A 120,828-nucleotide genomic window follows, 5' to 3' on the forward strand; every position below is an offset into this window, starting at 1 on the left:
TTTATAACGCAAATCGAGACACACTAATAAACTCGTCAAGTTATTGGTTTCCTCTCAAGTTTAGCAATTTAATTGCTTTATTACTTGCCGAAGATTGAACTTTGTGGGAATGACAATTTCTTACGCAGCGGTAACTGTCACTACTCGACGACAGATGGCGTTGCTTTTGTAAACATGTTATTGTAATTTTTTGCTAAGGAAATTGACTAAATTACACAAATTTAATTGTATAATGGTTATAAAATTAATTCCACTAGATATTATAATTTTCTGTGAATAAAAATATTTTAAATGCATTGAAAATTGATTAGGTGTTAAATAAACAATCCAACGGTCGTAATACACGAGAAACTAAATAAGTATAATTCTTACACAGAAAAGTAATCGATTTTAAGTCAAATCGATATTCATTCCACACCTGCGAATAGATTAAATATTTTTTACATCACTAATTCCAACGATTCGCGTAAAGAATATAAATGCAGATGTACGGTCTAGAACAAAAAATACAAGCATATAATCGCGAAAACCAACCCTTACTACATTAAGATAAGGGTGATATCATTATAAAACAAATGAATAAAATATCGAGCTATCTGTACAACAATCAATAAGTTTATTAACATTTTTTATTATTTTCTTTTTTAAGACTATGGTAACTACAAGAAAATCCTATGTAAAGTACTTATTATTTAACGCTCCCGTGTAATAGAGAACGACCTTTTTTTAGTTTAGAATATTGAACTTAGAATTATGGTGAATACGTGTTTGAATTGTTTATTTTAGTTTGTTTTTACTTATTGAAGTAATTTTGCATAAACATTACAAGCAAGAATATTATAAGTGATATTGGATGCGTGAAAAATGATGTCTGGAAATGTAAATATTAATACGTATCTCATTACTTTTATATGGCTAAACAAACTCTTTTTTTTAATATGATAATAGAAGAACTACAAAAATTCACGAAGAAAATGGCATTGTTACGCTTATACGCAAGCTCCAAACAGCTTTACTGGTTATCTTTTATTTTTATAATGGGATGGGACTTTAAAACCAACCTAGGACTAGAAGATATACCTATACCAATATTAAAACTTCATAGTATCCCCTGTATTAACAACCACACCACACTTCATTTACAAAATAACACTTAGATAAAATTCACCCCTAAGTATCATGCCATCTCTGTCATTATCACGTGGAATGTAAAGACAAATACACATTTATGAACATCACTAAGTAAATTGTCGTTTGTGTATTAAGCTGATAGCTTCAAGACTGTTAACGACTACACCATTAACTATCCCTAGAATCTAGATCTTAAATTAGCTCCTAGCAAGTGTGCAAGCAGGACAGAGTGTTACAGCCCGTATAGTGCCATCTCTCTTCCTCAAATGTAATTATATCACGTTAAGGTATCGTGGTAGGCCTCCTGATCATCCCATCATTATTCCATTCATATTAACTCGTCGGCAATTTCCATTGATTACGAGTTCCAAGTAAAAAAAGGCGGTTAAGTGCGAGTCGGACTTACGACACTTTGAGTTCCGTATATCGTCACCATAATTCTATCATTTTTCCAACTATGAGGGGTCGACTTCCAGGGTTAAGTAGTAATAGGTTTAAGATAAACAAACAAATAAATTTAAGGGTTTATCACAAATTTATCACCCACCAACAATTTTATGACCGTAACAACATGGCTAAACTTCAATTTTTAAATTTAGCATTTGTTATGGAATGTAATAGGGTTCCGTTTTCACCCTTTAGCTACGGAACCCAACAAACACCGATCGGTTCAATAAAGGTATCGTTTGATTTCCAAAATACTTGAGTACGTGACAGGAATCGCGTACACATTCGCAGAAGTAACTTAGGTACACTAAATTAGCTGAGCCTTAAACATCTCCGGTATTTACATACACGTACAGAAACACACATTTTTGTATATATTTAGATGATAAGAGGAATAAGCGAGTGTTTTTAATATTGGAAATAAAAATTCTGTGTGTTGTGCGTTAGGATAAATGAATTTTCTTGTGGGCGAATTAAATAGAAGTGTTGAATGGATGGATAAATATTAGAAATAAAACTCTGTAATGCAATTATGACAGTTTTTAATTTATTGGATCTGTTTTATTTTGAAATTACCTTTAAACGCTTCTCAACCTTGGTAGAATTTGTGGGGACGGAGAAGAGTAATTTTTGCCTCAATAACATGACCTCATTGGTCACCAAAACATAAGTTGAGTATAATAATTATACAATAATAACTTATTTAATGTATTAAGGTCTAGCTTTTGTTTAGTTTATTACTCTATGGCTAGGAGTAACAATTCATTTACTGGAGCTTCAAAAAATCTTATTTACTTTCATTTTAGACATTTTCCTTGAAATTATTAAACGAAAAGGCTGCTGTGATAGTCTATAGAAATAAGCAAAAACTTAATTATTTTCTAAGGAATTTAATAGAATTAATATTATGGATCTTCCAAGCACAGGAATAAACAAGTCCTCGATCTAAAAATAAGATACTTATCCACGTGTATGAAGGAATGCGAGCTGCAATAATACTACTCCAAGGAGGTATAATTGTCCTTGATAAAACTCCTTGAGTGTCATCTACTAAACTAGTGGCAAAACAAGACCATTTAAAACGAAGACAATTATATCTAACACATCACATCCACTTCATCAACAGCCAATAACTCAGTACCATACATGTCCAATAACAGCTACATTTTCTTCTAAGAAATAATTATTATAAGCAAACGAGCGCAAGTTTAAACGGCATAGAATTGCAAATGACAGTATAAAGCGTCCAGAACAAAGGGACAGTGTAAACACGGCATTAAATGCGCGCCACTATGCAGCTTATCCCATTGTACACCATAGATACTGGCGGTACAGGCACACTAAGTATAGTCACTCGCTCAGAGTTTACTGGGCTAAAAGTTGAACGAACCTAGGAAGCGCTTGCGTCTCATTGCTCTCAGCTCACGCACACAGCCGCGCGCAGATAGCGTGCGTACGCGCACACACCAGCGCGGAAACAAAGATGGACTCGACACACACCGATGGCAACTAACCGTGAGAAATGTTGATAACTCACTTGCGTTACTGAGCCCGATCCTCACTTCCGACTTCGAATAGAATCAACACGTTCCACGCTTTTCGAAAATCAAATTCTTTGTTTAAATTTTTAACGTGTGAACGAACTTTGCGCATGTGTGAGTCGATTTCGGGACAGACAGAGACAACGATAGTCAATCAAGCGCAATGAATTCACGACACGTTTGCTCGGAATCGAAGCGCAGACAAATTGATGATAACAATTTATAATTTATCATATAATCTGAGACACCTGCGCGATTACAATCGCCTATGTAGTTTGCCTTATATTACATGGAAATGTAATATTAGAAAGAGATGGGGTCCCAATTAATATTAGACGTGTGGTGTGAGTGAGCGCGTAGGCGATACGTTTAATGAGGCTCGAGTGTAGTCGCGACTCGTGTGGCTGGAAGCACTCCGTCAACTTATGTAAGCCTGGTAACTTGGATCTCGTTTGCGCATAAATTTTAGTACGAGTTTTTTTACATGCAGTTTAAAATAACACAACCGGCTTGACGGGGCCATTTTTAAAAATGTCTTTGCATTTCCGCGTTGAGAAAAGTAAAAAGGGCATTCGCGCCTAAAATTCATTAAATCTTGGAGTGGTGTATATTTTTCTCGAAATTCCGAATAAAATAAACATTGTAACGTTTATGTAGAATGTGTTAGCATAAAAATTAGTGTTACTGTAATTGAAGAGTTTTGAGATTTGTATCTTGAAGTAACTTTTTACATATTTATATTTGTATCGCATACCATCACGGAAAGGTGTCTGTACAATGTATAAAACGTACATTCAGCAGTCAACTTGGTGTTATAAAAATTAATTAGGCGCTCATATTTATGGGAATAACAATAATAAATTAAAGTTCTTGTTGAGATTTCATGGAGTTCCGAGCACAGTGTATTTTCCATCGCTTGGAAGTGGTTTACCCGTCATGGTAGTTGTTTTTGTTTGGATTAATTAGTTTAAATTATACATTTGAATAGAATACATTTTCTGTAACTAATATAATTGGTTTTCTTTCAATATACTCATGAACGGAAAATCTCTAAAATGTGTACTTGGTTTAATTCGTCTAATACTGTTTGAAAGCCGAATTTCACTTATGACATAAGTTATTTATTTCGTATTTTTTTATAAAATGTTTAGTCGTGTCGTTATTACAATCTATTTTTACTGCTTCACGTGTATTCCTGTGAAGAAATCACAGGAATACATAAAATAACCAGCAACTAGAGACGTTTTCTCGCAAATTTTCCTTTACTGGGAGCGCAGACAGCTAAACAGTATTGATATTACATCTATTAGTAGTTGTCGCTGAGTGTTAGACAAGGCTAGGTAACTAACTTTACTTATACACCTCTAGTCTACTACTTATATAATAATTACGAATTTCGGACAAAAATATTTTTGTCGAAAGTGAACTAAGACAAAGATAAAGATATTTCCTCGTAACTATTAGACTCTCAAAAAATTCTAGAATATATGTTTTATAAGATTTTAAACTTAAATTAAACTGATTGAATTAAAACACGTAAAGATTTAAGGCTACATAAGATATAGAATTCGTTATCGTATTGTCCTCGTAGTAGGCTCTACGATCCGTAGCGCTACGCACGTTCTTATAAGATTTGTTTTGTGTATTGTGAATGTTATAATTTTTTATCAAAGATTGTTTGTTCAGTATTCCTTAAAAAAATTAAAAGCTATATTAAAACACATGTCTAAAATAAAACTAAACTCAATTCCCTCTATGAATAAATATTCTAGATCCAATCTTACATGGCCAAGCTTAGTCCTTCTTCACAAATATGTATAATTGAAAGTAAATTCCACTGCATCATAATTTTACATTTCTAATTTAATAGCATCCAATGAATAATAAACCATTTCATTCTAAACAAATGCAGGATACACAAAAGCCTTTACCGGACGGTGGCAACTGCTGTCAAAGACACAACTTATGAATAACACACAAAATGCATGTTTTAATGTATGTATGTACATCCATTCAGTAAATACTTGGTTCGTACGAGGCCTACCACAACCTCCTGAAGTGATAATAAGGTTGTGTTGAAAAGAGATGCCACTATACATCGTATAGAGCGACATCTCGCTTTATCAAGTCCAACTGTAGTAGACTAAGAGGTGTGGTAGGTCCAGGCTCAGGTTTTCCGGGGTGAATGACTACAGATGCAAATGTACGGAACCCGTCTTCTGCCAATTAATACGAGTACCCGCCGGGAAAATTGCGAGAAAATCGAAAATTATTACTACACTAAACATTTTATGATATTTTATTGATGCTATTTTGTTTGTGGTCATGTTTTGTGAGACTGGAAGGTGAGTCCAGTATAGCTTGGGAAGAGGGTTGCGTGCACTGTAATCCGTAATGTTGTAGTTAGATAATTATTTATAAAAATTAATAAAGTTTTGATTAATTGAATGCACATGAAAACATACTTTACAGAAAAACTTACCAGAACAATACCTTTTTCTAAATTTTAAAAAGTCATAATAAAATATCTCCTGTTTAACAAGATTCAACAGAACTATTTGACTGTAGCCCAAATTAGATCAATGAAAAAATTGTAGTATCAAATTGTAAATCCCAGTGTAAGCAGAGTCAAACTTCTGACAAACAAAAACTTTCTGTATTGAAAAGGAAATCTCTACATTTAGACTTCTTCATTTCACCCCATCAAGGTCTACTGTTGGACATAGGCCTCCCTCATGTTACACTACAACACCCCGTCCTCTGCCTTCCGCAAACAGTCCAAACCAGCAACATTTTTTAGGCCATCGGGCCATCGGACTGGAAAAAATAAAATAATAATTCTAAATTAAATTACCTACAATAACATAAAATACAGAATAAGCCTGAATAGAACCAAACCACTATGTATCTTTGTCAATCGCAGTCCAATACGGAAGCTGTAAATCTCGATACATGTTGTAATCCTGACTGAACAAGTAATTACCGCGCTATCATTCACCTCCAGGTGGACGGGACCTATAATTAGGATTATATTATATTTGCTATAGAGTTTCCGTCACTAAGAAGGTCCTATTTGAATTTACACGTTTTTAGTTGACACGCAACAATGGATACACATGGTATTAACGCCCGTCAATTAAAACAAATCCTTGGAGCTTATTTCGATTTGTAAATAAATGTTGCCATCATTAGGCTCATACGAGTTGACATTAGTAAAAAGTGGTTTGTTTAAAGTTTAATTTTACTTTATTTTTTTGGTCTATTAAACAACAAAAAATACACTTTATTTACACATATGTCATACCTAGTATTTTTCGAATCGGAAAGAAATCCATCGAGAGATTGAAGGATTTCTCTGAAATGAAAATCAATGTTGATAGCTGACTAGATATCTCTAACTTTACACCAATACACCTCATAGTAAATTCAATACCTTTTTTTGTATTTACAATCAAAATGAAAATGGAATCACAAAGTAATATAGTTTATTCCAAAAAACTTTTACCCCAACACTCACGGAACAGAAATAGCTTATAGGTACCTCTACATTTGACCCCGCGATCAGTGAATATATAATGTCGGATTGATCAAGATATTACATATTAATGGTTATTACAATCCTACGGCAGTTATGTTGCTTGTTTATAATTCAGATTCTGTGTCCCGTGTTTAGAGCTGTTTGAGGCTTAGTATGAGGAAGACGATCGTTAAGAATGACTTAAGTGGAAACTCAAAATTGTAGAGTTTGTTAATGTTATTCAATTGTATGAGCAACATTTCCTTGTTTGCATTTTTAATAATTAAAATATTATATCTAAAGATATAGCGTATTTGAGCACCTTTTTCGTAGCCTTTAACAATATTTACAACCATGATATAGTTTTCCAGGTAAATAAAAAAAATCGAAATGTCACCGTAGGAAAAGGGTTTTTGTTGTTCTTTTGTCGTATTGTAATAAAATAAAGATGTGGATAAAGATATACAATTAATAATAATTAAATAATAATTAATTTATTAATAATAAAATAATAATATAAATATCTATATTCCATTTTCTTTGGACTTTAAAATAAATCTTCCATAGCTCTTTCAATAATATAATATGGTAATGCTTAGTATTCCAACCACAACGTGACATAAGTAATCGGGAGACCAGGATGTGTCAGGATATGAGGTTGACATAATCAGCTGATCTGACTTTATCAGAGCTATCTTAGAGCCATGCGATACGACACAAAGGGGTGGGCCGACAGACCTGTAACAATGTTATGATACCCTGGTACTTATTAAATGCGGTAGGGAAGTCTTCTTTGGTTTTCATTTGTTATAAGTGACACTTTTTGGATGACAATACTCTTTGAAGGCTGTGTACTAGTTTTAATTTATCATTTATCATGTTCTTGTGTAGTAAAAGTTGAGAAATATGCAAGAATTTCTGTAGATTTTCATTGTCACGTATGCCTCTTAAAGTAATATTGTTGCAATGTGTAAACACAGCCTAGAGTAGACCGCTACTTGAAGATGTGCTAGCAGGATTTCAAGACCTATACATGCAGTAAAATATATTTTATTTAATGGAAAAAATATGGACAAAAGTAAAAATGAATAAAGCATAACAAAATAACATGTAGAGGGTGTTTTTTATTTAAAAACAAATCTCCACCAGCAAGCCCGCTACAGAAGAAATGGTTGACGTTAGAAGTTAATTAAAAAAGAACTACGTACGTCATAAACATAATGTCTGCCTCCTTTTCACTGACTGGAATGTCCCTCGCTAATTCATTGATCCGTGCAGATTCATTCGGACACCTCTACACATACCACACGACTTTTTTCATTCAACGATGTTCATTTCATTCGTTCTCGACTTCCATTCAATTTCTTCTTTAACGGATATTAAAGTTGATGGTATGCAAGACAACTTAATTTTGGGTGATTGATAATTATTATTCTCATGCTTTTATGTCAAGCTCCTGTTAAAATATTAGGACCGTCTTAGATATGAGTCGCATTTCAGTCTAATTGTCATAATCATCTTATTGTATGTATTGAGAATTAAACGAACCAACTTTTTAATTATGATTTTGTTCGAAATTATTTTGATATTAAAAAAACCTATTTTCCATAATTTTTTCGGTGCAAAATTGTATGAAATGAACATGAAACCTCCTAATATCCTTAGTTTCATACAGTCAATACGGAATACCAGTATCGCAACCCTACCAGGGTACCAGCAGTCTTAGCAAGTGGTTCTTGCACCCGTCTAACTCGCATGTCTGCCAGCACTGGGCTAAAAGTTCAATGACCGCCCACAAGTGACAACATGACGTTTATTACGTTTTTTAGTACAAGTTCATTTGGCGATGATGGGAATTGAATATGCTACCGGTAAAAATATTACCTACAGATTTTTTTACGTATTCGAGTTTTTTAATATTTTTGGTTTCCAGGTATTTTTGTTGGTATAAAAGTTTGGGTATACCTTAAGGAAGGCATATGACGTCACTAGCTGTTGCCCGCCAGTTCGTCCGCTTGGTTAGAAGATAAAAGGAACTATTTCGTAGCTAGTTAAATAAATCTGAATAATTAATCAATAGAATAAGATTTCTGCGTTTGCCAGATCACAATACTCGTCATATTTTTAGTAGCTATGCTTGTAATATCTATTAATTTCCATAATACAGAATTGTCAATAAAACCGGGAACAAAGAAGAGTTTTAGTACGAATTCATCAAGTTTTGCTATTTAAGCAGCTGTTTTGACTATTTTTTTACCTTTAGAAGGACTCTAGGTTTTAAGACTACAATTAAAAATCAAAGACGTGTTCGTCTTTGGGCATATAGGCTACTTTTTTGAGTTAAAGCTATACATGTCCCAAATTTTATCACAATCGGTTGATCAGTTTAGACAAGTGAGCCAAACAGACCGTCAGCTTATTCCACATTTATAATATCTTAGTATGGACAAAGTTCACTGACCATAAACCTAAATATGAGCATGATGTTTATCGCTCGTAAGATACCAGTTGCATATGCGACGTGCATTGTTTAGCATGAGTAAGTCCCTTTTTGCTACCCACCTCTTTGCTGAAGGTATGCATGTAAAAGGTATGACTTAGGATTCCATGCTAAGGATACACCTACTTACTTCAAGACTAATATTTCAAATAATTAATTCAAGAAATACATAAAATGTTCCACAACTTTTACTTCAAATTTTGATGTCAATATCTCTTCGATCGCTAAATACGTGGTTTTCTAGTGTTGGTGATGCATTTACAGAAAATTATTCAAGTTTTAAACATCAAGGAAATGTATGAAACATAGTTTTGTCAAGAACTTAAGTCACGGACATAGTTCTGGTAAAATAGGTATTATTTAACTTACTTTTCTATTAAAATCACATCACACAGACACCCAGACTAAGAACAAGTACTTGTGGATCACACAAAATCTTGTCCCACGTGGGGATCGAACCCGGGACATGACGCACACGATTGGTTTGTCGTGGTGACCTTAACCACTCGGCCATTAGTGGACAGTCAGTTTATTGGAGAGAAAACAATTTCCTATCCCATAAAGAAAACCTTTATGAAAGTTTCGAAAATCTCTCTTCAAAACACATATTTCATTTCTTAGACAAATAGTGTTTTGTGCGAAGGCACTTTAACACTTAATCGCAAAAACCAACAATTACGCGGATAGCCACCACAGCATCCGCAAAGCCTTATGTGTAAAGCCGTCATAAGCGTGCTTGAAAACAAACTTACACTTTCAGTCAATTAACAAACACTCCAAGCAAAACCGAACGAAGTCGTCATTGCCGATACGCAACTCATAACATTGCACACCACTTGGAGCGACAACTATAAACTTCTAAAAATAAGAAATTGAATCCTAACACTACAAAATAAAAGTTATTTTTGAATAGAAGGTTATTAGAAGTATCAATTTGATGTCGATTGTAAAAGAAAGCAGAGACCAACATTTACCAGCGAGGTACTAGGAGTACATAGATTGATAGGAGGTGTAAGTTGCGCGGTAACACGCCTCCGCGGAATTACGTTTAATTAACTGACATTACGAGTTTATGGCGCCATTTTTACGATTCGAACGTCGAATGAATCTATTATGAAGGGCTGTATAATAAAATTAGGCGGACTGTTTGCTTTACGAGTCTTTTTTGTATTTCGAAGACATCAAATATTATTTTTCTTTTGCATTTTTTTTTATTTGTTGCCAGTTATTGTCATTCGTTTAAAACGGAGTAAACCTATTTGCTATGAAGAGGTCATGAGACTCCATTGACATAGGTAGTAAAATAGTTTACGATCGTGAGATCCCGGATACAAAGCGTGTTCAAATTGTACAAAAAATACTTTCCTTGGAAACTGCAAAAAAAATGTATTAGATATGTTAATTTCTCTTGCGGAGTTTTTGTTGGCGTTCGTAATTAAGTTGTACATAATGTTGTTTAAACAAAAACACAATAATATAAAGGACTTATTTCTTATACCGCGCTTAAGTTGTAAGCTATGCTGTTAAGGTTTATGATCATGACAATCACCTGAATTCAACAATCTGACATCACGAAGTTTGTCAAAACCACAATGTTTGAATGAACCTCACCTCGCATTACAATAAAAAACCGGTACACCCACCTAGTAAACATAGACAATGAGGTATTTACACAACCAGATTGCTATGAACCCCGGGTGTATACACTTCCGTCCCTAAAACGTCCAATCTGGTGTGGAATGCGGAAAACAGAAAGGGTCAACCCACAATAGTGGTCGCAGACATGATTTCACGTGGGCAACATTTCTCAATTCGGTATTCCTTTGAACGTGTGAACCTCTTTAGTTGTGATGTACTCAACCTTTTTGGTGCTTATACTAAATAGCTATAGACAAAACAAAGAAAAGTATGTTACCTACTTACATTTTTGAAAATAGAAGCTATTCTCTCACTGCTCACATTATCACACGGAGGTTGCAATACATTTTTTTTTTAATCAGATTGTGTAAATATTTAAAACCATTAAAGCGTTTTGTTTGTATTTAGTTATGATAATTATATTTTATAAAGAATACCTCCGTCATAATAAGCTTGTTAGATCATTATCTAAGGTAATACATTAGCATTTACAAAAAGGCTCAGGAACAAGCAACAAACAACTCGCATTTGTTAGCTCTTAAGTAGACATCTAATTTATAGACTTTATTAAGTATTATTCGTTAAATACATCTAATTAATCGACATTTATTATTAAAAAAAATATACACTACAAAAATTTGAAAAAATAATACTTTAATTTTTATAAGACACCTGGCAACATTGCAGTATTTTTTTCTTGATCTTAATCTTATTTCGAAACAGTCTCGGCCTGAATGCACTTTTCCGTAGTCAGTCAGTCTTATAAGAATTCGTAACTCGTATGATACGATTTCATATTTTTACGTGCTTTTTATACTTTAGCAGGTTGTAAGCGTTTTACATGTTATTAAGCAGGAAAGTATATGTTTCAATGAAAAATACTTGCTGAAAATTTTTGGTTTTAATCCATATCTTTTAATTTTCACGCTCAATTCAATATTAATATATCAAAAAATACAACTCCTTACAAAAATACCAGTGATAACTGAGTACAATACAAAGCTGTAACAATCTTACGTAGTTCCTTTGCGTAATTTTGCAGAATTTCCCCTGAAAACGACAGAACAAGTCCTTTCCTGGTTGAATATCGAATCATCGACAAGTGAAACGTGACGCAAACTCAACATAGTCACGTTATCTATCGATATAGCCAACGTAAACCGTCAAAAGTACCAGGCGAGCATAACCAAAACAAAAGTAAACTATTTCGACAGCCGTACGCTCAATAAAAACTTCTAAACTTGAACATACCGCGGGATAGAGACGCCGCTATCTGTTGCATCTCCTCTCTCGCTCTCTTTACGTCAGTTGACAAGCAGTGGGTGAACGAACTTCGAGAGTTTACTGGGCTAAAAGTTGAATGTACCTCCGTTCGCGGACATTACGAACAAGATAGCAACTTTACCATACGCATCGTGTCAATGAAATGACGCGAACACGTTTTGGTGTGACGACGAATTTAATCACTAAATCGTGTTAGTAAAGTTGATTTTCCTTTAGCAGTAGCTACGTTGTTCGCCATTTTGGAATAGAACAGCGAGTTTCTCACGACTACCACTACATTCGCACGTTGGTAGTGAGACGTGTGTGCAGATGGTTGTTGCTGTATGTTTGTGTGCGCTCGAGGTTGGTGTAGTCTTGAAAATAATTTCGCGGTCACACCAAGCCGGCGGGTTCATATAACCTGAACCACCTGTCTGTGTTGTGCGCCTAGTTATTTATATCTATGCGCAAACCTATGTAACATAGCTATATGTATATATTGTCAAAATAAACCAACATAACTTGACATACGAAGTTGTTTCAGCAGTGTCGAACGTAATATATAGTTGGCAATCAGGTATGATTGCCGTCGTAAATTTTATCTACAATGACTGCTAATTTGTCTTCGGTGTGTTGTAACAAGAAGAAAAAACGCAATGAAATCGAAAGCGTAGTTTGTAGAGGCTAAATGAATGTAAGGACACCTGCTTCGAACAATTTTACAGCTGCTAAGACGTATACACGATATTTTAAATGCATTACTTAAAAACTAACGCTTGAACATCGGTACAATCATTATCACATACGCGGCATTTCTGAGATAATTAGAATAGTCTTTATTTTGAACGCATTTGTGTGTCTACAATTGAACAGGGAGCATAATAATTATATATAATTATAGGTAATTAAAAAGAGCCAAATATCTTGGTAAATTTTCTTCCTAACACATCCGAAGTCAAATCTTGAATACGAGTGAACAATAGAAATGCTATCGCTTTCTGCTAGCCTGGTACTACCGGAGCGTTTCGCTTGTTTTTTTGTCAATCGTACAACCGTATTGTGCCTCGCAAAAAAAAGTATTTGCATTTCCAACATGATAAATTTAGAAAATGGTTATAGTACGCCCTTTATTTATTTAATTCTGTGAAGAGAGATTATTTTTGTGATCATGCATCTTTGAGGTATTGCACAAGATTTGGTTTCAGGCTGATCCCATATTCATGACCGCCTGTATACATCCCACTGCTGGACACAAGCCTCTACTCATTAAGGGAAGGTTAGCATGGATCATTGATCACCATGCCTGTTCACTGCAGGTGTCGGTTTCAGACTCCAATATTTGAAATCCAGATTTCTACCCAATTTTTTCTTACACCGTTTGCTAGAGGTGTCTTAGAAAAATTAAGAAAGTAAATATAACTCTGATAGTCATATTACTACTTTGCCTATGTTAAATTGGGATCAAACCTGCACCTTGACAAAACTACAACTATTGTTTTTTTAAGATACAATAGCGGCAGTGTAACTCATTTCTGGAAAAGATACGTCAAAAAGGCTTATTCTTTGGAAGCAAAATGAATGTGAAACTGTAACACTGGATCACCGAAACTAAATTGAAAGCGTTTTTAAATGTCTAGTTATCCCTAGATTCCAGTCTTTGTAGTATCGTGTTCGTCAACCAAGAGGAAAATTTTCAGAACTGACTATATTATATTAAGCTGACTATATTACATTAGATTTACCCATCTAATACAGGAACTATAGAAATACATTTCTAGCTAACCAGTCTAACAACGCGTGGGACATAGGATGACAAGCAGTTAATACTAATACACTGATTTATAGATCTTATCTCTCATATAAAACAAGATTGTGACGTAGATATTAATCACAATCACACTTTAAGCTGAATAGGAAACAGAAAGCTATAGACAATGCAGATTACTATCATTGATACTTTTTGTTGTCATTACTTTTTTTGAATGCTTGAATGCGACCTTTTTCGTGAATTGAATTTGGAAGGCAGAAGGCTGGAATTGGCGCGAAAGGAGTTGAACATACGCAATTTGGAAAAAGCTTGAAAGCAATATAGTGCAGTATCTATATTCAAGTAACGAATTTACCTTCTTAATTCAAAAGATTTGGGCTTATAAAATATTTTGCATTATCTAATATAATTCGAATTAATCATTTTTTCGGGTGCCCAAACATAAGAAATGGGTAATTCTCTCGCTCAATACAGTAGAGTCATTCCGAATGACTATAAAAATAAATCCAAACACAAGTTAGACATGACTGTACAAATGTACAATTCTTAGCCATCAAGCAAAGTTCAACGGCCCACATATTAAGCCATCAAACTGGCTAAATATCAAATCTTTAATGGGATCCTCCTCCATCAAATTTCATCGTAAACATTCTGAACATTTCCGCAACGGTTAGCAGTCGATAAAACGTGATTCATTTATTTGACAATATCTTATAATCGTTAAGTTTATGTTCTTCAATTGTGAGAAGGAATTGTGTTCACTGATGGCACGATTTCTTCATTTTAATTTTAGTTTTTCCCGTACGGATGTCAGCTATTGTTCCAAAATCTAGTGTGTTAATCTGGGGCTTAATCTAAATCATAACTAGTTAGCTTATCAGCAGGCTTCACTGATTCCACAAACCTCAAACTTCGGTAAGCATTTGAGCATGAAGAAGAAACATATCACAAACTAATATAATTTCCATAAAAGGTATTATTTAAGTATTTATATTCCGTGAAAAGAACATGAAAACCTTTAGACTGCTAATTTAACGAGGGATAGACAAACCAAGAGTAGGTAATAAATGGAGTCAGCAAATTAATATCACATCTACTAGTTTTATGTAACTCGTCTGCTAATCAAGTACTGCGCTCTAAATACTGCCATTAAAAAAGAACATTTTTGTTTTAGTAAACTATTGTACGTGCCTGTACAGCCAACATTTTAAAAATGGAATAGGGAATTACATCATCAAAACATCAGTTTTCCATTTTGGTCACAAGAAAGTCGCCCACGTTCGGATCAATTCAAAACAAACTAAAATAGGTGATATCATCGCTGTATACCTACCTACCTATATATATGTAATATTTGTTTATACTTAACCTTTAAAATGCTGCCAGATTAGAAAAAAAAATGTATAGTAAGCATTTGCAGATGAATTTGTAGTCAAGCCTCAACTTAAGTGCAGTAAAGTCACATCTTCCGCCTTGTACATGGAAACCATGGGATCATAAAATGACAAATAGTGTTCTTTTTTAATAATAGCTATTATTGCTACTCAGTGGAATTAAGTATAACCTAAAGATTTTTTTTTTTGTTATCAACAGTTTGCCTGCCAGATAAATTAATTCAATTAAAAAAAAACTGTTTCTTGTGTTTTTTTACATTACATTAAAGCAGACCAGCTAAGGAAACCCAAGATTAAACTAAATTTATATCAAAATAACCTTTTCCTTAATCCCACGTAATTTTCGTACTCAAACACGACAGCCATTTTGAAAATTCAAGAGAAAACTTTTGAATATAGAACACTCTATACAAAACAACGGTTGGCATCTCAGTGGCCGGTCAACGACCCATCTCGCCAACACTGATTGAATTTCAGACTACAATTGATAAATAAATACATTTTATTACAAGCAATCAATATTTTATGGAATGTGTATTATAGGAGCCGAGTCGATATAAAAAATGGCAAATCGATTAGTGAAACTATTCAAGTATCGATTTAGGATTCAGTTTATGATTACAGTTAAACTTAACGTGTGTTTAAATATAGTACTGTTATTTTTAGATTAATATGTGGTAAATTATCACAGACATTTTGAGTGACGTCAGAACTTATCTGTACTCATAAATCTGAAGAGTTTGTTTGTTTGTTTGAGAGGGCTCATCTCAGGAACTACCGATTTGAAAAATGCTTTCAGAGTTAGACGGCCCATTTATTGATCCAGGCTATGATAATATTGTATAATAACAAAAAAATACTACCAACTTTAAATAAAAAACTACATATTTATGGGGCAAAAAGACAGCTATTTCACGTTAAATAAAAACAGAATCAATATAATCGATGCATGCTTAAAAAAAAGGGCAAATTGAGCATCTTCTTCTTTTTAGAGTCGGTGGCAAATAGAAATATGAGACTTCATTGTAAAGATGATCTCATAAACTTCTATGAAATAACAGTATTGACAACTAAACATATGAAATAGTGTTTTCAATTCGGTTATTTATGTTTTTGTTATTAAAATTTGAATACATTAATGGATTAAGATTATAATGACGTTATTTCATCATATTATTGTGTATTTTGTTACAAAAATGAGCAAATGAGAAACTAAAAGAGGATTTAAGTAGATTAAATCTACCGCTGTTATTCGATATTGACAAATATTAAACACTAGCTGTTGAAAATTAAAAATTGAAGTTGAAGTTAAAAATTGTAGCCTATGTGTTATTCTGATGTATAAGCTATATTGTGGTAAAGTTTCATTCAAATCCATTCAGTAGTTTCTACGTGAAAGAGTAACAAACATCCATACATCCATACTTACAAACTTTCGCCTTTATAATAGTAGTAAGATTATCAAAAAAAAAAATAAGTTACTATATTATCATCAGTATTTATTAGCATTGGCAAATGTGAAAGAGAGACGCCGCTACGGCATGTAGCGCGCTGTCACGCTTCCAGAATTGAAACAGTCTTACTTTGAAGGGTCATCGTAGGCCCCTTGGTTTAATATGAGATTTTTTACAAATATGTGACATAATTACCAACTTATGTAGTTTTTTGCTGCTCTGGTGCTTTTTTTTGGACTCATGATTCTCTTGAAGTCCTTTCAAATTTACAACAGTACGAAAAAACGTTATCAGAGAAAATTTCACCTGTCGAACTATCAGAGTCATGAAATCCAGATACAAAAATGTGTCCAACAGACTAGTAAACAGCGTAGCCTTAAAGTTCCGTTTAGTTAGTTAGTTAGTTCCGTTCCTTAGTCAGAACAATAATAATAAGAAATCAAGGGTTTTTATACCAAATTACCATTTTCCAGATTACTGCATAAATGTCAAAGACTTATTTATCTATGCAGGACACAGTCGCGTAGTCGCGACTCAACAGAAGCGTGAACCAAAGGTCAGACTTGTCAACAACTGGTTTTTATCTATTCTAACGCCATTTACAAAAACTAGAGATATGGAAAATGACATCAGGTAGATAATAATCAACCTTATAAGATTAGAATAATTAACAAAGGCAATTAAACACATATTATTCAAGAAAAGTTTTTGTAGGATCATGAAAAACGTTTGAATAGCGTTAAGTTATAAAAAGTGATGGTTTCTTTGCATATAACTGGGGTAATCAAATTAATTCGTGATTATACGTGCTTGCAGTTAAGTAAAGAAAATTTATACTTTAATTTCTGCTTGAATTAATAATTATTTATTTTATAATATATTATTGAGATTAGTTTTAATTACAAGAGTTGTTTTGTGAATTCCAGATTGGTCCTTTTGATCAATAACTGTTCTTTATCTATCAGGGTTTTTGATAGCAGCAATATTTTCTCATTTCTACTGGACTTAGATCATAGAGTAAGTGGGGCCTATGGTTTTAAGAGGCTTCTTAAAAAAAAGATAGGAGGTTTATTACCTAAAGGTTATCTAAAGACTGATCTTCAATTTTTTCCAAACATCTCTAGCACCCCATGACTCACGGTGCTTTTTTCAAATTTAATTCGTTTTAGTAGATTCAATTACAGGTAAACTAAATTTAACAAACCCTTAAACTTTATATCGGAGCATAGAATCCTGGAAAATTCTTTAGCATATATTTGTAAGCATGCTTGTCACAATACCTCAATTTTTCATTCTAAATAGCAAGTGTTTACTCTAAAGTGTTATCAAAAAAGGACATCATTATGCTTACTATAACAGTGTCATTAAACACTAGAAAAACATAAACAATCATTCCAAAACAATGCCATATGATAACCCATGCAGGCGCTACTGACTCAAACAAATGCAAGCGAGGCAATCCCAACGTTCATTGAACAGATGCACTCCAATATCAAGCATTCAGCTTTTTCCTTATAAACAAAGTTAGTTTGTAAACACGTACTGAGTCACCGGCACAGTTCCGATAAATAGCTCGTGTTATAGTCGTTTTGTCTGTCTGTTTGTGCCTGGGAAGTGAAAGTGTATAGAAAGCGGTGAAAATCTCGACGGGCGCACGATCTTTCCTCGGCGTTCGTCGCGACCACTAGACAAGTGCAATACCTATGCAACTCTACGTACAGTACGTACCTATCTATTGTCTACGTTTAACGATCCGACGGCCGATGTGAAATCGGCGACCCCACAGGAATTCTAATCTTCATTGAACCTGCTCAATCTCACAAAAGCCACAACCATTTTCATTACTCTCAACAATTGTTTCAACGAATAATCTCGAATGATCTCGATACGACCTACCTGTCTAAAAATCAAAAAGAAATCATCATTAAAACACAATCATGAACATTGTTGCTTTTGACCTACATTCGTTGCAGACAATTTTGTAATTAATTTAACAGAAGATAGAGTTTATATTTGAATGTGAGTAGAGACAAAAAAGTGAATGGTTAATGTCAAGAATACGATAAAAATATCTAGGGAGAGTATGGAGAGTAGATCACGGTCAAATATAGACTTTCACTGCTTTCTCTGACCTAAATGTGTATTGTGGTAGGTCGACTGACGAGTGGTTGGCCTTCGGGGTGTCAGGGCACCACTCTTATTTTTATCCGTCACTTTCATTAACCTATGTTTGTAGAAAGTTGTGACGTATTAGGGAGAAGGTAAGAGTCGGGGCAGATGGGAATTAGGCCGCCGTGGCCTAGAGCTGTGAGCGATGTTTAGATTAGGAAATGAACCGCTACTTATGGATGTTATTTATTTCTGAATTATTTTTCATTTCGGTAAATTGACTGCGAACATAAATTCGTTTTTTTTGAAGGACTTGGTTGAGTGTAATGTATCAGAATGGCTGCTCAAACCCAGATCAAGGACACACATTATCTACTTGCGTATGACTGTAAAAAACAATTCTAGGTCACTTACAAAAATACAACTATGGCGTTTTTTAATAGGACAGCACGGCGTATGGTGGCATCTCTCTTATGATTGTGTCTCTGTGGCAGAAGTCTACGATAGTCTGGCGACCTCGTAAACACCAATACGCACGCCAAAACGATACTTTGTTAAGTGAAGTTCCAAATAGCCTATTTAAGATGTACATACAGCATTTCATTTAACAAAGATAGGATGAGAGCTAACGGTGACATTTGTCTGTAGGCGGGACTGCGGACGGTCAGTGATGGGTAATTCATCTCCCGACAAAGACCAGGCCCGAGCTGGACGACGCTTTCGTGTTCTACGCGTGCTTCAAATAGATACTAGTAGTTAGCCAGCTTAGAGGCATTTAGGCCGATGCCTGCAGACAAAGCGGGATTGTCTGAAAGCGTTACTACGGCCTCGGTATACAGGGTAAGGTTAAAAAACATGGGTGGGTTTTAGTCAGTAGAATTTGACACTCCCTTCCGCTCAATCTAAAGCGAAAGAAGTCAGTTGGTGTTTTTTCATCTGGGAAAAAGGGACACAAAACACAAAGGGACTAAGCTCCAACGTTAATTTGAGTTCTCTTTACACACATTCAACATCTGATGTGTAGTAAAACTTTCTACCTCTTTGGAAAACTGTAAACTTTGCATTTTATTACAGAGTTTCTAATCCAAAACATCGTGTAATAAACCACAGACAACGTGTATAAATATATGATGGATGACTTCCAAAGCTTTCATTATGCTTGTGTTGGCCCTTATGTGGATTAAGCTGTGTTCATACAAACATAGTATACATGAATTATGAAAGATAAGATTTGTGGGCAGTAGAGTAAGTGGTGATGTTGGGACATCACCACTTACTCTTAAGACTGCTGAAGTTGTGGGAGCCATATCACTTCAACAGCTTTCCTGCTAATATAATATTACACATGCGAAAGTAACTCTGTCTGTCTGTCTGTTACGCTATCACGTCTAAACCACTGAACTGATTTTAATGAAATTTGGTACAGAGATAGAGTTCACCTAGAGAAAGAACATAGTATTGTTTTTATCCCGGACTTTTCAAAGAGTTCTCTTGGAAACGCGATATAACCGACCTCGACGTGGGCGAAGCCGCGGACAAAAAGCTAGTACTTTATAAGTGAGCCGACTTCCTTTTTTTTAAAAAAAGCGATTCCTGAAGTGGTTAAGATTTGGAATTACCCCTGTAACTATAATATTATTGCCCGAAAAAAATGTAATTTACCCGTTGCATCATATGATGATGTATCATCCTCACGAGAGTTACTATAAAATAATTATTGCAGTTGTGGAAGTGTGACACCGCACTACACGGCCAAGAGGGATCTTTTTCACGCGAATAACAACAAAACTAGGAACATATTTTGATAGTAACTGTCGTGAGAATGATTCATTATTAAATGATGTAACAGTTTACTCACGCGTATTTATCGGGGTAGCCCGACTAGTTTCGGACCCAACCGGAGTCCTGACTACTAAACTAGTCGGGCTACCCCGATAAATACGCGTGAGTAAACCGTTACATCATTTAATAATAAAAACTCAGAACAGTTTGTCCTCGAGGGTCTACCATCACACCCGAAAGCAATATTGCAATAGTTATGGAAGAGTGAGTTTTACACCTGCGTTAATATTACTTTGAAAACTGGCGTTATGCCTCCTGGACGACAGAAAATGGGAAAAGAGGGATAAGGCTTTAAGAAAACTACATTATGTTTAAAAAAAATGGTGTTTTAATATAAAGTGCTTGTTACTATCGGATATTTAATATGTCTATGTACCTAACGCACCCTTGCCTTAGTTCTGCCGTGAAAGGTGTTTAGTTACCATGCCATGAAAACGTGTCAATTGTAAAAACTCAACTGAAACTGGCCCTTAGATTTCTATTTTTAGAAACGCAACATTTCTATTCAGTAACGCGTTAGTTTCGAAATTAGTACCTTTGCCTCTTTCCCTAAATAAATGAGATTTTATATTTATTGCTATTTTCGAAATCTGTTAATTTAAATCACTATAAAACAGACACAGGCTTAATATGGATTAAAGTTCTAATTTATATTTTTGATGAATTATTTTTGTCGGCAAAAACTGCATTTATAAAATGTGAGAAAATCTGAAAGTATAATAGTTAAATTAGTTAACATAATCTTTAAATCTTAGCAAATATTTTTAGATTAGAAAATAAATCATACCTACTAATTCAATTTCGTTTATTTTTCTACTTAATTGGGAATTAAAATAAATATACTAAATGACAATTTACTTAATGATAAAAAGCCTACTTAAAATGCCGCAAATTACCAGATTGAGATTAAAATCGTTTTCTGTGGCCATCTCATTAAAAAGTCTATAAATCAGACAAATCCATTAAATTCGCTGTAAATTTTACATAATTGAAATTGGATTGAATATTTTTACATAATTATAAGTCATTTGTGACTTCTTAATAAGAGTACACAAGGTACACAAAAATAAAACGAGTTAGTACTTGGACAAGTAAATCTATCTATATCTATACTAATCTATACTATCTTCTATACTAATATATAAAGCTGAAGAGTTTGTTTGTTTGTTTGAACGCGCTAATCTCAGGAACTACTGGTCCAATTTTAAAAATTCTTTTTATGTTGAATAGACCATTAATCGAGGAAGGCTCTAGGGTATAAACGATCACGCTGCGACTAATAGGAGCGAAGATACAAAGGAAAATGTGAAAAACATAGGGCAGGTATAAATCATAACTTATATCTTCTACCCACGGGAACGAAGTCGCGGGGAAAAGCTAGTAATGTCTACTAGTAAAACTTTTAAAATATTACTAAATTGTAATTTGAAATGTCATATTACTCGATCACACAGGTACTCATTTGAAAACAAGACCATTATTCTAGATAACAGCTACCTACTTAATTCCGAAAAACTAAAAAGCGCATAAAAATACATGAACTAAAAATAATTAAAACATTAACGAAGTAGTAATTAACGTCAAAAAGTCTTTCAAATTAACAAAAACCGCCAATTTTCAATTCAAGTAGTGTAGGCGATCGTCGTCGCGAGTCGCGAGATCACCAAAAATCAAGAACGCATGGTAAAAGTTGCCAAGCCAATGTCATTGACCCGGCGGGCATGTGCGATTTTGACCTCAACAGAAGTTTATGTAGCAAAATCAAGTGAAAGTGGGTGCATCGATCAGTTTGCGGGGAAAGTAACCCTTTGGTTTTGACGGACAACCTTATAAGTAGACAAAAATGTATCACTGACTTTTCTTGAAATATTAAGTCGAGAACTTTGATTAATCATCGATTACATTCAGGACGTAATCGATTACGTTAATTGTCAGTTACATCGAATTAATTAATCGATAAAAAATGCATTAGGAACTCTTAAAAAACATGCATTAAAGGTTGTCTTTTTATGGAAGGATATCAGAGCAGTAAAATCTGTAAACTTGATTGTCCGTCAGGCATTTTTGGAATTTACTCTTGAATTATGGTTACTTAGTGGCTTTAAGTAGCGTCACAATGCATGCACATTATCATGATATTCATTTTATTATGACATTGTGTAGTTGGTAGGTTTTGGTACTTTTCTTTATTCCGTTTAATATGTGAGTAAAACGCTTAGTTAAACATTCCCTCTTACCAAAACTAGCACTTCACGAGAACCAAATAGATTACTTATTATTAGAGATGGGGTGTATTTATTTATTATTGTTGACTTAATTGACGAAACTTTTCGAAAACGAATTATATCTAGGAATAGTTTGAGTTATAGACTTACAAGTATTCCTTAGTTATTCCTGTCAAATAATTATCGAAGTACCTAGCTTTATTTCCATCTAATTAGGTATTTTGTGCTTTTTTATATTCGAAACACAAACGAGAGCTGTGTTAAGAGATAAAATCCTCTTAATGTGTTATTTGCAACCTATATTTCGTTAACAACTCTGTCGGCAACTCTGTGTGTGGATATTTAAGCCGCTAAAATGTTTAAATTATCCCGAAGCAAACAGTTAATTCATTAAATGACTGATAACGGCAGTCCGTCATTTGTCATGGCTCCTCGTTCACGTTATTCGCTTGATCGCATGCAATATTTCGCCGCAGGTGCAATTTGCCGTGCATGTCGATTTACGAGAGGCGATTTTTATTATTCCATTTCACGAATAGTTTGCTCGTGAACTAAACGACTATGACTTCTGTTTTCACCGTTGTTTGAATAGGTCTAATATTTATGTTAAACAAACAGATACAAAACATTATTTCCCTTTTACGCCTACAACCATTTACTCAAAATTACATCTATTGGCGCATTAAGTAACTAACAGTAGTCGCCATAGATATCCAGAAATGTTGGTAGACAACGCTCTCTGTATACAAATGACAGAACTACGACGTTTTTGGCTTCAACTGTTTTATCGACATATATTGGAAGTTGCCACTATTACAATAAAATACCAAACGGCGTGACATTTTGTACTTTTGTAACGTTAAAAATACTATTTTATTATTATTTAAAACCTCATTGATGTTAAAATTTCTAATTTCCATAAAATATGATTCACTCAACCCATATAGGCTATAGTAATGAACTTAAGGAAAAAAACCTACCATTGGAAGAAATCTGAGTTTTGAGCGATCGCCACACTGTTTAGCGGCTGCCATGATTTGGCGTTTGTCTTGTCATCTATTAGTGTATCGTCTAGAAAATTACGAAAATGGTTTATGAGAAGTTGTACTGGGTGCAAGTGTTTTTAGTATCAATACTAATAAGTTCTATTCTAGCAGAATGGAACACAAGAGACTACATCAGACGAGAGCACTCTCTCACAAAACCGTACCAAGGTGAGTGACCCCTGGCCGGTGACTTTGATCTTCTTACCTCGAATTTGCGTTAACAATAAAATTTATCAATTGACTACAGGGAGTGGAATGTCGGTGCCTTATTGGGACTTCTTAGGTAGCACTATTGTGACTTCAAATTACGTGCGTTTAACGCCTGACCTGCAGTCGAAGTCAGGAGCGATATGGAATACTGTGGTGAGTGACTATTATCACCTATACTATATTAATTTGTATGATAAGATGCTTTTCGCGTGCATTAACCAGCACGAGGCAACTTTGATCTTTGGTAATGATAAGCTGAGCGTAGTCTGCAGGTGTTTATCTCTTCATAAACTAGGAATACAATGTATGACTTATAATATCAAGTATTTGTTTACTCAGATGAAACGTGAAGGTATAAACTACTTGATTACTGTTCTGCCTGTTGTATTTATTAAAATAAATAACTACAAATGTGTTGTGACCAATGCCTAATGTTTCTTTACAAAATTATAAGTATTTAAGGCTTCTTTGCATAGTGTCGTAAATCTAAATAGTATGCTAATATTTCATCGAAAATACAGGTACCAGAAAAAAATAAATACATAGGATATGGTTGTACCTTAAAAAAATACAATAGCTAGAATATTTCAATGAAAATATTCAAAATATGCAATATTCATTCAATTTCATGTTTCCTGACACTACTTCATTAAAATACATAAATAAAGTCAGCATAACTATTGTCTTTATGTATGCTTGGAGACCACATACTTTTATATCACTTTATCATGAGAACATTTAAAACAATAGAACTAAACCACTTCTAATTTATGCAACATAATTTGTAGCCTTTATATAAATCATTAATTTGTATGAACAGTAGAAATGTAGCTGAGAATATCATAATTTGTACACACTGTGACAAAAAAAAATCTACTTTGTAATATCCATTTTATGCCAAACATGTGTTAAATTCTTATACATTCTCACATAGCTATATAAATACTAAAAAAAAGTATATCATGAAAACATACTTTGTGAATGCAATATAAATAACATTTTCTACTTTTTTTTCACTTTAGTAAGAAAACCATAAACATTGTTATAAGCCAAAAACATTTTAATTAATAGCCGCAGTGTATATGGCTATTAATAAGATTGTTATTATTTATAACTCATTATCTGATTTAGAATTGTTTACTATGGTTTGGATTGAAGGGGCTTGGTGCCACTGTGAGGAAATATAAGAATAGGAACACTAATGAAATATATACTGTTTAATACTTGTAACATAATAATTGGACAATAATTTCACTTTTACCTATTTCCATATTAAAACAGTCCATACAGCTATGTTTGAGATCTTTTTGCTCTCAAGAACTGCTAATTGGTAGTTTGTTATAAAATGTGCTTTAATGATATAATAACAGAGAGCTATCTTAAGAAAACAATGATTATAATAATGCTTGTATTAAAGAAAAGCCTTTGTTTCCTTTACTTTACATTTTATTGTTTACATTATTGTGACATTAGTATAGTTCGGTTGACTCATACAAATGTTGACAAAAGAATTAAGCTTATCATATTGCTTTGACAAAATAATCTAATGACACAACTATATCTATTCAATGATCAAATAGCAATTTCCTTTATTTATTTTTTTGTAACAATGAAAACAAATATTACGGCTCAAACCTTGCATTAAAATGTTGAATAGAGCAATAACTATAAAAATGATAAAAAAATGTAAGTTTCATAGTATTTTATACATGTTCAGTGTTTCATTATTTTATTATAGAGGTTTAAACGCCACATTACTACTGGCGACCCACCCTGGCAATGCATGGGTATACTTTTGATATACAGTACTGAATTTCTTTATAGAAAGCATTCAGAACTACCTAAACCTCACGGCATAATAATATTGTGAGTATTAGGCATAGGGACAGACAGACAGCAAGAGTGACGTTTTATAACATGTAGTGATATTATACATATGATATTATATTACAGATCTAACAAGTATCTGTTACATATAATCTCCATTCGATAGGAAAAGGCGTATTTTTCTTTATCAATGAATGCTAATTAAAACTCGTGATGAGGAACATAACTGATTATGCAAAACGAACCTTCGGTAATTGTTTAATTTTGCAGTTAGGCAGGCATCTAGACCAAGGTTATGTAAACTGTGCACATATTACGCAAAACTGAACCTTATAGCTCACACCTCAAAGTTCATAATTGCATTGCGGTGTCTTAGTCTCGTAAATTTTGAAGTTTAATAATAATCGCTACTAATTTTACGTTCAATTTCATCGGCAATATCAAACAATCATTCCACGACTCATAACTTTTTTGTTTGAAGTTATTATAAGGCGGGTTTTCGATAAACCTAAATGTTTTAATAACACTTGCATAAAAAGTCTTAAATGACCTGCCTAAATGACATTCAATATTAATAAAGTACATTTTGCTCCCTACGACTTCGTCGGAAAACTAACAAAGAGGCTCTTTCAGCTCTCGGCACCACTTTCAGTTTTTGTTTAAGAAGTCTTGACTTGACAGTAACTTGACAGATTTCTTAGTTTTAGTCAATTTCACTTGAGCCCATTTTTTTTTTTTGTAAAAAAGAAGATCAAAACAGCACAGACACGCTGATACATACATACATATACATATTTTCTTTTTCATTCCATTCTAGAATATTCTCCATACAAAAATAATAAATATTTACATAAGTAATGAACTTTGTTCAAAGCAATTTGCATTCAAGTCTTTGTTTACGTCGTCAGATTATTTTATTTGCATTTACTTTGATTATAATTATTGATTGTTGGTACTATTTTCTTAAAACCGAAGAGAACAGCTATGCAACAACATTTTATGGTAATCCTAGTCAAACGATATTACCATTTTTTCGCTTTTTTAAATTATCATTTTTCTTTTGGGCGGCAGTAGGTAACTCTCATTTCATTTTCGCCAAAGAAGGTATAATTGGTACAAAGAAATAAATAAGTCTACTGATCAGAATTTGTATAGGAGTTTCAAAACTTTTTCTTGGATATACTTAATTCTCTCAAATTGACGGAGCATTTTTATTGCAAGCTGTTTAAATTTTGAAAACTGCTTTTGACGTCATGATGTCGTCATTTTTCCTTGATCAGACAAGATTCCTGTAAGCACTCGTATTATAAAAATATGCATTTCTATGGACAGAAAAACTCAATATAAATTCGCGTCACGTTGTCAAAGTTATATTTTCGAAATTGAGAACAAAGAGACAATTACCACAGTATCTACTTGGCATCGCCGCTAAGTTCCGTCGCCAAATCTATCCTCGTGTAAAAATATCAGCGGTATTTGTTTATTTACATTCAGTATCTATACTCTAATAACTCTAATTATAAAATGCTTATAGTCTACAAGGAAAGTACGTAAATGATTAGCAGTTTATGTTTGCTAAGAAAGTGTATTCATTATGTAGGCGCCTGTGGTAGGCGCTAAAGTCGATATAGCTCTTAATTCTAAAAAAAAATGCCGATATTTTTTAACATTTGCGTAGAAAAGTTCAACATCAACTTCTGATTACTTGCTGAATTATTTCTAACACAGTACTGACACAAGGTTAAGGACAACATCGTGAGGAAACCTGGATTACATTACAGATATTTGAATCTAAAATCGCCAACCCCCTGGGAGCTAGCGTGGTGATCAAGGCTTAACCTTCCCTATACGGGAAGAGGCCTGTGCCTAGCATTGGGACGTATATATCTTGTTACTACATTATTAAAAAACAATTCTCTCTAATCACAATTTCCTTTTCTCCACAGCCCTGCCAAACCCGCAACTGGGAGCTACAAGTCCAGTTCAAAGTCCACGGGCGCGGCAAAGACCTGTTCGGCGACGGGTTCGCGATATGGTACGTGCGCGAGCGCATGCACAACGGTCCCGTGTTCGGCAGCAAGGACTACTTCGAAGGCCTCGCTATTATATTGGACACGTACAGTAACCATAATGGTGCTCATAATGTGAGTTAACTTTATTTGTGTATTTTTTTTGTTCTTACAGCAGGTATATACTTCTTAGGCTACTTATTAAATCGGGTTGAAACTGCAAAACAAAGAAAAAATTGTCAAAGGATTTAATAAAATTTCCGATTCTCTCTAGTGATGCAACCTTATTAGGCCCGGTTTCACCAACATGTATAAGTCTTAGTACAAGAATAAATCGTTAATTACTCTCGAGTATATCCATTTTACGTTTCACCAACATTTAAACTAATGATAAAACCTCTATACTAGAATAAGGTCATATACCGCCAATTTCGGTCATATAAGCTGCTAATCTTTGGTTAGAAGTGTCACTGTCAAGTCAGTTCATCGCATTTAAAAAATGGCGCGCCGTTTGTATGCATTAATAAATGAAACCGATAGCGAAGATGATGATTATTTTTGTCCTCGTCCACGGTGGTTTAAGGAAAGGGCTAATTATTTTGAAGAGTACGACGAACACGATTTTGTGATAAGATTTCGCTTATCCAAGGAGGCAACATTAAGTTTACTGGCAAAAATCGAGCACCGCTTGGAGTATACATCAGATAGGTGAGTTTTCTTAATAATAGCATGTTATTTATGTAATTTATGCAAATTTTATTTAAAAAAGGTGCCTTCTTCTATGTAAAAAGTGGAAATTAATTCTAGCACTTGTTCGTTTTGTTTCAGAAATAAGCCAATATCGCCTGTCAATCAATTATTAGCTACATTAAGATTTTACGCAACAAATAATACCCAAATGAGCATTGGTGACTTTGTCGGTATCAGTACACCAACGTCACACAGAGTTATTCACCAAGTCAGTGCAGCAATAGCATCGTTGCACAAAGAGTATATCCGATTTCCAACAACACGCGAGGAAATACGAAAAGAACAGGATTCATTCTTTCAAATCGCTAGATTTCCGCGAGTCATTGGTGCAATGGATTGTACTCATGTCCGTATATCCTCACCAGGTGGAGATCATGCAGAACTATATCGCAACAGAAAGGGCTACTTTTCCATCAACGTGCAAACTATTTGCAATGCAAACTTGGAGATCACTGATATAGTAGCCCGGTGGCCAGGTTCATCTCACGACAGCACTATATTCAATAATAGTTGCATAAAAAGTAAGTTTGAAACTGGCCAGTATGGCAATGCTTTGCTGTTAGTAGATGGTGGGTATGCTTCCACTTCGTACATGATGACGCCTTTAGAGAACCCTAGGACTCCAGTGGAACAACTCTATAACGAGTCACAAATACGGACTCGTAATCCTGTTGAAAGGTCATACGGGATCTGGAAGAAACGGTTTCCTGCATTGGCCTTAGGGCTTCGCACTAAGCTGGACAAGTCTTTGACTATTATTGTAGCCACTGCCGTGTTGCATAATATGTTGATGCAACGAGGTGAAGTCAATCCCATTGATGATCCCGCACTACAACTTCCAGCTCCATGGGATGAACTTTTACACCATGGTCAGATAACTCAGCAACCACAACATCCACAACAATACATCAGGCCCAATTCAGTGCGAGATGCTATCATTAATAATTATTTTCAAAGTATATTGTAACCAATAAAACAAATTTTATAAGCAATAAATATTTATTTGCGTTTTTTTTGTCTCAACTCTAAAAGTAGCAACCTAGTTTTAATTTTTTCTTGTTTTAAAATTTCTTGTTGTATATCCATTTGGATTTCAAACAATTTTTTAGCTTCTTCTCTCTCATTAGCTGCATGCTCGATTTGGACATTAATAGCCTTCCCCTTCAACTCCTGCAAGTTTTCAAGAGAGGCTCTCGTAAGTTGCGGCCGCCTTTTCGACATCCATTCAAGTCGTTTTCCTGAATAAGGCCTTTTTTTGCCTGAAGGTTTGAATTGTTCTGAAACAGGCGTTTTTAGACAGTTTGGAGTGTAATCGCCCCAATCCTAAAAAAGATACATAATATGTAAAGCAACCGTAAACATGGAAATACAGTACACATATGAAGAAACAGGTAATTTACTAAAATTAAGGAACATTTTTGTTTAATATTTTTGAATCTATGATGTAAAAAGTGTGCAACTTTACCACATTATTCATGGTTTCATTAGTATCAACGTGGTGTGTTGACTTAGTCTGAACCTCAGGGCCAGGAATTGTATGTAATAATTCGTCTGAAAAAATATATAATAGAAGATCATCGTGCAAAGACACAATACATTGAGTTTAAACTTTCGTGAGACATTATCATACTATTCAAAGCTTAAGGCTGTTACTTTTATTTATTAGGTATGAATTGATATCTGACAAACCCTTTTTATGTGCCTCTGCTGAAAATGATTCCGTGATATTTTCTGTAACGTTTACATTATCTTTATCATACGGATTATGTAGACCTACAGCACTTGGCGTTATAAGACCCAGGATCCTCTCTTGAAGAGGATCATCATTCTTCGGCCTTGATGGTCCACCACCTAAGAAAAAACAAGTTTTTGTAGATTTATAGATACAATTGCCATAAAAATTTTGTAACATACACTTACCGGTTTTAATTAAATGCATCCTCTTAAAAGATGCTTCTTTTTTGGTAGCTTTTTTTAAACTTTCCCACTGGGATTTCAAATTTTCGGCAGTACGGTGGGAAAGCGTTGTCTGCGAATTATATTTATTGGATATTGTCGTCCATTCCGCAAGTTTTTGCTTCATTGAAACCCCGTCGGTTCTTTTATTTTCTATGACATGAAAATGCTCAGTAACTAGATCTACCAGCTGCGTCTTTTCTGATGCCATCCAATTAGCAGATCGCTTTCTCTTATAATTTGCCATTTCCAGGTCTTATTTATTTATTTTTATTTTGATGACAATTATAAACAAGGAAACTAATCAAATATGATCAAAGCATAAGTCAAAACATTATCCAAACAATTTTAGAAAATAGGGAGCGCCATTGCTCAGGCACGGAACAACCGGACTATTTTACTTGGTAGCGTTCTAGTTTCATTCCATCCATTCGTTCAAGGTTACAGAGTAACTAAACAAGATTAAGATATCCGCAGACTAACTTGGTGAAATGAAATTGAAGTTAACCAAGGGGTAAATGGTTAGAATAAATTTATATTGGGGTAGCTACTCTCGTGTTAATTCGATGTTGGTGAAACCGGGCCTTAGTAAGCGAACTTGCGGGCTTAAGGTCGTTTCTTATTATATAGTGTTAGCAAAAGTAACTTCTGTAAAATAATAAAACTGTGTGCTAGATCTACATAGCCTTACACCTATTTTAATAAATAAATTAAAGAATGTCAACCAATGAGAATAGAAAGAAGAAAAATGTCTAACTTTGTACGTACCAAACAGTCTCATAAAATAGTTCCTGTAAATACGATTTTTTATCAATTCGAAGCCATTACTGCGATGCCAAATTGCGACCTAAATTCTTAAGACTATAGATATAAATACCTATACATTCATGTAATACACCTATTTTTCATGCTAACCTATGGTTTAACTATTAATTTTACAGCCAGTCATAAAAGGCAAGCAACACGATTAGGAAAATTATTGAACATTCTGCCTACTCTCTTGTAACGCAAAACACTATAAAAATGTATGTTATCGGTTGCTGGTTGACATTCTTTGACTTAGTTATGTAACGGCATATCAATATGAAAACTATTTTGAAGAATGCACTAAAATAAAAAATAAAAAAATTCCCATTTTTCAAATGGTTCCTGCACTGAGAAATTTAGTCCATGTGTCGCAGCGGGTCCTACAAACATCCAAGTCACATACATGAAACACTTAGATTGCAAGCATTTTTGGATCACACAAATGCTTGTCCTACTAAGGATTGGACCCGCTACGCGTTATGCTCAGTGGGTTTCCCGTTAAAGTCAAAACTTATCGTCCATATTTAAGGAAATACAATACAAAATATACAGTACATCCATTATTATAATGAAAAGTAGTTAATTATAGGTTATATGTTACAAAAATCGTGTTACAATACCATGTCTGTCAATTAACACAAACGCAATTGATAAGCAAAGCCTTGCTTATTACCCAACATACTGGCCGTTCGAACCATATCCGATTTATCGCATACGTACGATGCGTGAGATGCGACAATACAACGCCATCTATCGTCGAACGCGAGTATCTGTCGCAGACATGTTTTGAGCTTTAATATGAACTTGTTTTGGTATTGGTCCTGCATTTAGGCGTCTGTTGACACGCTTTTCGTAAGGGAATTTGGAGTGGATAGTTTAGTTATCCTGACTCCTTACAGAGGGTTAGAAGTTTTCTGGGGCATACACGGGAGTGAATACAGTCAACATTGAATCATACCTTGTTATATCGATCTCATCTCATAACTTTATTTACAGTCCACATAAGTCTATGATTAATAAAGGTCTTAGCGATTTTTTCGAGTTGTTCTTGCCAAGTTGTTTATCGATAGTATATTGTTACAGCATCAGCACCCGTACATATCGGCTATGATAAACAACGGGTCGCTGCACTACGATCACGACCGCGACGGCACGCACACGCAGGTCTCCGGCTGCGAGGCCAAGTTCAGGAACTACAACCATGATACACACATCTCCATCACTTATATGGATGATACGCTTACTGGTAAGATAAAAACTATATTGTTATTTGAATAATGCAACGGTTAACTCGTCCGCCGCTTCAGTTCACGATTAATTAATTAATTAATTAATTAATTTATTTATTTATAGTTAATTAAAACGGTGCAACACCAATTACAATAATTAATATGGAAACATTAAATCAAAACAAAACAAAAGTAAAAACATATAGTCGACAGCATTTCAAGGATTATCTAACTAACAAGGAACAGTGGACGCTCTTTCATACTTTCTCTCACAGAACCTCAAACACACACGCATTACTTTACTCCACTCATCCACAAACACATCAAATTCAGGGTTGGCATTCAGAAGGGCGTTATTTATTATTTATTTATTTATTAAACAGGTACATGATAAAAAATATATAGGAGATTCAGCTCTGGCGACTGTTTTGCATGTCGGTGGGGCGAAGAGATTGTGCCTGCAGCTCTGACGGCGACCGATGTATTTGTCAGGGGTGAATAGGCGGCAGAAAAGGCTGTGGAGCTCTGGGCAGTCGATTTGGCCCCGTAAGGTTTTACAAGCTACCATGAGCTGATCAAAGCCTCGTCTTACCTCCAAGGAGTTAAAGCCTAACATCCCTAGCTTGTTGTATAACCTTTTGAAAAAGTACCTCAGAAAGGTTTTTTGCACCTTTTCGATCATGAATGTTTGAGTAGCGGTGTAGGGGTGCCAGACACAGGCACTTGACTCACGGATGGGTACGGTTGGGTCCGAAACTAGTCGGGCAATTCCGATAAATAAGCGTCCCTAAACCTTTGCATTATTTAGTAATGAATCGAATGAAAAGTTACTAATAGAAGACCTACCGCTAATTTTTATACTAAGATTTGTTGCTATGGAGATTTCATTATATTGGAGATTTCTCGTTGCAAGTAAAAAGGTGGTAGTAAATCCCCTTACCTTAGTAATTCTAACGCGCAGTTTTTAACTGCTACACATGTGCCTTAGATTGATTCTTGTTTAAGAAACTAAAATCACGCCTTATCTTGACAGTTATTCAGTAGGTAAATATTAAAAACATTTCTTAACGCTATCACGAACAAACGTAAATCCTCATTCCAGTATCAACGGACTTAGAAGGCAAGAACGCTTGGAAGGAGTGCCTGAAGGTGGAGAACGTGTTGCTGCCCACCGGGTACTACTTCGGCGCGTCGGCGACTACCGGCGACCTGAGCGACAACCATGATATCATCGCTATCAAGATGTTCGAACTCGATCTATTGGAGGCTGTGAGTATATCTGCTAAAGCTAAAAAAATACGGCCTTAAGAGTTACTTACATCTATTATTATACATACAAACACTTATGTTCATAATTAACGGTAAGAACTGTATGTGTGTATCTTTAACAAAAAAGATGCTGACGTGATACCATCTGTATGATCCACAACTGCTTTTTGCTAAGCAGAATGTGACAGACGTCTCTAAAAGTCCCCAGTAGACAAGGATTAAATACAGGAATGCGAGAGCTTTAAATCTTTGTCAATTGGTATCCTTCTTTAGCACAAACAAATGCTGTATTTTCTTCTTCGTCTATTCTTTTCTATAAAAGACTAAAGTTTCAATTAAATGACTTAAAAAATACAATTTTATATCGTTTACAGCAAAACAAAGACGAAGACCGTTCAAAGATCATACCATCAGCAGCATCATTCGAGGCACCACGTGAAAGAATCGATGACTCCAAACCAGCGATGTCGGGAGTCAAGACCTTCCTGTACATGATGTGCATAGCGATAGTCATCATCGTTCTAGTGGTACTAGGTATCATGTGGTACCAGAAGAGACAGGAGCAGAGCAGAAAGAGGTTGTATTGAAAAGTGTTTTAAATAGCTTGGTTTCAAAGACATTCCGTTTTGGTTGGGTTTGTTGGAGCTGTGGTTGTTTCATTGGTAACTGAATACTGAAGCTTGGATTAATTTTGAGTAACTTCTGTTGTTTCAATACCTTAGCTCAGCTCTTACAAAATGTATACATAATCCATCGGTCATTCTGAAAAGTCTATATATATTAAGGATAAGAAAAATTACAAATAGGAAACACCATATTATCATAATGGAACAATTATAGCCTTAACTCATCACAATACAGCTCTACAACTCATTTCAAAATATGTTCAGTCCAGTCGTTATAAGTTTATGGAATGTCTAGAAAATATGGATCTATAAGTATTGTTAAAAAAGTTTCTCGAAAATGTAAACAGCGAAATACTTGAGGTTGGTAATCTTATAAGATGTGGGCTGTCTATCCATTGAAGCGAAACAATGTCGCAGAACGTATAAATACTTACTAATAAGGTTGTATACCTGGTGAGGAAATGAGATTGAATGCAATCCTATTGATTTTCTTTGTACTCAGCTTTGCTCCGCTTCAATAGACAGGCAGCTTAGGGCCGATTATTCAATCGTCAGCTGTTAAATTTACTTTAATTCATACCATCTAACGATCGAACAATTGGCCCTTACAATAACAATATCTGCCAAGACCAATACGAGACCTAAAAGACTTAATATAAATCTATTATTCCAAAAATTAAATGTTCTAAAAATGTTACCCTATACTGTGTTAAATTGGTCTCCATAGACTGTTATTAGGAATTGTATTTAATAAAAACTTTGTAATTCTATTTTCAAACTTTATCTTTCTTTTTACGAGAATGGCTTTTGTCAATATTACAACTAAAAATAACACCAGTGCACAACTAAGCTACAGATTACTAAAATTAATATTCGTCCTGCTTGCCTGCCACCTATTCGATGCATAACCAAAATTTCTACAGCTAATTACGATGCTAAAACTTATTTAAGATTTCAACGTTATTTGTAAAGTATTAAGGGTGTTTTTGTTTGGTTACGAGTTAATTAATATCATGACAATTCTCTTTTATCTCTGGTTTATTTGTCGTCGGTTAGGTTAAAGGGTCATAGTCAATAATAGTCCTCTATAACCATATTATTATTTTTATATCCAAAAATTGGACTGCATTTTTAGTATAGATAGTTTTTTAAGATGACAAATATTTAAGCAATTAATTATTCATTATTATAAAGAAACGATAAAACTTATTTTACGTTGTATGTTTGTCTAATATTAAATGGTCAAAGTATTGGTATAAACATATCATTTTAATTATGTATTTGTTAATTGAAATGCTTTCCAACCTTTGGATTAGATAGTTGTTACATAAACCTAAGTACATAAACTTTATGTAAAGTCAACATTTAATATTATAACATGTGTTTTTGCTACATAAAACTCGGTAATCAATCTCGTAATAAACCTCTTAAGCTTTATTTACCGTACTCCAAAACCAATATGAAAGATTAATGTAGAAAATCAATTTGATTGGCTCTGATTGGCTAAATGATATTGGTGAATGTTATAATATGCTTCCATCACAAACATTTGTTGTAAGATTAGCATTATAAGACAAACTCAGGATGTCAAATATAAGACATATGTTTTTTATCTTGCCAAACCCATTTGTTTTGGCTTTTATATTATCAGCAGCTGAAAATGTTTCCATAGCAGTGCATTACGCATATATCTCATTCTACCCCAATAGGGGCAAGTAAAAATATCACTTAAGCATCGCACTCTTAATCAAATGCCTCTTCTCACACAGAAGAATCATAAAAAATCTATTCTCTATTCGAGAAAGTAATTGTGTTTGTTATCAATAATTTAACGTTAAGTTGGTTACATTTGAACGATTTTACACGAGATTTCGATAATTCAAGTATTTATTTTAACAATAATTAAGTTCCTTTTGCAATATTCCGTTTAAAATCGTTCAAAAGTAACTATATCATATTATTACGTGAACGAGTGATGTATGTGTGTTTAATAAAAATGATTTATAAACTTTTCATTATTGGTTTTTTATTTCATTTTTCCTTAGCTGAAATAGGTACAACTCTTTGGATTTTTTTTCGTGAAGGATGTCTATTGTTCCCTTTTGTCAGTTTGTGCCTCATGAAACAAGTATTACTGCTTTGTAATTTGACCAAATAAAAGCTTCTCAAAAATATCATGGTATGCCACTTGGCATAGCTAAATGTTTAGATAATAATAATAATATAATATATCCTGGGACAACTCACACACGGTTATCTGATCCCAAGCTAAGCAGAGCTTGTGTTATGGTAACCAGACAACTGATAAACTTTCTTATATATTTCTAAATACATAGATAGTATAGATAAATTACACCCAGACACCAGAACAAATGATCATGCTTATCACACAACAGTTGTCTTGGGCGGGAATCGAACCCACGACCTCCGGTATAGCAGTCAGGATAACTAACCACTAGACCAACAGTCCTGCCAGATGTAAGGGCATAATAAAATAAACCAGTTAGCTCCAGCAGTAGCTTAAAAACTTATAACGTTTTGTGAAAGCGCACACTGTAAAATAAACCCTTCTCGGATGAAGTTCTTACATGCAATCGGGCCGTGGATGTAGCGCAGCGTAATTACAATAATCTCTTAAAGATGATTTTGTTTACGCATTACTTTTTACATTATGTGTGTTAGTAAATTAAGGTAGAATTGATATATTTCAATGGGCGATAAAGTTCCTTGGAAATTTATTTTTCGTGCCTCGGCAAATATTTCTGGTTTCTTATAATATTACGTACTTTTAACCTCATGCCGTTTGCCACTATTTATTGACGAATAAACTTACGTCAATGTCATATTTTTGAAATTATATATAAAATGTCAAAGTGTGTTGCATAGATTTAGGTGTGTTGCGAAAACTTTCCTCAGCGTCGGCTTCGGCACTGATATTTTGATTTGTGTTCTTGATTTATGAATAAGATACGAGAATCTCGAGTAGTGGAGTAACAATTAACTTAGTATAAAATTAAGCATCCATCATGGACGCAAAATCATTTCTTTACTCTTGGTGCGCGAAGAAAGGATTAACGCCGAACTACGATGTGCGGGCCACAGGTATGGAAAAAAACAGCTTATTAGCGAACCAAATACTAAATAATAAATAAATATTGTCTGCTCAGGTCTTTATAAGTATAAATTAATTCGAAACAAAGTCAGGGTACACTTTCGTTTCGATATTTGCGTTCGTTTTCTGTTATTCTAAACAACACATAAAAATATGTACCGGCCGCCAAAACTCGCTTTCCGATAGAATTGCTGCTAAAAATCTAAAACGAATTGCCAAATTGATTAGACTTAAGTATAGAAAGCTGAAAAACCTGTCGTAGGTAGTGAAAAGAAAATAATCAAATAATCTAAGAAATATATTTCCAGTAGCAAAGCAAAACAACTCTTTTTTTCCTAAGTTTTCTACACTACCCAAAATACTCAGTTGCTAGACTTTTGAAGATTTGTATCTAATCTTAGTCTTAATCTTTTCTTTTTAAATCTAACCTTATAGGGCCCAAACATCGTCAACGTTTCCTCTGCGAGGTCCGAGTCGATACTTTCTCGTACGCCGGAGCTGGCAACTCCATGACGAAAAAGGAAGCTCAGATGAATGCTTCCAAAGACTTCATTAGTTATCTTGTACGTACTGGTGACTTGGCACCTGGAGATGTACCCGAGGATACTAGGGCTCCTGTGGTTAAAACTGAAGATAATGATAATATCCAGGGTCAGGATTCACTTCCTCAGCAACAACAGAGACCTGTGTTTCAGGTTTGTTTGCCTTTTTGAATGTTTAGTACAAAATTTATACTTTACTATAATAATGTATGGACAGAGTGGAAGAATCTAAGGGAGGCCTTTGCCCCGCAGAGAGATGGAGACAGCTGAAAAAAAAAATGTATTGGTTTAGTTAGAGCATTTGGTTGATGTGTATGTTTTACACTTTAAAGAATAGTATCACCTAGTAAAGTTGATAAACTGATTGGATTGTCGAAACACCTTGACATAATAATGTAGATTTGTATCTGATTGTCTTTTGTTTTTAAAATGATAACTGCTGCCTACAACATCTGGGTTCCAGTGATTTAGAAAACTTATTTTGTTCATTAGTTTTATTGCTGATTTTTATATTAAAGTAAAATTCAATTTGTAAACATCTGCTCAAAATAAGGGTCTGTGGTAAATGAACAGGATTTGCAATATGTTGTTGAGTACATAATATAAACTTGGGTCAGTTTATCTCATTTAAAAACCCACAGAAAGATGGTACAGAATGCATGGAAAAGTTTCTGAAATCAACTGTAACATTTAACATTGTCCATGGGAAAGTTGTGATGATAGTCAGAAGTTCAGGTGCATGTTGGTAGATATCGCGAAAGATCAGTAATCCAGAAGAATACAGGAATGCCTTTGTCTAGCAGAGAGATCTCACAAAGGCTCAAGTTTTAACAAGACATTTGTTTCCAATTCTAGGAGGGAATGGGACCAGATATGATGGGTCCTGCTTACCATGCATACGGTGGTCAAAATGAGAACTTTACATATATGAATCGTTTACAACAACAGAAAAATGTAGAGGAAGCTGAAGACTTAGATGTTAATGCCAGTTTACATGGTAACTGGACGATGGAAAATGCCAAGTCTAAACTACACCAGTTCTTACAGATCAATAAGATTAATACGGACTATGTTTATAAAGCGGTCGGTCCGGATCACACACGGTTTGTCTTTACTTTGTTCTGTTTAATTCATTTTGGTTTCCATCTGGTTCACTTTCATTATTCTTGCCAAGACCATGCTCCATCCGACCGGTCATCAATCAATGTATTTGACTATACTTAAGTAACTTCCTGTTCAGCTATCATCAATGACATAGGTATGCTATACATAAACTTTTTATAGAGAACTATACCAAATTTGTAACAAAATCAATCAATACAAAAAAAAATGGTAACAACATCATATTAATCATATGAATATTCTATTTTTAATTCGTAGTATAATAATATTACGCAACAATATAATAATGTATAAAAGTTGGTAAATTATTGAAACTCATTTTGAGTTCTTGGTGTTGCTGTTGTGGAAGTGAGATGACGCTATCTGCAACATAGCTCGCCATCTCGTTTCTACTTAGGGAAAAACTCATAGTACATGCGCTGATCTCATCTTAGCTTCTAGCATATATCTTGAATAGGGTATTTGACTAAAGCTAATAACATAAATCTGTTTAGTCCGTCAAACTGATTTCCAAAAATTATTGAATATGTATTTTTTATTTTATTACATCATTTCAAAGTCTAAAAACGTCACTAGTTAGTAAAAAGTATACTAGTAAGTGACGTCACACGAGATTTTATATGAGATAGAATAAAAAATACAAATCTAATATTTTTTGGAAATCTGTCTCATGGACTATACTATTTTTTGTTGTGAAATACCCTATTGAATTGAGCAAGCTAAATTATTTGGTCTGCAGTGGGAAAGCCAAGTTTTCAAGATGCATGAATTCAATTTTTTTGGCTTTCTTACTACAGACGTGAATATTGTATGTTTTGCTTACAAGCCATTGATTATTCATGTTATTTGAAAAATCATTGGCTATTGGTGACTATAGATAACTGGAAATGTGGCCAAGTAATAGAAGTACTTTTAGATTAATGAATGCTGACAACACTTGTATTCCGGTCTGAATTTTATACTTGCCTTTGCCTATCCTTTGGTTTACAAAATTAGAACATGAATTTCTCCTATTTTCTCATCTTTTTTTTTATTTCATTGAGCCCGATCTAGCCAGTCATTCACTAGAGTGATAACTTTTAAATTAACAACTGGTAACTGGGCTATGAGTGTGGTCAGCAACAAAAAGTAAATCCAAGAAATTGAAGCCAACTTTGCAGAGGATATACAAAGTTTGCTTCAGTATTTAAATAATAGTTTTAAGAGCGAAATATCAAACACACGGAATAAATCCAAGACAAGAGAAAAATATGTACAAGAAAATAAACAATAAGGCAACATGATGTTGTAAAATAATACGTAATGTTAGAATGGGGTGCATAGTTAAAATGGGGTGATAGACAAATTTTCGCGGTGTTGCCTATGTTGACGTGACGTGTTCTACGTGAAAACTAATTTTTGATTATTAAGTAATAATATCTATTCGCACCGTTCTATCGTTATTTTATCTACTGATATGTTAATTAACTTAAATTTTCATTTGTTAAAATATATTATTATGTGAACATTAAAAAAGTCTTGGATTTTATTCTGAACACAGGTGTGCTTGAGCTCTATAAACTGACTCCACTTGGCTACAATTCCAATATGTGTAATGATTGCGTGACTTCCAGATGTCAAGAAGGTAAGTTTAATATAATTATACACATACACTAATAAAAATTAACAGTTTGTTTGTTCTTACTAATATGGGAAACTGCTGGCTTATTATAATGTTGGATTGTCTCAGTTTTTACATCAGAAAGCTGTTGAAAAATAAAAAAAGGCTATAAACGAGTAAAAAACGACTATACAAAGGAAATTGACGGTATAAAAAATATCGTCTTTATCTCGCGGAGTTAAGGTTGAATTTGCTATAGTAACTTTACATTTACGCTTCGATGTAAAAGATTTGACTCTGTTGTAGTATGATATAAACCTAATTAACTAAGCAGTAAGCAAACATTTAAAATTTCAGACAGACTAAGATATAGATACATAGACAATATTAATTATATTTCTTCTTTTCTTATGGTTTATAGACAACCTGGTTTTAAAGTCTCCAAACAACCCGTAGGCCTTAGACGTGGTTTTCAACAAACCCAAGAAAATAAACATATCTATGTTGGTTTTGCTCATGATATTCTTCATCGTTTTTAGCCAGTGAAAACTACTTTCAATGCGCACATGAATTCAAAAAGACACCTACGACTTTTGATTTAGCAGTTTATCGATCATATCATAAGGCTATCACTGCATGCAACAATACATTTTACTATCGTGTACAAATACACAATATTAACTAGTTTAAATTTTCAGGAGTTTCTGCTGCGAGTTGTCTATATTTGTACGTCAGTTGGGCCGTAACGTAACCGGGCGTGAGACCGCGTCGAACAAGCAGACGGCGAGCAAGTCCTGTGCTCTGTCTGTCGTAAGGCAGCTTTACCATCTCGGTGTGATTGAGGCCTTCAGTGGCACGCTGAAGAAAGACAGGTGATTGGTTTTGACTTTATGATGACGATGGCAACGTGTGAAGTGAAAGTGGAAAATTGGTTTGATTCGAGAACTAAATTAATTTTACTAAAGCTTCCTTTTCTATAAAAAACCACTCTCGCATTGAGAATTTAATCCTTATGTCGCGGGAGTTTTGTAAACATTCATGTCATATGCACAAATATACCAAGACTCAGGGCAAGCATTCGCGGACCACACAAACACTTGTACTCCGCGGGGCTTGATCCCGCGACACGTCACACGTGGCCTCAACCACTCGGCTATCTGTGCAATTTTCTTTGCAATCAACATTTGCATTAACCTGTGTATTATTTTGTCAGGTCTGGAGAAGGTATTATGAAGCCTTATCCGGTGGCCATAAGCCCAGCACTGGAACAACAACTGGAGGAGACACTAAAAGGTGTGCTATTTGTCAGTGTAATCTTAAAATGTCCCTTTCCTCTTCCTACAAACAAATAAAAGATTTCGGATATGTTTAAATGTTTTGATATTGCTTCTACCGCATTAGTCTTTTACTTTTTCAATCGGGACTGAAATAATCTATAATAATATCAAGGATTCCATTTCCGACATTCCTAGCCCAGTTTACCGATGACCCAAAAAAGGTGGCTGGATCTTACTCGATGCGGAAGGCGGAGGACCGGGTATTGTGGCAGAACTTGGAAGAGGTCCAGCAGTGCACCTCGATAGGCTGAATCCGATAGCCGAACTAGCATCATGGATTTAAGTAAATAACATTAAAACCAATTAACATCACCTACATCCTTTCCAGAACTTGAAATAGAACCAGTACAGGTGGACCTGTCTGGTCACTACTCGAGTGAGGATGGTCAGTCAGGGCTGACCCTGCTCCAGATGGACCGCGTGAAGGCCATGCGAGAGGCCCGCCCCACCCCCGGCGGCGTCGTGTCCTGGTCACCGCCGAAACCCAACTGGAATGCGTGGACTGGGTGTAATATTGGTAAGAGGCGATATACAATTGTTCATGAATTTAACTTTTAACGAGCAAAAAATACAGCAGCATTTTTAATATCCTAAAAACCCGGGTAAAGTGTCAGTCAGACTTACAATATTGAAGGTTTCGTACAAATATAACAAATAAAAACAAATAAAAACAAATCTGTGAAAAATATAGGGCTGGCAACAAGGTGACTTTGAAGGTTATCTTTGATTTTGTTTTGAGTTTTTGTATAGAAAGTAATTTCAGAAATAGCTGTGAAAGTTTCAACTGCCCAGCTATAGAAGTTCATGATACAATTTCGTGACAGACGGACCGAGAAGCACCTTAGCCTGTCTGTTCGGGTTGCGTGCTTACCGTTTTTTTGTATGTAAACCTAAAAATGAAATGTATTCATGGTTAAGACTATTACTGGGAGTTAAATTACTCTATGTATGCCCTCCGAGTTGTCTTATAACAAATGTGTCTTCAGATGAAGGGCCACTGGCTACGACAAGTCTTGAGGACATCAGCGCTGACCTTGAGAAGCGCCACAGGGATATGTGCCAGAATAGTACATTGTATCAGGTTGGTAACATTATTATGGACCTCAAATAGAAAAATTTGGAAATTAAACTAGTTCCTTCCTGTATTTGACAGGTAATTTAATTTGTTATTGAAAACAGTTGTAACCTATTGCTATGTATTTTTATTTTCTACCTTTATATGCAACTTCGCGTAATCTGTTTCTGTTTTCTTGCCCTATAGTTTGCTTTTACTTTTGTCCCTTGTGTGTGTTGGCAATGTAATACAGGAGGTGGTCAATGTGTGCTTTATATAATGAAATGTTCAAAAAACAAAACTATTTCGTATTTTAACAGGAAAGTTTACGCGAAAGGGAAAAACTACCGGTGTACGGTATGAAGTCGCAAATCATGGAGGCTATCAATGAGAACCCAGTCATCATCATCAGAGGAAATACTGGCTGTGGAAAAACTACACAGGTATATTCAACTTGATACTTATATTATTATTTTTTTTATTTAAACTCTTAAATAAAACAATGTTTTTAGTTGTTTTTAAGTTTCCTTGACAAATATTGTTTAACACCAGGCTGTATTTAATGAATCGCTAATCGCTTAAAATATTTATAGCTGATGTATGTCTATAGCCAATATAACAAAAAAATATGAAAATAACATTGAGGTTTACCAACAGTGTGGCCATATTTTTTGTGGCAAATACTTTTCCTCAAGCCGGCGCGAACTTTACTAGTGTTTTTTTGTTACAACGTTACATATTCGCCGCAGGTATGCCAGTTCATCTTAGACGACTACATAGCGAGCGGGCAGGGCGCGTGGGCCAACGTGTGCGTGACTCAGCCGCGACGTATCTCCGCCGTCAGCGTGGCCGAGAGGGTCGCCAGCGAGCGCTGCGAGGACCTGGCCAATAGCGTGGGGTAAATACTAATTCAATATTGATAAAAATGATACTAGAAAATATATTTTTTTTTGGAGAAAAAGACTCTTTCTTCTAAAAGTGTTTCGGAGAGTTTTACAGTCTATTCTAAAATCGTGTGTAGGTTAAAGATAGATAAGGCTAGGTAAGGGTTTTTGTACTTACCCATGGATAACCATGTAGTAAAGTCTTATCTACTAAGTCTAGGTTATGTGCTTCGATTCACATAAAAGGACACATTAACATGATAGATATTTTTTCCAAATCAAGCCCTTCATTGTAAATATTATTATGTTACAAAAAAATGTTATTAATTTGTTTATTATTATTAGCACAGTAAAAACAACATCGAACAACTAACACAAAACTAAACATAAAAATCACTCACCTATGCAGTCGTATCTCAACACTCCAAACATTTACAAAAATCCCCTCCACTCATCAAAAAACATCAACTTTCAAAAAAACACTAACATACAACATTTTCCAGCTACTCAGTCCGCTTCGAGTCCTTCCTGCCGCGTCCATACGGGTCCATAATGTTCTGTACCGTGGGAGTACTGCTACGTAAGCTCGAGGGTGGTCTACGTGGAGTCAGCCACGTCCTTGTCGACGAGGTTCACGAGAGGGACGCTGACACCGACTTCGCTCTTATCCTCTTAAGAGATATGGCCCATACGTACCCAGATTTGAGGATCATTCTCATGTCGGCAACAGTCGATACTACTTTGTTCACTCAGTATTTCGGAAATTGTCCTGTTATTGAGGTAAGTGCAGGATATGTTATAAAGACTGATCTGTAGTTAGTTAAAGTTATATAGGTTTCACGAATGACTTGAATGGAATTCTTATACGAGCGTAACTGTTTTTGTTCAACGTAAGTTCCCGTCAAATTAGCTGGCATATATTTTCATACCAAGATTAGCGGTTAATCAGTGATTGTGAAATAGGCGCTAAGTCAAAAGAACAAAGTGTATGTCAGTAAAACTAAACATAAACTAATACAGTCTTAAAAATGGGTGGTGGAAGTTCTAATACAAATCCTTTTTTTATTTTATTCCAATTTAAACCTAACGTTGTTTACACTAAGGTATATTTTATTTAATTAAAGACTATTCTTGTTCTACCTAGGTGCCAGGCCGCACGTTCCCCGTAAAGCAATACTTTCTAGAAGACTGTGTCGAGCTAACTAAGTTCGTGCCTCCGCCAGACACGCGCAAGCGCAAGGCATCCGGCAAGAAGGCAAACAGCACCAATAATGATGACGACGATGATGATGAAGGTATAATAAGTTTATACAGGTGGTATAGAATAAGTGTTGTGGGTCCACGTACTGGGCGCAACGGGTCGTAGGTTCGATTCCCGCGTAGGATAAGTATTGGTGTGATCCACAAATGCTCGTTTTGAGTCAGAGTGATCTCTCTCTCTCTCTCTCTCTTTCTGCACATAACCACTACTTCTTAAACTAAGATTTTAGCTGTGGAATTGAAGAGTCTTTTCACAGCTGTAAAATAAATAATGTTTGTATGTAATTAAAAGGTGGAGCGGAGGAACAAGATGAAGACTTGAACAAGAACTGTCAACTGTCCAGCAACTACTCCCCGGAAACATCACAAACCATGGCCAAGCTCTCTGAGAAAGATGTTAGTATATTATATTTGACTAAAGAATGGTTTTTGTTTAAGGATAGACTTTTTAAGCTTTGACCTAGGTTACTTCAATGACAAGAAAATATTAGTGTTTGTTTGATGAAACAATCGTTTAAACACCATCATCAAAATCTGTTCTGTGTTTGGGTTGTCTTTATGAGTTATCTAGTTGTACTCATAGTAAAAGTTTTGCTTAGTTTGAGGCTAGATGGCGTTGGTTGAAATTAGCTGAATATTTAGAAAAATAAAATATCTTATACTTTCCTTGGAAGTGGTCTGACAGAGATAGACAATGACCAAGGAACTCCAAAGAAACTACACAATCCGTTTATAATAGCCCTTCCACGAACTCCGGTATAGCAATCAGGGTCACTAAATACTAGACCAACAGGCCAGTCAAATATTTTAGTCTTGTTTGATATAACTTCACGAATGATTAAATAAAATGCCTTATTAATAAAAATCTTTCCATTACAGCTAAGTTTCGAACTTATCGAAGCAATTCTACAATATATAAGCAGCTTGGGAAGTGATGGCGCTGTGTTGGTGTTCCTCCCCGGGTGGAACCTTATCTTCGCGTTGGCCAAACATTTGTCCCAACATCGAGTGTTTGGCGACACGTCTAAGTATGTGATACTGCCGCTACACAGCCAAATCCCCAGGGACGATCAGAAGAAAGTGTTTATTACTCCACCGCCGGGTATGGTTAAGGTAATTATTTTTTGGTCTACGTCAATCTAACTTTATCCTATGACCTCAGCTGTGTTTACTTTTTATTCCAAACAAAAATACGAACATTCATTTTTAAAATATTTAGTTGGCATATTTGCCATAAGAGTGTTATAAATAAGGATGGCGTTAGCGTGCCCAACTACATTTTGCTATTTACAACAAATTGTCTTAACGTTTACCAATATCCATCCAAAATGTAAGTACACTAAACACTTGAATTGCAGACATGCGCGAGTTCTGTAAGTTAACTCTTGAAAGTTAATCAATTTGTTTTATAATATACGTTTCTCGTGATATTCAAAATGACTTCCTATTGGATTATATATTTATGGACCTGGACTCAAAAATATGAAACTTCGAAAAGCGTTCTGATTTTTGAGTTTTGCGACTTAAATATGACCTTTTCAATACTTATTATTTTAAACTATTCTTACCATTAACTAGTTTGAACCCTTTTTGTTAAATTATTCACCCAATTCCCATAATTTTCGTATCCAGGTGATATTATCAACGAACATAGCGGAGACATCGATCACGATCAACGACGTCGTCTACGTGATCGACTCGTGCAAGGCCAAGATGAAGCTGTTCACGTCACACAACAATATGACGTCATACGCCACTGTCTGGGCCAGCAGGACTAATCTGGAACAGGTGATTTGTAAATTTATTTATTTATAGCTGTATTAGCTGTTGCAGGCGGTACCGCCCAGGAACATAGGATAAAATTGATATTTACATACATTTTGATGCTGATGAAAAAGCAATCTGTACTACATTCATTAATACAATATCAATTACTTTCTTAATTCTCCAGCGTAAAGGTCGCGCCGGTCGTGTCCGCCCCGGCGTTTGCTTCACGCTGTGCTCTCGCGCGCGCTACGACAAACTCGACGAACATCAAACTGCTGAGATGTTCCGCACACCACTACACGAACTGGCTCTGAGGTACGTTAATATGAGTACTTTACCGCATAATTAGGACCAGGCACGTGTCCATTAAGTGCTGATGCCTGTCGGACCAACGGGATTGTCTGAAAAAGTTATCGCAACCCTTTTACACGAAGGGTGAAGAAGTGAATACACCCGTGTTCTTTTCTGGGTTTTAGTGAGTAAAAGTTTGATATTCTCTTGCGATCAAACCAAAGGTGAGAAGTCATTTGATAGTGTTTCGTCAGAAAAAAAATAAAGATTGATATCTTTAATTTTTTCATTATCATAAGTCTACTTCTGAATGTGGCCATATTTTGTTGTGACGTTGTATACCCATATTTTTCTATTAGAATCTATATGTCTGAATATATACTATATTAAAATGTGTTTTATGTGTATGACTGCGCCGCGCGACTTGTCCAACTAGTAAAAAAAAGTATTAAACTAGCCCTGTCTCCTTTCACTTGTCTCCCATCTATAGTACTTAACAATGACATAAAAAAGAACTCAGTTTCGTTCTTGAAGGTGGTCATATGATATTCAAGTGTTACCAAACTCCCCCCAGCATCAAGCTGCTCCGGCTGGGCAGTATCGGGCACTTCCTGTCGAAGGCCCCCGAGCCGCCGCCGCTGGACGCCGTCATCGAGGCCGAGGCGCTGCTGCGGGAGCTGGCCTGCCTCGACGCGGGGGACAACCTCACGCCGCTCGGGACCATACTCGCCAAGCTGCCTATAGGTACACTAGCAACTAGGATAGTTTTTGTTGACCTAGCACAGGTTACGGTGATAAAAACAGAAGATTAGGCTGGTGAAATATTTTTGTGTGTGTGTGTGTGATCTCCACTGTCTGATTTCCTGTTTCGGGGAGTCGATTTTCCAACTTACAAAAACAAAATGAGCATTCAAAATCAAAATTAAAAGTGTTATTTCAAATAGGTTGTTTTCCAGGCACGTTTAAAACGTTATAATAATGACTCTAGTTGCACGGTTCCATTTCATTCTAATGGAGAAGAACCGGCAAGAAACGTCATAAGACTTAATTATTATATTAAAACTTAATAGAGCGCTGTTATTTGTCAGTATGAAGACAACTGCCTTCATCAGATTATACCCTTTTCAAGTCACGACTTACGCAACAACTAAATAGGGACTTGGACACTAGTCTTAACTAATAATGGTTCTGTATCATTATATTTTTAAGACCATCATGTACATTATGGAACGCAATAAATTATTGAGTATTGAGAGTAGGTATCCAGTAAATGTTTTTTTTTCATGTTTATTGTATTTTTCCCCAGAGCCGCGTCTAGGCAAGATGATGGTGCTGGGCTTCGTGTTGGGCGTGGGCGACGCTCTTACCACAATGGCGGCCAACTCAACGACCTTCCCGGAGATCTTCATAGTGGAGGGTCGCCGTCGCCTGTCCAACCACCAGAGGGCGCTAGCGGGGGACAGGGCGTCGGACCATGTCGCCATGCTGAATGCTTTTCAAGTTAGTACTGAATTTAAACACTGGTAAATGTTTATGAATGAAAATATTTTATTTGGTATGGGGCAATTGCAGCATGTTGTTATATATCCGGGCTTTTTTCTTGCTCTTACTATAAACATCCAATGAAAATTGTTAACTAATTAATTGCTCTCAAAATGTTGTCTTTAAATTATACGTGTTTCTCCAAGCTTGATGTAGAATGTTACTTTTTTCTATAAAAAAATATGTAAGATAATGAAACGTCTTGATTATTTGTCAAACATTGCACGACTTTGAAACTTTGAGTTCTTTCGAATGTTACTTTTTTTGAAATGTCTCTTTGTTGAAATGTACGATTAACCTAATGCATATTAAATTAGTCTATTAACATTGTACGAATATAATCATTTCACCAGATGTGGGAACGAGAGCACGCGAAGGGCGAGGACGCTGAGATGCGCTGGTGCGAGTGGAAGGGGCTGCAGCCCACCACCATGAGGGTCACCTCCGAGGCCAAGTACCAGCTTACTAGTGAGTCATTATACTAATCTTTGTACAATACATACGAATCGAAAATTTTAGTGTAGAAGTATCATCGATAAAATTAACCTAATTGATGTGATAAATGTAAGTTACCTTTTTTGTATCTAGATCTAGTAAATGAGTGAAAATTATCTTACAAATCGTGTGTAATTTCATCTTTATGCTTCGCCGCCCTAATTAGTAAAGTTTAGCGATCAGCTTGTCGCCCCCTTTATCAGTAGTTCGCCGGAACAGTTCTACGCTAGCTATCCCGGTCTACTCAGTGATACTACTTAACCTAAACTTTTATTTTGAACAAAATACTCTATATAATATTTTAAGAAAATCTGGTCGAGCCTTCGACGATAAGATACACCGGTTTTTTGTGTAGTTACCTACTTTTTGCATTGTGCAGGTATTCTCTAAACAATGCCATGTCATTTATTTATTTATGCTTACCTGATGTTTGTCTTTATGTCATTATTACTATTTTCCTTGTTTTTGTTATTACTATTTTCGTAACTGGATCAATATTCGCACGTCACTTAGGTGATCACTGAAAATCCGCGCCGAGTTATGGTCCGCGCCATACCACGGCACAATGCTGAGTGGTCACCTACTGGTCGCATTTGACCTTTATATTATTTATATTAAAATGTTATAAATACATTTGTTTGCATAAGTCTCTGTGACAGATAAATATTTTTTCTTTCTATATTTTATTTAAAATAGGCCCTATTCCAGGCACTTAAAAAACCTGATAGTACTGATTATAGTTTCGCGAATATGACAAAATAAGGATTTAATTTAACTTAATGTCCATCGTACCTTCAAACTACAATTTCAAACTGTACACTCAATTTTTCAGATATCCTAACAACAACGATAGGTTTCTCCGAAGAGTGTTGTGTGCCACAACGCTGGCACCCCACCGGTTCAGACCCCACCTTGGACCTGGTCATCGCGCTCATGTGTATGGGACTCTACCCTAATGTGTGCTTACATCAGGGGAAGAGAAAGGTTCGTTAAATACCATTGATTTTTTTTTTGAGTCCACTTTTACTACGAGTTAAAAAATATTTCTACTAATTCCAATCAAGTTTGAGTGGCTACATCAAAAGTTTTTATTTCAAATAGACCGCTTTTCAGGCACTTTTAAAACGTTATAATAATTACTGTAAGTACGCGGTTCCAAAATGTAATTCCTATTGGAGAAGAATCGGCAAGAAATTCTACTTTCTATAAAGTTTTCTAGTACTTTTTTTACTTAACATGTTAACGAATTGACGATAGCAAATCCGGCCCTTAATTAAATAAAGTGCGCTATGTTCTGTTGAAAAGCTTTTTAGTAAATAAATTACTTTGATTATAAAAGACTTACTTCTTAGTAATTACTACTAAATGATATAATATCTGTCCAGGTTCTGACGACGGAAGGCAAGCCGGCGGTGATCCACAAGACATCGGTGAACTGCAGCAACCAGGAGCAGCGCTTCCCGTGTCCGCTGTTCGTGTTCGGCGAGAAGGTCCGCATGCGCGCCATCTCCTGCAAGCAGACCACCATGGTGGCGCCGCTGCATCTGCTGCTGTTCGCCTGCAGGAAGGTCGAGTGGGTACGTATATCATAAAACATTTGAAAATATTTTATATAAACTAGCTATTGCTTGCGAGTTCCTCCGCTATATCAAAAATATACTTACCCACCTTTAAAGAAGCAGGTAAAAAGTATGTCCATAGCAAATTTCATTAAAATTGGTCTCCCCTTTTGGTTTGATGGAGGTTACAAAGAAACAAACACTTACATACGTTTGCGTTTGTATTATAAACAAGCGTTATTACGTTTTGGAAAATATAAGCATGTGTTTATGGGTATTCGGGTAGTCTTAATGGTAAAAGTGGTAAAATGGCAAAAATGGCAAAAAGAGATATAATATATCTCTTTTTGCCATTTGATTCCACTGTTTGGAGACTTTTGTTGAGGAAGGAAGCAGTCTTTGACAGTAGTGGGACACTTACGGCTATTGTCATGTATTAATATACATATACAAAAAGACCACTATAAATGTCTGAGTTACCCTCCCCTAACTTAACAAACACAACGTTTCAGATTGACAACGTGGTCCGCCTGGACAACTGGCTGAACTTCGACATGAAGCCGAGCACGGCGGCGCTGGTGATCGCGCTGCGGCCCGCCGTCGAGAAGATCGTCGAGCGCGCCGCCGCAGAACCTGACGCCGCGCTACACTTCTCGCCTATTGAACAAAAGGTTGGCTGTGCTTTGGTGTTATTCTATATCCAATGTTAAAAAAAAATGGTTATGTTATATTTCTCGGGGTAACGTACTTACCGTAGGTGTCGTTAATTACAAAATGAAATGCGGTGTCTACTTTTTTGCGAGTCTTAAAGAATAATTTGAGTTTATATTTTAACATGTGCTTTAAGATTGCTTAGTTTAATACAAACGTCTTTCATACTTCCAATGGAATGGCGTGCTTAGATAAAGATATTAAGAAATTTACCCTCAAATCTGTCTGTATGAAACTTAATATTCTTTGTACCTATGGTTGTAGGTAATCGACTGCGTGAAATCGCTATGCATCGTGGACGCGGGCGACTACAACATCCAGCGCGAGACCAGCACACCGACGTTCAGGATGGACGGCGCCAAGCGAGGCAACCGCGGCTGGGGGACCACCGGGCCCCGCGGCGGCTTCGGCGGACAAGGGTTCGGCGCCAACCAGGGCTTCGGCGGAAACAGAGGTGGATTCGGCGGAACTAGAGGCGGCTTTGGCGGGAACCGAGGCGGTTTTGGAAGCGGCAATCAGGGCGGCTTCGGCAATGAAGGTCAAGGTGGCTTCGGAGGTGGATTCCAGGGCGGTTTCCGAGGTTCAGGCGGTTTCGGCAGCAACCAAGGAGGTTTTGGCGGTAACCAAGGTGGTTTCGGCGATAACCAAGGTGGTTTCGGTAGCAACCAAAGTGGTAACGGTTTCGGCCGCGGTGGATTTGGCAGCCGAGGGTTCGGTAATACAGGTTTCGGAAACCGCGGCTATGGTAACAGTGGCTTTAGAAGAGGCGGACGCGGATATTGGTGACCATTTCAGTAAATAGTAGGTATAATAGTGACAAATTGTGTGATCCCAGAGTCACTAAACTTAGAAATAAATTAATACCATAATATTTGACTGTTTTATTTATCATTGGAATACAATAAAAATTAGAATAAATTGAAACGATATGTTATACATGCATTAAACTAATAAATAACAAGGAAAAATATAATTAATTTCACATCAGCACAAAATAAGCAAAGGATTCTTCACACGGCGCAGCTGACGATTTAATGCGATATAACGACTACAGTTAATGCTAAAACCGTGTGAAAGTAGCTAAATTACAATAAATTAAGAAAACAAGGAAACATGATTGAATTATAGAAGCAAACACTATTACTAAAAGCCGCGTAAAACAGCATTTAAGTCAAATTGTAAATAAAAAAAAGTTGGCTAAAAAGCCAAAGCCTTCGTCATTCAACCGGGTTCTGTACAACTATTAGTATAAAGTCTTTATCTGGCGCGACCATCACCTCACTTTTCTTGGTGCGTATCCTTAAAAACGTCAAATCGTTTGAAGGATCAAGATCTCTTACTACTGCCTTCGCTTTATCGACTAGAGAGCTCATTAACCCCGCGTATTGCACAGATACGTGGTTCTCAAGGGTAGTTTTTATAGGTATTCCTTCCCCATTCACCACAATCACTCCAGCAACGCCTTTGTGCATGGACAGCTTTCGCACAGTTTCTTCAGCCTCGTTTGCCATTGTTGATTATTATATTCAGATCTGTCTAATTTTCCTTCTTTAGATTATGCAGTCTTGAGGGCTTGTGATATTATGAATTTTGACGTTGACATGTAAGAATTTGAACTTGGAATAACTTTTATTTCTTTTTTGTCACTTGGTATGTATTTTGGAAAAAGTTTGGTGTATTAAGTTGGGTTGATATTGCAAGTGGTTAACTCTTCAGAGTGCCACTTGACCATCACAACCGTCCTCTAGCAGAGGACGTTTCTCAATTGAAGCTGCGTACCGAAAGGGGAACACGGATCCCTATTTCTGAGGGTCTTCAGTCTGTCTATCCATCCGCCACCAGACTGTATCTCCTGAACCCATATACCTAAACAGTTGAAATTTTCACATATGATGTATTCCTGTTGCTGCTATAATTACTTAAAATAAAGTTCGAGGTTCACCAATGGCTGTCAGTTTCTTAAGCCAACACAACTTCCGGTTTAATTTGTTTGTTACGTGTTACACAGTAATTTCTAAAAAAGTAAGTTATTTTATGCTATAACTAACTTGATTAAATAAAATCAAAATCACATTAATTTAGGAAATAATTAAGTCATTTTTATACATGAAAAAAAAACATTTTATTATTTTATGAATACATTAAAAGCATAATTACATCTTATGATAACAGAAAGCATGACTAAACTTATTGCTTTAGTACTTGAATAGATAATACTTAGATCTTAATAAATATGGCATATAGAAATACTTAAGTAATAACACCTAAATTAAAGAGTCTTGCTGTTGTGGAAGCAAGATAGCATGCTACTGTGTATAGCAGCATCTTTCTTCAACGGCTACATCTGTCTCACTTTGAGGCAGCTATGTTAGTCCATTAATATATAATAAAGAATAGGAAGTACAGTATTTTGTTAATATTTAGCTTTCAATAGATATATCTTGCCCCTGTTGTTGCATACTTTGCACCTTCAAATAAAGTGGCATCCTACCACTTTTGAGTTTCTCCCTTTTATGTACTTTTAGCTGATGTTTCATCATCTGCTTCCTATACCCAAAGGCTTTCCCACATATATTGCAGACATGATCTTTGATCCCGATATGATCGACTTGGTAATGTAGATCCAGTTCTCGATGAGTGTAAAATCCTCTCCCACAAAAATCACACTTAAACTCATGTTCACCTTTGTGTGTCAACACATGCTTGTTCAAGTTGCTTTTGTTAATAAACCGGGAAGGACATTGAGTACATTGGTACGGCTTTTCCCCGGTATGAGTCCTCATATGCATCTTGAGTGATTCTCGGAATCTACCCTTGTAAGGACATAGTGAACATTTGAAGGGTAGTTTGTAGAAGTGTGTGAGACGATGGCGTGTGAACTGACCCTGCATTAAAAAGTTCTTTCCACATATATCACATATGTGTGACGGCTCCTGATTATGTAAGGCTAAATGCTTTTTAAAGTACAGTGCTGTGTAAGAGTTATTGCAGACTGGACATGTAACTCGCATATTTTCATGTTCCTCAGACAATCTGTGTTCAGTATAGTCTTTAAATGAATCAAATGTTAAAACGCATTTTTTACAACGGTATGTACGATGTGATTTGATTTTACGCTCGTATTCGGAAAAGTTGTCGTCATTTTCAAGAAATTCTACTTCTGTGATTGGCGGCTCTTCAGGCGGCCGTTTTAAGAGTTCGTCGGATTCTTGTGCAGTTTTTCTAAATAAAATAGCGCCTTGTAAAAGGGCATTACAAGGCTGACATAAAAACTTTGGATAATTATCGTCGATTTTTACTTCAATCCCGCCAAAAGTAATCAAAGATTCCAATATATTTTCCGCTGCACCGCTTCCGTAAATAGGTATGCTCCCTTCTTTTAAACAAACTCTACAAATGTTGTCTTCATCATGTTCGTTTTTAACTTTAATTTCACGAGGTTTTTCTTCCTGGGAAGTTCCTTCGCCGGAGTAGTCACCTGCACTTGTTTTGTTATCATTGACTTGCTTGCAATGCAACATTTTTAGCAGTAACAGGGCTCCGACCATTTTCTACATGAATCAATATATATATTTTGTTGACAAATAATTAGAATTTCTTTTAATCCAAAATAATAAAAATATAAATATTTTTACGACTATTTATTTGTTGTTTTTTTTATCCAAATTCCAACTAGAACTGTCAGTGTCAAATCATTCGGCCGTTTACGGCCCACGTCACGGGAAATATTTTAAGAACAATGGTCATGCACTTATAAAGCCATGTCACGAAAGCGATAAAAACTGGTCAAAATGTTTATTATTATTGTGTATTGAATTAGAAAACGATGAGGAATTATTGGCAGAAGTTTAACAAAAATGTTTGAAATAAATCGGCATTTGTAAATGTTTCCAGTAATGTCAAGAAAGCAGGCGACCAAATGTCAAAATCACCCATTGGTAAACATGAGGTTATGTGATAAATGCAATAAACTATAATCGATTTGGATATAATTATTACACATATATTACTAGAACAAATAAGGAGGCTTTAATAGATCCACAATGAACGCGATCAGGGTAATTTAATACTTTCCTTAATTTACATAATCGAGCTATTTGCGACTATATTAGCTCGGTTTTGTAATTGAAAAAAATACTTATTTTTCAGAGTTTATGGCGTTCAGCGCCTGTAATACGTAGTGCAGTAGCATCTAACTACACATTTCGGCCATTATCATCTGCGCCTGCTACTGTGGGTTCTGTTCAGAAGGTTGAGCCAGTGCCGCCGACAGTAGAACTGGACAAGTTATACAAACGAGTGGAATTGGAAATGCGAGGCATAGACCCCGCCGTACTGCTGAGTTACTCCTGGTTTTGTGTCGCAGCCGCTTCTCATTTGGGGATTGAAGTAACTAAGAGGTGAGATTTAAGGTCATAATAGTTTCTTTTGGGAATATAATTTTGTTTTCTTTTGCTAGAGACAAGCAATTATTGAAATTTGAATTCATTATTTTATTCAATAAGATTATAAAGGCAAGATTGCCATGGTAAAAGATGTAATGTAATAAAGTGTCACTAACAATTTATACTTATATTAAAACTTCTGAAGATATACTAATATTTTCTTTATAATTACAGTTGGGCACTAAGAAAAGCAGAAAAGGAGAGGCACACTTTACTCCGAAGTGTCCACATCTACAAGAAGCATAGAGTCCAGTATGAAATAAGGACTTATTTCAGATTTGTCCACCTGCAAAGACTAACAGGATCTACTTGTGACACCTACTTAGAGTACATTGAGAGGAACCTACCGGAAGGTTGCGCTTTAAAGGTCACTAAGGTTGAATGCCAGCCATTACCTGAACACATTACACCACCCACTGAATAATATATTGTAAAATAATTAGAATTAGAATAAACAGTAATTTAGTATTGCATGAATTTTATTTAAAATTACAACTATAAAATTGAGCTTTTCACACAAGTTCATTTTAGGAAAAAAAGGTTGAAAAATTCTAGACCATATTTTATAGGAATCAACACTAGACAATCTAATATAAAAAGTAGGCACTAATACTAGAAATAGTACAATTGGAGTATACTTATATAATAGACAATTCAAGCTTAAAAAAAACACTCTCAGTTATACATTAGAGTTAGGCAGTATAAAAGTGTCTTACACATTTCTTAGTGGTAAAATACAATATTACCTTAATACAACAAGAACAACATTCTAATATTATATCTTAGTAAATTGGTACATCAATGAGTAATCCTAAGAGAGTTAATAGTTTTTGTCTACTGAGGCACATCCACACTGGATTCAAGTGATTACTAATAGAATAAACACTAATTTTGAAGCCCTTTTTTGGAGTAAATTTTCACTAATAATAAAACAACACTCGAAACATTTGGCATCAGTATCTATTTGGCAGGGATGTGCTCTTAAACTTGTTCTATTCATACTGTTGGTGTTTACACACTGTGAAAATGAAGAGGATGGCAAAAGCCAGCTCCAAGGCATGGAACATTAACATGACTGCACACCATATGTATTCCAAGCGCAGAATGTAAGTCTGGTAGATCAAAAAGTAGCATACACCAACTGCAGAAGGAATTGTTAGGATCACTGAGAAAAATACTGGAACCTCTGTAAAAAAGAAAAAAAAAATTAAAAAGATTAATTTGAAATTGGAACAGATAATCATGTGACATGTTGTAAAAAAAATGTTAAATTAAGTTTCTCATGACATAATTATTACAATATTGTTTGATTTTAAAGTGAGAGCTTTCAACAAACTACTTACTCTTACTAGCTAGATTTCCTCTTCGCCCTAAAAATATACGAATTACTTCAACGAGACATAAAGCACTGAATATACCAGCTTCCGTCAGCAACGCGTTTTCTGGATAAGACACATTAATAGCTTTTAAAATGCCCATGGCCACTTCACATACGAAAAACATCCCCAAGTAAAAACTATTTAAATACAAAAGTATTTCATATGCCAGACTTGAATTAACATTAGTAACTTTAGACATTTTCCTGAAGGAATCAATGATGACTGCTGGTTTGTTTACTTTTGTTGACGTTTTTTTTTTGTTTATACAATCGACCGCCAAGGAAACGGGGGCCGAAAGTTATCACCGCCAGGCGCCAATCACCGGGATGCAGAAGTGACGTAATGGGAACTGTCAAAATTGTTGACAGCAAAATGATATATTCGATTTGAATATTGCGCGCGCATAATATCGATTTCCGCGTTTTGTAATTCGTGTTTATAGCGAATTAAATGGTAATAAGAACTTAAAATAAAATACTGGAACTATAAAAACGTTGTTTGTTTCATTTTTAGTACCTTGTTATAACAATGGTTCATTTCTTTTCTATTAATCACTAAAATAACTTTTTTTCGCGTTGCGATAAGTACAACGTCAATAAAGTTATACAGCCTATTTCCTCATTCAATTTTCATAAGACTCCCATTCATTAGGAATTATCTTTCACTGATTCGTTTACGCACCGCATCGCGTGTGTACAGTGACACGGTCGAGTGCGTTTGTACGTTACGCAACGAATGCTATCACACACAGTAATGTACGTTGCACTGACGAAAACGGAAAGTTACCGAGTAGGAAGACGGGCACGGAAATAATGTGCTGAGCCGTTTTGTGGCTGAAGCAATTTCTACTCGTAGTTGGGTACAGTTGTTGTAAAAAGTTCTTCTCTCAAAACAATTTAACCGACTTGCTCAATCAAAACTAGTAAAGTCGACATGTAGTAAATAATATTTTTCAGCTAGCTACCGAAGAACTCTATAAAGCAACGACACAAGTTATTTTAAGTTAATGGTCTCTCGTCTTTCATTTTGACTTGGATATTTTCTTAAGGTCTTGATCAGAGCTGTTGTTTTAAACAAAAAGGGACTCACAAGAATATACGTCTTTTTCATATTAGACTTTAGAAACTATTGATTTTTATAAAACTTTATCTCTTGAGCGTACACGTCGAGTAAGTGTCCTGTTATAAGAGGTTGGCAACTGATCATTGGATTAAATAGGTATATTTATTCACTAATTATGTTACATAATACTTAATATTTACTTGATAAATATCTACCTATGATAACACAAACAGATTAGCGTTTAACAACTTATATTATACAATAATACGGTTTATGTTCTGCATGACAGAGCAAATCACAGTAATATTTTAAATGAGAGAGTATTTTAGTGTGTATATATGTGTTACTTAACATTCAAATGGCTGGACCGACATCGATTGCGATTTGCTCTAGCATAAATGAGAAAAGCCGCACATTTTACAAAAGTATTAGTCTCACACGTGCCTTTCGTGTTTTTCTTTTATTCAAGTTTCTTTATTTAATGCTTATTTTACATAATAAGATGTACCCAACATAGGTAGAAATTTACATAGTTAAAATACCTGTTGGGTAGAAAGTGCGAATGCATTTGTTTACTATGGAAGTCCTGCGTCTGATTATAACTAGTGCCAGGTGGTAAGTTCAGATGAAAATAAAAGCTAATAATGCGCAACCGGCTGAACCAGTCCCTACTACTCCGTACCTAGATCCATAGGGTAACCATGTCTATTACTGATTTTGAAGAGAACTTTTCGTGTTTTTTTTTCAGATGTGAGTCATCTTTGGACGGTCAGTGATAACTAACTTAAGGAGCAGAGTATCTTATTAATTTTTGTTTATATCTTAGAGCCTCACCCTGCTTTGAGTTGAGTGGAAGGGAGTGTCAACTGACTTAAAAGTGACCATGTTCCTTCTTTTGTATACATTGGTCGTCGCGGTAACCTTTTTGGTCGCCTTTTAATTCCGCTGGCAAGATATTCGTGACCTTATCTAGGCTCTAAATTGTAGTCGAGTTTTTAGGATAGTCACATCGTTTTCTGTTTTGATTTAGTGCAAATTTTCAAGTTTTATTTGACTAGATATTAGTTCATATAAATGCCGTAGGGAATATCTACTTTACGCAACAACTTTTACAGGTGAAAATATATAAATATATTTTTATATAAAATACCAAATACTTCTTCACAGTCCATTAAATAACAAAGCAATCATATAACAAAACAAGCCGTTCCAAATGTTTACAATTTCGTAACTTAGAATTAAGAATTCAACATTAAGGAAATCGTATTACTTGGTGATCCTAGTAGAAAGTCCAACCACTTTCTGCAACCAAGGGGAAACACGATGCACCGATGCAACAAACGAACAGAACACTTCCGATAAACGCAGGCACTGGACGTCTTCTATACAGACCATATGTTCAGTTCTTAATTCGAATTCTAAGTAACAGACAATTTTTTTTTCAATATGAGGACGCGACCAGTTTTGACGTTTTCGAAATTGGACCCTGAGACTGGGGAGTTGTTGGATAGGATGTTTGATAAGGAGGATTGTATGGTGGAGATTAATCCTGGGAGGGTGATCCTGCCGGCAGACTACATGACCATTGGACAGGATATCTTGGATATGGAGGTCCATGACACCGATGTCTGGATGTGCTCTTATCCGAGAACTGGTGAGTGATACTTTTTTTTTGTATATGGATGGTACTTGTTTGTATTCTTCTTTGCCCCTTTACGTGTTTAGTTTATGTTGTCATTTCGGTGTAGACATGGTGGTTAGCTAAGTTTTTTTTTTGTATAGGCTCTACATGGGCACAGGAAATGGTCTGGCTCATTGGACACGATTTAGACTACGAGGGAGCTAAATCCTTGCAGCAAGTACGTACTTCTATTTTTTAATTTATTTAATTTCATTTTCTTTATGCTAATTATTGTTATGACTTATAACCTTTTTTTCTTTTAAATATAACATATTTTTTTTTTGCGATTCCCAAATTTTGTAAGTGCTCTAACTGCGTACATGTTTGTCTGTCTCCAATTTGTCTTCATGAATAATAGTATTATCAACTATTTTAAACAATGCTCTTTCTTTTTTTTATAATCGAGAAGTATAAAAAGTCTATTAAATTCATCATCCTCGTATCCCTAATAAGGTAGTTACCCCAAACTGGTTTGACTGACCAAAACCTGTATATTTTAAATCCCTTATAACTCGTACTCATGACCTATTTCATAATCTCTAGATTAGATGTCCCTTAGTGGAGCTTTCATGTATCATGGTAGCTGGGCACTCGACGTGGCACAAGGAGTCCGTGCAGGGCACCTCCGTGGACCTGGTGAAGCACAGGCTCCCGTACCCTCGCTACATCCGCAGCCACCTGCCCTGGGACCTGCTGCCGGTCAGCATTGAGCGCGCTGATGGCTCGGCAAGACCTAAGGTAAGTTGCGTATTAGAAGAGACATTTGTATCTATATGAGTTTGATCGCTATCTCTGAAAATGTTTTTCTATATGTATGAAAGATATGATTTTTTTGAAGTGTATGTTTAATACTTCATTTCATCATTGGCCTAGCCTTTTCCCATCTATGTTGGGGTCGGCTACCAGTCCAACCGGTTTCAGCTAAGTACCAGTGTTTTACAAGGAGCGACTGCCTATCTGACCTCCTTAACCCAATTACCTGGGCAACACGATACCCCTTGGTTAGACTGGCTGTCAGACTTTTTCAAGCTTCTGACTACCTGTAACGACTGTCAAAGATGTAGGAATAACAGCCGGGACCCACAATTTAACGTGCCTTCCGAAACACGTTTAATACTTATAGTTTCGAATTTAGTGATTGATCTGCGTTGAATGTATATTTATATTATGTTTGCTGACGCCTATTTATCGGGATTCGGGATTCGATGACTAATTACGGACCCATCCGGCGTCCTTAATTTTCGGCGTGATTGAATCTTAATAATTGATGTTGTGGTACTCCAACACAAACAGTGGAAAAGTCTTATTTAGTAGGTATCACTCTAATGAAATTTCCATAGTTTCCAAGCATATTAATTACTCATACATTACGCGTACAACTTATACCAAAAAATACACGCTGGCGCTGCTTAGTAAACTTAAATTTACAGAGTATCGAAAGACTTCCAAAACTAAATCCTGTTATACCAACTTACAATGGTAAACAGCTCTGTGACCAGTATCGCTTCCATAGAATCTTTCCATTCTTTACCAGGTGATCTACACATCCCGCAACCCTAAAGACATGGTGGTATCATACTATCACTACTGCACGCTGGTGCACGGCCTCAAGGGCACCTTCGAAGAGTTCTGCGACCTCTTCATGAGGGACCGGGCCCCCTTCGGACCCGTTTGGAACCATATACTTGGTAAGGCGAGGACTAAAAATACTTGGTAACTTCTAAAAATTGTAATAGTAATCTTCTATGAATAGTATAGTTAGTGAATATCTTTAATTAATTATTTAATTGATTGCTCAAGTATTGTAATAATATTTCCGGAGTATTCTTGTTAAGTTTTTAAGTAGTCGGAAGCATGTATAAAAAATATTTGTGAACTATTTCATCCGGGGTATTCCAATATTTTTTATTAGAATTATGCCCTGAGTCTTATGTTTTTAAACACGAGGCATGGATCATCCCTCTCGTTCCCAACACTTTTGTATACCATAATCGACAACTGCCAGACTTCTTTTACCATATAAGAAAGACTAACTCTTCTTCCCAGGCTTCTGGAACCGCCGCCACGACCCGAACGTTCTCTTCATTAAGTTCGAGGAAATGAAACATGATCTACCTTCAGTCGTCAGGAGAACGGCTGAGTTCCTCAACAAAGACCTAACTGACACCCAAGTCGACAAACTCTGCGACCATCTCTCCTTCCAAAACATGAAGACCAATCGAGCTGTCAATCTGGAAGCCATCTTGGAAAAGTCTTTCGGCACCAGCTACTTGGAATCCACGGATTTGAGGTTCATCCGCAAGGGGAAATTGGTGATTGGAAGAATTACATGTCCGACGACCTTTCTCGAAGATTCGATGAATGGGCTGAACAGCATTTGAAGGGGACAGAACTCAGCTTTGAATAAGATCTTTTTGAAGATTTATTTTACGTTGATTTTGAGGAACAAAGTTTGTTTAGTTTTGTAATTGTTTTAATCATTGTATGGTAAGCAGTTTTAAATGTTAAGGTATAAAATACACTTGTCACTGGCTAGAATTTTGATTTAACATAAGCGCATTGATTAATTTGTCTTAATTGATAAAAAAAACAGTATTTACCTGTAATCGGGTCAGGCACATAGACATAATGGAAATATTCGAAACGTATTTTGTTTAACTTACGCAATAATTGTTTATTTTTAATTTATGATTATGTATCTTTTATTGTTTTAAAAATATATGTTTTCGTTACTTCCTGACTATTTCATTGATTTATTTTCCTGAACTAATTGCTACTTCAATTCAAATGTACAAAAATGTCATGTTAAGGTGTTTTTTTGTTTATTCGACTTCGTTTGCAAAGTATTGCTGTGTCGAGGTAACCTTGCGCCTTTATTCAATACAGGCTAAGGATCAATGTGGTATATACGAGAAGAGGGCCATACCCTACAGTGTGACGTATATAGGCTGATTTTAACACAATGCCATGGGTGAATAGCCTACAACTTGACCCTAAAGTATTAAAGGCAAGGAAATAAAACAACAAATAAAGATAATACAAACGTCAATAATAACATTTATCGTCGAAAGTTAACAATAAATACATTCAGTAGAAGTCATGGTGAAGCTTTTATTTATATAATACAGAAACTCAAATAATATACAAAAATATAATAGGTAGGTGTAAATGACAACGTGAATAATCTCAAAACGACTAGACAGTTATATTAATTGACTTATAACAATTAGCTGCTGCAGTGAAGTTTATAAATAAGTAAGTTTGAATCTATATTTTTGTAGTACGTATTATACGAAACAATTCGAAGCGGTTTACCAAAAACAAATTTCATCAAAAACATAAATGTGAAATGAGAGCCAAGTTCAATACTATAATATATGCCTTAGTCGTTGACTTCGACGACAAAAGGAGAGAGATCTAAATTAGTAGAAATATAAGATATCATTTCTGTTTATAATTAGGATTATATATTATTGCCCAAGTTCTGACTTAGCTAGTTCTCACATACGGATAGGATATATTAAAAGACCAAGTAATTTTAACAAATTATTTTAAAAATGTCATCGTATTTAATTTATGGGATATCCTTATGATTCTTACGTCACTCAAAACTACATTAGCTTAATTTGTTTTAATGAAAAAAATGTTTAAATATTGTATTTATCAGATAAAAAAAATAGCTATACGCCATACTAGTCGCGTATTTTTTATTTTTTTTGTTTCGTCTAGTACGTAAAACAGTTAAGTAGTTGTTGATTAGACATTTATAACATTTAGACTTATGAACCATGATCCTGGCTCCTGTAAATTCCTAACTACACAGAATAATACATACAAACAATTTGTGCCTAGGGAGGGCGTAGCGACAGTTTTCTACCAAAATATTTACATGGAACTTGAGAAACTTTGAGTCGTTTTTTTAATATTTCTGACGTTTAGGTATTCCTTATTTAATGTACTTATCTATGTGATCACTTAAGTTGACAGGGTTAAGGTACAGATTATATAATGGTATGCCATGATAAAAAGGCTATGAAAAATACTTGCATAGGTATAATATGATATGAACATGTTATGAAATCTTCTTACGGCTTTTAAACGACTAGAAAAAATCGCTACGCCCTTAAATACTAAGAGACGATCAGATAAATCTTTCAAAGTTACTAAGTAACCATCTAAATGTAAGTACAATAAAAATATCGTCTTCACTTCGTGTACAAGAAAATATATTCTATAATAATACATTTTAGGTAATGTCGACTGACATATCCGAAAACACTGTCATACAGCGTAAAAACGTTGATATTTCTCACATATTAAATGTTTTAAGATTCTATTGTCATCTTGTAAAGCTCTTCACTTGTTTTTCTCGATATAAATATCTTTGGAATCATTTTTGGGAATCATTCATATGAGATCTATGTTAGACTAAAAAATAGCGACAAAAAAGTTTTTGATAAGTAGATTCAGATCATTATTTTTACGTTTTGATATTTCCTAAAGAGGGAAAATGTTACGTTTTACATTTGTTTTTACATTTAAACTTAATAAAAATAAAATTTGTAAGTTATAAATAATTAAGAACTTAAGTACGTATAATTTTCTATATTCTAAAACTAAGTATTTGTAAAAATGTACTCTGGACTAGAGAGAATTTGTATATGTTTGGTTTTACAACGATGTTTTTTAGGCCAAGATAATAAATAGATTCTGTTTAAAATTCTGATATCTACATTCTGGGTTTTGATATATTATTATACTTACTAGGAAGCTGTTTCACCCTTTTGCAATATTAAATTAAATATCGGATAAATTAATAATCAGAATTGGTAAACAAAAGTTACAACTGGTATGAACATAATGGCGGATAAATAAATTCCACAAAAAAATGAATTAAATAACAAAGTTGCTATTTTAAATAATTTTTCATATTTTTTCTAAACATAATTCATTCTTTATTTCGTTTGAATACCTCGATATTTTACGTGGTCTTTAACACAGATTAAAAATTCCCGCCAAGAAAGGGTAAAACATTAATGAAAAATTATAACTACATACAATTAAATAAGATGACAGCTCGAATTAGTTTTGTGCCTGACATGTGGGTTTCCGAACGCACCGCAGCATTGGTGATGGTTCACATTCTTCGTATGGTGGTGTCCATGGGGGACATTCCCTTGTAACTTGTCTTTTATAGAATCTTTGGACACTTGTTTATGGACACATGATTTGTTGTGTCCAGGAGCTATTTTTGCTTTAAACCTCCCAACTTTCCCTGGTTTTGGGTTTTCGATTGTTTCTTGTGTGCATATGTGTGATACTTGGTTGATATCTGTGTGTGCGTCTTGGTATTCTGTGTCTGTTTCTGAAAAAAAAAAACATTTATTGTTTTCTAGTTATGAAAGGAAATAAAACTTCATATTATTTTAATTCGTTGATTCAACTGGTAAAAAATCGTATGAACGCTGATATATATCTGGAAGTTATTTTGCAGATTCAGGGGATGGATATCAGCACTTCCTTTGAAAATTGAACTGCAATTTCAACATTTCATTATTAAGATATCGTATCATGTGAACAATTTTTGATAGAAATGTGTCACAACTTTCACGATATTTCTCATATTTGCATAAATCATAATTTGCTTAAGGATATTAACCATAATAATCAATATAGAAGAGCAAAGTAAGGTGAATTATTATAGTGTTTGAATAAAAAATAACATTATTCCAGCGCAAATCACACTACTAAGCGAAAATCCACCAAGAACTAAGAAATCATTATTTTCTCGATTTAAACACATAACAAACTACATAGCATTGACTTACCTATTTCATCACCACTATGTTTAGCCGTTGAAGACGCAGTTTCAGGTCTTAGCTATCTGGCAGTCTGTCCGTCCGTTTTCTGTACCTTGTATCTCACGAACACACGTAAAAACTAAAAATAAAATCGGGGTTAAGCAACGATGGTCATAATTTTGATGCATAGCCAATTTTTTTTTTACGAAATTGTTTTTCTTTATCCTATTTATACAGAACCCTCAATATCTCGAGTCTATCATTCACTTGACTGTTTTTTATTTGTCCCTCCTAATTTCAATCAAGTCTTTATTGAGGTATCAAGAATGGCGTCTGTACTCTTACTGTTCATTTTAGAATCATCATTGGATTAGCCTTTTCCCAACTATGTTGGGGTCGGCTACCAGTCCAACTGGTTTCAGCTAAGTACCAGTGTTTTACAAAGAGCGACTGCCTATCTGACCTCCTTAACCCAGTTACATGGGCAACACGATACCCCTTGGTTAGACTGGCTGTCAGACTTTTTTTCAAGCTTCTGACTACCTGTAACGACTGTCAAAGATGTAGGAATAACAGCCGGGACCCATAATTTAACGTGCCTTCCGAAACACGGAGGAACTCGTTATGACAAAGATGGTCACCCATCTACAGGCCAACCGCGTCAATCATAGCTTAACCTGTGATTGTATCACTTATGCGGTTATAGCTTAGCCACGAGCTCCTCACTGTTCATTTTAGAATATAATTAAAAAATGATGATAATATGATGACCTGCACGTCTTAAAGTAATATTATCGTGAATGTGGAAAAGAGATGTCGCTCTACACCGTATATTGCGCTGTCACGCTTCAATATTTATGTGAGACGTCAAGGAAGACGATCAAATAACCGCTTTATCACAATGGCATAAGACCACAAAACAATTGTATGCAAGAAATACTCACTATCATGTATTTTTATTACTATGTTGCTTCATTCACTTCGTTTTTCATTGTCCGGCTACACAATGTATTTTTACATTGTATACTGTTCATGAAGTAGTGCAGCTATTTAGTAATCTGTGGTGGTGCCATAAGCTCAGAGAAGAGTGCTTTTGGTTCGATATCTGGTTGAAAAAGAAGTAGTTTTCGCGAAATTTTCTGCCTGTCTCATTTTGTCATAGATAGACGTTTGTAGTATAAAACCGAGGAAAGTTATGTTGTTATATTTCCCGTATGTTTGCCTGTCTGTCCGTATGCATGAGATCCCGAATGAATTGAGGGATTGCAATTTAGTTTGTTTTGGTATTAAAGGTTAATTAAACGTATGAGTGTTCGTAGACATGTTTGATAAGGGAATCGACAAATTTTATTACCACCATTGTAGGGTTAAAGAACCTACAGATTATTTGCCGCTCCCACTTTTAGAGTGTGTGAAGATAATTTAAATGATGATAACGCAAATCCACTCAAAACATTTTGATTTTCATATCATAATGATCATAATAAATTCGTTCTATTAATAATGACACTTGAAAACGCCACATGTTACAAATTGTTTGCCAAGCGGACGCATTGAACATTTGTATTATTATTAAAATGACGTTCTACTGGGATATAAAGGAATATTTTAGCATAATATATGTTATCTATAGTATCACGATTTCAATAACATTCTCGAGATCCTACCATCGTATTTTGAAGTGGTATTATTGCAGTTGTAAAAGAGAGACGGCTGTCTATCACGGTTTACAGCTACTATAGTATTAATAGTCCTTAACGCCATCTAGTCTCAAATTAAGCAAACCTTGTATTAAGCACTAGGCGACTGATAAAAATTCTTATATATTTGGTAATGCATACATAAATTACACCCAGACACAGAACAACGACCGTGCGCATCACACAAACGTTGGTCCTGGGTGGGAATCGAACCCACGACCTCCGGTATAGCAGTCAGGGCCCCTAACCACTAAACCAAGGATGAGATGGAGGGATAGACCTGAAGTATTTATCGTTTGTTTGATATAAATACTTTTTCGTCTTTACCCAGATTTTTTTGTATATAAACCACATATGTACTTATATTTATTATTTATACATCGATTTAAATGTAGGTCAAATACAATTTCCTATATCACTATTTTTTTATTTGAAATCTGTTTCACATCCCGTTTTAAATGTTTAAAACAAGCAAACAACGAAAGATATCTGTTCCAAATAAACAGATATTCACGTCATTGATTGATTGATTGACAGTTTTTAAATATTTATTACATTGAAATAAATATGCTTCTTCATATTTATTTGTCGTAAGGTCACAAAACTGTGTTAACGCTTTTTACATTGAACTAATAAAAATTGAGAATTAATCTCTTAGATCTACGTAAGTTTGACAGAGTATAGGCCCTATACTGTAGAGTAACTTTCATTTTTATAAAACTGTTGTCATTAGGTAGGTAGTTTTCTTAAGAATAAGTCTGATGTAAAAAAATAACTGATTTGTTTATATTTATATTTTAATTCCTTGATGCGAAAGTTTGTATGTATTCATGATTAATGCTTGTTAATCTTTTCGCTAAAACCAACGAACAGATTTAGACGTACTTGGTAAGCAGATAGTTTAGACCAGGTTTAACACATAGGATAGTTTTCAATTTTATGTTCCCGTGGGATCATTTCCGATTTTTAGCGGACGGGTCCGCGGGCAACAGCTATTGTAGGAATACATATTGTTGTCACATGATAAACAATTAACAAATCCTCGCAAAAACTTAATTTCTTCAAGGATCATGAATGCGTGTGTTAGTTTAATTTAACAGTACCTCAAAAAGTCACAAAATCAGCCAGCATTATGCTTAGGAATTGTCAAACCTCTTTTTAACGAACTCATGATTGATAACTCCTAAACAGTCAGTCTTTTTCCGAAACAATTCAAACAGTGTAAACCTCCGAAATTTTCACTTCAGCGAACTAGTTTCAAACAACAGAGAAATATTTACTGTTTTACAAAACTATCACAGCCAGCCCGTGCACTCGCTTATAAAGAACACCGGATACTAGTCCTTATTTACAAGAAAGTAAATAGAATCTGCAGTACATAAGAAACAATGTCATTACTATAATAGGATTACATTATAATAGTGATGCCGATAACGCGACACAGTACTAGCAACTCTTTTACACTTGCTGATTTAATAAGTGTAGTAATGCTGTAAATACTCTGACATTCAGCCGGTATTCGCTATGCAGTTTCTGCTCAGTGTATAAATGTCAATACGGGATTTCTACGGTAACGGTATTGTGTATGTATCAACAATGTAAACCCGTGTATCTAGAGTCTAGAATAATGTAAAGTTTTGAAAGTGCCTGCAAAACACTGAATCAGGACAACTTAATCCGCTGATGTTAAACTGAAATCCCTGACAATGCTGCGGTTTTATAATCTGTCTTCTATCGAGAGAGCGAATTCTAAAATTCTGTTCAATGAAGCTTATGTAGTAAGCTTTGGTGTTGTGGCCCTGCGGTTCTATGAACGGATTTGTATGCAAGGGGTTTTAGGTTCAAGCCATATATATCTAAACTTTTGAAAACATTTTTTTTCTAGCTACCAGTTTTTTTACAACTTTCACACAACGCCATCTAGTCTCAAACTAAGCAGAGCTTGTATTATGAGTACTAGACAACTGATAAACATACTTATATATTCCTAGACATTCCTATACATAATATAGATAAATTACACCCAGACACAGTACAAATGATCATGCTCATTTCATAAACATTTGTCCTGGGAATCAAACTCACGACCTCCGGTATAGCAGCCAGGGTTACTAGCCACTAGACCAACATTCCCGTCAGTTGAGTGGCGAAAGAAAACAGTGAGGAGTGTTACGAATATTAGTATTTGAAGTCACTAACTTACCTTCTAAAGCCATAAATACGGCAGCACCAATAAAACTGTACACAACGAAACACAAAATTAAAAACAGATGAGTGAACCACTTTCGAGACAGTAGCTTTAATTTGTTGAAGAACCAGAAAACGTACTTTTCACCAGCACTTAAACGAATCTTCGCTTTGTTCATCGTAAAGTCATGAAAACGGCCTACTTGATATAAAAACTTTTGATTTTGAGTTGTAGGTTTGAATATTCGATTTCCAGGATATATTTCCATGTGACTTTGCCAATGCAATAATTACGAGCGTCTGTTAATGATTCGTGAGTAGGATAAAATAAAAAATAACAACACTTTTCTTACCTAAAAATGCACGATGATGGTCTTTCTTGGGGACTACCTAGGAAAGAAAGAGACGAAAATTGATTCCGTGTATTGCACTATTATATCACGCTTCCACAGCCGCATGGTACTTCGTACTACTTCGATTCGGCGGTAGGTCCCAAGTAATGTATATGTATTGTATTTATAATCTAGATTGATTAGCTAGATTAATTTACGGCGTGGTTGACCAAGTGGTATCTATAGACGACAACTCCAAACGGTCACAGTGCGCGACGTGTCTCGGGCTCGATCCCCGCGTAATACCAAGTATTTTTGAGAACCACAAATGCTTGTTCTGAGTATTTCTGTATGATTGGAATGTTTGTAAAACCTTTGCTCTACTATCTTGATCGATCAGATAGGTGGCAGCCTCCTTATAAAAAAAATATTGAAAATATTGACTAAGTATTTTCAAAATCCTTGAACAATTTCAATAATCACCTCGTAATATGACGAGTATCGCATCGCATCGATAAAATAGATCAAGATCACAGGATGACGTGTTTTACGATAGCCATCTGCCATTTAGCGAGCTATCAATCTGCTAACTGGATCTTTATAGTACTATTAATAAATTATTACCTTGAGTGTGTTACAAGCAGACTCTTTTATTATGACAATTTTGTACTAACAAATCAGATCAATTTCGTTGACTAAAATTGTATAAGGACGGTTGTTTGGCATTGCATTCAATATTTGATACTTAGTATGTGGCAGAACGATCAGTAAATGCATTTACTATGATAATACATAAAAATAAAAAGCTGTTTTTATGAAATAAAATGTTTGTGCTTGTAAAAATCGATAAAATCACCAACAACACGCAAAATGTTAAATTTTGCGAATTGCTGATGCATTCATTATTATATACTAATTTGAAAGGTTGGTCGCGATTTAACATTTCGATTAGATTGATTTCGATTAAAAAAATACATGTATAGAACAAAAAATATTAATAAGTTAGTCGATTTAAATGTTTTTATCATCTGTTTCGATTCCTTTATTTTTGTTTTTAAACTTTGACAGCTGTTTTCAACCTGTCATTCCGTGAATTGCTTTCAGGAATTTAGCAAACAGTGCATTTATTTTGTAGAAAATAAGTAAAATCAACGTAACAAAGGCAAGCAATCCTATTATGAAACGTGTAAATGTTTACAGAAACAAAGACGACAAAAATGGAACACTCGTGGCTGTGGAAGACGAAGACATACTAACTTTTAAATCAAAAATAGGAGAACATTTTGAAACAGACGTAAACAGTTTACGCTTGTTTTCCTCAAACGGGTCAGAAATTAAGGATGTTCAAGTGCTTAGAGATAACGAAAATATTTATTTGTGTAATAATGGTATGGGAGATTCAAAAAGTTGTGAAAATGTTGAGAAATCAATGCAAGACATTAGTTTATGTGAGCAGTCAAAACCAGGTAAAGCAGTCGATGATTGGGTTACTTTAAATGTAGGTGGGAAACATTTCACTACATCTCGAGCGACACTAACTGCTAAAGAACCTTTGTCGATGTTAGCAAGAATGTTTGCTGAGGATAAAAATGTGTACTTAATGAACCCAAGTGCAACAGATTCTATTGGAGCGTATTTGATAGACAGAAGTCCGGAGTATTTTGAGCCTATTCTGAATTATTTAAGGCATGGAGCTGTGATATTAGATAAGTATGTTAACCCTAGAGGTGTGATGGAAGAAGCAGTATTTTATGGTAAGTACAATGGCTATACTTTCTACTACTACTGTAAAATACTGGACAGAGAGGGAGAGAGAAAGAGATATCTGTGATGAGAAATTTAAAATTGAGGTAAAATTGTCATGTATTAGTTTTCCTTGATGATTCACTGCACTACACAATTAAGTGAATGATTACTGTCAAGTATACATTGCTATTATATAGCTAAATACATACTGGTATATAACACCCAACTTCTCCATACACTTTTAGGTATAGATTCAATGATCCCACAACTAAACCAATTGATTGAGGAATCAAGGATCAGTTGCGGTATCAACCAAGCATTGACGCGGATGGACGTTGTACGCTCTATTATAATGACACCAACTTCATCTGAGCTCCGGTTTCAAGGTGTCAACTTGAGTGGTGCAGACCTTAATAGGCTGGATCTGAGGTATATAAACTTCAAGGTAAGTTTTAATAACTATTTTTGAATTATTTTATTTACTCAATAGTCAATATGTGTACACTCAACATTACAAAATAAGATGTCTAACAAAGCAGAATTTAGGTCTAATATTCAATGAACTAAATTTATAATCAGAACATTTAATATAGAGTTATCCTGCAGAAAAGTGCACATAAAAAAATATGTTTTTGTTGTTCAAATTACATTTTCACAATTCAATCAATTCAGAGAAGCCCAACTAGTTTCTCGATGACAGGAGCCATAAAGGAAAAAATTAATAAGAAGACGTTAACTTGAAAATCTTCTTGATATATGAATAAACCATTATTAAAAAAATTATAATGAGTCAGTCTTACAATATTTATGATAATACTTGAATATTAATTCTTATCCTTGATGTTCCTGAGTGACCCCAAAGGATTCCTTCTAAATACTATTGCTAACACCACATTGTAATGAATTTCAGTATGCCTGTCTATCCCGATGCAACTTAAGCGGAGCTAACTTGTCTCATTGCTGCTTGGAGCGCGCGGATCTCTCACACGCAAATCTTGAAGGGGCTCAGTTATTGGGCCTCAAAGCATTGTGTGCTAATATGGAAGGTATGGAATATTTACATGTGTTTAGTTGAGATATAGAATTAACATACGACTGGCCTGTTGGTCTAGTGGTTAGTGAACTTGACTGCTATGCTGGAGGTTGTGGGTTCAATTCCGACCGGCACCTAGGACAAATGTATGTGACTATGTGTGATGAGCACGATCATTTGTTCTGTGTCTGGGTGTAATTTATCTATTATAATATGCATGCATTTAGAAATATATAAGTATGTTTATCAGTTGTCTAGTACTCATAATACAAGCTCTGCTTAGTTTGAGACAAGATGGTGTAGTGTGAAAGTTGTAAAAAAGAAAACATGGTTGGTGTTATTGTCTCATAACACAGAAAATTCTTGATTTAAATAAGTAATAATCATGATCTAAAAACAATATTATGAGGGTCTTATATGAACACCCAAGCAATAATCCTATTTCCTGTTGCTTTATGTTTCAGGAGCCAACTTAAAAGGTTGTAATATGGAAGATCCTGCGGGATCTAGGGCTGTTATGGAAGGTGTTAATTTAAAAGGTTAGTTCTTACAAGTACCTAATTATTTTAGAATATTTTCACTGATTTTCTCACAAAGTCACAGCTATTTAGCGGGCCCAGACAGTGTTTCGTAATATTGGCGTGGTTTATGAATTACCTACAGTTATTGCAATACATTAGAGTGTGTCGATAAGCATTAGCGTTCAGAGAAATATAGCTTAATTTAGCGTTATAAAGGTATATTTTCGAGCATTCCGCGCAATTAGTGTGAGGATTTTCTGAGTATGAGAATGTATGTCGTTGACGACTGTCGTATATATTCTTAGACACGACGTGACCACAGTCAGACTACAGGTATAGTCAAGCATGGTACTATGAATGCTAACAACAGGTTAACTCCAATCGATTTGATTTGCTTTGAACAACTTGAACTCGATACTAGCGCCAGTACCTGCCGTGGCACTAGTTGGAACCGTTACTGTAAGAAAAGGTTAAATTAGAAATATCTACAATAATAATTTTGTTTACATGGAAACATGGAAACTAAATACAACTCAAGCTTTTTGTACATAAGCAAAGATCCAACCACCGTGTACCACTAAAGATAATTTCTACCTGAGTAATTATTAAATTTACGGATTAAATACAATATTAACAGAAACAAAGTAAAGAAAAATTGTTATCATTCCTATTAATCAACTCAGTCCTTGGTTTCTGTCTAACTGTATATTGATCGATACTATTTATTATTTCAGGTGCCAACCTAGAAGGTAGCAATATGGCTGGCGTTAATTTACGGGTGGCAACACTTAAGAATGCCAACCTACAAAACTGTGATCTTAGGGCTGCTGTCTTAGCTGGGGCAGATTTGGAGGTACTTACTTAATATACTATTAATTATAATATAACTAGCGACCCTTAGCACGGGTGAAAAGCTAATATAAAATAAAGATCTTTATTTTAATAAGGCTTCATATCATCTCTGCATCGCGATCGTAACAAAAACAACTTCAAAATTATTTTGATATATCTCGCAGACTTGAGCCACCGTTTGCAATAAAGCGTAAAAAACTAGTAGTAAACCTCTAAAATTGACTATGCTTATCTTCTATAGTTCGCACGCCGAATGATGATCCCTATGACGTTTTAACTGACAGTGGTAATAGTGATGCGAAACAATTTCGATAAAACACTGTTTTTGTAGGCAAATGTCATGTCATATAGCCAGGTAATTTCGTTCGCAAGGTCTTTCTTGACCAACCGTTAATAATAAATGCCACTGATACCTGCAGTTCAGACTCAGATTGTAGATACGCTTGACGCTATATCAGATTCAGATTGATATAAATAAACTACAAACTCTAAGCATTTGTTAAATTTTTCCAACAAATTATCGATATTTTGTTTTTTCGATTTGTCCCTTCTTAGTCGATAACAGCTTGGCGACATAACTTTTGCAGAATGTACCATGTACATTTGAATTGAGTTTTTTTCTATTATTTTCGAACATTAAGTAATAATTTCTTAATATTCATTTTTATAATTTACAAATGTACATAATTATGATTTTTTCGATTTTTTAATGGACCTCTAAAGGATTTGTTGTGAAAGGACGTCAGTACAATGTTATGCACAAAAATTGCAATTAAACCTTCTTCGTAGTTTTGGTTTTAATAATTTTACATTGTTTTTTTTTCTTTTCAGTGTTGTGACTTATCGGGCAGTGATCTCCACGAAGCTAATCTCCGCGGCGCCAATCTGAAAGATGCGGCGTTCGAACTCATGCTTACACCGCTTCACATGTCGCAAACCATCAGATAATCGATTTATTAACGCTTTTAATAAATGTTTACGTTAAAACTATAAGTAGTTTTATTTATAATCGACTAAATCTCTAAACGTAAACAAAATGATTATTTTGTATGAGACAGAAGAGAAAATAGGTCAACAGCTGTCGCTTGTCGTTTCCCATAAATTGTCTGAAAAATCTAAGAAAAACGAAATATACCTACCAACCTCGTTATTTTTCGCGTGCGGTTATTGACCTCTAGTTGATGTTAGTAGTGTAATTCTGTACGCGACGTGCAGGAGTTAGTATGTAGTTAAAAATAATATATCATTAAATTGATTATAATAAAACTCGCGGCGATGCGTGCATTTAAAGTAAATAGTAGACTAGTTCATGCCGATATAATGAAATACCTAAGAGGTAAATAATATGTATCGATGCAAAATTAGAAAACATTCTTTGATTCCAAGATCTACCACTATAGGTAAGGAGCATTGTGATTTTGAAGTTAAATTGCAAACGTCTCAACGTATATTTAAACAAATACATAATACAAGCGAATAATGTAACTAAGTATAATAATATATTATCTCAGCGTGTTGTAGTTAGATTTGATTTTATTTTGACTACTATTGATCTATAATTTCAATCTTTAAAAGTATTATACTTCGCTTTTTAGTACTAACTACTAAATTTGTATTATTAATTTAAAGCCATTGATTTACTACTGTAATAATGTTAAAGGTGCTATGGTAATGATTTCTTCTTAACGTTTGTACTAATCAATATCAATATCAATTATTTACTTCGTCAAAGAAAACGTACTACCTATATTTCTACCGTAATGTTGGTTCCACTGCCAATAGAGATGTATCCACTAAACGTCATATCAAATGTCAAATGTACAAACGGGAAATTAAAATAAAAAGCTCACAAACTGAGCCGCAATCAAGTCCTTAATACATAAAGATTTTTATATTATAGTTTCTGCTCCAACTAAGGTAAATATTAAAATCGTAAAAACGAATTAGTTGATTATTGTTACTATTACGTATCATTTGTGTTAGTTTTATATTTGCACAGCTCTATTCGTTTTTTGTTGGCAGGTTGGTTGCATTTGTTTTTTATTCGCGACTTCGCGTTCTATTTTTGTGTGTGACGGTTCCGTCCGGCGGAGAAGGATTTTATTTTGCAAATAATAATTTTGATGGTTTTCGTTTAGATCATCAGAATCCCTGCAGAAGAGCTCCCGATTGCGGTAAATTAACAAAATGCAGAACGGAGACGGCACGCCGACAGCGGCGGATAACAGTAAGTTTCACATTTGTTGTTGAAAATAATGGAATAACAATCATTATTCCACTGTTTTATTTACTAATTTAGAGAAAATTCTAGTCGTAAATCATGTAAAAATGCATGAAATGCTTTTTTCTCGTGTTGGACCACGTGTATTTCGATGTACCCGCATTTAATCGATGATGAAAACTGCGAAGTTTCTTCTACTTATGTTAAAAAATGATGTAGAATCGGATTGCAGTTGTAATTTCACTTGCGTTTAAATGTTTCGTGCATCGATTATCGCGATTTCGGTTGTTTCCTCGGTTTGCAATTATTGATACTGTGGGTAGCTTAATTGGAGTGTGAAGCATGACTCACATTCTAGTGTTCTGCCCACCTCTTTTGTAAAAATGCAACTGATTTATTAGGCAATTGGATTGCTGCGAGTACATCGTACTCGCAATTCGCCGCGGTATCTTGTCACATGAAAAAATGCAAGAAAGTTGGTGCGCTACACTTAATTGTTATATAAAAATCAATCCACCTCCGTTGTGTGCATGTGTGAGGTCATTTTAGATTTTCTATTTGCATTGAATCATTGGTTTGAAGGTCTACTTGTGCATAATATTGCCTCATCTATCTATATAGATCTATCTATAATAAGAGTAAGTCTGCAATATTTTGTAAATTATTTTTCTGCCTACCCACATTTTGATGATTAGCGAGCCATTTTATTTCAGTGTGGGCTGCATAGGTCATGGTTGAATAATTTATCAGCTTCTTAGCTTTCCTGATTATTTACTTGTTGATATGGTATGTTTGTATTTCTTTATCTCTGTATTAATTATATCATTGCAAACATCGTCAATTTGTGTCTCTTGCATGAACATTTATTAATGCTAAGTTAAATTGCAAGTAATGGTTATAACAGTATCATTTATGTAATTAATTGTGGTAGGATTGAGTAAGTTTAATTTTAAACTATAAAAAAAAACTAGCTTTAAAACGAACCAACTATCTGATTTACATTTAAATAAGATCTTGTTCAATGAATGATATAGAGGGTAATTTTTATTCACCAGGTTTGTAATAGTTACCTCTAAGCTTAGTATGTTTTGATTATGTCAATAATAAAGTAAACAACAAAAAACAACACTTTTACATTATCTCTGATTATATTCAAGTAGGTAGATAGCATGTTAATCAATTAAATTATGCAAATTGTTGTGTTCACAGTTTGTATTATAACTAGTGCAGGCTAAGTAGTTGTAAGAAAGCACCAATTCTAATTAGTTTCCAATTTGTATCCCACTGCATGGCAACTGCCACATATCCTTCCTTCCACTTTGCTTAGGGATAAAGGACACCAGTTTTTTGAGATGGAATGGAGCTTAAAAGTATTTATACATTAAAAATTATTCTTTAACTTGTTGCTAGACTGGCTACACCTAGCAGGTATAAATCAATATCTATGACTCTTGCTATAAATCTTGCCAGCATTATTTATTTCTTTTTAATACAGTTTTATCTGACACTGGCATTATAATCAAAGTCAGTTTTTTTTTCAATTTGCTGTTCTGAAATCTTTTAACTCATTCCTAAAAACCTCTTTGTTTTGTTTGTAGTTTTATGATCACAGATGTGGTAATACTCTAATTAAATGCTATAAAATGTTTACTCCTATGTGAGTTAAATATTATAATGAAGGTATTTGGTTTACCTAATATCTAATGATTGACAACTTATACTTCAAACAAACAATATTTTACCGGTTGGTATGTCTTTAATTTGTTGATCAATTACAAATATTCTTTTGGAAATTCCAATTGGAAAAGGTGCCTAAAGTGGTGCTAGTGTGGTCATCTAAAAAAAAATAATATTGAAGTCATTGGTTTTAAACCAGTAAAATTTATATTGGTCAGTTGTTTTTGTATTTACTTGAAATTGTTGTGAAATCTTTTTACAAATATTTAAGAAAAAACATTGCAATTCCAATTTGCCTCTTAACATCATCGGTCTAACCTTTTCCCAACTATGTTGGGGTTGGCTGCCAGTCTAACTAGATTCAGCTAAGTACCAGTGTTTTACGAGGAGCAACTGCCTATTTGACCCCCTCAACCCAGTTACCTGGGCAACATGAGGAGCTCCTTCAATTTGATTCTTATAAACATTTTATTCCGTTATCTAAGTAGATGCTCTGATTCTTCAAAGATTACGTAGCCGAAGCTGTAAGCACACGGTCATTAGTCAATTTAATGAGTACAGGTCGGATGCGTAAGCTAGTTTACAGCACACAAATGTAACATTTTCTAATTACATGTACGTGTATGTGTGGAACTTTGGTATGTATAGTGCAATATTACTTAGCCGTAAACAGCTCGAATACTGCTTAAAGAACAAGAAGGTACAGCAAAAAGGAGGTAACATGATAATTATAATTTATGGCGCGTTTTATTCTGGACTTGTGTACCTACTGTTGACACAAATGTTTATTAACAATTAATTTATTTGCATAAAAATGAAAAAGTTAACGTTTTCATTTCTATATAAATTACATTTTTAATGAAAAATATGAATATAAATGTGCTGACTCAACAGAATAAATAATGTATTTTCACTATTGCGTCTAAAACAACTATGTCCAGGATTTCTTCTGCAGTATAAATAGATTTAATATTTATATACTTGAATAGATTTTACTTAACACGTTAGTTTTCACGGTTCTACTGCGCGTTATACTACACGTAACTTTCGTCATGGCATGCCGATAAGTATTAGAATTAATATACAATGAATTCTTGAATGCATGCAAAAGTATGAATTAAATAAATAAGATTTCATTGGTTCTAGTTTGTGTAACTATTTTGTAATATGTGAATAGAAAATTCTAGCTTTTGATGACGGCTCCTACGATCCTAGCCTAGTGCCAAATTTTACCTAAATCGGTTGAGTAGTTTTTCCGTAAAACCATGACAAATATAAAAAAGTCAATGATACTTTTGCATTCATAGCAGGAATGCTTATATTTTTTTCAATTCCGTATTTATTTTTTATAGCTTACATACGGATCATTAATAAAATATGGGCCATACAGTCACTTACATCCGTACTAAACTGTATTTCAAACTATGACGCATTCAGAAAAACAAAAATAAATAAATAACGATTGAAATATCAGGGTCAACTTTTTTTGGCATCGACTAATATAGAGCATCTAGTATTTGGAGTTTTAGAACCTCTTACACGGGCACTCGCTCTGACACAGCCTTTTCAATAATTCAAGTACGTTTTTTCTTTTAAACTTTACGGTTCGTATTGTGGATCGTCCAGCACTGTTTACCTACATCTATTCTAATACACTTCACAGGGTATTTCTGCACACAAAATAAGGATTAAAGTTGTAAATTCGATTTAAAGTGACTGTTATATGTTTATAAGCCTCCGTCAGTGTTGCTACTAATGCATTTTCATTTGAAAAAAATACCCTTACAACGCTGAAACAGCTATCAGCGTCCCTGAAGCATCGCAACTGCATCGGATTTTACCGGCTATCACCATCACTCAAATTATTACAAATTACGGAATGTAAATCCGGTCAAGTGCAAGCGGAGCCTTGGTAACAGTGTTCCATATGACCTTCTTTGTATGAAACCTTAAACAACATATACACGTTTCCATGTTTCATGTAAAAAGGATAACTGAACATTTGTAAGGAATAGTTTTAAAAATGTATAGAGGTCATTGACTCACTTGTAGATTCGGTTATGTATGACCGACCTTCGGTTCTCGCCTTGTCTTAAATTAAACTTCTTTATTCGATCTGAAATTGAAATATGCACCAATACTCTTCTTTTTAATACCTAATACTAATTGCACTTTAATTTTTTGTTATAAAGGAACTTGATTAGAATATTTGACTCATAGACGGCTGCTTCTAAATATTGGTTTCCAATGGTCCTTCAAATGTTTTTCTGTACGCTGTATTAAAACAAAGTTATTCAGAGGTACATCACCCTTGGAACACTATCACTGCTTCTGAGGCGTGTAAATACGATTGACAGAACTTGTAAACTTTTCGATTTGCATTAACGATTCATGAGCCCACCTCGCATAAATAACAACGCGTTATTTACATGAAATATGCAGTACAGTAAATTGTATAAAACGAGAAAAAAAATGTTTACGATCAATAATATGACAATTTAAAAATGAACTTCAAATGACTACAAATTAATCTGTAATTTCAACTAAACTAATATAGTGCAGTTGAAAGCTCACTGGAAGTAAATCATGGCACTTTATTAAGTGTGTCGCTCATAAAACTTATCTACCAGCACAATATAGGTTGGTAATAGACGGTTTAATACACAACAAAACGCGTCTAAGCAATTTATGGGTTTACAACTCGCTACCCGCTGTATATACTGCAGAGTGTTGTTGAACTCGAAATTGTACGGTCATTTAGTTTATTCCAGTTTTCTTTCATTCATTATTGTATATCGAACATTATCTGAAGTTTAAAGAAAGATTATTAACATTTATTTTATGTTTTGAGATGAAAATTGTTTTAAATTTTCGCATTCGGCTTTAGCTTACCGCAATGCCTATTAAATTTGAAATTTTGCCTTTAATTATCATAGTAATAATTTGCATCTAAAGCAACGTGTGAATTCCAAATGAAGTGCAATTCGACGCAAGCGCCACTAATCATAATCGGAGCACCCAAACGAGATATGAGAACTCATTTGTCTAAATGCGTAGGTAGATGCTACACCACATACCAGAGTATACATTATGTTGAAATTAGACGTAAGTTGTAAACTATTAAATTATAAGGCTAGTTATGCACAGGATAATGACGCACCTATTTGACCTATTGCAATTGAGATTGGTCCAAATAATATAATCAATGTCATTTTTTTTCATGCAGTGTTAGTTGCAGGAAGGTTTTTTTTTAAGATTTAAGGCTGCTAAATATAAAAATTAGCCTCGAATTCAAATAAATCGAATAACTAAATTGTTCAACAGCACGTGTTGACCTGAGAATTCAAATTTTTGTCAAACATTTTTTGGATCACCTTTTGGAAGTTTAATAAGTAAGGCTCTAGACAGACGGCCTGCATTCAAACTGATCCGAACTGCAAATTTGCAGTTGTATTGCAGTTGAAATGCGGCCCATCTGTTTAGACCCTAAATCATGTCACTGAATTATTCAGTGCCGTCTCGAAGCAGTTTTATGAACACCCTTTTCTATCAAAAATTTCTACCTTATTACTAAAATGAGTGTCATCCATCTTCCAGCCAAGAAGGCGGTACCGGAGGAGATCACTAAGCATTCGTTCCGGCTGAAGGTATGGCGCCACTTGGAGACCAACGGGCTGGCCATGTTCCCGCGCCCCGTGTACAACCGCATCCCGAACTTCAAGGGGGCACCGGAGGCCGCGGCCAAGCTGGCTGAGCTCGATGTCTTCAAGAATGCTACCACCGTGAAGGTCAACCCCGATAAGCCACAAGAGGCTGTGAGGTTAGTTCTTATACGATTGTTTTCTTAATACCGTCCATTGACCTTATTAACTAACTTCTTTCAAAGTTTCTTTGTGACGATTTCAGTGATGTCATTTATCCGTAGCTCCTATAATACAATTTCTGTCTATTAGATATTAGATTCATGGCCTTTCCACTGATTTTGGATACATTAAAGCTTATATAGTGATACTAGCTTTTCACCCGCGGCTTCGCCCGCGTCGAGGTCGTTTGTTTCGTATTTCCAAGAGAACTCTCAAAAGTCCGGGATATAAACTATCCTATGTTCTTCCTCAAGGTCAATTCTATCTCTGTACCAAATTTCATTAAAATCCGTTCAGTGGTTTAGACGTGAAAGCGTAGCAGAGAGACAGACAGAGTTACTTTCGCATTTATAATATTAGTAGGGATTAGCCAATATTCAACGGTCGCCTGTATGGTCTGTAGCTTTTGTGAGATAAGTTGGTACATAATCATGTATTACCACATTTTTTTGCCAATTCTTCACTTTTCTTCGGGGTCGCCCGAAGTTAATAGTAAGTTAGTAGTGGTTACATTAGTATTAAATAATATTATTGACTATCATGTAGAACAGTATGGACGTTAAAAGTATATAATTAAATTCGTGCACAACGCGTGAGTGGCAGGCGATTATGACTTACATTAACTAGAAAAGAGGGATACAATTGATGTCTCATATTAAAAATATAGAGTTAATTTCCAAAAATATTGAGTTTCGGCGTTAAACTAATTGAAGTAAATATTATAGAAAGTTCAGCATGACTACAAGCTGTGCACATAACTATTGTGTTTAGTACCTCTTATATCATTATTTCGTGCGATACGTTCCGCGCCGGTGGCTGATTGACGGCGTTTGTACCTGACCGAGACGATTGGCGCGAAATGCAATCCATTTCACATAGTAAAATTGTTGTCTTGGAATATCTAGCGTAGAAAATATGATTTGTTTATCGTCTCTCGTTACTGAGCGTTTACTTAAAAGTTGTGTATTATTTTCAGAATTCACATTTGATTTAATGGGTAATGGAATACTATAACTGGGTCCGCTGTTTGTCTGTCAACACCAGGTTATACCTATCTCATGAACCAAGAAAGAGACTTAAAATCTTCGCAGATGATGTGCTTCTATTGCCGCTATACCAGCATACAGTGAAAATAAATATCGGGGTTAAGCAACAGTTTTTATTATTCTTTGTAGGTTTTACGTTTTACGGCTTTATTTGTCTTTATTGTGCTGGCACTGTTGGCTAATTAATTCATAGAGAATAATCGTGATAGTATTTCTTTAGCAATTAATAGTAAGCTTTCGATTTTCTCGTCACACCCAATGTAATTTTACAGTCGCCTCGCTTTGTTGTCGTGAAAATAGCTGCGCGATTTTTCGTTTACACCGTCAAACAAGCAGACGTTTGTACGGTACGGTTGAAGTCACACCAGTCTCGCGAATTTATAAAGATAGGTTCCTTTATCGCGTCGTACAGTTGAATTGAGTTAGCCGGCTAGCACGGGACACATTCCAGAACCCCGTATAATACAACGCTAATTTTAGACTACGGCATAGAGGTGTCTCACCGAACCAAATAGTCCAACTGAAAGAATTAGATACGATTTTCTGAGGAATCTACGCTTTCTCTTTCTATTCACGGAAAGTTGTGAAAGGAGTCAGAAACGTTTGTTTCATACGTAAATAATGTTTTAGGTTATGCATTTTTGTACAGTACCTAATGAAATTTAAAACAAGTTCCCATTGATTGTTGTATTTTTGATGCGTCTATTTTAATACTTAGGGCCGTTTTTTCAGTCATCAGTTAACTTCTATCACTTACACACTTCTTACACGAGAGCAAGATGATCGCGACTGAATTTATTCTTCTACGGGCTGATTTTTCTTTTATCTCAGAATAAATATTGGCCGTTTGACATATTTTCTACACAAAAGTTGTCAAAACGTCAAACATATTCGTCAGGGTGGTCAGTTATCGGGGGATTAAAAAATCGGCCCTTATTAAAATAAACATATATTATTATATTATAAACATATATATTATAATATAATTTTACTATAAGTACCCAACAGAAGTATTAATGGTTGATATTTTGGGACTTGTGTGTAATAAATATGTTACTAGCCATAGAAAAACCACAGCCGATTGAGAACAACATTGATTTGCTGTGAAGAATGTGTTGGAATGCAATTAAAGTTTTACAGCCCACTTCTATATCGAAGATTTTCTATACGTCTTATAATGAAGAGAATAAGATTTTAGATGGATAATCCTGCCATAAATTTGTTTGTATTACATTTGAATTGTTTTCACTTTATTATGTCGTTCGTTCTAAGTAATAACTCCGGTGTTTATGAGCTATCACACTAAAATATTACTAACACTGTCATATTTTTTTTTTCTCGTACGGGTTTAAACTTTACTTCTACAGGCTTATACTTTCTTTAATTCCTAGTAAACAATTCTCAAAGAATCTTTTATTTTTTTCTTCTTACAATAACGTGTGTATTCTTGTCAATATATTGAAGTCGGTTGAAAATATAATTATATCCTGTTTAATACGCACGGAAAGTGAAACTCGGTTCATTATTATGCGTTGCTATAATATCGTTCGATGCAATATGTAACTCTGAGGCGGGAAGGGGCGCGTCAACGTTTCCAGAGGTGGTTAAATACTCGGTCGCGATCAACCGATGGAAAGCGTATTGCTGTAAATATGCGATTTTTGGTCTCATGAACTTGACTACCCCTACCTACGTTTGCTACAGTATAAGCATTATGTCAAGTATTTTTATCATCGATCATCGATTTATTTGTGTACACACAACATAGACAGAGTAAAACATATAAAAATACTACTAATTCAAAAATAGATTATTAGAAATATCCAATTTAATAAGCCTGTTGATAGAAAAGTTAAGGTTTTACTATTTTCCTTGATAAAAATATAGAATTTAGTTCTATTTATCTTTTTATACCAAAACTAGTGTAACCTGCAGGAGCTTACCACCAGCTGTTTAACTATTATTACAGTTGTGCAAAAGAGACGCCGCCCTAAGAGATGCGATAAGCCGTCTCCCTTCCACAACAACAACACTAGGTTTAAAAAGTACTGGTAGCCCCCCCCGTACATTGATTACTTACGCAACCCATGACCGATATCTTGGGTACCGCATTCTTCGTTCAATGTTTTATAACTCTATTACATAAATAACCAACACCTGAAAATATATGCGTTCCAAACAATAATTCGATATGAGTATAATGAATCTGTTACGACACGGCTATTTTGTTTATGATTCTTGAAAAATATTATAAAAGAAACTGACCTTACCTAACCGGTAGTGTATTTTAGCTGACCTAGTGTTTTAGTTTATTTGTTGTTTGGTTCACTAAAGTACCGTATAAGCACATTATTTTTTACTACTTGCATTTTAATCAGTGTTTTTCTTTTATTTTTGTAATTGATTATCATAGTCAATGGCAATTATTTCTCCAAAAAGACCTACCTATTTTTTCTATAAAAAATAGTAACTATAATGTATGAAAGTAGTAGTATTATTATATAGGTAGTATGCGTTCACAGAGGACGGTCATGCTAAAATGCGTGCTATGTTATGTACCGCGGGTTTGATACCCCCATAGACCAAGCATTTGTGTGATCCACGAATGATTGTTCTGAGTCTGGGTGTCTTATGCATGTGACTGGAATTTACAAGTTCTTTATCAGTATATTCTTATAACTATTTAGTAAAAAGTTGTTCCTTGTTTTATAATATGTACCTTATTTAATACTTCGTGATGTTAGGCACAAGAAAATTACAGTTGTTACTAAAAAGTAAGATGACAATGACAATTATTGTATTTAAAGTATAATCTTTAAAGGATAGATTAGCAACAACATGCTTCTAGAATCCAAGATAATTTAATTAAAGTAGATACAAGATTATAACGAGCCTTATCGTTTAGGTACTTTTTAGTAGCCATTCTCAGAATTCCATAAATATTTTCATTGTTTTGATCAGATACTACGTATCATGTGTTTAATGCATTCCGTAAGTAATATGACCCTGTTTATTAACGCGATGATAACTCGTCAACTTATAACTATGTATAATACACTTAATGTATAATTGTCCGTGATGATAATATTGACTATTTTGGGATATGATTAAATAAACAATTTTTTTTGGAAATCTGTATGGTTCCAAATATTGATAATAGTTAAACAATTTCTTTCCTTGTGGTTGATGTACAAACCTAGTGACAGAGTTTTAACCGCCCTTAGGCCTCAGATGTGGCTTTATAAAAATTCGTTCTTTAGAAAAATTAACAGGTATGCCAGTTTCCATGTAATAATAGCTTTGCAATACGCAAATTCATTTAAAAAAAACTGGTACGTGACGTACGCAATACATTTTAAAATTTTATTTCTATTCTGACAACGACGGGAAGTATTGTTACCTAATCTTTACTCCTCATCTAGCCATTGCCTGCTTCATTATTATTATAAAACAGCTGTACAGAAACCAAGCCTTAGAAATGTTGTACAAAACAATTATTTATTACGCAAATAAACACGTACATTTAAAAATTACATTTGGAAGCAGTTGCGTGAGGTGTTGAAGCAATCGCTATACAAGCAGCAGATTTCACAACGACTGCATATCCTAGTTATAACTATTTTTACTCTGATTGGCAGAATAATATAAAGCATTTTCTTTTATTAACCTACACCAATTATATAACGATAACTTTTGGTATGTTCCTTGAAGAGTATTCATAAACGCCCCGAAAGAAATAGAGATCGTGAGACCAAAGTGTGTCAAAATCCATTCAACCGTTAAGAAGAAAATGTTAATATGAAAAACGACGATGATCTACGTTTAACAACCTTTCCTTGGTAGGGTTAAATTTAAAGGAAAATCTGAATCTTTCACCCTGACCCTTATTTAAAGATAAGTTGCTGGCAGAAGACATTGTATAATTAATAACTTAGAAAACACTTATTCTCCGTCAAAACATATACAGATATTTAATGAACTCGAATGCACAAATAACTAGCTTATCATATGAGACGTCGTTGTAAATAGTTGGTTTATGTAATATAATCATAATCAGACATTAGACGCGACGTTAGCAGAAATATAATCATGTATCTATAGATCAATCTACTTTGTATTTCATATAGAATTTAATCTTGGTTTACTGTTTAAGGTCAAGATAAATGTCATTATGTTGCTTATTTTACCTAGGAATGCCGAATAAAATGATTTTGTTCTAATAGTATCATTTTTTGGGTGAATAGTCGTGTCAACAGTGCGAAACTTCGTAAGAGTTTCTTAGATAAAAAAGCAAGAGCCCTTTAAGTAAGTTTATCAGGTGTCTGGTTACCATAACACAAGCTCTGCTTAGCTTGGGATCCGATACCCGTGTGTGAGTTGTCCCAGGATATATTATATATATTATTTATCCAAAGCATCAAAAGTCCAACGGACAGAATCTCTAAGCAAGCTTGGTGTTTCTTCCCTTATTACACTTCTGAAAATAGATTTTTTACTTAAATCCGGTGTTAGTTATACCTAATTGACAATTGAATCCATAACTCTAATTAAACCTTATTTCCAGGGTACTATGCTTGGAGCAGCAGAAGACGCTGTACGTGCCGGTTCCACGTCTGCAGAAAGGCTTCCTGAACCGGCTTGAGCTGCCTGAGGGAGAGACTGGACCCTCGGCCATCAGGAAGGCCGTCTCGCGTAACGGAATGGAGTCCTATGGGAAACCTATTGGTAAGATACTTAGTATGCCGATTTTATTAATTCTCACAAGGTTAATTTAATGACTACTATCGATACCCGCATCGGTAAGCGAAACGCCGTAAAATGGGAGGAAAAGACACAGTTTCTAGGGTTTTTTGTAGTTAAAAGAAAGACTTTTTCATAGAGCTCATACTAGCATGAGAGGAACCATCACAAAACGTAGAAACCTACTATTTTTGCCTTAATATGTGATTAAGTTGTGACAAATAATGACAAAAACTCGTCTGCTATTATAGTATGTTAAGTTTTTATTGTAGCTGTTTGTAAAGATTTTTGCTAAAATCTATTCGATGCATGTTCGAAGGTCGATTAATATCGATTAAAACAAATTCAACTAAGTGCAAAGCGTTTATCAAGTACAGTATTATCATTACATTAACGGGATCCGCTTCAAAGTAGTCAGATCTTAGATATCATTAAAGGATGACGTCACCAAAATACAGGTGCGCGTACTTCTTTTGTTAAGCTTGACCTTGCAAGTACAAAAAATGTGTCAACTGTTTATTTGGCCTGTTGAATGACGCAGTGTCTTATGAACGAGAATCTTGTTAGGTTATGATGAAATCTTGTTAAGGATTTAAATATAAGGCGGAAGTTTTGTCCTAAATTAAAATCAAAGATGATTTAAAGCCTTGGTTTAATTGCAATGGTATCAATTATTAGCGATATGAGGATGAGGATTATACAATTGTAGCTCAAATAATTAAAATTTTAATATTAACGTCATTTAAATGTACCAATTGTTTAGCCGGCACTTGTTTCATGTGTCACTGCTGGTTCCTCTTCGTTGTTCCATTACCGTTGTGCTGAAATAAGACGAATCTTTCATCTTAGGTAGATAAAATAATTATTTGTACCTAAACTGTTTACATTTTTGTCGCCAGGCATAGAAGACACCGTTTCGCTGGATTTGGTTGTGATGGGATCAGTCGCGGTCTCCAAGGAGGGATACCGCATTGGCAAGGGAAGAGGTGAGCAAATTTTACAGAAAATATAAAAACATTTTGCTATATTATAAAAAAATATTTGTTATATTTGGTAATATAACACCGACTGTTTATTCCACATTTCTTAAAATTGCTATACAATTGTTTAAATCTGTTTCCATACCATGTTTGTTAGGAGTAAGACATTTGATCATTACTTTGATTTAAGATCGTGCTTCTTTTTAGTGTTGTTTAAGTAATTATATGCGTATTTGTTTATACTAGGCTATGGCGATCTGGAGTTCGGTCTGATGATGCACATGAAGGCTATCAAGCCCAACACAGTGGTTGCCACTACTGTTCACGATTGCCAGGTAAAGAAACCTAAAATTTACACGATTTTCACCGTCGACGAGCAAACAACCCTCTCGTCTAACCTTTTCCTAATAAAACCTTTTTGGAAATATACATGCAAAGCAATCTATAAAATTAGAAAACATGACGTTATTATAGACCTTCTACTTTACTGAGAAATGTATTCAACGTAATGATGGTTAGTGTTAATATTGTTGCAAAATATAATAAATTCATGCCAAATAGTATGTTTTCAGTTCATAAGTAACGTGTTTTTCTTTTGTAGGTGTTCGACACACTGCCGGCAGAGCTTTTCGGCCCGCACGATGTCCCCATTGATATTATTATCACACCAACTCAGGTATGTTTTAGTAGTAACAGTCATTACAATTTTCTGTAACTATCTGAACTTAGTTCCCCAATGGTTTTATCATTTTGTTAATTTTATACAAAGAAACAAACTCCTCATCATCTAAAAGTTCCCTTATAAAGTAAAACCCGTATTTTTATTCAAAACCCTTGTTTCTGGTATAATTTTTATTATTTATAGTAAATATTATATGCTGTCAGGTCAACTAATCGTGCCTGTGATTGTTTGACCACAAGACTTACGGTCAATGAAACTGTACAATAACTTGACAGATGATCAAGTATTTTCTTTGTTTTGACCAAGCGTTCGAACCACCGAACGTATGTAATTGCAGTTGTACATTAATCTGTAAATATGTTTGTCCCAGGTGATATCTACTCAGCGCATGAGCCAAAGGCCAGCGGGCATTCTGTGGCACTTGCTGTCCAACCGTCGCTTGGAGCTGATGCCTATTCTGGGACAGCTGCGTGAGATTGAGATGCTGTAAGTAAATTTTCTTTTAAAATCTTAATCATAAAGTGCGCTTTGTGGATTTCTTTGGCAGTAAACTCAAAAACAGTAAATTCAATTTTTTTTGTAGAACATATGTAGGAACTAATGTTGGTAATACATACGAATATATCGATGGTGTATGTAAAATATCATGTATGCAAATAGACACAAAAATACTTAAATATTCTGCTCAAGTTACCTATTACCTACAGTGATGATAGAATAGAACATACACATCTTAAAACTTTACGATCATATCCACATAGTGTAAAGAGAAATATGTTAAAATGTTTATTTTTATTTTAGTACAAGTTTCTATATAGGTCACCTGTTTCTCTTTAGCTCCTCTAAGAGGAGTATCCACATATATTTATGAATGTGTGTACTGCGTCCCTGTGTTTGTGAGTGCGTGCTAACAGTAGTGGGTCCCCAGCGCGGGGCGGCCGTGCACGCTGAAGGAGGTGGACACGGACGTGGAGGAGCGCGCCGCGCAGCGCCCGCGCCGGCTGCGGCGTCGCACGCGCTCGCACAAGAGCCACAGCGAGGGGGAGGTCAGCCATGCACATGTGTTCTATACTATAGTTAGATACTGGCGGTACCGACACTAGTTAGTATACTATATACTAAAGCTCCATTTGATAGGCGCCTGATAAGCTTTGTCGACCCTTGTGTGGTCGAACGGTTTTCATAGTGTGGAGTTACGGAGCACCAATCCCAAATAAGTACAATTTAAATTCAAGCTCTTGCATCGCAGAGCTTGTGCCTTGTGATCCTACACAGGGATCCGTTGCTATTCCGTCGCCGCCTTAAGTCTGTCGTCCTATGTCGACGTGAATGTAAGGAGAGACAACTAACTGTCTATCTAGTACACAACTATTACCAAATATTTAGATAAATTTGAGCACGAACGCAAGGTTCAGGATAGTCTTGGGCTTTTGTGTCTGCTTTATTGAAGCAGAATACTTTTTCGACACGACAGTTTTCAATTTGTCGGAATGCTTTCCTGTTACGCAAGTAATGAACGATTAAAGAAGAGAAGTAATCAACTCGTTTACCTAACATAAATAATTACTTTGCTTTATTTTTCAACTTTCCACACGAAGATTCTTTACATTCTCGACGTGACTAACCGCAACCTACAAGCATGTTTCGTAAATCGGCTAGGTATTAACTGTACACGTAATACCAGGGCAACACGACGGAGGGCGAGGAGGGCAAGGGCGGCGGCAAGGCTCGCCGCTCGGCCCGGCGCCGCAACAGCCACAAGTCCGCCAGCAAGGACAAGGACGAGAAGCCGCGCCGCCCCAAGCGACAGCGCCCCGATATCGACTTCTCTGTCAAGGTACACACCTGTACTACATACAACAACTTGATACAATTTTCGGAATTTAGCCGGCCAATAAGCGGTGCAGGAGAAAATTGAATGCAAACCACAGGACCTGTTTCGGGGTGGCATTTTGGTATAGATAAAAAGAAATATTGGGCTTAGTTGGCATTACCACAGATGTTGAATACTTAAACTAGGAACAGAAGACTCACAACTTAGAAACACTGCTGGATTAACGTGTCGCTTATCAATCTATCAATCAGTCTGTGGACTCATGCATCATTCTATCTATAATAATGTAATTTTATTTTGCTAGTTTACAGTATATCTGTGCTAACTGGCTGTTTTTTTGGTAGATATCTAACATCAGTCCGAATACGAGAGTGCGTGATCTGAAGCAGGCTCTGTCTGAACGCGGAGTCAAGCCACAAGTCATGGTCTGGAAGGTAACTACAAATTACCTAACGCATAAAATATACAATCTGTTATGTGCAAGTACTCATGTGATTAATAAATTATTTGTATTTATAGGGATTCCGTGGCTTCTGTTATCTTCACTTCTTCAAGCCGAGCCCACAAAAGGTGAGTTGGTGTTCTTTAATAAACGACATTTAATTTATGTAAATAAAAGTATCTGATGCGCTTCTTCGCGACTCATCACGTAGAGGGTTGACAGGCTTGAGACTGTGTTATGCGTCACAAATGAGAAGTTATTGCGGTTTCAGTAAGTACTTCTGCTAGTCGCGATTCCATATTGATAGATTATATAATCGGGTCGTGTCTGTGTATCAGGGCGAGGGCGACAGCGGGTCGGGCGTGAGCATGGAGAGCGTGCTGACGGCGCTGGCGCAGATGTCGGTGGGCGGCAGCGGCGCCGCGGCGGCGGGCGACGAGCCGCGCGACGACAAGCCGCGGCTGCTCTGCGTCGAGCCCGCGCCGCCCCGCCACGCCGCGCCCGTCGCCGAGGTACGGACTCGTAGGGACCCGCCGCACAACCTTGAAGTGGTCGAGATCACCGATCGTGTCGCGGGTTCGAACCCCGCGTAAGACAAGCATTTGTGTGATCCACGAATGCTTGTTCTGAGTCTGCGTGTCTTTGTGCATGTGAATTGTATGTTTATAAAACCCCCCGCGACACAAGGATTAAATTCCATACTACGGGAGTCGTTATTTAAAAGAAAGGAAAGGTTGAAGCTAGTGGTCGCCATACACTAAAAGACACCGCTCGCTCTTCTATATAAACTGCACCACTTAAGCGCCTAACCTTGGTGCTTTTGAGCATCATCTAAGATATGTTTGGGAACTTTGAGGCGATAGAAGATAGAACGCAGCACATGTAAGTTAATCACGGCGTAATATATAATATTAATATGCTGATTAAATATTTGTCACCATCCGTCTCCCATACCGCAGACTGGCTGTGATTGACCATAATATGTTAAATTTGTGTGATCGTGTGTATGATCGATTTTTGTATGAGCTATAAATATGTGAGATCATGATTTATTTATCTCTCGTAACGTGTCGTGATTAATGATCACTGTTTTGTAATTTACCGCCGAGACTACGTTGCAAACTTACTACACTGCGTCGCTATAATAAATAAATAACCTAGAATAGATTTTTGTGTACATATTTGCTAACTATAAATATTTGTTTCAGGTTCATTGACTTCGCCAAGGCGTTGGACTTTAAAATATCTCTCGATATTTTGTTAACGACTACCTTATAATTATTTCTAAAACACGCATATATCGTTGCTCGCTTGGTTGCACACGGACGGACGGGTTCCCTGTCGCATTCCGACACTAATTTGTTTAACGTTAAGGTAGATTTTTCTTTGAGCCGGCCCGAGAATTAACGATAGCGTGCGCACTGCATACTGGTCACATTCTCAGTTGCATCCGTCACTATGGAATCTCTTGCCGCAGTGTCTTCTCGGAGTGTTGACTTTGTTTTCTAGTTGAGTACTACTGATGTCTGTTCTGTGACTCGCATTTACGTAGTATGCCTGTTCTTTAGTTGTGATGACGCAGTAGGCAGTGCGCGCGACTAAACCGAAGTAGAGGCGAGAGGGTTCGATTTTAGTTTGTGTCGATAGTTCGAACATGTGTTCGCTCGATGGTATTTTGTTCTTGTTTGTATGGGCCGGCCACTAGAGTGAGCTATATTTATACACTTAACGAAAATTATATCTTTATGAATGTTTTAGTTGTCTCTAGTCTAAAGTTAGCATGTAATTAACGGCGCGTCAGTAAATTCGTTTACGATTCACCGTTTTGTCAATGCAGATACATTTAAGCATTCTTCCATAATTAATTATATTACGAGAAAAGAAGCTATATTTTTTAGTATATAGTATAGATTGAACTTACACTAAAAAAAGTTTATATTTAATATTATAAGGTGCTTGTGAAAACGGAGTCCCGAACTTTGTTTAGAAATTAGTTTGGAAGGATTTGATTAGTGTTAAGAGTATTTATTTTAATGCGAATTTTGGGGCTCTGTTTTTTTATCTTGTTGTATATTTGTGCCAACTTTGAATTGAATCCAACTTGTTAATAAAAATTTCGCGTTATTCAAATCTGTCTGTAGGCCTCACGTGGCGGCATTTTAAAGTTTGTCTTGATACAATAACATATGAACATATCGAGTGCAAGTAAGTTGGTATGAATATTTTGAACCCTCGTAAGTGGATGTCAAAGTTACTTTTTCAGTATTAGGTTATCTGTAATTTAAGACTTGAAAAGTAATATATTATTGACATAATAAGGTATATTTAAAACTATATTTCTATTAGCGTTAGCGACATAGTTGTTCGCGCCGCATTGGTCTCTTTAGCGTAAATGGATGTATTTTATATAGAGAGAGAGAAACTTTATTGATGTATTTTTCGAAATTTTTAGTTATATCGGATTGCATAATATATAAAAAGCTTTGTTGATTTACATTTACAGGCATTTCTCGTTACTGTTGCGTCTGTACACTCCTGCACGGAAACGTTGTTGTACCCTGGCGTTATTGTTATCTTCCTCACTGCAGTGTTAAGCACTACGAAATATATATTTATGTATATACTTGTTAACACATGCTATTTACTAGTATATACTATTATTTTGTAATTTTATAACGTTGGGTAGAAAGCATGGACGAGCGTTTTTTGTTTTGTATTTTTTTTTAATAAATTTATTAAACACTTTATTTTTTGCTTTTTATTTTTAGTTTTCACTGTAAATGTTGTGATTTTCCAATAATATTTGTAATCGTAAGTAGATTGAGATTATATAGTGGTAATTCAATTACGTACGTTTGAAACGGAGATACTTCTATAAATTATAGATATTTACATTCTAAAACGAATATTATAGCTATTTACATTTGAAAACATTAATGTTGTGATTGTACTTTAAAAGATTTTGCCGTTTAGAGGTTGAGGGTAAATTAAATTCTATTTTTCTAGCTGAATTCTGTTTTTTATTTCCAAATCACAAGTAACACCAATAGTTTTGTGAACCCTAAGCTTATTAGGCAAGGCCGAATGTATCAGGGGCGAAAGAGTATAACAAATAAATATAACGCCATCTACTATATAATGAGGTTTTCAATTCCTCTGTTTTTGTACTGCTTTCTTACCTCAGAACTTTAGAATGGATGAACCGATTCTGTTGATTCCTTTTTTTACTTGAAATAGCTTCCATTTTGGTCCCATCAGAGCTAAATTTCATCAAGTTTGTCTCAGTATTTTTTAATTAAGGCCTGTTGTATTTTTTTCTTGTTAAAACAAGATTTTTAACATAGCAGACGAATATTTTACACTTTATTTTGTAGTCTCATAGAATGACTGAATTGTACAGAAACAATTGTATCCGACTGTCCTATTAACGACAATGTATAAATAATTAACTAATTATAGTTATTACATGTTTAGCGTGTGATAGTATCAATGGCATATAATATAATGATGTTCTATTATATCTGATGGTACATGCAACATTTAAAGAATATAAATATATGATGCAGAAAATGGAGGTCATTAGCAAGTCGTTTCGCGTTAAAAATGTTTCCAATTATATTTCTTTGTTTTCTCCAGCTGTGTCAAGGTAACCCAGATGCAGTAAGTATTTTATGTTGGAAGTATTTTGGTAGTTTTTTATTTTTAATTTTAAAGACATTTTAACAAGTAGTAATAGTAATCTTGGACGCCTTTTGTTCATTTTGACATATCATCATCATTCTAGGCTTTCCCCAACTATGTTAGGCTCGGCTTCCAGTCAATCCAGATTTTTGTGTTATGTAAGGAGCGGCTATCCTGAGCCTATCTGACCTCCTCGATCCATATGAACAACACGATACCCCTAAGTCAGATTGGTTGTTAGACTTTTTAGCTTTTGACTACCCTTTACTGTGTAACTAACAACTTTAACGTGCCTTCCGAAACACGGAGAAACTCGTAATGCCATAAATAGTCACCTTTGCAGTCCTTCATTGTCAATATGGACTCACAAATGGAGTGTTGCGACGAACAAAGCTTAACCGTGGTGGATGTCTCGGGCCTGGATGTGGGTCGTTACAATGAAACCTTTGCCTACTTGAACGGAGCCATCAATATTTTAGCTGAGGTTGACTCCCGACTCATGGTAAGCATACAAACTATTTTTATTGCATGTCTGACTGTCATAGTCACGCCAAGAAATTATTTTGTTTAGATGAATACGTTGACTTATTAGATTCCTTCAGCACCTTCACAGATATTTCATACATGTACGCAATCTCAAAACTATGTAAAACGAATGCACGTAGCCGAGCTGCTACCCCACTGCGTGCCGTATCTCTCTTGTTCGATTTCCGCATTAGACAAGCTTTTGTTCGATCCACGCTTGCTTGCCTTTTATGTTTGTGAAACCACTTCGGCACAAGGTTTATATTTCTGAGGAAGTCATTAAAAAAGAACCATTTGCTTTTCTACTCTCCTAGTTCTATATAACCCTAATGACATATACCCAGTCGGGCATAGAAACTTGGGAGTTTTTATTCATCACTAACACCTTTGTTTCCTTACAGATAGAATTGATTCTTCAAAAAGAAGCTTCTGGTTCCTACGAGGTCGTATTTTCACATGAAGTGCCGAAATTCTGCGATGAGCTCGAAAAAGGTCCGAACAGTGACTACTACACTTATTTGAAACACATAGACTTACCAGAATCTTGCCCTTTTCCAGAGGTAATTATGTTCGTTAATATAAGATATTTTTGCAGGACCTAATTAAAAGAGGTTGAGGTCACCACGCTAAACCCACTGCGCGAATTATCGACGTCTTGATGCCCACATAATGCTAGTATTTGTGTGATCTACGAATGCTTGTCCTTAGTCTGTGTGTCTTGGTGCATGATAGTTAAATGTTCGTGAAATCCTCGCGACGTAAAGATTAAACTACTTCGTTCGGGAGTTTTTAATGGCAGTAATGTCCCCAGGGTTCCTACGCCGTCACCGAGATGATTGTTGACACTGAAGACATGCCAATCAACAGCAACACGGCTGGCTACTACCAGGCTCTGCTGAACTTCTACCTGATGCCTGAAGAAGGGGGAGAGAAGGAATACGTTTGTTGTCTTGCTCTCAAGCTGGTGATCGAAACTGACTCGAAGTGATCGGAGAAAAGTAGCTTGGAATAAATGCTGCTGGTAATAGATTTATTTTATTTTCGTATTCATGCAGTAGGAAAATGTGGGATGATGTCCCAGAGCCAATGTTTGATGATTGGAGGAAAAAAATGGTTCATGTTACATAGACATGTAATGCAATAAAGTAAAAAAGCAAGTGTAGGTATTGTTGAAATCCGTATCTATTTATTCATGGCCAAGTATTTATATTTTTATACATTTATACATACTCATCTTATCTGGAGGAAAAGTTTATAACTTTAAACTCCACACCTAGTGCATGGTTTAGGGGATTACTACGGAGTCCAAAAATACCTAGTTCTAGTTGCCGTCTGGAAGTCGCGGTCTCGTTTTTTAAATGAAGGATATTTTTCGACGGTAGGTATATTTTTTTCTAAGTTCTTGAAAATATCATAAATAAGCTTCCGGTATATATTTTGATTCTTTTTAGTTCCCAATAAAGGTAGCCTAAAAAATCAGACGTACAAATAAAACTCAACTAAACATTTTATTACATTTATTGATCCAGAATCTATTCGTTGTCTGGATCATTAACATTGTCATCCCGACTTGACTCATACGAAGCCTGTTCGGGCTTCAACTGCCCTCTCACTTGTATCTCTTCTGAGGATGCTTTCTCCTCTTTTGTCTCTTTCGATACTTTCTTACTACTACTTTCTACTTTCTCCTCTTTTTCTTCTTTATGTTCTTTGTGTTTCTTAGGTTTCGACTTTTTCTTGTGTTTTTCTGTCTTCTCAACTGATTTCTCGTGTTTCTTTTCTTCCTTTTTAGGTGGTTTCTCTGTTGTAACTACTTTTGTTTCCTCTTCTTCAGCGCTGGCAGATTCTGAATCGTCTTTCTTAGCTCTCTTCTTAATCACTTTCTTTTTTTCATCACTGAAAAGGAAAAGTGAGTGAGTTAATGTGAATTGTACAGACAGAACATTCCTTTTAAAATAAGTTATTACGTTCGCTGCCTTAGAGCCGCCTTGCCGTCACTGCAAATTGAAATAATGTTAAAAGCATGGTTCATAGGAATTAAATATTATTATGCGATATTTAAATACCTGGATTCGTCTGATGTTTTTTCGTCTTTATCGCTGTGAAGCAAAATTTCATTATATACATTCTTATTGATAAATTGGAGAAACAATGAGAATTAAGCTTATGGTTTTACAAAAAGTCATTCAAACCTGTCTGCTGTTTCGGCTTTTTCTTCTCTGAAATTAAGATCGATCATATGTAAATTTCTTCACAACACTAACAAAAAAATAACGTTATATAGTTCGAGAATTTGTTTCAAAATCTACAAAAAGCTAACTTTTTGAAATGATAATTCTGCCTTCGATTCCAAATTATTACTAAACTCCCAAATGCCTCTTTTACTTTTCAACGCGAATTCTGCCATACAAACTTAAAAATTCGTAAGAATAATTAAAGCGCTATCTTTAGTTTAACAGGAAATATATTACCTATTGTTACCAGCATCATCGTCCTCATCATCACTGGAAATTTTAAATTAATTAGTAAAATACATAACATGTAATCACAGTGTAGAATACCCCCAACCCGATGAACCAAATCACCAAAAAAAGGGTAACCGTTACAGACTTCATGCGGGAAGTAGGAGACTGGGCGCAGTGAGGTAATTGGGGGATGGGAATGTGGCGACCCAATGTCCAATTTTAAAAAATTAACTTCATTTATTCAAATTCGGTTACCAAGTTGCACTTTTTGAAGGCCAGATTACATTGGATTACCGCTTCCTACGTGCTAAGTCTAGTCCAGCAGTGTCCATAGGCTGAATTGATAAATTGATTGGTACATTATACGTTGATACGATTATAAGTTGATTCGATGTTTCATACTTACTCAACATTATCCCAAGTGACAGACCATTCCTCGTGTGTTATGCCTGATCTGAATACTCTTCGGCAGTTCTCCCTAAACAAAGTGAACAATTATATTATGGAAAAATCTAGTAACCGTACTTTAATTGGGCCATGGTTAAAGGTACTAGTTTTTCGGCTAAGTAATTTTAACTATCAACACCTTTTTTATCCTTAGCATGATCCTTAGCTTTAGATCCTTAGCATGGCTGTGCAAATGTTGTGGGTCAAATAAACCATCACTTGAGTGATGGTTTATACCTTTAAATGCATCAATTATTTTGTCTGATGAAAGAAGATTAGGTTTTATCTCATCTGCGGTGCTTAAAGTCTTACGTAAAACAGCTATTCAAAGTTTAAAAAAGTCCTTACTCAACGTCCTTATGAATGGCACAAGATATGAATTGTCGGTTTCTATAGACAGATGTGTATAAGAAAGGTCCGTGGCAACTGTGAGTCTTCGGGTCAATTTTACAAGCTGATATGACTCCAATAACCCTCTCTTTTCCCTGGTACCTAACTATTAACGGCCCGCCGTGGTCATTCTGAAAGCATTCAAAAGAAACAAGTGAATTTCAACCCTATTTGTTAAAGTTATAGTCTTATTTTGAATATCTCGCTGACCTCACAAAATCCTCCTTGCATAGAAGATCTTCTAGCGGTGTAGTCATCGGGATCTCTCAAATGTCTTCCTAAATCAACGTTGACCGTTTTTGTTGGCGTCTCTATATCTTGAACACGACGTGATTCTACATCTGTGCAATTGGCGTATCTTTTCTACGAAATAATTATAGTATTAGTAAAATTGAATCGACCACGCTTTAACTTTGCTCTAAAGCTAACAGTAGTTAGTTTTTTCTAATTCAAGCTATGTACTTGGGGCTGACTTACGGTACTACTGGATTCCGCTGAATACCTTATTTACAAATAGCCTATCTGGCTCGCACAACCCATCATATCAACAGGTACAACCTATAGTCCAAACTGTTTGAACTTGTAATGGCTCAAAGACAGATTTCTGTCTCCGAAATCCTTAAGCTCATTTATTTTTTAACTAAAACCGACGCAAAATCTCGTGCATGGCAACACACATCTTCCGGACGTAAAAGAAAAAATACTGATTTGTTTGAGACTTAAAGCTTTTTTGAAAAGAGAAATATGGTAGACAGAATGATATACATATTATATTATAAGCTTCTCATACTTACGTCACAAACTTCACTAAGTCTCTTCATGACGTCTTTAGTGCAGATCATGTATTGTGTGATAATCTCCCTGAACCGTTGAGCCCATTTCTTAGCGCATTGTTCGTTGTCCATGATACACACTTTGGCTTCTTGGAGGCACTTACTGTTTTTATGTACGTTTTCTTTTTGACGACGGTACACACCCTAAAGAATAATAAAAATAACAAAGGTACTCGTGAAACTAGATAAAATTCTTAATATTACATATGTCTAGAGATTCCTCAAAATATTTGACAAAGAATATTAATCAAGTAAAAGCTAAACTTGAAATTTTGCAAATGAAATGTATTTTCATCGCGATGATTTTGAGGGATGTTCACTCTTATCTCACGCCGATTTAGGTGTACTTACATGACATTACACATCCTTTAACTACCCTCTGTCGCTTACCTCTCTGAAGTTGTTACCGCTACCCCATCCAGCGATCCAGCCTTTAGTTCCAGGTTTCTCCATCTCCCTACTAACGTTATTATAACAAATGAGATCAGTGCCAAACTCGCATCCCTTCTCCTGGACGCCGAATTTAAAGGCTTTGTCTACTTTAACTATAGCAATATCGTTTGATGACCATTTGATGCTGTCTTGGAAGTCGAATTTGTAGTCTAGAATCCAAATAAAATACCATTAGCCTCAGATACTATACAATTATGAACAAAAACAAGAAGAAAACTTACTCTTAGGAATACATTTCCACACAACTTTTCGCCGATGCTTGCAGACACACTCGTCGGTCTTGTAATCGAAGCTATCAATGAATTTGGTAGTCCCAGACACGATGTAGAATCGATCAGCGTCTTCAACGCAAGCGGCAGATGTAAGCACATAGTATGGATCTACGATGACACCGCCGCACAGCCAGCCTCGGTACTTATGGGCTTTTGCTGATTCTTTCGTCAATTGAAGATATACCTGCGAAAATAACACAATTAGAGAAACTCCAGGAAAGTGATTTACAAAAAAAATCTGGAAAACCAAAATACGTGGTAAAACTAAAATAACAAAAAAGGAAAGAAAGCCTGCGTAGTTTATAGTATATAAACACCGAATGGTCATTAATAGTAAGTATTTAATGAGCCACGAAGTTATTGATGACATCACCGTATCACTATTGACGGATAAGTATAATCAATGCTCAGTCGTTACTTTTAGTATTGGCAATTTAACGGCATTGTCGAGTATGATTTGACTTACCATGTATGGTCTTTTCCCCTTTTCAGTTTTCTTACTAAATAGAATCCTCCTGGTGTCAACTATGGTAGTGTTCTCATAATTCCAGCCTTCGTCTGCGACCTCTTCCACATCATCTAATGACTTGTTGCCGCTTTTCGAATGGTGTTTTGAGTGATGTGGCTTTAGAGTTGTACTTATATCTGAATCGTCTGTTTTGCCTTTCTTTGATGAACTAGATAATCCTGGACCTACGATATTAAGGCGTTTAGTAACGTTATGTTTACATGAATTAATAGCTGAAAGTGATTTATTGTGCTCTGTCCACGGACAAAAATGTGCTTACGTTGTGCATGCATTAGCATACGTTGCGCATCAAGGCAAAAGCATAAATTGTGAAGCAAAGAAAATGTTTCTGACTTACTAATATGTCATTAATACTCCTGATTAATTTAATTAGTTCTCGGAATAATATTAGTAAAAAAATATGAAACTTCAATACACGTCAAGGTGTGAAAGTTCATGGAAATTAGTTTTGAATATACATAAAAATCATAGCGTATAACTCACTCAATTAAGCTTTAAGCAATACTGGTTTTTTAACTGTGTTTAGCCATTTCAATACTTACCTAAAATAAGAAATATCGCCCCCAGAAGGAGGCAGCAATTCGTCATTTTAGCCCACGAACCGATCCCTGAAGGATCGATAAAATTTTTGTTCAAATTCTTAATGAGATAGGAAATTAAAGATTTGGTCAATCTCCAACAAGTCACGCTGCATGGGAGCCAATTATGCGTTATCCGTAAAATACATAACCTAACAAAGAAATCTAATTATTCCAAGTTAATTAAACGAGTCTCGTACATGTTTTTTCTGAATAAATATTTCTCCGTTAAGTTCTGTTATTTATTTATTGACTGTCGTTTTTTTTATGATCTTATTTTATAGAGCTATTGATTCATTTATTTGACGTCATTTTGTGTGTTTATCTTTCAGATCAATATTAATTTAGAGCATCACAAAATACTATATTTCCAATCGTTGCTACGCATAATTCAAACCACCCACTTTATGATTTCGTATTTACACTTCAAGTGTGTGGCTCATTTCATTCATAGGCACGGGTGTTAGTAGAATTAATCAAAATTCAGACCAAGACGGACATTAAGAAAACAAAAGATTATGTCAAATTTATTTTTATTTATCACCATAAACTTTAATTAACCTGTTGTAACCTTTGTTTCATTCGCTATTATTGGTGCAACTGTCGTCTCGTTACGGGTTCTTAGGATGAAGCCACTTTCTGCGAAAACCTTGTCTCCTATCCGTACTGGTGGAGGTACGGGCGGTAGGTCGTGAGCTCTTACTATCGGCACACCACCGACAACCGGTGCCGCCAATGCCGCTGTCGCCTCAGCTTCTAATTCAGCTTCCTCCTCTGCGGCAGCGGCTGCTTCTAATTCAGCTTTCTTTGCTGGATCTAATTCGCTTTTTGCTGGTCTGAAATAATACCAAATTTAAACATCTATTACCTGGATTACAAATGGATTTTTGATTTTAAATCCTATTATTGATGGAATTTAGAGATGCTTCAGTAAGGGTCTCTGAAAAAGCGCAAAGTTATACTCTGAATCTTAGGCCAGAAAAAGGAATGATACCAGAAAGCCTATTGAAAAATGTTTTTGGTTAAAATATCGTTTAGAAAAATAAATGTAATGTAATGTTCTAAAATTAAATAAGGCAAAGGCAAATAATATTAAGTAACTACCCATCAGGATGATTCTTCCACGACAATACTTGTTCCACATGAGTTACGCCAGATCTGAACTGCCGTCGGCATTTAGGTCTGAGAAATAAAGAAGCGAATTAAAAACTTATTTCGGCTTTATCTTCAAAACCATTAAGCTCAAATTTCTACTTACTCAACATCTTTATAAATGGAGCAAGAAATGAACTGCCTGTTCTTGTAGACGCTTGTGTACAAGAAGGGTCCGTAGCATTTGTTGGTTCTCTCCTTGACTAGACAAGCAGATATAATGCCTACGACAATTGAATTTACACCAGAACCGTACACTAAGGGGCCTCCGTGATCATTCTGGAAAAATTAAACAGAGATTGTTAGAAAAAATACTGAGCCCAACCTCATGAAAGTATTATGGCACCAAATGATAATGATTTCGCTTTAAATATAAAAGGAATCAATAAAATCTGTTTACCCAGTACGAAATGCTGAAGTAACAAACAAAAAAAACCCAAAAACAAAGAACCTCCTCCTATTTGAAGTCGTTTGAAAATGGTTCAAAGCACGCAACTATACTTTATTATACATCTTTTGTACATGATAAAGATGATAATTTTTGACATTCGTTGTTTATTGACGGTGAGGTTCAATTAAACGATCCACTAATCTAAATCTTAATATACAAAAAAATATAACCTACCTCACAAAATCCTCCGTCAGTCATAGAAATATATCTTCTGCTAACTCCAATTGAGTTGTTATATGTTTCATTGTGGTAAGCTGAATGCATCACTAGATTGGTTGGAATCCTTTCTGTCTTCATAACGTGTATGCCTCTTCTCATATCGTCTTCATCTGAATAATTTATATCTTGACAGTCAACGTATTTTTCCTGTAAAACATCACCTTATGGAAACGGAAGAAAGTCTTTTCGTACATTTTTTTAGTTAAGTGGTCATAGGCAAATGTGCAGTCTACATTTAAATTAAAATATCTATAAATTTTTTGACTCTCAAGTTAAAAAAAAAATCTGGGATTTTTGAGCCCATTGGGAATCCTTAAAGGTCGGTCCATAAAGTTATTTTCTTTGTTAAGGGACTCGATATTCTTAATTCCTATGTTATGCTTATCTAAGTACGTAAGATATACGTAAGTAAGATAATTCGCATACACACATTACAGATTTCCGACATTGTTTGTCCGATGTCCTTGGTGCAGATCATGTAGTTATCAATGATGTTGTGGTACCGTGATCCCCAGCGCCGCTTGCACCTGTTTTTGGGAGTGATCTCCACGTGAGCTTCCAATAAGTTTTGTTGATTGTCTTTTCTCCTATTTACCCACTAGAATAAATGAATAAATACACACACATAAGGTTTTACCATTTTAGTGGGACCTCGTTTTTAATGATTAATTTCCTAGGCATAAACTAAAGTGTGACAAATTAACCTAGTCTACCATTAAAATAGGTGTTGTGTCGTTACTTGTACAGGGGAATTATGAGACTTTTAAACACGAGAAAAAAAATGGATGGAATTAAAATGGTCAATTTCGACAGCACAACATTTATATACAAAACCTGTCTCTCGATCAGTAGGATAAGCGGTATTTTTCCCCATTTAAATCCCATCCAAATAAGCAAAAGCAAAACTTACATCGTTATACCTCGACGTCGTTCCCCAACCAGCAATAGAGACGATTGTTCCAGGGTTTTCTAGCGTCTGACTCTGGTTGTTATAACAGACGGGCTTGGGAATAAAGTCGCAGCCTCTTATCCTTCTGGTGAAGTCGAAACCGTCTTCAATCTTGACAACGGCGATATCATTGTTCATCCACCTAATATTGTCGTTTTCATGTCCATCAAATACGTAATCTAAAATGCAAATATAGATAAATACTTGTAAACCTTGATCCTGCTTAAAAGCTATCTGCTTCAAAGGCTAGTTGTTGTGCTTAAAACACCAATTTTGGTAACACACCAACAGGCCCAATTTGTTTTTGCACGCACTTACTTTTAGGTACGCACTTCCATATAGCTTTTTTTGCACCATTTTTGATACAGGGATTGTTATATCTGTCATCATCGTCTCCATATCTGAAAACAAATCACTGTACAATCAATAGACAGATTGGTTCCTGAGCATGAAAGTAATGAATTCTTAGATTTCGTATCTTTATTTCTGGAGTTCTAATCTCTAGCTTGGTTAAATCATCATTACACGTAGAAGATTTGACATCTATATGACCAGGTACTTTGACTTGGGTCGGCTATTTTTCTATTAAACTACATCCAACGGTAGCCAGAATATATTGATGATTATGGAGTGTAGTGTCATTCAGTCCAGTCTCATCAGTCCAAAGATTATTCATGACTTACTTATACGTCCCAGACACAACATAAAAGTGTTCAGCGTCTTCAATACAAGCAGCAGAAGTCAATATATACTCCTCATGAATGATCACTCCTCCACATAACCAAGTGCGGTAGTTCCCTTGCTTTTGATTGCTCCGAGGTAGTTTGAGATATACCTAGGAATAAAACACTTTTATGGAAATCATACTTCTTGGTGTATTCATCAGAAACAAGCCTCACTGGCTAGGGCTGGTCAAGGACAAAAAGAGACGGAAAGAGGGTTAATTTGCTTTGTACGGGAACATAAACGAATAACCGGATAACAGTGCCAGTGTTGTAAATATTTACGCAAGTAGCAGGTGGTTACAGACTTATAGTATTTGTAATTTTGAATCACACTGATCAGTTGGAACTCTCTTACCATATACGGCCGGCTGTCTGTTACTTCCTCTCCATTAATAATCCTTCGTGTTTCGTTTAATATTGTACTAACAACTGGTGGTATATGTGTGGCAACTTCTATAGCTCGAACATCTGAAAACAGAACAATTATAAACAAAAACACTTTTCATCATCTTGATCGAAGCTTGTTCCGAAGGTCGTTGATGACGTCACCGAAAATTAATTAGCTGCACATTGCTTCATTAGAAATCAAACTTTAAATGTAATGTTTAAGTACACGATTGATGCCATCTATGTATCCTTCAACGCGGAAAGAATCTTTCTACTACAAATATTAGAAAAAAACGTTACCTATGGAAAATAACACTAAAAGAAATATATTTAATATACACTTCATTGTGGAAAGAAGCAATCAAAACGATCGCCTACATTGAAATTATAAAAAATCTATTAAAAAGCCAATTTCACGGTACTCCGGAAGAATTTTAATTCGAAACGTTATTCCATGAAGTTATATCCGCGAGTTGGTAGTTACGGCCTTATGGTATTTGCTTGAACTGAACACGACAGACCAGGAGCCCATATACTTGTTTGTGGCTTTAGTTTCAAACTAAAAGAGAGGCCGAAATCTATTTTCAAGATTTTAAGTAAACTTGGTATTCTAAAAATTAATTATGTTGATTGGGGAGAAAGTCATCAAATGTTTTAGTACGGCAATATTTACGTTTGTTATCGATATAATGTCAAATTCTTAGGTTTTAATACTTGATGAATGAAAGCATACATTGCGTTTACCCCAATTGTTAAGAATGGGAAAGGGACAGAATTTCTTTTACGGAAAATCTTATCGTCAATCTACTATAGTGGAAAGATTCACTCATTTAGAACTAACAGTTAATAAAAGCCATTTATGACTGCGTTGTACCTATAAATTGAAGATCGTATATAGGTGAACGCAGAAATCATGAATTTAGTCTAAGCGATGTCTTATCTGCTACACCAGACTATTCCATGAACTTTAGGAGGCTCAAGCCGAAGTGCAATACTAACTACCTTAGCAGCTGCCACACAACAGCAATTTTTTGTAAATTTTTGAACTAGGTCAGAGATAAATACGTGAATATCATCAAAACATTTATTATCACAATTCAATGGGCGGTGCTATTTAGATTGTTTGACTTTGTTGTTTCATCGAATGATCTGACGACTATACCACTGTGTTGTTGTGCGTTATCGGATTTGTATCTTGAATGAGATGATACGTTGAGTAATAGAGTTTGATTGACGCCAAACTGACGCCTTTTATATTCTTCTTCTTGTTCTTGAACTGGCTCCAGCCGTCGTGGTTGCGGTTTCTGCGGTTGGTGCAATTTTGCTTGCCGTGGTAGCTGTGGCTGATGTGGTTGGTGTAATTGCTCTGGTTGGTATGATAGCTCTGATTGCTGCGGTTGTTGCGGTTGTTGCGGTTGTTGCGGCTGTTGGGGTTGCTGTGATTGTTGTGGTTGCTGTGGTTCCGGTTGTTCCTGCTTCTCCTGTGGTTGTTGACTTTCCTTTTCATTTGTTACTTCGTTCTTAGCCGGGCTGCAATGAAGGTGCTTGATAAGAAATTTTATTTGACGATCGAAAAATAGGTTTTAGAATTGCTAGTAAATGTTTGTCATATAAATTTATTTTTAATTGATCTTGTTGCCTTTGGGGTAAAATATGACTTGAAAAAATGCATTACCCGTCCGGATGATCAGCCCAACTCATTACTGTTTCCGTGTGCGTTATACTTGACCTGAATAATTTGTCGCAGGAAGACCTGTTGAAGAAAAATACTATATCTACGTCTGATAAATTATCTATAAATCGCTTATATGAATCCTACTTAAAACCTTTACGTCCTATCTGTCATGGAGGATTTGTCAATCAATACCTGACCCTTCGTGATAGATTTGCGGGTAAAGCCATTTTGATCTCCATGGGCTTATGAATCTTCTTTATTTACCTTTTTCTCCACTTCATATTTTTCACAACACGCTTTTGTTTGTGACGGTTTTGATACTTACTTTGCCTCTTTATAAATAGCACAGTTAATGAGGACCCTGTTCTTATAGACGCTCGTGTACAGGAAGGGCCCATAGCACTTGTTGGTATTCTCTTTCACGAGGCAGGCAGAAATAATTCCAATGACCATGGAGTTTGCTCCCTCGCCGTATACGAGTGGCCCGCCGTGGTCGTTCTGAAAATAGTATCAAGGGACGTTGGAGATAGTTATAATTCTATTTGATTAATATTCATTATGCTATGTTTGGAATCTAGATGTAAGACAGTACGATGGCTAAGTTGAAATCTGTCTTATTATCAGATTATTTTTGCTATTGAAAACAGCCTCGAAAAAGAAAATTATATGGCAGACGACTCGATCCCCTGGTTGGAAATCCTCGTAGTGAGTGACAGCATTATACACCACTTTAATATTACATATGAAAAGCCAGGCCTGAAGGCCTTATATTAGAACATAAAACTTTGAATGTATTGGAATTCGAATTCTTTTCAACAAGTGTCGTGACTTTGTCTTTTCGTTCAATTGGAGCAATTCGTCAATATCTCGTTCCAACAACGCATTTCAAAAATAAAATAACCATTAAAGAGCTAGAATACCTCACAGAAACCTCCACTACCGATGGTGCCTTGTCTCCTGCTGGAATCATTATGGTATGCGGAATGAAGGACTAGCTGACTTGGATTAAGGACTCTTCTCCGGTCTTCTTCAGACCCTGAATACTGGACATCTGTGCAGTCAACGTACTTCTCCTGTAGATGATCATGTGATTGGCGTTACAAAATTCGTTTTATATCTAGTATCGGATGATATCTAAACAGCCCTAGTCTATATTCTTTCCTGATTGTCCTTTTCCCAAGCTTTGGTAACATCAACTTCTAGTATAACTAGTTTTAGCTGAACATCACATTTTGGATCATGGAGGAATGTGTGGCACTTGTGATCACCGGCTTGAAAGAGCTTTCTGAATTCTGAATCAAACAGTGACCTCAATATTGTAACAAATCGTCACCTATCTTAATCATTGTTTTTTTAATATATCAAAAACCATTCAAAAAGGTATTTAAACCTTGTGTCGTCACAAATATTGCATTCTCATGCGCAAAGACACAAAGACTAGGCACAAGCATTCGTAGATCGCACAAAAGCTTGTACTACTCAGTGACCGATACCGGGACACGTCGCTCTCAGTGGGTTTGGCGTGGCAACCTCAACCCTCGGATACACGCGCAGTAGAAAATTGGAAGAAAAAATTAATTTGTTTACTAACCGCACAGATTTCAGTAAGATCGGGAACAATATCTTTGGTACATATCATGTAGTTGTCTATAATATTGTGGTACCGACGGCCCCATCGCTTTTTGCAGTGATTTTTCGATATAATTTGTACAGACGTCTCCAGTAGATTTTGTTTTGAACTGTCTGGATTCGTCCACTGGAAAATATGGAATATTATCTTTATTACATATATTATATTACATTTATTTATTGGTAAGGTATACTAATTATTAGAAATGTTGGCTTTGCATTTTTATAATAACTATCGTGAAACTGATTCATTATTAAATGATGTAACGGTTTACTCACGCGTATCTATCGGGGGTGCCCGACTAGTTTCGGACCCAACCGGAGTCCTTAATCATGAGCAGACGCGGCGGGATCGCGAGTCGAACTCGTTCGCGTTCGATCGCGTTCATCGTGATCATTTAATAGTTGGCTTTGCATGACTGGCTTTTTGAAAAAAAATGGTTTTATCTCGAGATCGGTCATCATCCTTTCCAACTATGTGGGGGTCTGCTTCCAGTCCGTCTAGTTCCAGACTGACAAGGATGAGCTAATAACAGCCGAGACCTACAATTTAATGTGCCTTCCGAAACACAGGGGTAACCGTTACAACGTACGTGGTTAACTATCCTCTGACCGACTGAATCAAGCGTGGCTTAACCTGTGATCGATCCTCCGTCACCATGTCATCGTCGATAAAATACCTATATTCTAATGTTACTCACATCATTATATCTATCTGTACTGCCCCATCCTGCGATACTGGCGGCGTTATCAGGTTCTTCCAACTTACTACTCTGGTTATTGTAGCAAATAGGCCGGGGAACGAAGTCACAGCCTCTCACGCGCCGGGTGAAGTCAAACTCGTCCTCAACCTTAACGATGGCGATGTCGTTATTCATCCACCGAATGTTATCGTTTTCGTGGCCATCGAATACGTAATCTGTGAAATAGATGATGTAGAATATAAGATTAGGTTTGCTACAAGTGAGGAGGTGGAAACTGGATTAGTGGGAGGAATTTTCTAATTTCTAAACATTGGAGACACTTATCATAGTGCTACTTGCGACATAAATGACGGACGGTTACGAAAAAAAACAACATCTCTATGATAACAGGCCGTGCTACGTGGGCTAGTGGAATACACATTAAATTATTCTCTGGAAAACAAAAGAAAATATGTTTAACCATAGTGTTTTTGACCTTCAGTAAAATCAGGTCTCTGATTTTTTCTATATTCATCGAACTACATCACTAAACTTAATTTTGATGACATTAGTATAAATAAACTTTACAGTACTTACTTCGAGGTATACATTTCCAAATTGCCTTTTTTGCTCCATTTTTGATACAGGGATTAGTAAACCGATCGTCAGCTTCATCGTGCCTATGGATAATGGACGTGTATATGTCAAGTTCAAGAATTTCCAAAAGCTTATATCGAGTGGTTTGGGGAAACATATTTTATGTTTTGAAGTGGTATTGGTTTTGGGTGCAATTACTTCGAAAAGAAAGATTAAATTTAGAATTCTTGATGCAATACGATAAATGTGTCAACCTGTATGTCCCCGAAACGATGTAGAAATGTTTAGCGTCTTCGATGCAGGCAGCAGATGTTAGAACGTACTCTTCATGGATGATCACACCACCGCAGAGCCACCGGCGATAGTCTTTATATTTTGGATTATTTGATGGTAGCTTTAAGTAAACCTGTTCAATAAAATCAGCTTCAAATTATCAAACTAAAATAACAGACTTTTCACAAAAGGAATTTACAAATACACTAGAGTCAAACTTATCCTCCAGAAAGAAAATATTCGAATGATTCTATGTAGGCCAATGTGGAAATAACAAAAAATCTAGTTATTGGATTGAAATAATGACACTGTGCCTTCTAGTAGACGCAGGGTAACCAAATTGAGACCTATTACTTACCATATAAGGCCTATTATTTAATGCTTCAGTTCCCACAACAATTCTCCGTGAGTTATTAAGGATATCTCTTACTCCAGATATATTGGTTTTCTTTAATACGTCTTGTACTTTTCTTGGTATTGTAGTAGCTACGTCTATGTCACCTAAAAATATCAATGATATTAAACTGTTGTTGAATTCATTTGGAATGTAGACTGTATCTTCTATGTCAATAACAACACTTGCATCTAAGTGTAAGTGATGAAGAATGCTAAGAATATGTTTATTACAAAAATGGAATATTGCATCTTTGATATTTTGATTGACTTTCATGCTATCTCGCACGGCGAAAGTCATGAAACTCATCATAAGCATACTATATTTAATGTCAATGTCCTAAATCCTGCAGCTAATAGTAAACTGTCAAGAGATTAGCTGTTTTTTTATTAAATGACAAATACAGTGACTTACCTAAAGCATAACAAATTAAGCTTATGATGCAAAAAACACTCCTAGAATAAAATGTTAACATTGTGATTTATTTGCTATAAAGAGCTAGGTAACTAGAAAATACTAGTTAAATTAAAATTCTTGGTCTAACAATTTCACGGCTTCTTTGATTCGTTGATTGTTTACATTTTAATTTTGATACTTCCTGTGGCGTCGTTACTCTGACGGCATGATACGAATAAGTTGTTAGTCTTTGTGAACATTGCCCAGAATTTGATCATTTCAATCATTTTGGGATTCATTTATTACGTATGCTTTTTATGCTTCCTTGCTTCCATTAATTGAATTTTTAAGTTCTGAAAATTAATTGGTAGGATCAATTTTTTAACTATGCTTTTCTGGTGTTCAGCTTTCACTTCATGAATATTTTACTTTGTCACTTTTGTTTTCTTTCTCTATTGCGAAAATTGCATATAAATCAGCATTGAAAGAATCTACATATTTTCATCCAAATATTACATGCGCGACAATAAATTTAAGTCATGAGAAAAGAACCGTAATTTTTAACTTTTACATATTTTCTTTTCGATAACTCCCATTTATTATTGGTGTTTTGTGTAGTTTAGGGCAAAATAAAACAATAGCTTTGTGCAAACTGTTTATTTAGTATTATAAGTTAAAAAGTAGTTTGTCACTTAGCTATCAGTTTTTGGCGCCTCCACTGGCTTTTCAGTTGTCTTCTTAGTGGGAGAATAGCCGGTTAGCCTGAAGTGGTCGAAGCTACGTACTTGGTGGATCGCGGGATGATCCCCTTTGGATCTGAAAAGAAATATTCAGTTAAATTCATTTAAAAAGCCCTTTTCTTGGTAAGACGGGGGTATCTTCATGGACAACCTCTTGGGGAGAGGAAATGGGTAGTGTCAATCTTACTGACTAAATCTGAACCGCCGTGCTGTGATTTTGTGTTTCCGTGGGATCATTTGTGTTGGGCGGGACCGCGCGCCATTGCTATTTAAAATAATGTAGAGATTTACGCAGGGTATGATTCCTAATAGATTTTGGGTTTTGCGCGCTTTAATATGATATTGTAAATAGACTTACCCATCAATATGGTTATTCCAATCAAAAGTAGTCTCGGTAACTGGAGTTTTCGATGATCTTAATAGTTTTCGACATGTTGGTCTATAAGAAACAGTCATTATAGTCGCTATACAGGGTAAGTGTTCAACATTATCATTTGTAGACAACGCCGAAGGTATTATTTACAAGAAAAAAATGAAGAAGAGACAATATAATATCGACAAATCTTTTAAGAAAAGTATATAAATCTTGGCCTTGCAAATAATTTTGTCGTACGGTATGTAGCATTGTCATTTGCATTTGAATTTTGGAGCATTTCTAGCAAATATAAATTTCAAGTAATATCTCCACAAATCAAATATGTAGTTCAAAAAAATCCCCCATGTACTATGATTATTAAATAGTAAATACGCTTTAAACGAGACTAATGTAATAAAGGAACGTGCAGCGAAATCCCTCAGGATGGAAGGCGAAAATGCCTATGGGCAGCTACGTCACAGTCAGCTTTATATAACAATGTTGCACAAACCCAATGTCTTTATCAATAGCACAACTGATGAGGTTCCTGTATCGATAGACGCTGGTGTAAAGAAAAGGCCCATAGCACTTCCTCTCGACATCCTTGGTCAGGCAGGCGGACATGACACCCACGACCATGGAGGTTTTGCCTTGACCAATGATTAATGGTCCGCCATGATCATTCTGAGAAAGATTTACTTAATACGTATCAAGGAACCCACTCGTTAAGCAAGCAGTAATTATTGCATTTGGGGAAAAGTGAGGCCGCTATTTCTGAGTTTTGTTATAGCATAAAATGTTTGTAGAAATATAACGTACCTCGCAAAACCCGCCGGAAAGGACCTTGGTCCTTCTAAATGTTTCGTGGTCAGCAGTGTGAACATAAAGCGAGTTCGGATTTACCATCATTCTCCTTTCCGGTTGGTCTTCTTCATCAGATTTTTCATCATCAGTGTATAGCAACTCCTTGCAGTTTACTTCACGTTCCTGTTCAATTAGATGGCTAGTTTTGAAACAGCATTTTTTTCAGTTATTATGGTAAAATTACTTGGTAAAAGGGAAGATTAACTAACTCATCATCAGTTTAGCATTTTCCTAACACTGGGGTCGGCTTCTAGTCTAACCCTATGCAGCTAACACCCGAGTTACACAAGGAGCGATTACCTTTCTGACCTCTCCAATGCCGTAACCTGGGCAACACGATACCCTTAGTCAGACTAGTTGTAGGACTTTATAGCTTCTGACTACCACTAACTCTCAAAGTTTACTTCAGCAGTGGAAGCGGGACAACACCACCCTACGTAGAATGTCATCTCTCTTCCACAACAGCTTCTATCTCACTTTAGGGAGTGTCAAAGATGTAAGTTGTTTTTTTTATTGTCATACTTATTATATTACCTTACATAACTAAATGCGTCAGCAATAAGTTTAAGTATTAGTCGTTACTTTTATTCAGTATTATTAAGCTACATTGATTATTTTAAACTATGCTCCGCGGACTACCTGCACAAATGTTTATCTTTCAGAATCTAATTCCATCGAAAGGTTGTCTGTAAAAGATCGCTCTTAGCACCATGTAACTATTTATTTGTATCAAATCCTGTGGTGTGCAGTAAATAATATCCTATTATATTCTGTTCTATTTTATTCTAAGAATCCAACTTACAGAGCAGACGACGCTCATAGCTTCGGCATCAGTCTCGTCTTTCGAGCAAATCATGTGCTCGTCGATAACGAAGTGGTAGCGAGGCTCCCAGCGTTTCTTACAGTTGGCCTTGGAGATCAGAACCACGTCTGTTTCCATTAACGCTGGTGAGTTTTCACTAGCTCGCAACGACTGCACCTATGACAAATGTACAATCACAACAAAAGTAATCACTTCAAACCAAAAATTAAATCAAATATCAATCTTGTTTTTTTAATAAAGCCTTTACGTTATTATTTAACAACGGTTCTACGTAGATCTCGCGACCAAGCCGCCGCTTTAGCTCATGAATAAGGCTCCGGTTAGGTCAGAAACTAGTTGGGTTATCCCGATAACGAGAGTTTGGTTTAGATTTTATTATTAGGAAGAAATAATTACCGTTGGTTTATCGTTTTTAACTTACCTGTCCAATGAGGGTGCCCTGTAAATTAAATAAATGTGTTAAATAAATTATTTTCATAAAACCACTTTTTGTTACGTATATCCTCATGTTCACAGCTTTTCTAGTGCACGTAAATGAAGTTATTAATTAAATTAATTATTGATTCGCCTGATAAGTCGGTTTTAAATGTACCCGTACTTGGTCGATTACCCTCCAAATAAACAAACTAGTTCTACTGCTCAGTCTAGATTGGTTACGGAAAATAAATAACGTTTTTATGTTCCCTTATTTTCTCCTTTATTTTAAAACGTCGCGGGCGGTAACTATTTCTAATAAAGGGGTATCGTGAATGTTGTCGGGCGAGACTGGAGTGAGACATAGAAGAAAATAGTATATAATTATCGAGGTAAGTAATGTCTTTCTTATTTTGGAAGACAGGCCTACATTGGTGCAATTACAGTGGGATATAAGAACCCAGACGATGCGAGGTTTACCATGCAAGTCGTAATACATCGCGCAGCCTCACAGTTCGGGTATCCAACGTGATATATGATCCCCAGCCATGTATTACAACCTGCACGATATGTCTTCTAAGGGACCCTTATTTATTTTATTTATTTATTCTCTCGAAACATAAGAATATCTTTGCAGGTTATACCCAATGCGATATTGTAGCATACATAAAATTCTTAAAAATAAGTTATTAAAGCCGTAACAAATCCTATGAGCAGCAACTTTTGTAAATTCACCCAAAGAGCAATTATTGGAGGGTAATTACTTACGTCTGAAAAGAACTCTCTGCTGCCCCAACCGGCGACGGAACCAACTCCCCCAGCCTTCTCGAAATCGGCGGACCTGTTATTGAAGTCGACCTTCTTGGGAATGAAGTCGCACCCCCGGACCCTGCGCTCGAAGTTGAAGTTGTCCTCCACCTTGACCACCGCTATGTCTCCGACCATCCAGCGAATATTGTCGAAATCCTCGCCGTCAAAGTAGTAGGCTTTAACAAGGATGTTTATTGTTAAAGAAACGAAAAAGCGGACTGCGAAAATTAGAGGTAGGTACCATAAATATCGATATTTTCGGTTAGTTTTTTGTTGGTTTTCATTTGATACCCCGAAGCAAATTAGATGGAACGCAAGGAAAAAAAGACATCAAAAAATCACCTGACTTTTTTACCCTTTTCTGAAATTTGTATATAGACTGTACTAATATCTTAACGATCGAAGAGATTCATCTAATCTAAATATGTCCAGCCGTTTGGGCTGGACAACTTGCCTAAGAAATATACATACATGCACTCTCACCTACATACATTTGAAAACATAAAATGTCTAAAAATCGTTCATAATTGGATGTGAATTGTCCTTACCTTTCGGCACACACTTCCAAATTGCCTTCTTCGCTCCATTATTAATACATTCATTTGATTTATCTTGCGCTGCTACCCATCTGAAGATAAAACGCAACGCATAGTTAACACTTCCATTCAAAGTTGAAACTAACGTAGGATATCGATTTTGATCATCCTGTTTTTAAGCCTAAATATAAAAAGGTGGAACTTATATTGTTCAAATAGATTTTTTGTTTCAAAATGAAATCTGTTGCTGTTTGATGAAATTAGTCGTTTTTCTTTTTGTGATGATAGATGTCATGTAATAGTATAGAATATACCTATACATATATAGGTATTTTGTAAAGCAAAAGTTCAAATATGTCTTGTTTTCAACTCCTCCCGCAGATTTTCATCAAGGAATTTAATGCATGTCCTAAGCAAGAAAAAAAAACCGCGACACGTCGCGCACAATGAGCTAGGTCCTTATTGCATGACCTAAGCAAGATGTCACAATGAGTTTGGTGTGGTTACCTTGAAATTGTAGCAATACTTACTTATGAGTACCGGAGACGACGTAAAATCGTTTAGCATCTTCAATACAAGCGGCAGAAGTGAGTATGTATCGCTCATGGATGATCACACCGCCGCACAACCAGTTCGTTTCCGATATCTTTGGGTCTGCTGACTGAGCTGCTCTCAAATATACCTGGAATTAGGCTCATGTTATACGACAAGTCGAAATGATAAAACCGTATGCGCGCGACGTGTCGGACGTTCGGTCCCCATGTAGGACAAGGATTTGTGTCCACGAATGCTTGTTCTGAGTCTCTCTGTGCATGTGATTTGTATGAAAAATGTGGAAAACCCCCCGCGACATTAGGATTAAATTCCTTAAGCGGGAATCGATTTTTTAAATAAAAACAAATAAAAATTATTGTTTTGGCAATATGCTTAGGGGAATACGAGTAAAGACAAATTTAATCTAATGTCCATTAATTCATAGGCCATTGTAAACAGCAGCATTGGGACCCTGGGCTTGTGACCTTGAACTCAGTGTGTAAGCAGGACTTTTATTTATGAGATGAAAGTTCTTTATTGTTTGCTTACCATATAAGGCCTGGTATCACCCACTTCGCGACCTCTTAATACTCTTCTTGTTGGAAAAAAGGTCTTATTATTCAACACAACAGTTTCGGTAGTTGTTCCAATAGGATCTAGAAAGGAGGTTGCATACTAATTAATAATAGTACGCATAAATAACTAGCTAAAAACTCTAAGCACGCAGTCTTGTTTTAATTCTCTATATCCTATAGGTACCAGAATTATACTGACCAGACCAAAAAACCAAAAATATGGTACTCGATCAAATTTCAATTTGGATATTATGTAATTTTAAGAGTAAAATACGTAAGAAGTTTGTTACCATGTACTAGTCTAACCAAGGGGTATCGTATTGCCCAGGGAACTGGGTTGAGGAGGTCAGATAGGCAGTCGCTCCTTGTAAAACACTGGTACTTAGCTGAATCCGGTTAGACTAGAAGCCGAACCAAACATAGTTGGGAAAAGGCTAGGCCGATGATGATGCGTCACATGTTAGTTACGTAAATAAATATTTAGGTGTTGATATTCTGTAGGTACTGGCCCCCCATTTTTTTTAAGATAGGGGTATCCTTTGGGGTGTCAAATCTTATTGACTAAACCTGAACCACCACGCCACGTCGCCCACGTTCCATTGAAACGTGGCGTTCAATACCTTGCAATTCATCACCAACTTCTCTAAAAACTAATTAACAATTACGAGAGAACATGATAAAACTTACTTGCATCAACTGTAAACATATACAAATATAATGGAATCAAAAAATACATCGTAATGGTCAGAAAAAACGCGACTTTATTTAATCAACATTTTTTCATTGATTTTTAATTTATTTTTCGTCCAACAATGTAGGAATAAAGTGCGAAGCAATAACATGCTTGAGTGGCATTATGTATTGGTTTTACATAAAAATAAGTGTTCAAATGTTGGATTTCATTATACTGTAGTTTAGCAAGTCAGGAGAAGCGGTGTTTTATCTTACACCTTGCCTATTTGATTAGGTCTAAGTATATATTTACACCAGGGGAGCAAATTCAGGTTGTAATTATTTAGTTATTATATATTAAGGATCTGAATTTATGTAGTTTAATATACGCGTATGCCACCTAGTGGATTTAGACGCTAAACAGAACAGTTGAGTTATGATAATAAGTAAATGTGCTTACAATTTAATTTTCTATTTTAGCACAGTTAAGAAAATTGTATTATTTCGGCAAATGTGTATTAATAAAACTCCTGTATTCTGATTAAAATAATCATTTATGTAATTTATATACCAAACCATATATTTTAGTTCAACTAGTGGATACTAGATGGCGCTGTTGAACACAAGTTTAAATGCGATTCTATTCCTGGATAGATGTCGTTAGTGATGAGAGCAAAGCAAGAGCAAAGAACATGAATACATCATTTATTTTGTTAGGATTTTTTGTTAACCTGGTGATACTTATTAATCTAAGAAATAATACTTACAAAGCGACATTATTTTATAGAGGTCTAATGGCACATTTCTTAACCAGGAAGCATTTCTTACCATACCCAGTCAGAGCTCGCTGTGGCTAACAGCAAATTGACCATGTTTCGAACTGGCAATTGACGATTGATACTATAATAATATTAAAAAAAAAACATTCTAACCTAGCGAAAAAAAATACTTATCATAAAATAAAATTGCTAACACCCCGGAATGAATAGAGTATTTTCTTTCGGGAATAATTGGTTCATACAAATATTTTCATTATTTACAAAGAACCCATGTAATGCACAAATCAAATAAAGTCTACATCAAACATTAATCATAAAAATACGAGTCCCATACTAAGTACTTTAATCCTTGTATCGCAGGGGTTTCACAAACATTCAAGTCAGTATCGTGTTACCGAAAAACGAAAACCCATGTCAATACAACACTAATGTGGTTTAAAATACCACGTAATTATTCATATGTCATCATAGGTACTAATTATTACAGACCGCTTACGGTAAAGACGCTTATTATAATGTATTTATAATTCACAAGAGGTCTAACAAGCTTGAGAAGAGCGGAATCTATGTAAAACGTGAAAACAACGGTTATTGCTTCGAATCCTTTTTGATTTTTGTGGACCTAAATAATGTTACATGACATTAGACTGAAAAACGTATAGAAAACTGTTAATGTGCGGATATGACTCTCAGTTTAGACAAGTGTTGTGACTCTGGCTTGTCAGTGCAAAACGTTGGAAGAATTCTCCAGCTAAGGGCTCGGAGAAATGATATTTGTCTCCAGACCTTCAATATGTTTTTCAACCTTCATTACAATGGTTTCCCCGCATTAATAAGAATGATTGCCCCAGTTTTATTCTGCAGTCGACAATTATTTTCAAAAATTCAAACATGGTTAAGAGTTGTACTGATGAACTGCGCGGAGATAGAGTCTTTCCATTTGTTCGGGCTCCAGATCCCTCACAACCATATTTTCTAGATTATTTTCCCATTCCTGTGTAGCATGGTCGGACTAGTTAACAACTTGGTGTAGATAGTGGAGATTGGACAGACGTTGCATTTTTTTTGTTTTTTGATGTCCTCGCAGGTTGTTAAGAGAATCCTTTACTGGTGTCGCCAGCAGCAAATTTTAGAAGCATATTGAGGGTCTTGAGTGGCCAGGAGGCATAAATTATATGACATGAAACATCGCATAAGCACAGAAAATGAATTATAAAATAGAAACGATATTAATTTTCGACAAGTGACGTGACTCCAAGTCGCTTTGCCCGTTCAATCAAGTCAGGGGATGACGAAATGTCACTTGGGTACATCCTCGATTCAGCCCCATGAAAAAATATGGAGATGATGAGCATTTGATCAAGGTGCATCTATGTCCGATTGTTTGATTTATAAGTTGTGTGTGCTCGATATTTCTTCCGTATTACCAAGCTGAGTCATCGCTGTTTTGGCCATGCCATTTGGGACATAGAACAAATAAAATCAAAAAGTGTCTAAAACAAGTAGAAAGGGATATTGTGGTAGACCGCAAATGTAAAGGGTATTTTTAATTAAATAACAGTCCAGTGAACATCTGTATAGCTTTGCACATCCAGGGAACAGCACCGATTTGCGAACATGACGTCGAATGCCACTCGCAATAGCCCGAAATACCAAAAAGCTGGTTGGATCGAACTGGACAAAAAGAGGACGGAATTTTGTAAAAAATACATTAAATAGATCTTCGTCTCATAGGGAACTGATGTAGGAATAGTTGATCCACTGGAGAATCTGTTGTCAAACTGTCATCCCATTCGTTGTCCCATTCTCTATCAATAATAAGAACAGTATAGTCAATGCATTTCTGCCAGAAAAAGGTAGCGCATTTCGCTTAGTGCTTCCCAAATGAAGCATTGGTCGATCGATAAAATATAGTAAAATTGTTTTAGTATCATCCCTAACTGTTAATGTGTAAAAAATAAGAAG

The 120,828-nt window shown here is 35.4% G+C and overlaps 16 protein-coding genes and 1 pseudogene across 19 annotated transcripts; 8 read left to right on the forward strand and 9 right to left on the reverse strand.

Moving 5' to 3' along the window:
* The first annotated feature begins 23,841 nt into the window (after nucleotides 1-23,841).
* On the forward strand, nucleotides 23,842-36,573 carry LOC113494813 (vesicular integral-membrane protein VIP36-like). The gene is made up of 6 exons (XM_026873297.1): nucleotides 23,842-24,043; nucleotides 24,123-24,238; nucleotides 27,859-28,056; nucleotides 32,518-32,680; nucleotides 33,766-33,932; nucleotides 34,307-36,573. The coding sequence occupies exons 1-6, from the start codon at nucleotides 23,917-23,919 to the stop codon at nucleotides 34,517-34,519; spliced, it is 984 nt and encodes a 327-aa protein (XP_026729098.1). The 5' UTR covers nucleotides 23,842-23,916; the 3' UTR covers nucleotides 34,520-36,573.
* On the forward strand, nucleotides 28,147-30,002 carry LOC113494812 (putative nuclease HARBI1). Its single transcript, XM_026873296.1, has 2 exons — nucleotides 28,147-28,629; nucleotides 28,750-30,002. The coding sequence occupies exons 1-2, from the start codon at nucleotides 28,421-28,423 to the stop codon at nucleotides 29,636-29,638; spliced, it is 1,098 nt and encodes a 365-aa protein (XP_026729097.1). The 5' UTR covers nucleotides 28,147-28,420; the 3' UTR covers nucleotides 29,639-30,002.
* Nucleotides 29,657-31,272, reverse strand: LOC113494814. Of its 3 annotated transcripts, XM_026873299.1 has the most exons (4): nucleotides 30,592-31,271; nucleotides 30,361-30,522; nucleotides 30,137-30,222; nucleotides 29,657-29,994 (listed from the first exon to the last, which is right to left on the reverse strand). In XM_026873299.1, the coding sequence occupies exons 1-4, from the start codon at nucleotides 30,872-30,874 to the stop codon at nucleotides 29,671-29,673; spliced, it is 855 nt and encodes a 284-aa protein (XP_026729100.1). In that variant the 5' UTR covers nucleotides 30,875-31,271; the 3' UTR covers nucleotides 29,657-29,670. The 3 variants fall into 3 exon arrangements, 2 of the variants coding, with proteins under 2 accessions (XP_026729100.1, XP_026729099.1); XM_026873298.1 differs by having other exon boundaries at nucleotides 30,361-31,272; XR_003400682.1 differs by lacking the exon at nucleotides 30,137-30,222 and having other exon boundaries at nucleotides 30,361-31,263.
* Nucleotides 36,574-37,390: 817 nt separating the features above from the next.
* Nucleotides 37,391-52,705, forward strand: LOC113494800 (dosage compensation regulator-like). Of its 2 annotated transcripts, XM_026873272.1 has the most exons (22): nucleotides 37,391-37,660; nucleotides 38,106-38,365; nucleotides 39,068-39,315; nucleotides 41,633-41,806; nucleotides 42,148-42,227; nucleotides 42,600-42,788; nucleotides 43,258-43,352; nucleotides 43,646-43,768; nucleotides 44,075-44,223; nucleotides 44,713-44,989; nucleotides 45,354-45,504; nucleotides 45,762-45,865; nucleotides 46,349-46,582; nucleotides 47,102-47,257; nucleotides 47,421-47,551; nucleotides 48,102-48,271; nucleotides 48,834-49,027; nucleotides 49,423-49,537; nucleotides 50,397-50,548; nucleotides 50,950-51,141; nucleotides 51,636-51,794; nucleotides 52,099-52,705. In XM_026873272.1, the coding sequence occupies exons 1-22, from the start codon at nucleotides 37,585-37,587 to the stop codon at nucleotides 52,618-52,620; spliced, it is 3,951 nt and encodes a 1,316-aa protein (XP_026729073.1). In that variant the 5' UTR covers nucleotides 37,391-37,584; the 3' UTR covers nucleotides 52,621-52,705. The 2 variants fall into 2 exon arrangements, with proteins under 2 accessions (XP_026729073.1, XP_026729074.1); XM_026873273.1 differs by lacking the exons at nucleotides 37,391-37,660; nucleotides 38,106-38,365 and adding an exon at nucleotides 40,875-40,958 and having other exon boundaries at nucleotides 39,251-39,315.
* A 46-nt stretch (nucleotides 52,706-52,751) lies between these two features.
* On the reverse strand, nucleotides 52,752-53,660 carry LOC113494805 (dynein light chain roadblock-type 2-like). The gene has a single exon (XM_026873278.1). It carries the CDS (start codon nucleotides 53,343-53,345, stop codon nucleotides 53,052-53,054), a length of 294 nt encoding a protein of 97 aa, XP_026729079.1. The 5' UTR covers nucleotides 53,346-53,660; the 3' UTR covers nucleotides 52,752-53,051.
* A 264-nt stretch (nucleotides 53,661-53,924) lies between these two features.
* Nucleotides 53,925-55,545, reverse strand: LOC113494802 (gastrula zinc finger protein XlCGF17.1-like). Its single transcript, XM_026873274.1, has one exon. The coding sequence runs from the start codon at nucleotides 55,380-55,382 to the stop codon at nucleotides 54,255-54,257; it is 1,128 nt and encodes a 375-aa protein (XP_026729075.1). The 5' UTR covers nucleotides 55,383-55,545; the 3' UTR covers nucleotides 53,925-54,254.
* Nucleotides 55,546-55,740: 195 nt separating this feature from the next.
* On the forward strand, nucleotides 55,741-56,747 carry LOC113494803 (28S ribosomal protein S10, mitochondrial-like). The gene is made up of 3 exons (XM_026873275.1): nucleotides 55,741-55,892; nucleotides 55,984-56,234; nucleotides 56,454-56,747. The coding sequence occupies exons 1-3, from the start codon at nucleotides 55,878-55,880 to the stop codon at nucleotides 56,701-56,703; spliced, it is 516 nt and encodes a 171-aa protein (XP_026729076.1). The 5' UTR covers nucleotides 55,741-55,877; the 3' UTR covers nucleotides 56,704-56,747.
* Nucleotides 56,748-56,772: 25 nt separating this feature from the next.
* Nucleotides 56,773-58,176, reverse strand: LOC113494804 (transmembrane protein 216-like). The gene is made up of 2 exons (XM_026873276.1): nucleotides 57,623-58,176; nucleotides 56,773-57,465 (listed from the first exon to the last, which is right to left on the reverse strand). The coding sequence occupies exons 1-2, from the start codon at nucleotides 57,855-57,857 to the stop codon at nucleotides 57,272-57,274; spliced, it is 429 nt and encodes a 142-aa protein (XP_026729077.1). The 5' UTR covers nucleotides 57,858-58,176; the 3' UTR covers nucleotides 56,773-57,271.
* Nucleotides 58,177-59,936: 1,760 nt separating this feature from the next.
* On the forward strand, nucleotides 59,937-63,085 carry LOC113495307 (annotated as a pseudogene).
* An 8,422-nt stretch (nucleotides 63,086-71,507) lies between these two features.
* On the forward strand, nucleotides 71,508-75,563 carry LOC113495282 (BTB/POZ domain-containing protein KCTD9-like). Its single transcript, XM_026873948.1, has 6 exons — nucleotides 71,508-72,175; nucleotides 72,413-72,612; nucleotides 73,078-73,213; nucleotides 73,665-73,739; nucleotides 74,456-74,574; nucleotides 75,405-75,563. Exons 1-6 carry the CDS (start codon nucleotides 71,599-71,601, stop codon nucleotides 75,519-75,521), a joined length of 1,224 nt encoding a protein of 407 aa, XP_026729749.1. The 5' UTR covers nucleotides 71,508-71,598; the 3' UTR covers nucleotides 75,522-75,563.
* Nucleotides 75,564-76,606: 1,043 nt separating this feature from the next.
* On the forward strand, nucleotides 76,607-94,805 carry LOC113494764 (methenyltetrahydrofolate synthase domain-containing protein-like). Its single transcript, XM_026873215.1, has 13 exons — nucleotides 76,607-76,800; nucleotides 82,069-82,291; nucleotides 87,945-88,105; nucleotides 89,020-89,106; nucleotides 89,347-89,435; nucleotides 89,702-89,776; nucleotides 90,153-90,268; nucleotides 90,711-90,828; nucleotides 91,467-91,619; nucleotides 91,961-92,050; nucleotides 92,136-92,186; nucleotides 92,397-92,570; nucleotides 93,267-94,805. The coding sequence occupies exons 1-13, from the start codon at nucleotides 76,761-76,763 to the stop codon at nucleotides 93,273-93,275; spliced, it is 1,386 nt and encodes a 461-aa protein (XP_026729016.1). The 5' UTR covers nucleotides 76,607-76,760; the 3' UTR covers nucleotides 93,276-94,805.
* Nucleotides 94,806-95,380: 575 nt separating this feature from the next.
* Nucleotides 95,381-97,963, forward strand: LOC113495391. The gene is made up of 4 exons (XM_026874090.1): nucleotides 95,381-95,718; nucleotides 96,083-96,241; nucleotides 96,666-96,824; nucleotides 97,076-97,963. Exons 1-4 carry the CDS (start codon nucleotides 95,662-95,664, stop codon nucleotides 97,250-97,252), a joined length of 552 nt encoding a protein of 183 aa, XP_026729891.1. The 5' UTR covers nucleotides 95,381-95,661; the 3' UTR covers nucleotides 97,253-97,963.
* On the reverse strand, nucleotides 97,797-98,503 carry LOC113495097 (UPF0329 protein ECU05_1680/ECU11_0050-like). The gene is made up of 2 exons (XM_026873693.1): nucleotides 98,457-98,503; nucleotides 97,797-98,160 (listed from the first exon to the last, which is right to left on the reverse strand). Exons 1-2 carry the CDS (start codon nucleotides 98,501-98,503, stop codon nucleotides 97,797-97,799), a joined length of 411 nt encoding a protein of 136 aa, XP_026729494.1.
* LOC113495098 lies at nucleotides 97,972-102,241 on the reverse strand. Its single transcript, XM_026873694.1, has 8 exons — nucleotides 102,196-102,241; nucleotides 101,591-101,886; nucleotides 101,074-101,308; nucleotides 100,790-101,001; nucleotides 100,361-100,543; nucleotides 99,777-99,929; nucleotides 99,525-99,697; nucleotides 97,972-99,207 (listed from the first exon to the last, which is right to left on the reverse strand). Exons 1-8 carry the CDS (start codon nucleotides 102,239-102,241, stop codon nucleotides 99,132-99,134), a joined length of 1,374 nt encoding a protein of 457 aa, XP_026729495.1. The 3' UTR covers nucleotides 97,972-99,131.
* A 451-nt stretch (nucleotides 102,242-102,692) lies between these two features.
* Nucleotides 102,693-106,837, reverse strand: LOC113495455. The gene is made up of 9 exons (XM_026874180.1): nucleotides 106,415-106,837; nucleotides 106,083-106,195; nucleotides 105,686-105,837; nucleotides 105,321-105,403; nucleotides 104,964-105,181; nucleotides 104,484-104,651; nucleotides 104,009-104,200; nucleotides 103,490-103,662; nucleotides 102,693-103,413 (listed from the first exon to the last, which is right to left on the reverse strand). Exons 1-9 carry the CDS (start codon nucleotides 106,458-106,460, stop codon nucleotides 103,332-103,334), a joined length of 1,227 nt encoding a protein of 408 aa, XP_026729981.1. The 5' UTR covers nucleotides 106,461-106,837; the 3' UTR covers nucleotides 102,693-103,331.
* A 374-nt stretch (nucleotides 106,838-107,211) lies between these two features.
* Nucleotides 107,212-111,702, reverse strand: LOC113495100. Its single transcript, XM_026873695.1, has 9 exons — nucleotides 111,330-111,702; nucleotides 110,953-111,104; nucleotides 110,699-110,781; nucleotides 110,120-110,337; nucleotides 109,381-109,545; nucleotides 108,710-108,862; nucleotides 108,115-108,287; nucleotides 107,790-107,867; nucleotides 107,212-107,644 (listed from the first exon to the last, which is right to left on the reverse strand). The coding sequence occupies exons 1-9, from the start codon at nucleotides 111,681-111,683 to the stop codon at nucleotides 107,212-107,214; spliced, it is 1,809 nt and encodes a 602-aa protein (XP_026729496.1). The 5' UTR covers nucleotides 111,684-111,702.
* Nucleotides 111,703-111,751: 49 nt separating this feature from the next.
* Nucleotides 111,752-117,656, reverse strand: LOC113495421. Its single transcript, XM_026874131.1, has 10 exons — nucleotides 117,387-117,656; nucleotides 116,834-116,985; nucleotides 116,316-116,395; nucleotides 115,726-115,943; nucleotides 114,965-114,982; nucleotides 114,523-114,699; nucleotides 113,676-113,843; nucleotides 113,368-113,540; nucleotides 112,860-112,940; nucleotides 111,752-112,577 (listed from the first exon to the last, which is right to left on the reverse strand). Exons 1-10 carry the CDS (start codon nucleotides 117,387-117,389, stop codon nucleotides 112,454-112,456), a joined length of 1,194 nt encoding a protein of 397 aa, XP_026729932.1. The 5' UTR covers nucleotides 117,390-117,656; the 3' UTR covers nucleotides 111,752-112,453.
* Between the last annotated feature and the right edge of the window lie 3,172 nt (nucleotides 117,657-120,828).

The sequence above is a fragment of the Trichoplusia ni genome, chromosome 6 (genome assembly GCF_003590095.1).
Source record: "Trichoplusia ni isolate ovarian cell line Hi5 chromosome 6, tn1, whole genome shotgun sequence".
Classification (NCBI taxonomy): domain Eukaryota; kingdom Metazoa; phylum Arthropoda; class Insecta; order Lepidoptera; family Noctuidae; genus Trichoplusia; species Trichoplusia ni.

Coding starts and splice junctions, on each gene's coding strand:
- LOC113495282 (XM_026873948.1), top strand. CDS start 71,599: ATGAAACGTGTAAATGTTTACAGAAACAAAGACGACAAAAATGGAACA. Junction 72,613..73,077: donor TGAGGTATATAAACTTCAAG/GTAAGTTTTAAT, acceptor AATGAATTTCAG/TATGCCTGTCTATCCCGATG. Junction 74,575..75,404: donor TAGCTGGGGCAGATTTGGAG/GTACTTACTTAA, acceptor TTTTCTTTTCAG/TGTTGTGACTTATCGGGCAG.
- LOC113494812 (XM_026873296.1), top strand. CDS start 28,421: ATGGCGCGCCGTTTGTATGCATTAATAAATGAAACCGATAGCGAAGAT. Junction 28,630..28,749: donor TTGGAGTATACATCAGATAG/GTGAGTTTTCTT, acceptor GTTTTGTTTCAG/AAATAAGCCAATATCGCCTG.
- LOC113495098 (XM_026873694.1), bottom strand. CDS start 102,241: ATGACGAATTGCTGCCTCCTTCTGGGGGCGATATTTCTTATTTTAG. Junction 101,002..101,073: donor GTGGAAATGTATTCCTAAGA/GTAAGTTTTCTT, acceptor TTTGGATTCTAG/ACTACAAATTCGACTTCCAA. Junction 99,930..100,360: donor GACTTAGTGAAGTTTGTGAC/GTAAGTATGAGA, acceptor ATTATTTCGTAG/AAAAGATACGCCAATTGCAC.
- LOC113495455 (XM_026874180.1), bottom strand. CDS start 106,460: ATGAAGTGTATATTAAATATATTTCTTTTAGTGTTATTTTCCATAG. Junction 106,196..106,414: donor TTTAGTGTTATTTTCCATAG/GTAACGTTTTTT, acceptor TTCTGTTTTCAG/ATGTTCGAGCTATAGAAGTT. Junction 103,414..103,489: donor TCCATTTATAAAGATGTTGA/GTAAGTAGAAAT, acceptor TTTATTTCTCAG/ACCTAAATGCCGACGGCAGT.
- LOC113494803 (XM_026873275.1), top strand. Junction 56,235..56,453: donor GGGATTGAAGTAACTAAGAG/GTGAGATTTAAG, acceptor TTATAATTACAG/TTGGGCACTAAGAAAAGCAG.
- LOC113495097 (XM_026873693.1), bottom strand. CDS start 98,503: ATGATCGATCTTAATTTCAGAGAAGAAAAAGCCGAAACAGCAGACAG. Junction 98,161..98,456: donor AAAGCCGAAACAGCAGACAG/GTTTGAATGACT, acceptor TTTCCTTTTCAG/TGATGAAAAAAAGAAAGTGA.
- LOC113494804 (XM_026873276.1), bottom strand. CDS start 57,857: ATGTCTAAAGTTACTAATGTTAATTCAAGTCTGGCATATGAAATACTT. Junction 57,466..57,622: donor AGGAAATCTAGCTAGTAAGA/GTAAGTAGTTTG, acceptor TCTTTTTTACAG/AGGTTCCAGTATTTTTCTCA.
- LOC113495391 (XM_026874090.1), top strand. CDS start 95,662: ATGTTTCCAATTATATTTCTTTGTTTTCTCCAGCTGTGTCAAGGTAAC. Junction 96,242..96,665: donor AGGTTGACTCCCGACTCATG/GTAAGCATACAA, acceptor GTTTCCTTACAG/ATAGAATTGATTCTTCAAAA. Junction 96,825..97,075: donor AATCTTGCCCTTTTCCAGAG/GTAATTATGTTC, acceptor TAATGTCCCCAG/GGTTCCTACGCCGTCACCGA.
- LOC113494813 (XM_026873297.1), top strand. CDS start 23,917: ATGGTTTATGAGAAGTTGTACTGGGTGCAAGTGTTTTTAGTATCAATA. Junction 24,044..24,122: donor TCTCACAAAACCGTACCAAG/GTGAGTGACCCC, acceptor AATTGACTACAG/GGAGTGGAATGTCGGTGCCT. Junction 28,057..32,517: donor ACCATAATGGTGCTCATAAT/GTGAGTTAACTT, acceptor ATATTGTTACAG/CATCAGCACCCGTACATATC.
- LOC113495100 (XM_026873695.1), bottom strand. CDS start 111,683: ATGCTTATGATGAGTTTCATGACTTTCGCCGTGCGAGATAGCATGAAA. Junction 110,338..110,698: donor TTGGAAATGTATACCTCGAA/GTAAGTACTGTA, acceptor TCTATTTCACAG/ATTACGTATTCGATGGCCAC. Junction 108,288..108,709: donor GTAGTGGAGGTTTCTGTGAG/GTATTCTAGCTC, acceptor TACTATTTTCAG/AACGACCACGGCGGGCCACT.
- LOC113494802 (XM_026873274.1), bottom strand. CDS start 55,382: ATGGTCGGAGCCCTGTTACTGCTAAAAATGTTGCATTGCAAGCAAGTC.
- LOC113494805 (XM_026873278.1), bottom strand. CDS start 53,345: ATGGCAAACGAGGCTGAAGAAACTGTGCGAAAGCTGTCCATGCACAAA.
- LOC113494814 (XM_026873298.1), bottom strand. CDS start 30,874: ATGGCAAATTATAAGAGAAAGCGATCTGCTAATTGGATGGCATCAGAA. Junction 30,223..30,360: donor AGCAGAGGCACATAAAAAGG/GTTTGTCAGATA, acceptor ATATTTTTTCAG/ACGAATTATTACATACAATT. Junction 29,995..30,136: donor ATGAAACCATGAATAATGTG/GTAAAGTTGCAC, acceptor TATCTTTTTTAG/GATTGGGGCGATTACACTCC.
- LOC113495421 (XM_026874131.1), bottom strand. Junction 113,844..114,522: donor CTATGAGCGTCGTCTGCTCT/GTAAGTTGGATT, acceptor CTAATTGAACAG/GAACGTGAAGTAAACTGCAA. Junction 112,941..113,367: donor GCTATTGATAAAGACATTGG/GTTTGTGCAACA, acceptor TGTTTCTTATAG/ACCAACATGTCGAAAACTAT.
- LOC113494800 (XM_026873272.1), top strand. CDS start 37,585: ATGGACGCAAAATCATTTCTTTACTCTTGGTGCGCGAAGAAAGGATTA. Junction 43,353..43,645: donor AGAATAGTACATTGTATCAG/GTTGGTAACATT, acceptor GTATTTTAACAG/GAAAGTTTACGCGAAAGGGA. Junction 51,795..52,098: donor TCTCGCCTATTGAACAAAAG/GTTGGCTGTGCT, acceptor CTATGGTTGTAG/GTAATCGACTGCGTGAAATC.
- LOC113494764 (XM_026873215.1), top strand. CDS start 76,761: ATGCAGAACGGAGACGGCACGCCGACAGCGGCGGATAACA. Junction 90,829..91,466: donor AGAGCCACAGCGAGGGGGAG/GTCAGCCATGCA, acceptor ACGTAATACCAG/GGCAACACGACGGAGGGCGA. Junction 92,051..92,135: donor CACAAGTCATGGTCTGGAAG/GTAACTACAAAT, acceptor TTGTATTTATAG/GGATTCCGTGGCTTCTGTTA.